At 45.1% G+C, this 131,998-nt stretch overlaps 5 protein-coding genes across 15 annotated transcripts; 4 read left to right on the forward strand and 1 right to left on the reverse strand.

The window, feature by feature from the left end:
- On the forward strand, positions 7,384–11,149 carry PIGE-108A11.3 (leukocyte immunoglobulin-like receptor-like). 8 transcript variants are annotated; one of them, XM_013988693.2, is made up of 8 exons: positions 7,389–7,546; positions 7,716–7,751; positions 7,926–8,210; positions 8,355–8,657; positions 8,873–9,169; positions 9,409–9,711; positions 10,226–10,276; positions 10,411–11,149. In XM_013988693.2, exons 1-8 carry the CDS (start codon positions 7,513–7,515, stop codon positions 10,545–10,547), a joined length of 1,446 nt encoding a protein of 481 aa, XP_013844147.2. In that variant the 5' UTR covers positions 7,389–7,512; the 3' UTR covers positions 10,548–11,149.
- Positions 21,000–32,728, forward strand: KIR2DL1 (killer cell immunoglobulin-like receptor, two domains, long cytoplasmic tail, 1). Of its 2 annotated transcripts, NM_001113218.1 has the most exons (8): positions 21,297–21,376; positions 21,616–21,651; positions 22,441–22,725; positions 26,253–26,552; positions 27,124–27,174; positions 30,866–30,970; positions 31,421–31,473; positions 31,569–32,076. In NM_001113218.1, exons 1-8 carry the CDS (start codon positions 21,343–21,345, stop codon positions 31,713–31,715), a joined length of 1,011 nt encoding a protein of 336 aa, NP_001106689.1. In that variant the 5' UTR covers positions 21,297–21,342; the 3' UTR covers positions 31,716–32,076. The 2 variants fall into 2 exon arrangements, with proteins under 2 accessions (XP_020948860.1, NP_001106689.1); XM_021093201.1 differs by having other exon boundaries at positions 21,000–21,651; positions 31,569–32,728.
- On the forward strand, positions 39,482–49,301 carry FCAR (Fc fragment of IgA receptor). 2 transcript variants are annotated; one of them, XM_003481905.3, is made up of 5 exons: positions 39,482–39,633; positions 40,059–40,094; positions 43,857–44,141; positions 45,995–46,282; positions 47,858–49,301. In XM_003481905.3, the coding sequence occupies exons 1-5, from the start codon at positions 39,552–39,554 to the stop codon at positions 47,944–47,946; spliced, it is 780 nt and encodes a 259-aa protein (XP_003481953.1). In that variant the 5' UTR covers positions 39,482–39,551; the 3' UTR covers positions 47,947–49,301. The 2 variants fall into 2 exon arrangements, with proteins under 2 accessions (XP_003481953.1, NP_001116584.1); NM_001123112.2 differs by having other exon boundaries at positions 39,499–39,633; positions 48,258–48,853.
- NCR1 (natural cytotoxicity triggering receptor 1) lies at positions 56,761–64,495 on the forward strand. Of its 2 annotated transcripts, none has more exons than XM_005664831.3 (7): positions 56,761–57,495; positions 57,575–57,610; positions 57,765–58,049; positions 60,547–60,825; positions 61,129–61,179; positions 63,395–63,442; positions 63,564–64,495. In XM_005664831.3, exons 1-7 carry the CDS (start codon positions 57,459–57,461, stop codon positions 63,752–63,754), a joined length of 927 nt encoding a protein of 308 aa, XP_005664888.1. In that variant the 5' UTR covers positions 56,761–57,458; the 3' UTR covers positions 63,755–64,495.
- On the reverse strand, positions 77,314–115,419 carry NLRP7 (NLR family pyrin domain containing 7). Its single transcript, XM_021094979.1, has 8 exons — positions 115,297–115,419; positions 96,421–98,034; positions 94,961–95,131; positions 86,927–87,097; positions 84,818–84,988; positions 84,342–84,512; positions 81,611–81,778; positions 77,314–77,842 (listed from the first exon to the last, which is right to left on the reverse strand). Exons 2-8 carry the CDS (start codon positions 97,995–97,997, stop codon positions 77,542–77,544), a joined length of 2,730 nt encoding a protein of 909 aa, XP_020950638.1. The 5' UTR covers positions 97,998–98,034; positions 115,297–115,419; the 3' UTR covers positions 77,314–77,541.

The following is a 131,998-nucleotide window of genomic DNA, read 5'->3' on the forward strand; positions in this document are numbered from 1 at the left end:
TAGAAATTATCATGCTAAGTGAAGTTAGTCAGACTGTGAGACACCAACATCATATGTTATCACTTAAACCTGAAGTCTAAAAAAAGGATAAATGAACTTCTCTGCAAAACAGAAACAGATGAACAGACTTTGAAAAACTTATGGTTACCAAAGGAAACAGGTTGGGAGGGGATGGACTGGGGGTTTGGGAGAGAAATGTTCTAAAAATAGGTTGTGATAATGGCTGTACAATCATAAATATAATAAAATTCTTCAAGTTAAAAAAATGACAGAAAAATTCTGATACCTTGATTACCCTGTTGAGCTGACCACCCACAAGACTCCTTAACAATAAATGTCTTTGAGGTTAAAAAAAAGAAAAATGGGAGAAGCTGCTTGTCATAAAGTACAGCAAAGCAGAGTCACTGGGCATCTGGGCTGAGAAGAGGGGAGCATTAGGTCCTTTCCTTGGATGAAGAGAAGTAAGGAAGGGCAGGCAGGAAGCCATAAAAATCAGTTTTCTGAGTCCAAGGACAGAAGACGTTTGGATGCTACAGAGGAACTACGAGCAAAATCTCTCATTTTGTCCTTGACCATAGTCATGTCCGATCCCAACCTGGGGTTGCTTTGATCGCCCCATGCATTTCCCTTGCTTCCCCTCTCGAAGTCTTCACCCAGAGAGTAGAGGTCACCTGTCTGAGGTTCCACAGCCAGCAAGTTGTGAAGCTGGGAGGGGTGACGGACGAAACGGAAGGGCTCCAGAGAGAGACGGGATCTGAAAAGAGAGATATATTTTTTCCCTTCTCCTTCCTTCTTTGAAGTGTCATGTCACCAAGCCTAATATGGTGATTCACTACTAGACTATCCTAGCTCTAAACGACTGGAAGCAAGTCCATGGTTATGCCCTGGGATCCCACACTGACTCCTTGTGATCCAAGGGGATCTGGAAAGGCAGAGTTCTCACAGTTGGCCCTATGGTGTTTCTATTAGAAAGAATTCGCTGTCTCTCTGTGTTCTGGCTTCTAGTACCACTCTCATGGAGTTCTCTTTTTCTTGAAGCTGTGAATTGTCTTGCTTAAGCCAAAATTATACCATGGCACTTTCTCTTATTTTTCCCTGCATGACATAAAATTAAAAGGACTATGATATAGTTCCTGATCACCACATTTTCCAGCTCTCCTCCTCTTTCTGACCACAGCCCCCAGGCACGGTCTACAGGTGGGCAAGGTTGGGTGGCTGTTCTGGTCAATGGGCTTCAACCAGAGGTGATGCGCATCACGGCCAGGTGACGTCTTAAAGAACTAGCGCATGCTTCTTCATGTCCTCTTCCATCTATGTAGACAGAAGATGATATGGTTCCAAGTGCAAAAACATGAGATTGTCATTTCCATCAGTTTGCATCTGTGCAGTAAGATAGTGACCCAACCACACATTATAGGCCATGACTATACACTTACAATAAAACAAAGCATTCAGTTCATCAGTCACACTCAGCACATTTTAAGTGCCAAATAGCATCATGTGGCCAGTGGCCGATGGTGCTGGACCAAATAGAGATAGAAAACGTCTTTCACCACAGAAAATTCTATTGGAAAGTGCCACTCTAGATCACCAAATGGATGTAGATAGGATCTGGAGCAGTCTTTGCATGTGTTATGCTAATCCACTGAGATGTGGAGGGAGAGCATGCCCACTGAAGCATAACCCAGCCTAAAGTGACCCACCAGACGTCTCACTTAAACAACGGATTTGAGAGTCTTGTGCCATTTATTTTATTATTTATTTATTTACTTTTACCTTTTATTTATTTATTTTTCTACTGTCCAGCATGGTGACCCAGTTACACATACATGTATACATTCTTTTTTCTCACATTATCATTTTCCATCATAAGTGACTAGACATAGTTCCCAGTGCTACACAGCAGGATCTCATTGCTTATGCATTCCAAAAGCAATAGCTTGCATCTATTAACCCCAAGCTCCCAGTCCATCCCACTCCCTCCCACTCCCCCTCAGCAACCACAAGTCTATTCTCCAAGTCCATGAGTTTCTTTTCCGTGAAAAGGTTCACTTGTGCCATACATTAGATTCCAGATATCAGTGATATCATATGGTATTTGTCTTTCTGACTTACTTCACTTAGGATGAGAGTCTCTAGTTCCATTCGTGTTGCTGCAAAAGGCATTATTTTGTTCTTTTTTGTGGCTGAGTAGTATTCCATTGTGTATATATACCACATCTTCCTAATCCAATCATCTGTCGATGGACACTTGTGCCATTTAAATTATCAACTGATGGTGCAATGTTGCTTGGCTAACCAAAATGGCAAGCTGAAGATGATGACACCACACAGACCTCAATATGCACTGAGCTGGCAAACGGGGTTAAGATCAACGCTCCATGGAGTCTTCACTGCTCACTGGCCTCTTTCTGTAATCTGTTTCCACCTACTGGCTTAGAACTTAACTCCAAAGAATTGTTTTACTAAGAGAAATGTCAGAATCATCAGAAATGAAGACATGCTGGGGCTTTGTTTCTTGCTGCTACTGTGAGTGAGCATTTCTATTTTAATGACAATATAGCCATGTGCATAAGGTCAGTAAGAATCTGATCTCTCTATAGAGGACACAGTTAGAAATACTGGTTATACTGCCATGGCTTTGAATGAAATGTCACATTTAGAAGATACATAAACTCAAATATGACCAGACAGCTTTAAGGACTTTTTTGAACCATAAAGTCTCTTGGAAAAACAACCTGTTACTTCACTTATAGGGGCCCCAGAAGATTTTTCTAGTGAATAAGGAAGGCCACTTCCCAGAAGTTGCATGAATCTCAAGCTATTTCGGGGAACTCAAAAAGAGGAATTCACCCAAATCTTTAGATATTACAGGAAAAATTGGATGGCAAGTCCTTGACATAGCTTTCCTGGCCTTGAGATGCCTTGAAAAATTACAATCTCAGATTCCTTATGAACATTCCAGCACAGCAAATTTAAAAGAACCTATGTGATCCCTTACACGTATGCAAATAATCAGGCCAAGTTTATTGAAACTTTTGACATTTTACAAATAAATTCACCTTAATTTGTCTAGATTTGGTAGAAAGGAAGATAATTTAGAGAGAATAATTGTGTTTCAATACAATATCTTTGTGTATATTGAGGTTTTTTTTGAATTGTCTACATCCAAGATGGGTCCTTGATGCTACGTCGCATTATTGTAAAGTTTAACTGAATGATTAAAAAGATATTCTAAGCTTGTTTCTGAAAATTATCACAGTAATCTATCTTTGAATGAAGATGAGATGCCGTATGACCTGCCACCACAGGATTACACACACTAAAGAATACATCATATAAAGGACTCCCTCCCTAACCTAGATGAAAGGACCCTTATTAGGTATTCTTAAGTAACTCATACACAGCAAAACTGAAGGTAACTAACTTTTGAATTCATCATTACCATTTGGGAAGAGCCTTTTCACTGGACTGACATATAGAAAGGACTGCTGACTTCAAAAGGCACCCACACAAAGATGAGAAGATGACAGCAACGGTAGAGAGCTGGCCCAAGAATCTGAACCAGGTCTATAAGACCCATACTACTAGTAAAATTAAACTGTACCAAATATTTGATTCCCTATAAATATAGAAAGTTATTGTTTCACTTCTAACCTATTTCTCCTGATGTTCAGCATAAGCAGGACATTCTCTATAAAGCTGTCACATGGTACAAATACTCATGAAATGTATCACTGTTTACTTTAAATCTAGTTCTAAATGCACATATACAAAGTTCATGTGACAAACGACTATAACTGACAAAAAGTATAGCCTATAAAATGTTTCCCCATTAGGATACCTTTGAGCTTGTTAACTATGATTAACAACGGATTAGTTGTTAACAACTGATTACCCTCCAACATGGGTAATTAGGCACAGGTGCGTGCATGCACACACACACATCCACCTCCACCCCAATACAGAAGGCCTAGCACAGAGGGATATGATGGACCAAGGGCAGGCAGCATCCACCCTGGCATCGAGGAACATGTATTTTTTGATCATCAATTCTTTCTATCAAAATATTTTAAAAGGGGGAAATGATAGGAGAAATTTTCATGTATTGAAATATGGGGAAGTCATTCTGGCTCTACAGAATTTAGCTTAAACTGTATGCTGACCAGAACAGCCTCTTTTATGGCCTATGAAACATGCTTGTACATCTGCTTTAGCCATTAAGAAAAAGAATGCATTTAATAATCAAAATAGAGTAACTATGTTTCAGGCATCCAAAACAGAGTTCAGTGGCCATTCAGATGTGTTCCTGTATTACTGAGGATTTGAATTTTGTGAATTATATTAAACTCAAGGGCACCAACAGCCAGTCTTAGAAGAGTATCTGCTAGCAGCTGCCAAATGCAACATTATAGCCTCTTGTAACTATTACATTTTTCTTAGTTTGGAAATAGAAACTCAAGCTGTAGCTTCCCAGAAAAAGGCACTAGATTCTTTACCCAGAATAGTAATAAACAACAAAATTTCTATAGATTATACTTTAGGAGAAAAAGGAGGCATATGTGTAGTGGCCAATAACTCCTGTTATGTAAGATTATTATCACATTGAAGTTAAAATCTACTTAGATAAAATGAGATAACTGACCACTTGGCTCCAATAAATATCATCACAAGAACATGGATTCAATCTCTTAAGAAATATCTTCTCATAGATCCCATTGGGAATAAGGTCTAGATTTGAGGGTTTAAACAGGGTACTGTTGTTTTATGCTTGCTAAGATTTATGTTCCTTCTTGTCATAATTATATACTTGCCATTTGTTTTTATCCTTAAGCCCAAAGTCCCAACCCATGTGATGATCATTTAACATAAGGCCTAGACCTAAAACCTTGGCCTCATCTTGGGATTCACGAATATTTGCAATCAAATGCAAAACAGTTTTATTGCTCAAAACTTATGATAGTGAGATTGATGCCAAGAGTGAGGACCATTGCTAAACTCCTATGCAAGCTGTTGACCCTAATTGTAATGATGGTTCTGGTTTCTCTTTACTGCTTCCTCTTACTGGTGTCTGGTATTTCCTGAAAGGCAAATACTCTAATCAGATCGACCAGGGGTAGAAATTTGAGCAAATGTTCACTATGTCACATGGACATTGTTGTGTGGTACATCTGAACATTTTTAAGAGAATAAATACTACAAGCTCTCATCACAGGGGAAAAAAAGTTTTTGTATCTACATGAGATGATGAATATTAACTAAATTTGGTGTGATCACTTCATAATATATGCATGTCAAGTCATTAACATATACACTTTGAACCATCAAGTATATCTCAATAAAACAGGATAGGTGTGTAAATGATTAGATAGATAGATAGATAGATAGATAGATAGATAGATAGATAGACAGACAGACAGACAGACAGATAGATTTAAATTGTGGCAATACCACTTCTGAAGGCAGTCTTTAGCTGGCTACTTCCTCTCTTGTTCTCACTTCACTATATGGAAGTGAAGGGACATAGGCATATGTCACCATTCTCAATTAGGAGCTCTGATGAGGACCATTCCTGTCTGAATCCTGAATAGTCTCCATCATTTGAATAGGAGAGCCACATGCAGCATCAGAGGATGCTCTGAAGAGGCAGAAATGACTCAAATGCTTCATGTTGAGGTGACAATCATATTTTGCTTCTTACAGATACTGGCATGTCACTGATAGATGTAAGACCTGCACTCCAGGACCAAAAGGAGCAGTTGCATTTTCCTACGAGAGCATAAGTGTACTGTACAAAATTCCACAAGCCCTCTCCATCCCCTACCCCTCGGTTCACGGTATCTCTGAGGGCACCACTGGTGTCTACACCCAACCAAGGCAGGAAGTGAAGGTCAAACTCAATTCCTCAACTCTTACATCTCTCAGCCAATCACCCAATAAAAGACATTTGGCCTCCAGAATCCCTCTGACCCCTGCTGTCTTCGGCATCAATAGAGTCCAGCTCAGGGCCTGCACATGGACAGGCTTGGCCTATGTGGTCACATCCACCATCCTCCTGGGCCTGAGTTCCAGGCCCACATTCCTGTCTCCAATTCATCCTCCACTTCTCAGTCTTTCTAACGTCCATTTCAGAATATTTCCTGCTCAACATCCTTCCATGGTGCTCACTGTCTTCAGGGTAAACTCCAAAGTCTTCTATCTGAACTCAAGGCTATTCATGATCATCCAGATGTGACCCTCCAACTTCATCTCTCACTTCTGCTTCCCTCAAAACCAGACTCCTACAGTTATACCACAAATACACATGGGGTGGGGGAGAGAGAGAAAGAAAGAAAAAGAAAGAGAGAGAGAAAGAGAGAGAGAAAGAGAGAAAGAAAGAGAGAAAGAAAGAAAGAAAGAAAGAAAGAGAGAGAGAGAGAAAGAAAGAAAATGGGCATTTAACACTTCTGTTCTTTCCTGTATCAGCTTCTCTGAAGACACCCGTACACAACAAATTCCTTCCCAACACCCAGTCAAAACTAGACATAAAGGGAAACTCTATCATTTACATCGCCTGTTAATGCATTTTTGTCTCATTAAGGAGTATGTGGGTATAATATGAGAAATCCACGTAAATGATTTAGAATACTGGCTGACACACCAGTTTTGGAGTAATTGGAGTTGAACTATTCTTTTTAAGTGAAAAAAACTTAAGTATAATCTCCTTTCCACTTGCTATATAGCAGCCAATATGAGCTCAATAAAATTTTCCTATCATACAGTCTTTTGCTTATCTATCCCATTTCTCTTAAATATAAAAGTCAAAGCCCTTGCATGGTGGACATTGCATGACAAGCACCTCCTCCTCGTCTCCTCTCCTTCAGACAGTCTCTGTGTCTCTAGGGTTCTATAGAATGTCCTTTCATCTCTAGAATGTTCTCACTCCCATCCTTCTCAAACAGCTACTCTCACAATCACAGGCTAGACATGAGCCCTAGTTATTCTCATATTTCTCCATATTTTTCCTTTAAAAAGATAACTGAATATTAGTGTTTGATACACATATTCTGCAAATCTGAATTCCCCAAATGTGGCAAATGAGCTTAGCTGTATCACGGATGTATTTCTGGTGTGTGGCACTAATGCCCTGTACATAATTGGTGCTCCGTAATGATTTCTTGATGAACTGACCAAAGACAAGAAGTACATTCCATTTGGGAGGCACTTGGAAAGTAAGTTCTGAGTTCTATTTAGAGACACCCATCAGGGGCTGACTCAGGATGGGAAGTTGAGTCCCTGCCCTTTCTGAACAGGAGTTCAGGCCAGGCAAAAACAGTCAGGAGTCAGATGAGACCTCAGATCTGGGCTGAGATGCCTCCAGAGGGCCTGCAGTCCCCTTGCTGTGGGTCCACAGCTGTGGGAACACAGGTGGGCAGCTGCAGCCCCTGACATACCACATCCTGTGCATCTGTCTGTCCTCCAGGGCCTGTGGTCTCCTTATCTGCATGGGAGGGAGTGCTCAGAGCTGGAGCTATGATTTCCACCCTCTCTGCTCTTCTCTGCCTTGGTCAGTTCTGCAGAGCAGGGAGGGGGAGAGCAGGAGGGGATGGGGATGCTTACCACCCCTGGTTCGTGGGGGACCTCAGCTCATGTGGTTCAGGAAGACTGGGGTCCTGATGGGAAGAATATGAGCCTACACATTTGGTGGCAAATCTCTCACAGGAACTCTCTTCCAGGGCTAAGTCTGGGCCAGAGGACCCGGAACCCTACAGGTGAGTCCTCCCTGGGCTGCCATGTCCCCACCTCTTACTTCAGCTCTGGGAACTTGGAGGGTGGTGGGCTCAGAGATTCTAGGATGATGGTGGTGCAACCCAGAGGAGCGCTGGGCTGAGCTGGGGAATGAGGGGTGGGGAGGTCCTTGGACTCAGCTTCTGACTTCCTCCCAGGAACCCTCCCCAAACCCACCCTCTGGGCTGAGCCAGGCCCTCTGGTCACCTGGGGGAACCCTGTGACCATATGGTGTCAGGGGAACCTGGAGGCCCAGGAGTGCCATCTGTATACAGAGGGACACATAGAGCCATTGGACACACAGAGCCTACAGGAGCCAAGGGACAACATCAAGTTCTCCATTGCACACATGACAAAGGACTATGCAGGGAGATACCACTGTTCCTGTCACAGTCCCATTGGCAGGTCAGAGCCCAGTGACGCCCTGGAGCTGGTGGTGACAGGTGAGAGGACACTCAGGGGGCCCAGCCTCAGGCTCTACCCTCAGGCAGGGGTCTGCTCTCAGGGTGGGTCCCTCTCACAGCCCAGCCCTGGGGGAGCTCAGGGGCTGTGAGCCCCATGTAACAAGCTGCCTCCCTCTCTCCTAGGAGCCCACAGAAAACCTACCCTCTCAGCCCTGCCCAGCCCTGTGGTGGCCTCAGGAGGGAACGTGACCCTCCAGTGTGGCTCACAGGACGGATATGACAGGTTCATTCTGACTAAGGAAGGAGAACACAAGTCCTCCTGGACCCTGGACACACAGCAACGTGCCAATGGGCAGACCCGGGCTCTGTTCCCTGTGGGCCCCATGACCCCCAGCCACAGGGGGACCTTCAGATGCTATGGCTGTTTCAGAGACAAACCCCAGGTGTGGTCACACCCCAGTGACCCCCTGGAGCTCCTGGTCTCAGGTGAGGGGGGCCCAGCCTGGTCCCAGAGGCTTTTGAGGCCTCAGGCAGGTCCCTGGGGGCCTGGCTCAGAGCAGAGCCCCATGTGAGGGGGAGGCTCAGGGGGTGGGGCTCCTGGACCAGAACCCAGAGTGTGAGAGACAGTGAGACCTGGGGGCCAGGAGGGACAAGGGGGTCATGGGGGAAGCAGCCCCTAACCCAGGGCTCTCTCTCCCCAGGGGGCTCTGGGAAGCCCTCCCTCCTGACCCCGCAGGGCCCTGTCGTGGCCTCTGGACAGAGCCTGACCCTCCAGTGTCGCTCTGCCATCAGCTACGACAGGTTCGCTCTGGCCAAGGAGGGGGCACGGGACCTCCCCCAGCGCCCTGCCTGGCAGCCCCAGGCTGGGCTCTCGCAGGCCCACTTCCCTCTGAGTGAGGTGAGCAGCCTCCATGGGGGCCGGTATAGATGCTACGGTGGACACAACCTCTCCTCCCTGTGGTCGGCCCCCAGTGACCCCCTGGACATCCTGGTGGCAGGTGAGGAGCCAGCGGGTCAGGCGGGGACCCACACTCTGCATAGGCCCTGCTGGGGGAGCCCCAGGGGGGATGCTGGGACCAGGGGGAGGGGTCCCCAGGGAGGGAGGGACAGACAGGGGGTTGGGGGGATGGAGAGGCTCAGAGAAACACAGACACAGATGAGCGTCTCAGAGAGGTCCTGCCGTGTCTCAGTTCAGAACCAGGCAGCCGGCAGCTCCTCATCCCCTCCCTCTCTCCAGGACAGCTCCCCGACACACCCTCCCTCTTGGTGCACCCGGGCCCCTCGGTGGCCACAGGAGATAACGTGACGCTGCTGTGTTGGTCATGGAGTCCGATAGACACCTTCCTTCTGTCCAAGGAGGGGGCAGCCAATGCTCCCCTGTGTCTTAGATCAAAATACTATGGTCAGCAGTTTCAGGCCCAATTCTCCATGACTCCTGTGACCTCGGCCCACAGGGGGACCTACAGGTGCTACGGCTCACTCAGCAGTGACCCCTACCTGCTGTCACACCCCAGTGACTCCCTGGAGCTCGTGGTCTCAGGTAAGGGGACCCTTGCCTGCCTTTTCTCAGTCAACCCAGGGTTCTGTCTTAAGAAATGTCTGACACAGTAATGAAGGAGGGGAAACGGGGTGCTCCACAAAGGAGGACATTCAGTTGCCCCTGACTACAGCATCACATCTCTGAGTCCTGGATCCTTGGCTAATGAATCAGTGGGAACTCTCAGATGTGGGAGAATAGATTCTAGGGTTTTGCATCTCAGACTGAACACAGAACACACCGCACTCAATTATTTCTGTACTGAGAGACCACTTTTCTCACTAATCCTGAGAGCCTGAGGCACCACCACCTCTGAACCAAAGTGATTCAAAAGCAGGTTCTGAATTTAAAGAACACAGGGAGGCTGAGGAATCCACTGGAGGAGATCAGAGGGAGCCTGGCAGAGTAGAGACAGGGTTCATTAAGGAACTGTGTAAAAGTTATAAGAACTGGGAGCATTGAGAACACAGAGCCTGGGAGAAACTCTGCACTCACACCCCCACTTCATGATTCTCAGGGGCAGCAGACACCATCCGCCCATCTCAAAACCAGCCAGATCCCACGAGCGGTGAGGAGGAGGAATCCTCAGTTATGGGGCTGGGTTCTGGGGTGCAGGTCCTATAAAGGGGAGGCTGTGCCCAGGATTCTGGGGGGACTGGGATCTGCCCTCACCTCTGTGACCTCTCTGTCCACAACCCCTAGCTTTTCCCCCACAAGACTACACAGTGGGGAACCTCGTCCGGATGGCCTTGGCTGCCCTGATCCTGCTGGGCCTCGGGATTCTGCTCTTCCAGGCTCAACACGGCCATGGAGGAACCCAAGACGCGGCCAGGAGCTGAGCACAGAGGCCACAGGGCACCGTTCAGAGTGGCAGAGCCTTGGCAATGACCCGATGGGCACAGGAGGTTCTGGAAGAGAATCTGCAGTGTTGTGAGAACTGCCTGCTGAGACCATGGAGGGAGAGACGGGGTGTGGGTACGGGCGGAGGACTGGGGAGTCCCCGTGCAGGGCTCTGCCTCTGTTACACCGAGGTGCTCTCCTCCTCCACGGACGCCTCTCCCTGATGGCCTGTCTTCTCTCACATGGCAGGTTTGGGTCCTCACTATATGCACTCATGTTGTTTCACTTACATATAATATATGTTCCTTTATTTTTAATTCCACATTCACTAATGTGTGTTATTGACCTTTATCCATCCATCCCAGAACACAGACTCTGTTTTAATAACTGAATAAATGGGTGAAAACAATCTCCAGTTTGGAAGATATAAATCTAAAATCACTCCCTAAAACTTTCCCAACAATCCATTCTCTCATCAGAGGACACCTGGTAGAGTTTCTCCAGAAAGAAGAGCGGTTTGGATGAGTACAGTGGCATGTGAAGTTGACAGTCAGTGGGTATGCTGGGAAAACAGCTCTAAAAATATATGATTTTTCAAAAGTCCTAAGTGTGGCAATTGTCTGTTTCTTTGGTGGAAATACTCTCTTTTTGGTCAACTTCAAGGTGCCAGTGTGGATGTGCTCTATGCACAGTTGGGAGGTGCAAATGAGAACAACCCAGCTGCAGCACACCTCACTGATGGCCCCAATGTGCACATATGTCTTCTGCAATTTAAAAATTCACAGTGGAGTTCCCGGTGTGGCTCAACGGAAATGACACTGACTAGCATCCATGAGGACGTGGGTTCAATCCCTGGCCTTAGTCAGTGGGTTAAGGATCTGGCATTGCCTTTAGCTGTGGTGTAGGTTGCAGATGTGGCTCAGATCCCACATTACTGTGGCTGGGGTGTAGGCCAGCAGCTAGAGCTCCGATTCGACTCCTAGCCTGGGAACCTCCATATGCCACAGGTGCAGCACTAAAAAGACAGAAAAAATAAATAAATTCACAGTAATGCCTACCTCAGTGTTACGCCACAGTGTCATGAAAATGGGATTCAAAAATTCTACTATATCCACATTAAAGGTAAACAGAGAATAAGGGCACTGTTAGTTGTGGGAGAAAATACTGAGTGCCTATAATCCCAACGTGTCCCTGGAAGGAGTATACATTGTTACAGCCAATGTGGAGAGTAAATAATAATAATTACCCATTAAAAGAAAGAGACACACTGGCCCATAACTATGTATCCTAGAGGATAAGGTGCATATGCATACGATATCTTTGTAACAGAGAAGAACAAACCTGACTCCAAATTGGATCTATTCTTTCAGCTCTGACCTTTATGCTCTGCTGCCTGGGCTTCGTCATGCTATAGGCAACATCCCTTGAAGAAGTTCAGAGCCAGCATGACACCAACATCATCTCCTCTGCCAACATTCTCGGGAATGTGTTATCAGGTCCAAGTGCATGCTGCTCACCACGCAACAGAGAGACGAGGTCTTAGAGCAAGGAATGGCAACTTCATTTGGAAAGTGAGAAACCACAAAGATGGTGGACTACTGTCCCAAAGAACCATCTTACCTGAGTTGGAACTCAGTCTTCTTTTATGCTAGAAGGGGAGCTGTGGCTGGTTGGTGCACAAACTTTTTAATGCCTGGATCCTTTGTTCTTACAGCTTTCCATATAGGTCTGGTCACAATGTTCCTATAAGCCTCCAACAGGACAAAGGTTCTTCTCTGTTATGAAACTTTTTATCCTTATACGAATGGAAAGGTCAGAGCCTTGAGAAACGGCTCTCTGTACCATTCTACCCATCTCTGGGTTGGTTTGTGTGCCAGTACACACCATCTTGATTCCTAGAGCTTTGCAGTAGAGTTTCAAGTCTGGAAACACGATACCTTTATTTTTCTTTCTCAAGAGCTTTGGCTATTCAGGATCTTCTGTGTTTTGATATAAATTTTAGAATTATTTGTTCCAGTTCTATGAAAGATGCTGTTGGTATTTTGATAAGGATTGCACTGAATCTGTACTTGCTTTGGGTAGAATGGACATTTTAATGACATTGATTCTTCCAATCCATGGGCATAAGATCTCTTTCCATTTGTGTCATCTTCAATTTATTTCTTCAATGTCTTATAGGTTTAAGAATACTTTTTTTTCTTAAATCTCCTTGGTTATATTTATTCCTAATTATTTAGTTGTTTTAGTTGCAATTGTGAGATTGTTTTCTTAATTTCTCTTTCTACTAGATTGTTTTTAGTGTATAAAAATGAGACAGATTTTTTTGTATGTTGATTTTATATCCTAAAACTCTACTGAATTCATCTATTAGTATTTATAGATTTTGGTGGAGTAATTTTGGTTTTCTGTGTATAGTATCATGCCATCTACCAACAGTAACAGTTTTACTTTTTCTTGCCTTTTTTTTTTTTTTTTGCTTTCTTTTTATAGCCACACTTGTAGCATACGAAAATTCCCAAGCTAGGGGTCCATTTGGAGCTGTAGCTGCCAGCCTACATCACAGCTCACCACAATGCCAGATCCTTAACCCACAGAGTGAGGCCAGGGACTGTGCCCACAACCCCACGGACACTAGTGGTGTTCTTAACCCACTGAGCCACGACAGAAACTCCTCTTCGTGTCCATTGTAGATGGATTTTATTTCTTTTCCTTGCCTAACTGCTGTGGTTAGGACTTCCATTACTAGGTTGAATAAAAGTGGGGAGAGGGAGCATTTTCTCTCGTTCCTTAATTTAGAGGAAAAGCTTTCAGCTCTTCACCTTTCAAAGTGATGAATGTAGATTTAAAAAACCCTCAACAAAATATTAGCAAACTGCATAAAATATATATTAAAGGGATCATACACCATAATCAAGTGGGATTTATCCCAGGTATGCAAGAATTCTTTAATATTTGCAAATCCATCAATGTAATACACCACATCAACAAACTGAAAAGTAAAAAGCATATGACCATCTCAATAGATGCAGAAAAACCTTTTGACAAAATTTAGCACCCATTTCTGATAAAAACTCTCCAGAGAGTGGGCACAGAGGGAAACTACCTCAACATAATAAAATCCATATATGAAAATCCCACAGCCACTATCATTCTCAATGGTGAAAAGCTGAAAACATTTCCACTAAGATTAGGAAGAAGACAAGGATGTACACTTTCACCACTATTATTTAACATAGTTTTGGAAGTCCTAGCCATGGCAATCAGAGAAGAAAAAGAAATAAAAGGAATCTAAATTGGGAAAGAAGAAGTGAAACTATCACTGTCTTCGGACATGATACTGTACCTAGAAAACCCTAAAGACGGGACCAGAGAACTGTTAGAGCTCATCAGTGAATTTGACAAAGCTGCAGAACACAAAATTAATACAAAGAAATCCACTGCATTTCTATATACTAACAATGAAAGACCAGAAAGAGAAACCATCCCATTTACCATCTTATCAAAAAGAATAAAATACCTAGGAATAAACCTACCTAAAGAGACAAAGGACCTACGCTCTGAAAACTATAAGACACTGATGAAAGAAATCAAAGATAACACAAACAGATGGAAAGATATGCAATGCTCTTGGGTTGGAAGAATCAGTATGTCAAATTGTCAAAATGACGATAATACCCAAGGCAATCTACTGATTCAATGCAATCCCTATCGAATTACCAAGGACATTCTTCACAGAACTAGAACAGAATATTTTAAAATTTGTATGGAAGCACAAGAGACCCCGAATAACCAAAGAAATATTGAAAAAGAAAAACAGAAATGGAGGAATCAGACTCCCTGACTTCAGAAAATACTACAAAGCTACAGTTATCTAGACAATACAGTACTGGCACAAAAACAGAAACATACATCAATGGAATAGGATAGATAGCCCAGAAATAAACCCAAGCACCTGCAGTCAACTAATCTATGACAAAGGAGGAAAGAACATACAGTGGAGGAAAGATAGTCTCTTCAATAAATGGTGCTGGGAAAACTAGAAATCTACATGGAAAATAATGAAATTAGAACACTCTCTAAAACCCTACACAAAAATGAACTCCAAATTGACTAAAGACCTAAATACAAGGTCAGATACTATAAAACTCCTAGAGGAAAACACAGGCAGAAGGCTCTTTGACATAAATCACAGCAACATCTTGTTTGATCTATCTCCTAGAAGAATGACAATAAAGAAAAAAATAAACCAGTGAGGCCTAATTAAACTCAAAAGCTTTTGCACACCAAAGGAAACCATTAAAAAAATGAAAAGACAACCCACAGAATGGGAGAAAATCTTTGCAAACGATGCAACAGATAAGGGCCTAATCTCCAAAATATACAAACAACTCATATAACTCAACAACAACAAAACCCCCAAAAAACCCTATTTTAAAAATGGGCAGACGACCTGAATAGACATTTCTCCAAAGAAAACATACAGATGGCCAACAGGCACATGGAAAAATGCTGAAAATCACTAATCATTAGAGAAGTGCAAATCCAAATACAGTCAGGTACCGCATCACACCTGTCAGAGTGGCCATCCTTCACAAGTCAATAAATAACAAAGGCTGCAGAGGGTGTGGAGAAAAGGGAACCCTCCTACACTCTTTGTGGGAATGTAAAGTGGTACAACCACTATGGAAAAAAAGGATGGAGGAATCTCAGAAAACTAAATTTAGAGCTATCATATGATGCAGCAATCCTACTCCTGGGTATATATACCTTGACAAAACATTCATTCAAAAAGCTACATGCACCCCTACTTCATGGCACCACTATTCACAATAGCCAAGACACGGAAACAAGCTAAATGACCATCAACAGATGAATGGATTAATATGTGGTACATATATGCAAGGAATACTGCTTAGCAGTTAAAAGACAAACTAATGCCATTTGCAGCAACATGGATGGAACTAGAGATTTGCATCCTAAGTGAAGTCAGCCAGAACGAAAAAGACAAATACCATACGACATCACTTACTTGCGGAATCTAAAATATGGCACAGATGATCCTACCCACAAAACAGAAACAGATCCCTCAGCCAAGGAGAGCAGACTTGCGGTTCCCAAGGGGGAAGGGGGAGGGAGTGGGATGGACGGGCAGTTTGGTGTTTTTGGATGCAAACTATTACCTTTGGAGTGGATGGCAATGGGGCCCGACTGCACATCACAGGGAACTGTGATTGGGTCACTTTGCTGTAAATCAAGGATACTTTAAAAATGAAAAAAAAGTTACAGTAAAAGGATTATACACCATAATCAGGTGGGATTCACTCCAAAGATGCAAGGATGGCTTAGCGTCCATAAACCAATCAGCGTGATACACCACATTAACAAAATGAAGGATAAAACCACAGATCCTCTACATAGATGTAGGAAAAAAAAAAACACCTGACAAGATTCAACACTCTTTTATGATAAAAACTCTCAATAAACTAGGTTTAGACAAAATGTACCTCAACACAATAGGCCATAATGACAAGCCCACAGCTAACAACATACTCTATAGTGAGTAACTGAAAGTTATCCCTATAAAATCAGGAAAAAGACAAGGATGCCCCCTCTCACCACTCTTATTCACCATAGTATTGGAAGTCCTATATAGAATAATTAGGAAAGGTAATGAAGTAAAAGGCATCCAAATTGGAAAGAAAGGAGTAAAACTGCCACTATTTGTGGGTGATACAATTTTATATACAGGAAGCCCTCAAGAGTCCAACAACAAAAAAAATACTGGAAATTATAAATAAATACATCATTTGAAACTATTTTCTGCCATTCTGTAGGTTGTCTTTTTTGTTTTTGTTTTTCATGGTTTCCTTTGCTGTGCAAAAGCTTGTCAGTTTGATTTATTTTTGCTTTTATTTCTGTTGTCTTGGGAGACTGACCTAAGAAAATACTTGAAGGTTAATATCAGAAAATGTTTTGCCTATGTTCTCTTCTAGAAGTTTGATGGTGTCTTGTCTTATGCTTAAGTCTTTAAGCCATTTTGAGTTTATTTTTGTGCATGGTGTGAGAGTGTGTTCCAGTGTCATTGATTTACATGTGGTTGTCCGGTATTCCCAGCACCACTTGTTGAGGAGACTGTCTTTTTCCCATTTTATATTCTTGCCTCCTTTGCTGAAGATTAATCGACTGCAGGTGTCTGGGTTTATTTCTGGGTTCTCTATTCTGTTCCATTGGTCTGTATGTCTGTTTTGGTACCAGGCTTAATCTCTAAAATATACAAAGAACTTATACAACTCAACAGCAAAAAATAAAAACAAGCAAACAAAAAAACAACCACCACCCAATTGAAAGATGGGCAAAAGACGTGAGTAGACATTTTTCCAAAGAAGATATACAGATGACCAATAAGCACACGAAAAAAGGCTCAACATCACTGATTATTAGGGAGATGCAAATCAAAACTTATATAAGGTACCACCTCACACCAGTCAGAATGGCCATCATTAACAAGTCAACAAATAACAAATGCTGGAGAGGGTGTGGAGAAAAGGGTACCCTCCTACACTGTTGCTGGGAATATAAACTGGTAAAACCACTATGGAGAATAGAATGGAGGTACCTCAGAAAACTAAATAGAGAACTGCCATATGACCCAGCTATCCCACTCTTGGGCATATATCCAGACAAAACTTTCACTGAAAAAGATACATGCACCTGTATGTTCACAGCAGCACTATTCACAATAGCCAAGACATGGAAACAACATTGAGAAGATGTGGTATATATACACAATGGAATACTATTCAGCCATGAAAAAGAACCAAATAATGCCATTTGCAGCAATATGGATGGAACTAGAGACTCTATATACTAAGATAAGTCAGAAAGAGAAAGACAAATACCATATGATATCACTTACATCTGGAAACAAATTTACAGCACAAATGAACCTTTCCACAGAAAAGAAACTGACAGACATGGGGAACAGACTTGTGGTTGCTGGGGGTGGGGGGAGGGAGTGGGATGGACTGGGAGGCTGGGGTTAATAGATGCAAACTATTGCATTTGGAGTGGATAAGCAATGAGATCCTGCTGTATAGCACAGGAAACTATATCCAGCCAGTTGTGATAAATATGATGGAGGATAATGTGAGAAAAAGAATATATACATGTCTTTTTAGGGCTGCACCTGCAGCACATGGAAGTTTCCAGGCTAGGGGTCAAATCAGAGCTGTAGCTCCTGGCCTACACCACAGACACAGCAACAGTAGATCCATGCCGTGTCTGTGACCTGCACAAGAGCTCACGGCAATGCCAAATCATTAACCCATTGAGTGAAGCCAGGGATCGAACCTGTGTCATCATGGGTGCTAGTCAGATTCATTTCTGCTGAGCCATGATGGGAACTCCAGAAAAAGAATATATAAATATGTGACACCCAGTCTCATATATATAACCTCATTTATATATCATATATATGATACATATATATATAAGATATATGGGAGATATATATATGATATATATATGAGATATATATGTATATATATGAGATATGTATATGATACTGGGTCACTGTGTTAGAAATTGACAGAACACTAAATTAACTATAATGGAAAAAATAAAAATCATAATATAAATAAACAAGTACAGTAAAATTGCAGGATACAAAATCAACATATGAAAATCTGTCCCATTTTTATACACTGAAAATGAGCTACCAGAAAGAGAAATTAAGAAAACGATCCCATTTCCAAATGCAACCAAAAGACTGAAATGCCTAGGAATAAATTTAACCAAAGAAGTGAAAGACCTGTACAATGAAAATTATAAGACATCGTTGGAAGAAATTGAAGAAGACACAAACAAATGGCAAGATATTCCATGTTCATGGATTGGAAACACTAAATTCTTTAAAAGATTAATTTAAAAATTATTAAAACGTCTATATTACCTAAAGCAATGTACCGATTCAATATTATGTTTATCAAATTCCCAAACACATTTTCCACAAAAGAGTACAAAAAAATTCTAAAGTGGAACCAGAGAAGACTGCAAATAGACAAAGCAATCTTAAGAAAAGAACAAAGCAGGAGGTATCACAGTCCCCGACTTCCAACCACACTACAAAGCCATAGAAATCTAAACGGAATCATACTGGCAGAAAAACAAATGCATAGATCAGAGAACAGAATTAAGTGCCTAGAAATAAGCCCACACATATATGAACAATTAATTTACAACAAAGAACATACAATAGGGAAGGAATAGTCTCTTCAGTAAATGGTGTTGGGAAAACTGGACGGCCACATCAAAAATAAAAACAGGAGTTCCCATCGTGGCTCAGCAGCAATGAAGCTGACTGGCATCCATGAGGACACAGGTTCAATCCCCCGCCTCACTCAGTGGGTTAAAGATCCAGCGTTGCCCTGAACTGAGGTGTAGATCACATACATGGCTTGGATTCTGCGTTGCTGTGACTGTGGCGCAGGCCAGCAGCTATACCTCTGACTGGACCCCTAGCCTGGGAACTTCCATAGGCCATGGGAGCGGCCCTGAAAAGACAAAGAGAAAAACAAAAACAAAAATAGACCACTATCTTAAAGCAGACACAAAAATCTACTCTAAATCCATTAAAAACTCGATTGAAAGACTACAAACCCTAAATTCCTAGAATAAAGATAAATGGTACGTTCTTTGACACGGATGTTAATCTTTCTAGATTTGTCTCTTTAGGCAAGGAAACAAAAGCACAAATAAACAAATGGGATTATATCGATTTAAAATGGAAAACAGTATGTAAATTCCTCCTAAAACTAGACATATAACTACACTATGGTTCAGCCATCCCACTCCTGGTTATACATCCAGACAAAACTTTCATTCAAAAAGATACATGCAGGTGTTCCCGTCGTGGGGCAGTGGTTAACGAATCCGACTAGGAACCATGAGGTTGTGGGTTTAGTCCCAGGCCTTCCTCAGTGGGTAAATGATCCGGCGTTGCTGTGAGCTGTGGTGTAGGTTGCAGACGCGGCTCGGATCCCGCGTTGCTGTTGCTCTGGCGTAGGCCAGTGGCTACAGCTCCGATTGGACCCCTAGCCTGGGAACCTCCATATGCCGCGGGAGCGGCCTTAGAAAAGGCAAAAAGACAAAAAGAAAAAAAAAGAAGAAGAAAAGATACATGCAGCAGCAGAAACTGACAGAACATTGTAAATCAACTATAATTTAAAACTTTTTAAAAAGATACATGCACTCCTATGTTCACTGCAGCACTATACACCATAGCCAAGACATGGAAACAACCTAATGTCCATCAACAGATGATTGGATTAGGAAGATGTGGTACATATACACAATGCAATACTACTCAGCCATAAAAAAGCACAAACTAATGCCATTTGCAGCAACACAGATGGAACTACAGACTCTCATACTGGGTGAAGTAAGTCAGAAAGAGAAAGACAAATACCATCTGATATCACATATATCTGGAATCTAATATACATGTATATACACATTCTTACATACATATATATATGAATGACTGGGTCACTTTGCTGTACAGAAGTAATTGGCAGAACATTTTAAGTCAATTATAATAAACAATTTTTTAAAAAGAAAAAAAGAAACAATGTCTTAAATAGAATGTGTTTTTCAATGGGCATCATTCCTACATGTAACTTTCTTTTTTTTAATATATTTTTTTATTACTCAAATGAATTTATCACATCTGCCTACATGTAACTTTCATCAGAAATAGTGATAAAATAGATGTCTTTCTTAACCTAGAGATAAAAATAAACAGAAGCTGACCTGACCCCCTTGCTGTACAGTGGGAAAATAATAAAAATAAATAAATAAATAAATAAATAAAAAATAAACAGAAGCTAAGTCCCCTTACAATAGATCCGTGTAATAGATATACCAGAGTAATAGAGATAGTTCCATGACATGACTAATCTTTTATTTATTTTTCTCAAAATAATTTTTTAAAGTAAAAGAATTTTCAAGTCTCAAAAAAATAAAAATAATGAAATTGGTATTTCAGTGAAGAAGTTTTTACGATGGCTATCATTAATATGATGGAGCATTAAAGATAAAACCAGGAGTTCCCATCGTGGCACAGCAGAAATGAATCTGATTAGGAACCATGAGGTTGTGGGTTCGATCCCTGGCCTTGCCCAGTGAGTTAAGGATCCAGGGTTGCCGTGAGCTGTGGTGAAGGTTGCAGATGTGGCTCAGATCCTGCTTTGCTGCGGCTGTGGTGTAGGCCGGCAGCTGTAGCTCCAACTGGACCCCTAGCCTGGGAACCTCCACATGCCCCAGGTGCAGCCCTAAAAAGACAAAAGACAAAAAAAAAAAAAAAAAAAAGAGAAAAGAAAAGATAAAACCATAGAAAATTTGGAAATTTTTAAATATAAGAAAGAATAGAAAATTCTATGAAAATCATATTAAGAATGAAAAAAGAAAATAATTCAGTGCATCACAGCAAATTAGATATTGCAGAATACATTTTCAGTAAACATGAAAATGCAGCTCTTGGGTTAGAGTTTGCATTTCAAGTATAGCCATTGTAAATGATTTGAACAGACAGCTCTAGTCTGAAAATTTTCCAGGAAGCCCAATTTCTCCCTCAGCTGGGCCCCCTCCACTCCCCTACTTAAGGTAAAATAGCCTGCATGCGTCACGCTTCCGTCTTGCGGTCAACTTGTAAACTGCATTAGTTGGGCCACTATAACAACCTGGGTACTTCTCAGTTTTGCTGGGTCACGGTCTCTGTTCAGCAGAAGCAGCACCATGACTCTCAGGATCATCAGCCTGGCCTGTCTTGGTGAGTCCTGGCATGGGAGGAAGGGGAGGAAGCGCTACGGTGCAAACACCGGCCTCAGAAGCCAAGTCCTCTCTAACTGAGAGCCCTGCATCCATGGGGTGAGGTGGCCTTGATGGCTGAGCTCATCTTCAGCCAAGCACGGCACTAGCTGATGAGGCTCACGGGGCCAGGCGGAACCAGGAGAGGGAGGCCAGGTCTTGCATGGACATGTGTTGCCCATCGTGAGTGTTTTTTTCCAGGGTTCTTCTTGATTCAGAGGATCTGGGCACAAGAAGGTAAGTCCTTGCTCCAAACCCTGGTTGCTAACCACTCAAGTAAGAGAATTTCTGTAGCAGGAGGGCAGGTGACACAGGAGGTTGAGTGCTGGGTTGACTACAGAAAGCCTTGGGGGGTGAAGCCCCTGTGAACTACAAAGTGCGGGCCCAGGGAACTCTCGCCCCCAATTCTGGCCCAGAGACCCTCCCCAGACACCGCCCCCTCGGCTGAGCCAGGCTCTGTGGGCCCCTATAGGGGATTTTGATGTTTGGATCTGGGGTGTCTGGGGAGGACCTTGTGTCATTTCTAGAGAGGGACGGATGCAGTGCCTGAACAAGATGATAACGCAGGTCCTCCAGCAGTTCCCCGAGGAGGGATTTCAGAGCATGACCGCTGCTGGTCTTTCAGAAGAGGGGAGAACCCTCTGCCGTGACCCCTGAGACTCTAGAATGTTCTGTCGGAGGCTCCACTGGGTCCTGTGTTTCCTGTAAGCTGACATCATTTCACTCACAGGTTATTCTTCTATTCAGTGTCTATTCTGTGTGGTTTTAGACAACAAATTTTACATGAGCAACTTCTAGTAAGTCTGTGATTTGGCACTTGCTCAAAATTCTCAGCAGACATTTCTCCTGTAGGAGATGCCACATCTATGTAGTGTGGGGGGGTCCCCATGTAGCATGGGTTCCTCTAGTTTGGAAGGGACCTTATAGATGTGAGAAGGAGGAGGAGCCACTGAGCATCGTGGGGCCGGAGGGGGGGGGCCACTCCACTTTCTTCTCTAAACTGTGCCTCCTTGTCCTGTCCCCCAGGTGGTCAGGACAAGTCCTACCTGTCTGCCTGGCCGAGCCCTGTGGTTTCTCAAGGACAGCATGTGACTCTTCAGTGTCACTCGCATCTCAGATTTGACAAGTTCAGGCTGTACAAGGATGACGGAGCCCATGTCCCTGAGCTCCAGAACGTCATATTTCGGAGCAGCTTCCTCATGGGTCCTGTGACCGCAGCACACGCGGGGACCTACAGGTGTCATGGTTATCACAGGGACTCCCCCTCTGCGTGGTCGACACCCAGCGACCCCCTGGAGATTGTGGTCACAGGTCAGGGAGCGCTTGTCCAGGGTGGCTGCCCATTGTCCCAATCTTCCCAATCCCAAAGTTCTCTGGAGGGAGTGTCAGTCAGGGTCCAGTCGGAACCTCAGGAAATACTCCAAGTATTTTAGATAAGAGGGGATTTAAGGCAAGAAGTTGGGTCCCGTAGTGGGCAGGATAAGGGCACCCCATTATGTCCACATCCTAATATTCCAAATCTATGAATATGTTATGTTACATTCCAAGGGAAAGGATGATCAAATATGGAATTAATCATGGTAAATAGGTAACCTTGAGATGGAGGGATTATCCTGGATTTTCCAGGTGGGCTCAGTGTCATCACTGAGACCACAGACGAGAAAGAGGGAAGGAGGATTTGAGCTTCAGAGGAAGGCAGCATGAGAAAGACTCCGCCAACCATCGCTGGCTTTGAGGCCAAAGGACAGGGTCATGAAAAAGGAATTGAAGCTGCCTCTCGAAGTCAGAAATGGCACAGGAACGGATGCTCCCCTAGAGTTCCAAGAGGGATACTGCCCTGCCAACGCCTTGATTTCAGCCTGTGAGACCCGTGCCAGACTTCTGACCCCAGAACGCCAAGATAATCAGTTTGTGTTCTTTTCAGCCACCGTGTTTGTGGCAAAGGATTACGGCAGCGCTAGGTAAGAAGAGAGGTACCCAGGTGAAGGACAAGTTAGGACTGCAAAGAGGGGACGTGAGACTACCCAGTAATAGGTAAGGGCAGGATGCTGGTGCCACGGCTAGGCTGGCGTGTAGAGAGGGGTCTGTGTTCGTGGTGCCAGTGTTAGGGTTTCCTATGGAAGCTGGGACCACGGAGAAGACATGGACATGGCAGGAGATGTCCCCCCACACACACCTACATCCACAGCCACAGGTCGGGTGGACACTGAGAGGTACTATAGTTCCCGCCTTACTCCTTCATTTTTACCTCCTATCAGGGATTCTAGTTTGTCAAAAAGAGCATGAACGTGGCGGATAATAAAACCTGGGAATGCATCCTGGAGGGGTCACCCTTCCCACCCCTGGCATAGAAATCAGGAAAGGGGTCTGTGGGGATCAGATACAACAGCACAAATGCCCAGGGTGAGCCCAGTGGGAATGGAGCCTGGTGCTGCTGGAGGCAGAGAAACAGAGAAGAGTGAGGGAGAAAGGTGGAGGAGGTGTAGGCAGAGGGGGACCTGGAGACGCAGAGAGGAAGGAGGAAGACAGACGTGGGGAATCCCACTCAGAACAGGAGCCGTGGAATGGGGTGGGGCGGGGGGACTCCTCCTAAACTCACCACATCTATGCTCTTAGGGGTCTACAGAAAGCACCCTTCTCTCTAGGCTCAGCCAGGACCCCTGGTGCAATCAGGAGGGAATACGTCTGACTTCACTGTGATTCCGCACAGAGAAGGGGTAACCACGTATCCCTGGCACCTCACTGGGCAGCCCCATGATGGGGGCTTCCAGGCCAACTTCTCCCCAAGGCCCTACAACTTCTGCCCAGGCAGGTGCCTACGAATGCTTCTGTTCTCTCAATCACCTCCACTGTCAGGGGGCAGCCCCCCGTGCCTCTCTGGACCTGGTGAGCACAGGTGACCATGTCCAGACTTGCCATCAGTCTTATCTGGAAGCCGCAGGTGGTGGTGAGGAGATGAGCATCGGCTCTCATGGAGAGAAACAGACCAGGGGGGAGCTGCATCAAGAGAGCCAATGAAAGAGGAGAAACAAGTGTAGACCAATTACATCATCAAAAAAACAAAAAACCAGGAGTTTCCACTGTGGCTTAGCGGTTAGCAAACCTGACTAGCACCCATGAGGATGCGGGTTTGATCCCTGGCCTCACTCAGTGGGTTAAGGATCTGGTGTTGCCGTGAGCTGTGGTGTAGGTCGCAGTCGAGGCTCGGATCCCACGTTGCTGTGGCTCTGGCGTAGGCCGGCGGCTACAGCTCCAATTGGACCCCTAGCCTGGGAACCTCCATAGGCCGTGGCTGTGGCCCTAGAAGACAAAAAGACCAAAAAACAAAACAAAACAAAAAAAGAGATACAGGGTAAAGACAGAGGAACTCAGAAATGGAGAGATTCAGGCAGGTATGCAGGTGTCAGAGAGAGGGCGCCCTTCCACCTGGACTTGGTGCAGAGACCAGGAACCCTTTAGAAGTTTGGTTTCCATCTTAACTCTATACTCTCTTCCCTACTAAAGGAACCAAAGACACACCATATATCTGACCCGAGAGTCATAACCACGCTGGCCTGCCCCAGGCTGATTCCCCACAGGCCCTGCGACTTCAGCCCACATGTCATCCATAGGGGCTGTTTTTATCCTAACCTGGCTGTATTCCACGTGGTTGAGCCACAACGTGCTCCAGGATACTGCGGTTCCTGGTGGAGGTGCCAGACATCAGCTCCCATATGTTGTGTTTTATGGGTCCTCCTCCTGCATGCATGGGCCCCGTTGCAAGTTCACCCCAAGTGTTATAGGATTATGGAGGCCAAAGCCCACAGAGAGATGAAATGAGAGAGAAAGCAAAGTCAATGAAAAGCAGAGACAAACACCTTTGTGCACATGCCTGCACACACACACACACACACAGACACACACACATACACACACACACAGAGAGAGAGAAAGACAGAGAGACAGAGAGACTAAGCCAGAAGAATTGGGGGTAGCAGGAGAGACACAGAAAGAAAAGTATAGAGGGAGGGAGTTCCCATTGTGGCGCAGTGGTTAACAAATCCGACTAGGAACCATGAGGTTGTGGGTTCGATCCCTGCCCTTGCTCAGTGGGTTAATGATCTAGCATTGCCATGAGCTGTGGTGTAGGTCGCAGACACGGCTCGGATCCTGCGTTGCTGTGGCTCTGACGTAGGCTGGTGGCTACAGCTCTGATTAGATCCCTAGCCTGGGAACCTCCCATATGCCACGGGAGTGGCCCAAGAAATGGCAAAAAGACAAAAAAAAAAAAGTATAGAGGGAAAAGGGATAGAGAATTAGAGAGAAAGACATGAGGGAGCAGAGAAAACTTAAAAATCAAAGACCTGAGTCAGGTGCATAAAGACAGTGACAGGAGTTCCCAAATCCAACTAGGAACCTTGAGGTTGTGGGTTCGATCCCTGGCCTTGCTCAGTGGGTTAACGATCTGGCGTAGCCACAAGCTGTGGTGTAGGTTGCAGATGTGGCTCAGACCCCGCGTTGCTGTGGTTGTGATGCAGGCCGGCGACAACAGCTCTCATTAGACCCCTAGCCTGGGAACCTGCATATGCTGCAGGTGCAGCCCTAAATAGACAAAAAAGAAAAGAACAAAAGACCTGGAATTGTCCCTGCTGTGGCTCGGGTCACTCCGTGGAGTGGGTTTAATCCCTGGCCCTGAAACTTGCACGTGCCATGGGCGTGGCCCAAAAGAAAGAAAGAAAAAGAGTGATAGCAAGAGAGAGAGTTCAAAAGAAGAGAGAGAGTAGACTCTCAGTTCAGGGGTGAAGGACGGTGCGAGTAAGGAGCAGCCCCTCTCACTAAACTACCACTCTTTCTGCCAGGTCTATACCAGAAACCTTCTCTCTCAGCCCAGGGGGGCCCCTGGGTGAGGTCAGGAGAGAACGTGACCTTGTCCTGCAGCTCCGAGAGTTCCTTCGACATGTACCATCTGCTCAGGGAAAGAAAGAACTATGGATGGTGGCTCACTGGAGCACAGAGCCACAGCGGTGTGGCCCAGGCAGACTTCTATCTGGGTCCTGGGACCCCAGCCCATAGCGGGATCTACAGGTGCTACGGCTCCTTCAATCACTCTCCCTACAGGTGGTCAGACGTGAGTGACCCACTGTCCCTTTCTGTCATAGGTGAGGACCTCATCCTGTCTCAGGTCTCATGATCCAAACTAAGCATTAAGAGCATATATGAGGGATGTCCTTCTGATAATGAGACAATGCTTAGGGATTCTGGAGGGAAAGAAGCCTGGATAAATAAAGAGAAAGCAAAAGAGAAATTGAGGTTGTACATTTAAGATACCTCTTATCCTGTATGGAGGCCACATGGCGGGGAGGGGCTCTATATATTGAGGTGCATGGAGAAAGAGGTCAGGGCAGACCCAGGAGGAGGAGATACTGGGCTCAGCCTCAGGGGATCACTTCCCGGAAGACCCTCCTCACCCCCAGCCCGATCCCCCAGGGGAACAGATGTTCTGAATGCCAAGGGGAGAGACCTCATCTTGGGTACAAGCATCTTTCATCATCCACCGCTCCTGTTCCCTCTCTGCATCTGGAAGTCTCGGGGAGGGAGTCAAGTCCGCAGGGGTTATGGGAAGGGGACCCTACGACGCCCAGGAACTCAGCACTGGATGACACAGGAGCTTCAGGGAAGTAGAAGACAGCCAGCCTCCTCTATTCACCTCGCGCCTGTTCTGCTTTCCAGGAAACTCTTCAAGCCATCAGCCTCTGCACCCAAGGCCAGGCTCCAGCACTGGTGAGTAGAGGGTTCCTCCAGGAAACCCGGGAAAGAGAAGCTTTGTGATGGAGTGTTGACTCAGCCGCCTTCTACTTCTGTGATTTTGGGCTTGTCAACATCCATCTCTGATCCCCAGACTCCACCACAGCAGATGGGGTTTGGACCCAGGGAGGATGCTTAAATCTCGGATTTTCTGCAGCTGAGATCTCCTCCCAGGATGAAAATAAACCTGACCCTTCTTTCCAGGAAGGATGCCATGTTTGTTCTGTGCCCAGTCCTAACTGGAGATGAGGCTTATAAAGACGTGAAGAAGGGAAAGAAGGCAGATGCCTTGCAGTGACAGAGAACTGAATTCATCCACAGATATGGCTCCTGAGTTAACCTGTGCATCAAGCATGGTACTACGTGCTGGATATGCACTGTGTATTCACTCTCTACTGCTGCTATTGCAAATTTCCACAAGCTTAGTGGATTAAAACACCATTGTGTTTTAAATTCGTTACAGTTCTAGAGTTGAGAAGGCTGAAATGGGTCACACTGGGCTAAAATCTGAAGGCTCTTTTGCCTATTCAGCTTTTTTTTTTTAATGATTTTTATTTTTTCCATTATAGCTGGTTTACAGTGTTCTGTCAATTTTCTATTGTACAGCAACGTGACCCAGTCACACCTACATTTATACATTCTTTCTCGCCTTATCCTCATCATGCTCCATCATAAGTGACTAGGTATAGTTCCCACCGGGATCTCATTGCTTATCCATTCCAAAGGCAAGAGTTTGCATCTATTAACCCCAGATTTCCAGTCCATCCCACTCCCTCCCACTCCCCCCCGGCAACCACAAGTCTGTTCTCCAAGTCCATGAGTTTCTTTTCTGTGGAAAGGTTCATTTGCGCCATATATTAGATTCCAGATATAAGTGATATCATATGGTATTTGTCTTTCTCTTTCTGACTTACTTCACTCAGTATGAGAGTCTCTAGTTCCATCCATGTTGCTGCAAATGGCATTGTTTTGTTCTTTTTCATGGCTCAGTAGTATTTCATTGTGTATATATATGTACCACATCCTCTTAATCCATTTGTCTGTTGATGGACATTTAGGTTGTTTCCATGTCTTGGTTATTGTGAATAGTGCTTCAATGAACATAGCAGTGCATGTCTCTTTTTCAATGAAAGTTTTGTCTGGATATGTGCCCAAGAGTGGGATTGCTGGGTCATATGATAGTTCTAGATTTAGTTTTCTGAAGTACCGCCATACTGTTTTCCATAGTGATTGTACCAATTTACATTCCCACTAACAGTGTAGGAGGGCTCCTTTTCTCCACACCCTCTCTAGCATGTGTTATTTGTGGACTTATCAATGATGGCCATTCTGACTGATGTGAGGAGGTTACCTCACTGTAGTTTTGATTTGCATTTCTCTAATCATCAGTGATGCTGAGCATTTTTTCATGTGTTTATTGGCCATCTGTATATCCTGGGAAAAAAACCAGACCAAGGAGGTGAAAAACCTATATGCTGAGAACTATAAAACATCAATCAAGGAAATTAAAAAAGATTCAAAGAAATGGAAAGACATACCACGCACCTGGGTTGGAAAAATTAATATCGTAAAAATGGCCATACTACCCAAAGCAATCTACAGCTTCAATGCAACCCCTATCAAACTACCCATGACATTCTTCACAGAACTAGAACAAACAATCCTTTTCAGCTTTTAGATGCTTCTTACATTCCTTGGCTCAAGTTATCCTTCTTCCATATTCAAAGCCAGCAGTGGTTGGTCATGTCTGTCTCACGTCAAATCACTCTGACCCTCTTTCCTTCAGCCCACCTCTTCATCTGATTTTCTTCTTCTCCCTTCCTTTTCCTTTTTAAAGGAAACCTGCGATTGCATTGGGATCATCCAACTAATGCGGGGAAATCTCCCTATTTTAAAGTCAGAAAATTAGCAAGCTTAATGCCAGCTGCAACATTACTGCCTCATAACATAGTAAAACATAATCACAGGTTATGAGGATGAGGACATGATATGTATGGGGGGAGGAATGCATTCTTCTGTCTACTACTAACAGCAAACAAGGCAAGTCTGACCTCTGCTCTTGGGAGCTGCTACTGCAGTATGGTTACGTGGGAGGGCAGAAAACAAATACACAAATGGAAGAATTGACAGAACACTGTAAACCAGCTACAACGGAAAAAAAATAATTGTGAAGCAACTATGCATGACATTTTAAATAAAGTGGTAGATGATGCAGAGCAGACAATTTAGCATGAGTGGTAGAGAACCGCTCACTCAGCAGGCAACGTTTCATTTGTGACATTACCGACAAGAAGTATTTAACTCTGAAGATGAGTGGACAAATAGTCCTTCACGGCTGTCGGCCATGAGGGTACCAACGTGAGAAGACTCTTACGTTCAAGGAGGAACTCACGCCTGAAATGCTGGGAGTGACGTGGAAAGAACTACACGATGAATGACAGGAGATAGAGAGGACCCAGGTTACATTAAAGAACTAAGAACAAGGGGTTTGTGTTGCAGGTTCACTGTCATTGGAAACCATGAGGGTTTCCTGGGACTCGCTATATGACTAACAGTAACTCCCAGGAAGAGAAGGGGTTGTAAAGCAGGTGTGTATCTGGGATCCAGGAGACCACTGAATAAGCAGTGTCTTCATTCCTGGTCAGATAGAGAGTGAATTAAGGAAGTCGATGGACAGAAGACGCGTTCCTGCAGTGGCATCGTTTGGCGAGAGGTTCTACTGAGTCTGATACCTCCTCGTTGCTTGATCCTGGGCTCACGACCTCCTGAGAGTTTATTACATCTAAATCCATACTTGGCAGGGGAGAGAAAATACATAGGGTGGTGCAATGAAGGCATATAGTATACCGTATGATACACCAGAATGCCAAAACCACTTGGGTGCAAATCATTATTCTACGTCTGTATGATGGTCTCTTTGAGCTCTATTTTATCCACACAGAATGAGGCTGAACCTCTGCCCTTTGAGGCTCACAGGGAGGACGAGGTCAGATCAAATCTGAGAAAGAATTACCATCCCTTTCCCTGCCCTGCATCACAGGTCCTCGATTAGGGAGGGGGCTGCATATGTGGTAAAAAAAAAAAAAATGGAACAAAATAAAAAATAAAACTACGTGCCCCCACCTGGTCCCTTCACCCCAAACCTCAGCTCATCCTCTATTTCAATTATACGTGTAGATGTAGATGAGACAGACAAACAGATGGATGGATGCAAATAGTGACCACCGCTATTTTTTTAGTGCGTTCAGATCTTGGACTCAGAGGTGGGAAATAGCACTACTTCTTGGTCAACTTTCCTCTTGATTTCCAAAAGGACCAGATTTGTTGGGGCAGGAAATAACAAAAAACATGTTCAGCAGTAGCTGAGAGAGGGGTTTGTCTTTTCCCTCTATCTCCTCAGAGCATCAACCTAATACATGCCTCATGACACCTGAAAAAAAGCAAATACATTTCATTCTGCAACCCTGGGCTCACACATCTTGTAATCACTACATGGCTGTATGACCTAACTCCACATCCTTTGATATTTCACTTTTTTCCCCCCTTTATTGGAAAATGTGATTGGATGCAAGGGTGTTGGGGAGGTAAAGATACTGTTTTTGTTTACTCAGAGATCAGTGGAGGAGAGCTGCTATGATCTGCTTATTGGTTTTACATCTTTTTCCAGATAACCCCAGCCACCTGCATGGTCTGGCTGGGTCTTCGGGGGCCATCATATGCTTTGTCATCCTTCTTTTCATCCTCATCCATTGCTGGCACCATGCCAAAAAGAGTAAGTCACAGAAAGAAGCAGCCAGGGCCATCTGGGCAAAGGAGGGAGGAGGGAGGAGAGTGGAGACAAATGGGGTTTATGTCTGCAGGCGGATACCTGGTTCAAGGCAGGGGCCACAGAGATAGAACATCACTGCCCTTGCTCCTTCTCTCAGCTCGCAGACTATTAATCAATTCTCCACTGGACCCTCTTGTCCAGGGCAGCCACTGATATCTAGGGAAGGGACCTACATCAGGGAGAGAGTAGGGGGAGCACTGATGGAGTAGAAATTAGGAGCCATCAATGGGATGGAAGTTTGAACTTCAAAGAGGTAACATTTCTGAGTCTACTCTTGGGCAGGTGAGTATCTCAGACGCCCAGTGCATCTCTCTGTGCAGTGGTATCTGTATCTATGAAATGAGAATCCAGAAGTGCCCACCCCAGTGTTTTGATGGCTTCTATCATCTACAGATGGTGCCAAAATGGACAGGGAGCCTGAGGTGGACAGAACGGTGAATACGGAGGTACGTCCGCTTCAGTACAAGCTCTTCATGGAGTCTCATTTCCTGAGTCCCCACAAATGTGGGCACAGCCTCACTCACAGTCTCCCTTTATGCAGGACCCTGAAGGGGAAGAGCCCAGGGAGGTGACATACACAGAGGTGGATCACTGGATTTTCACACAGAAAAAAATCACTCCCGCTTCCCAGAGCCCCAAGGAACCCTCGACTGATACCAGCGTGTACATGGATCTCGCAACCTGCTAAGACCAGATCAAGGCTTGAATTCTATCCCCCAACTCACAGAGGAAGACCCTGAGATCTTCCGTGGATGCCATAGGTCTTTCTCCAACCCAGCCTGACAGCTGCATTGTCACAACAGCTGGAATCTGAAGACACAAGTCTTCACCTCCAGAGTCCTCCACCTTCATCATAGGGCCATGTCTAAAGCCTCAGGAGCCCTCGGAAAGCCCCCGGCCATTCTCGAATGTTCTTATGATGATTCAGTTGTTTCCAGTATTATCAACAAAATCATCTAAGAGTTCTAGAAATTCAGCCTGTATCAGCCCCCTCCCTCTGACATTCTACTGGTAAGATTCTAGAAATTATGACATATTTAATCAAAGAATTAATGCCTCCAAAAGGTTTGTGTAGAGACACAGCACATTCTAAGTCTTCAAGCAAATATTCGTGGTGAAAAATCACATTCTCATGGATCTTGGTCTAGTGGGAGATGCTAATTGAATACTATCTGTGAGAGAAAAGGCAATGCAGAGACTCCCTCCTTGCATGATCTTTGGCCAATTTTGCTTATGCCAATTTGCTCCAGAAATTTCTATACAACATGAATCTGAGCATGGCTCTTTAGTGCTTATAACTTTCTATGGTCTTCCTTACCGACAGGAGAGAAATCAAATGCCCGTGCTTAGCCCACCATCCGCTATTTCACTTGACCCCTGCCCACCTTGACATCATAGCCACCTGTGCTTTCTCATTCCTAGTTTAAGCTGCACCCTGCTGGGTCACTCAAAATCCATAAATATAAGAAGCTCACTCTTTTAATCTCTCAAACCCAGCTTAAGGTCCTTGGTGTCGATAAATATCTTAAAGTCGGAGTTAATGTCCCAACTTGAACTCTAAAATTCATGTCCCAGCGTGAACTCTAGAGGCCCAGAAGTGAATTCATTTTCGATGTCTTTTTTTCTTTTTTTCTTTTCTAGGGCCACACCTGTGGCATATGGAGGTTCCCAGGCTAGGGGTCGAATCGGAGCTGTAGCCGCTGGCCTACGCCAGACCCACAGCAACGAGGGATCCAAGCCGTGTCTGCAACCTATACCACAGCTCACGGCAACGACGGATCTTTAACCCACTGAGCGAGGCCAGGGATCGAACCCACACCCTCACGGTTCCTCGTCGGATTTGTTAACCACTGCAGAACTCCATTTTTAATTTCTTGATGACCACATGTCCTTGGATGTCTGCAAGGTAGGATGATTTTAGTGGAGAAACCAACTGGTTCCTTCGTGACACAGCCCAACACTCCGACCTCAGTGAGTCACAGTGACTGGGTCACTTGTTCGTGAGACCTTTTGAAAGAACAGGGTTAGGCTTTACCAACAACCTTGTGAGGAAAGCACTGAGGTTTTCCTTCCGCCTCCCTTGCCACCACACAGGCATGGGCTCCGCTGCTATCAGCATCACCCACCAAAAGGTACACTTTTTAATCGAGGCTAAACCTACACTGACTCATCATAACCGCCTAAAACCCATAGCTCACCTCGAGGTTCACGCTTGGGTTTGAATATATAACGACATATAGTCATCATTTACGGCATCATAGAAAGTATTTCCTCTGCCCTAAAAGTCCTGTGTCTTCTGCCTATTCATCCGTCCCCGTGCATCTTTTCTGGCGAGCACGGATCTTTCTATTGTCTCCACAGTTTTTCCTTTCCCAGAATGTCAGAGTTGGTATCAGACAGTATGCAGCCTTTTCTGATTGACTGCTTTCACCCCGTAACATCCAGTTAAGTTTCCGCCATGGTTTTCACGGCCTGACCGCGCATTTCTTCTGGAACCGAGTATCAGTCCGTTGTCTGGATGGACGACGGTTTACATTCCTGTTCGCTCACTGAAGGATATCTCGGTTGCTTCCGAGGTGGGGCAATTATGAATCAGGCTGCTATGAACAGCCACATGCAGGGTTGTGTGTGCACCTGCTGGACTGTAGGCTGGACGCTTAGTCTGTAAGAATCCTCCAAACTCTCCTCCAAAGTGGTTTTGGATTTCTACCAGCAGGATTTGTGAGTTTCTGTGGCTCCACAGCCTTGTCAGCATTTAGCGTTGCCAGTATTTCAAATTTAGGGTATGCTAACAGGTGTGCAGTGGTATCTGGCTCCTGGTTTAGTTTGTCTTTCCCTGATGACACATGATATGGAGCATTTTTTCTTTTCTTTTTCATCTTTTTAGGGCCGCACGCACAGCATATGGAGGTTCACAGGTTAGGGGTCCAATTGGAGCAGTAGCCGCCAGCCTACGCCAGAGCCACAGCAACGCAGGATCGGAGCCTTATCTGCCACCTACACAACAGCTCACGGCAATGCCAGATCCTGAACACACTGAGAGAGTCCAGGGATCAAACCTGCATCCTCATGGATGCTAGTCAGGTTTGTTAACTGCTGAGCCATGACAGGAACTTCTGGAGCATTTTTTCATGTGTAGTTTTCATCTGCATATCTTTGGTGAGATATCTGTTAAGGTCTTTGATTCATTCTTAATCAGGTTTTTTTCTTATTGCTGAGTTTTAAGAGTTCTTTTCAATTTTTTTTTTTTTGACTAACAGTCCTTTACCAGATGTCTTTTGCAAATATTCTCTCCCAATCTGTGGCTTGTCTTATAATTATCTTGATTGTCTTTCACAGAGCAGAAGTTTCCAATTTTAATGGAGTCCAGCGTATCACTTCTTTTGTGGACTGTGTCTTTGGCACTGTCTAAAAAGGCATTACCATGGTCATCCAGGTCTTACCCTGTGTTGCTGTCTAGGAGTTTTATGGCTTTGTCTTTTACATTTAAGTCTATGATTCACTTTGAGTTAATTCTTTTGACAGGTCTAAGGCCTGTGCCTAGATTCATTTTTTGCCTGTAGATGTTTCACAATCTGTTGAGGAAACTATTTTTTGCTCCTTGGTCAAAGACTGTTGATAATACTTACGTGGGTGATTTCCAGGGTCTCTATTCAGTTGCATTGATCTCTTTGTCTGTTCTTTCGTCAATACTGCACTGTCTTGATTACTATAGCTTTGTAGTAATTTGTGAAGTCAGGAACCACTGGTTCTACAATTTTTGTCTTTCAATATTATGTTGGCGTTTCTGGGTCTTTTCTCTCTCCACATAAACTTTAGAATCAGCTTGTTGAAATCTATAAAATTACTTGCTATGATTTTGATTCAAATTGCATGAATCTATAAATTAAATTGGGAAGGACCGGCATCCTGACAGTATTGAGTCTTCCTGTCCATCAACATGGACCATCTTTCCTTCATTCAGTTTTTCTTTTATTTCATTCATTATAGTTTTGTAGTTTTCCTCATATGTATCTTAATGGATTTTGCTGGACTTTTGCCTAAATATTTCACTCGAGGGGGTGCTAATATAAACGGAAAAGTGATGGGTCTTAAGACATCCTGTTTCCTCTGTTCTGGATGTTGTTTTTTAAGGTCTTGTCACTGTTCCTTGAAACATTTTTGTATTCTTTTAAAGTTTCAATGTAGATATCTACTCCTCAAAAGAATCATTTTCTGACCTCATGGTTTAGGTCAGCTGCTTGTTTCCCCATGGTTTCATGTGTTCCCATTACTGTAGATATACATTATATATAAAATGTTACTCTATCTGTTCTCCATTGGTTTGTTACTCATCCCTGGACTGTGAGTTCCTTGAAGCAGAATAAAGTCTGATTTATCTTTAAGACCCAAGTTTATGTACAAAGATGCAGCACTTAGAGGCTTTAGGAAGTACACGTCAAGTGAATGAATCAGGATTCCTTCCTCTCTGAAGACAGATAAAAATCCTACGGGAATAATATGCTACCTACTTGCACTAGCAAGGTTCCTTTTATAAGGTGGATCAGTTCTGGGACCTAACATACAGCATGGTGACTATATTTTAGGTGTGTAGTTGGCATTTAAGTTAGCAATGCCAGTGAACAACAATGAAAAAGATTCATTGCAATGACCTTGGCAGACTCACTCTGCGATGTGTGTTTTATACACACTTCTTTGCTGAATCTTTGTATTTGTGTGGGGACCCAAATAGAAGATTCCTGATCCCATCTCCTGTCTGCTGGACCACCCCCTATAAACAAATATCACACAGTAGAGTTAGGGGTTTGGTCCAGACATGGGCTTGGAGAGACACTTGGGTCTGAGAACAAGGTGAGATCTTGGGTTTAGCTCAAACAATTTTCAGGAACATAGATATTTTTGTCCGTACATGTCATGGGAAAACCAAAGCCAAGCATGGGAAAGAAGGAAGCTGTTCAACCTCCTCTGTCGCCATCAGTTTGTGGAGGGAGCCCGGGGCCCAAGAGACCACAACCAATGCGTGAGTCAGTTCTATGGGGCCCCGGTTTCTGTTTCACAGAGGTGTGCAATGGCCAAGAAAATAAATGTATTAGGTCTTAGCGAGATCTGGAAGGAAAATGAAGGGAAGAGCAGGATGGAGCTACTTGGAATTGCTGCTCCGAATTCCCCCAGAGAAAAGGGCATGCTCTCAAGGTGGGGCATACTCTCAGAATACAACTAGCTTTAATATTCCTCTTCTACAGAAGGAAATAACAAAAGAAAAACTCACGCCAAAGTCTGTGGTGAACTAACACACTGTGCCCATGCTGACTGATAACTGTGGTTCAGGCCTAGAAAATCATTTAGTTTTGAATCAATGTTTATAGTTGTTTTTTGCTTTTTAGGGCCACACCCGCAGCACATGGAGGTTCCCAGGCTAGGGGGCCGAATCGGAGCTGTAGCTGCTGGCCTGCACCACAGTCACAGCAACGTGAAATCTGAGCCACATCTGCAACCTACACCACAGCTCACAGCAATGCCGGATCCATAACCCTCTGAGCAAGGCCAGGGATCAAACCTGTGTCCTCATGGATATTAGTCAGATTCATTTCCACTGTGCCACAATGGGAACTTCAATATTCATAGTATTTTTAATCAGGTCATTCTGTCTCTAGGAGCCCTGAATTTTTTCACTACTCCCTTAACTCATTTAAAATACCCAACTAAGGAGTTCCCGTCGTGGCGCAGTGGTTAACGAATCCGACTAGGAACCATGAGGTTGAGGGTTCGGTCCCTGCCCTTGCTCAGTGGGTTAACGATCCAGCGTTGCCGTGAGCTGTGGTGTAGGTTGCAGATAAGGCTCCGATCCTGCGTTGCTGTGGCTCTGGCGTAGGCCGGTGGCTACAGCTCCGATTCAACCCCTAGCCTGGGAACCTCCATATGCCGCGGGATCGGCCCAAGAAATAGCAACAACAACAACAAAAAAGACAAAAGACAAAAAATAAAATAAAATAAAATACCCAACTACGAGCACAGACACTATTTTCTCTCTACCCAAGCCACATTCGAATGAGAGTAAAGAAAGAAAGAATGCCTAAAGCAAAAGAAAGAAAACTGGAATGTGGGGCGATTTTCTGCAACCTACCTCACTAAATTTTCAGGTGACAGATATATATGGAGATGGATGAAATATGAGGAAAAAATCCACAATTTAAATTTGCACAAAATCGCTCAGACAATTCCAAAGGCAAAAGTCTGCATCTATTAACCCCAAACTCCCAGTCCATCCCACCCCCTCCCCACCCCCCTTGACAACCACAAGTCTGTTCTCCATGAGTTTCTTTTCTGCAGAAATGTTCATTTATGCTCTATATTAGATTCCAGACATAAGTGATATCATACGGTATTTGCCTTTCTCTTTCTTACTTCACTTAGCATGAGAGTCTCTAGTTCCATCCATGTTGCTGCAAATGGCATTATTTTGTTCTTTCTTATGGCTGAGTAGTTAGTGTTCTATTGTGTATGTATACCACAATAGAACACTAATCCATTCCTCTGTCAATGGACATTTGGGTTGTTTCCATGTCTTGGTTATTGTGAATAGCGCTGCACTGAGCATGCAGGTGCATGTGTCTTTTTTAAGGAAAGTTTTGTCTGGATATATGCCCAAGAGTGGGATTGCTGGGTCATATGGTAGTTCTATATTTAGTTTTCTGAGGTACCTCCATACTATTCTCCATAGTGGTTGTACCAATTTACATTCCCACCAACAGTGCAGGAAGTTTCCCTTTTCCCACACCCTCTCCAGCATTTGTTACTTGTGGACTTATTCATGATTGCCATTCTGACTGGAGTGAGGTGGTACCTCATGGTAGTTTTGATTTGCATTTCTCTAATATCTAGTCACGTATGATGGTGCATGATCATTTAAAAAAATGTATACATGTATGTGTGACTGGGTCACCTTGCTGTACAGTAGAAAACTGACAGAACACTGTAAACCAACCGTAATGGAAAAAATAAAAATCATTATTTAAAAAAATAGCTCAGACAAGAGCTGATTTGCCTTCTGAAAGATGAGAGAGGCTCAAGTCTTTACACTCGGTACACTGGAAAGCATTGGAAAGCAAAAATTACCAGGAGCTGGGCTGGGGAGATTGGGGTATGAAGGTCAAAGGGCACAACATTTCAATTAAAAGGCAAGTAATTTCTACGGACCCAATGTATGGCATGGTGAGTATAATTGCCCATACTGTAGTCTATATATATTTATTTATTTTTGTCTTTTTGCCATTTCTTGGGCCGCTCCCACGGCATATGGAGGTTCCCAGGCTAGGGGTCAAATTGGAGTTGTAGCTGCCAGCCTATGCCAAAGCCACAGCAACGTGGGATCCGAGCCACGTCTGCAACCTACACCACAGCTCATGGCAACACCGGATCGTTAAACCCACCGAGCAAGGGCAGGGATAGAACCGGCAACCTCATGGTTCCTAGTCAGATTCGTTAACCACTGCGACACGACAGGAACTCCTGTTTTCTATATTTAAAATGCGCTGACAGAGTAAATCTGAATGTTTTGACCGCCCACACACCCCCCAAAAAAGAAACAGCAATTATGTGAGGTGATGGAGCCCTCAGCTAACGCCACAGTGGACATTGCCTTGCAGGACAGAAGTGTATCAAGTCGTCATTTACTGTGCACCTTAAACTTACCCAATGTTACGTCCACTACATCTCCATAAAACTGGGAAAAAAGAGTGATGTACTGGAATGAAATGAGACAGCTAACAGAAAGACGGATGTGAAGTATTTGACTTCTAATATATGAAGAGCTAGTAACAGTCAGGTGTCTATAACTCACTCCATCTATCTATCTATTAATCTATCCATCCATCCAATCTATGCTCTCAATCCATCTATTGATGGATTATAGACATAAATACAGATGTAGATTCAGACCCGGATACAGATATAGCTAGAGGAGTTCTTTCTTCAGAGTTGATTAGTACCTCCTGTAAAAAGGATTCCTCTACATGCTAGCATTGAGATAATCCAGGCACAAGTATACCGCCTGCCGCACAGGAGAAATTGGCACAACAATGTAAATCAACTATACTTTAATTTTAAAAAGAGAAGCGTACACAGCCTGCCTGATTAAGCCCAAATGGGTATACTTGGTCCATGAATTCCTGGAAGGACATGTAGAACCGTAACAGGCAAGACCACATAGCTTCTGACTGATGGACCAATGGAGAAAAATCTGTGTGTCTACGGCACCCGTCTTATGTTCTTGGATGCGGGATCTGGTCCAAAGCAAGACTTGAGCCCCATGAGACACAGGTTGAGGAAGAGGTTCACTTCTCATCTGAAACACAAGCAGGAAGATCCGTCTCCTCTTAGACTCCACCCAAGAGCTCCCCAGAACTAAGTTCTTTGGGAAGGAACCATTCCTGTGGAGCAACAGATGTAGAAATTCTGACGAGGAACTCTGGTCTCATACTTCCTGTGGACCTGACGGTCTCATGAGACTCTGTCATCTGCTAACATGCACCAACAAGAGGCTAACTGGGCTGAGGCCGGCTGTGTCAGAATCATGGCCCCCAGAAACACCACCCTCTTCTGTCTTGGTGAGTCCTGAAATGCAAGTGGGATAGAGGGAAGGGGGGGGATTCCAACACAGTCACACTCTCTCTCGACACGCAAACTCACTGATTTTGTGGCTGCCAAGAAGACTTTGATCTCCTTAGTGGAGAGATGGTCTTTGCCCAGGTATCTCTAACTGTGTCCACCCGAGTTCGTGCTAACTTGTAAGGCTCAGTGGTCAAGTGGTCCAGGTGACCTTGTGGGGCTCGTTCAACCTATGGCTGTCTGGAGATTCATGACAGTTCCGGAGTTCCTACAGACAAAAGCCCCAGATTAGACTGAAAAATGAGCCTTAAAGCTATGCTTACTGTAGAAGAAAAAAAAAATGACACCTGTATGTCATGTTGGGTGATTTATGACAAAGACTGGAAACTGGAGGATTGTGTTTTCATGAATGTCTCTTTTCCAGTGTTCTGTCTTGGCCAGAAGATTGAGGCACAGGAAGGTAAGTATTCCCCTAGATCTCCCCCAATCTCCCTATTCCTTCACGGCCACTCTGGGATAGAAAAGCTGGAGAGTCTAAAACCCCAAAAAATTCCAATTTTATTCTCCAATCTAGTTGTCTCTGCTGGGTTGCTCTTGCATGACTTCTACCTGACTCACAACTGCAGGGATGAGGAAGTCAGGAGACACCTTCTACTGCCCCATATCCTTCCCATAAAGAGAATGCACTTGTTTCCACAACCTAACTCTCCCCAGTCTATCCACTTTGTTTCATTTAAAGGAACACTGCCTTAGCCCAACGCTCCTGTAGAATCTGTGTATTTACCGGTACTACTAGAGTACCAAGCACTAAGTAGTACTAAATGACTCCTGTATATTCTGTCATCCCAACTCCCCTGGCCTCCGGGTGGGTGTAATTCCACGTCCATTCGCGTCTTCTTTCTTCCAGTTCCTTCTAAAGATTATAGCTTGGATTATTTGTGTCTTTAAAATACAAATGTATTTACCTCCCTCTTAAACGCTTCAGTAGCCTATCTTCAAATAAACCCATGGACTTACCCCTGTCTCTCAAGCTCTATCCTTCTGGCTCGTGACTATCCATCTAGTCTATCTTCCACTCTCCACCTCAGTTTCTGCTCTTTACCCTTGCTGATCTCAATTTAGTTTCTCCTTCACTCACTGCACATTATTATTATCATTTTCTTTTTAGGGCTGCACCTGTAACATAGGGAGGTTCCCAGGCTAGGGGTTGAATCGGAGCTACAGCTGCCAGCCTACACCACAGCTCATAACCCATTGAGCGAGGCCAGGGATCCAACCTGCATCCTCATGAATCCTAGTCGAGTTCGTTAACCACTGAGCCACAGAGGGAACTCCTCACTGCACACTATTAACTCAGGGCTTTCTCCCACTGCTCCTTCTCTCCGAAATGCTCCAAATCTTCCTCTCCATGTCGCCCTGGCAGTTTGTACTCATCCTCACTCGTCAGCTAAATCCTTCAGGCCTGCCATCATATCTCCAAGCTCTATACCTTAATAACTGCAGATCATTATATCATGTCCTACAATTGCATACTAGTTTATTTTTTAAATTAATAGCTGGCATTTTCCTCATTATCCTTCCCTTAAAGGTTTGGTTCTGCTTTGGGCGGAGTTTCTCAATCTCAGTAGTGTGGACATTTGAGATTGGAGAATCCTTTGTTTTAGGGGCAGTCCTGTGAATTACACAATGTAGAGCAGCATCCTTGGCCTCCACGCACTAGATGACAATCGTACCTCCTACCACAACTGTAACAACCACAAATGCTTCCGGATATTAACAGATTGTCCCCTGGAGTGAAAACTGCCTGTCTCCTGTTGATAACCACTGGTTCTGGTCATGAGAGTAGATAAACCATGTGCCTGGGTTTAGGGAGGCATGCCTCTAAGTTTTTTTGTTTGTTTGTTTGTTTGTTTGTCTTTTTGTTGTTGTTGTTGTTGCTATTTCTTGGGCCGCTCCTGCGGCATATGGAGGTTCCCAGGCTAGGGGTCAAATCGGAGCTGTAGCCACCGGCCTACGCCAGAGTCACAGCAATGCGGGATCCGAGCCGCGTCTGCAACCTACACCACAGCTCACGGCAACGCCGGATCGTTAACCCACTGAGCAAGGGCAGGGACCGAACCCGCAACCTCATGGTTCCTAGTCGGATTCGTTAACCACTGCGCCACGATGGGAACTCCAGTATTTTTTTATATATAATGATTTTTACTTTTTCCACAGCTGGTTTACAGTGTTCTGTCAATTTTCTACTATACAGCAAGATGACCCAGTCACACATACATGTATACATTCCTTTTTCTCCCATTATCATGCTCCACCATAAGTGACCAGACATAGTTCCCAGTGCTACACAGCAGGATCTCATTGCTAATCTATTCCAAAGGCAAGAGTCCGCATCTACGTATTTGGAAAAATAAATACTGGATGTATTGGTGAGTGAACAACACTGAATATAAGGAAGTCCTGCAGGGTTCATCTTGCTTCACAATCCCTGTGGGGTGAGCAAGCTCCCTGCGTATCCCCTTTCGCAGAGCTGTGGTTGAGCACATTACCGTCAAGTCTAAAATAGATGATACGAAGGGAACCATCAGGTTTTGAGTGTTTCTCTATTTGATAGTTGCTGTATTGCCCAGAAGTCCTCAAAAGACAACATCACTCAGAGTCACTCAGTATGAATGGCTTGGTGCCAAGAAGCCAACCAGTACCTTCATGTGCCCCCCAAACCTTTCCAAATCCTGTTACACCCTAAACCCCACTCCCCGAGCTGTTTAGTTTCCAAGTCTCAGACTTCAGGCCCTCTCCCACAGAACTAATCATATGTATCCGACACTCGGGGGAGGTCCCTCACATCGTGCTAACTGTTTCCGGAGAGGGAGCTCTCCCCATCTGCAGAGGGGGGAGGGCACAGAAGCTGGAGTGAGATACCAGTTTCCAAACCAGATACGATCACTCTTCAGCTGTGGTCTTGAGCAATGCGTGTGGTTTCTCCAAGCTTCAGGACCCTCCCCTTCGAAGAGCAGAGGGCATGTTGATAAGGATTACCATGGCAACAAAACACCAAGCCCGCTTGTGGTTGCTAGGAGCTGCAGGGAGGGTGGGATGGGGAGCGCCTGATTCATACGTGTGGGGTCACCTTCTGCGGGCAATGAAAATGGAACTAGATAGAGGTAATGACTGCACAACATTGTGAATGTACTAAATGCAACTGAATTGTATACTTTAAAAATGGCGAATTTTATGTTATGTGAATTTCACCTCCATTTTTTTAAAAAACATAAAAGGAATTCAGTTCCTCAAAAAATCCTTCAGTTCCTCAAAAACAAAACACCCAATCCAGCAATTCACATATGTGTGTGTGTGTATATATACACCCATACAGATATATACACATATACAGATATATACACATATATAGATATACACCCAGATATATACACATATATGGATACATACACCCATACAGACATATACACATAGATATATACACCCATACAGATATATACACATACATAGATATATAGACATAGAGATATACACCTATACAGATATATACACATATACAGATATACACATATACACATACATACACACAAAAGGAATTGAAAGCAGGGACTCTAACAAAATATGTACACACCAACGTTCACAGCAGCATTTTTCGCAACAGCCAAAAGTGGAAATAATCCGAATATCCATGCACATGAATGGATAAACAAAACATGGTCTATACATACAGCGGAATATTAATCAGCCATGAAAAGGAGGGGTATTCTGACACATGCTACACGTGGATGAATCTTGACAACATTACACAAAGTGAAAAACACCAATACAGAAAGAAAAATACGGTGCTAATCCCGCTGACATGAGGTGCCTCGGCTAGGCACATTCGCAGAGACACACACAGATGAGCAAGGACCAGAGCCAGAGGAAAGGGACAGTGGGAGTTAGTGCTTAGCAGTTATAGGGCACTTGTTTGGAATCATCAAACAATCTTGAAAACAGACGGTGGTTGTTTCACAACACAGTGACTGTAATTAATGCACCAAGTTGGGTACTGTTTATATAACATGTTTTATTTTACCACAATTGGAAAATACCCCCCCCAAATGAAGGCAGGAATTATAAATCTGTCACACCTTACTTTATTTGTTCTCCCTGCAGCAAAACGAAGAAGTATGGTTTCTCCTTGGCAGACCACCTGACGCTGGGCTCTGTTTGCTTCTAGGGCATTTTCCCATTCCTACCATATCTGCCACACCCGGTTTTGTGATTCCCTGGAATGAGTCTGTGAAGATCTTGTGCTGGGGAACTCCCGAGTCTTACCTGTACCAACTGGAGATCATGAGGAACTCTACATACGAAGTGGTGGAGGAGAAACTGCGGTTTCAGAAGGCGGCTGAGTTCATCATCAACCACATGGACACAAATACCGCGGGGCGTTATCGGTGCCGATATAAGAAACAGTACAGCTGGTCAGAGTATAGTGAGGCCCTGGAGCTGGTGGTGACAGGTGAGGAGACATCCGGGGTCTCTGGCCTTTTCTTATTTTTTCATAGATGCTACTTTTAGAACAGTTTCAGATTCACAGAGAAGTTGAGAAGCTACACCAGAGAGTTCCCACATACCTGGTACCCAGTTTCCTCTTGGTGTTAATATCTTCCTTTCATATGATACACCCATAACCATTAAGAACAAATACTGATACATTATAATGAGCCAAAGTTCACAGGATTTTTTTTTATTTCCTTAGTGTTTACCTAACATCCTATTCTGTGATCCCATCCCTCATTGCATTTGGTCGTCCTATCGCTTTAGGCTCCTCTTTCCTAGGGAGGCTTCTCTGATTTTCCTGGTCTCTGACAACACTGAAAGTCTTGAGGAGTCCTACTCAGATATTTTGCAGGATGCCCCACTATTGGAAGTGGTCTGATGTTTACTCGTGATGCAACAGAGACAGTTATGAGGAAGACCACCCAGACCTGGTGCCTTTTTCACTCTATCATATCAAGATAGGTACGATGAAAATGAATGTGGCGGCTGGTGTGCGCTCAGGCACCTGGCTGAGATCATGTTCCTCAGACTTCTCCATGGTAACATTACGCGTCCCCGGACCTTCCTTTCCACATGGAAAGAAATCACTGTATGCAGCTCTTGCCTACAAAGTGGGGAATTACGCTCCCACTGCACGAGTCCAGTCCGCCAATGCAAGCTCTGTCTTCAGGGTGGCCTAACCCTGCTTTTCCAGAAAGATGCACTCCGAATTTCCAGATCTTTCTGTTCTTTTTACACAATATCGCCTCCTTCGGCCCCTGACATAACTTGTCAAATTATCTGGATACCATGCTCCCCCTTCCCCAGCATGTGGCTTGTGATGTTGTGCCTTATAATAGGAAATACATGTAGCTGGTTTTCATCCTGGTTCTGGGCACAAAGCTCCCCAAACCCTTGGAATTTTCCAAGTGATCAGAGTGATAAAGATGTCTTAATATTTATAAGAAATCCATTTTAACCACACCTGAGTTCGTGTTAGTAAGGTGACTTCTGGAAAGTACCTTAGGGGACTGGGTGCCAGGGGAAAAACCAACCAAGTAATTAATGGGAGGACTGACCTTTCAGCCCCACCACTCCCCACCCACACACAACGTGATCTTCATGGAGGGGAGAGAGGCTGGAGTTGAATCACTTGTCAACAGTCAATGATTTAATACTATGCCCAGGTAATGAAGCCCAATGCATCTCTTTTATCTAGCTGTTCCTGATTCACACTTTGATAGTAAACCAATAACCTAGTAAGTAAACTGGTTTCCTGAGATCTGTAAGCCACTCTAGCAAATTAACTGAATCCAAGAAGGGGGTCCTGGGAACTTCCAGCTTAGGGCCATTCAGTCAGATGCTCAGATCATGACATGGACGTTTGATTGGCATCTGAAGTGGGGGTGGTCTTATAGGACTAAGCCCTTAACCGGCTGGATCTGACATTCACTTCAGGCAGATAGTTTCAGAATTGAGTTAAATTATGGGATGCCCAGCTGGCGGTGTCTCAGACTTGCTCGGTGGTATGGGGAGAACTCCTCATGTCGTAACTGGTAACAGAGTGGCAAGGTGCTTCTGATTGGAGGGCGTTCTCTCTTGAAGACGGAACCTCATCTAAGTTCCGCAGGCTACTTGTTTGCTCAGTCCTATCCACCATAATTTGGAACAAATTATCAGTCCTGTGGCAGTGAGATGAGATGTTCCCTGCTCCCCTATCTTTGTGGCAGGAAAGACTAGCATCTTCCCTCACAGCATGGCTCCAACACGAGTGGCAGGGATAAACGGGAATGAAAAGAAATTCTTACTCATAACGTATCTCTTCTCTTTTAGGCTTGTATGACAAACCCTTCCTCTTCGCTGATGAGGGCCTCGTGGTGAGGCCAGGGGAGAATATTTCCCTCCAGTGCAGCTCGGCACACATGGCATTTGATAGATATTCACTGAGCAGTGAGGGAGGGGCCGCTCTGTCCCTGCACCAAAATGGGAGACGCCAGGGTGCTTTCATTCTGGGTCCTGTGAACCTCAGCTTCTCAGGGAACTACACATGCTATGGTTGGTACAGTGGCAGCCCTTATGTGTGGTCGGCCCCCAGTGATGCCCTGGAGCTTGTGGTCACAGGTAAGTGCACCCCAGCCCAGCCTACATCCCCCTCCTTGGAACTCTAGCTGGCTGTCCAGGGCCTTGGCTTCGGGCAGGACTATAAAGAGACACACTGAGAAAGAACGGAGTGCAATACAGAGTTTCTTCTCAGAGAAGTGTGGAGAGAGAGAAAGCACTTCTCACCTATGCCCATGTGGCATTCGCATCCTTTCCTAGAGTTCTCCAGTGTCTTTTGAAAACACGTGGCTTGTTAAGAAAGCAGAGGCCAACACTCAGCACCACGCTAAGTGGTCATGTGGAGGCAGTCGATACTAGATACAAGCTTACACTGTTCACACGCTCAGCTGCAGCGGGAAATCCTTATAGGAACCTACAGCATTAGAATCGACTCTTAAGTGGTTGACTGGTAACTTAGGGCTCATAGAAAAGATGCTAAAAAACTCTATCGAGACTCCCACTTTTATACTGTTTGCAGGCATCACTCTGCTCAGAGGGAGAAACGAGAGTTACAGCAGAGGAAAGCAAGTGCTGATGGATGAGCAGGGTCACCACAGGTGCCTCTCATGCTTGCCCTGTCCAGTCATTCTCAAGCTAAGCAAATATGATGGTCGTGGGCTGAGAGAGCATAGAGGCTAAATGGTCTTTTCAAGGAATGGTTCAGGGACAAATGGGCATCTGTGCAGGAGGGTGAACTGATGAGCCTTTTTCTTGAGAAGATTCATTGTATCTTATTTTGGATTCATTGTATCTCCTACCCCAATGTCAAGATGATCCTCTCCTGGATTATCTTCCCAAACCTGAAACAGTCTGCCTCTTGCAGTTAAGAATTCCCGTGGGGGAGTTCCCGTCGTGGCGCAGTGGTTAACAAATCCGACTAGGAACCATGAGGTTGCGGGTTGGGTCCCTGCCCTTGCTCAGTGGGTTAACGATCCGGCGTTGCCGTGAGCCGTGGTGTAGGTTGCAGACGCGGCTCGGATCCCGCGTTGCTGTGGCTCTGGCGTAGGCTGGTGGCTACAGCTCCGATTCAATCCCTAGCCTGGGAACCTCCATATGCCGCGGGAGCAGCCCAAGAAATAGCAACAACAACGACGACAAAAAGACAAAAGACCAAAAAAAAAAAAAAAAAAAAAAAAAAAAAGAATTCCTGTGGGACTGATACAGGTAATTGGGCAAGGCCCATGGGAGGAAACCACATCCTTCTGGCCCCCATCTTTAAGGGATTAAAAACCCCTATAGGGCAACAGAGAGGGGGGCTCTCCTCTCCCCTCCCAGCTGTCCAGGGAGCTGTTTGCTTTCCTGTAATAGACTTTGTTTGCTTGCAAAAAAAAAAAAAAAAATTCCCTTGGAATTCCAAATCCACTTGGAATTGATTTCTGTCCTTTAACAGGAGAGCATTACTAGGATTTCTGAGCATTATAATTTCACAGTGTTTTATTACATCCTTGAGAGGGATATAGGCCCCTGAAGTCCATAAAACGAAGGAAGAATTTTTTAAAGATTCAAAGAATACCAATATCTAGTGAAAGGTCATACAATAAGGGAGAGAAAGTTTACCTGAGTTTTCCTGAAAAGTTTCTCCTACCTGCTTTCCAGATGCCCCCCATCCTGTACCCTCTGTCACGCATGAGAAAGGAACACGAATCATTATGGGGGGTGAAGAAGGTGCAGAAGAGAAAAGTTAGGATTCTGGGTCTACGGAGATGTCACAAGGATAGGATGAGACATTCGGCGAATTCGCCACATGAGGAGGGACTGAAAAGCAAACACAACGCCCCACGACCACCTCCTTTCCTATCGACAAGTTTCCCCTGGACTGCAGTTCCTCACTCTCGGACCCAGGCTCAAGACGAAGCCGGGGGCTCGCGAACGCAGGCACTCCCTGAGGAGGGGGTCAGAGGGAAGCCACACACGGGGACAACGGCTCCCTTTTCGGGGCTCTTGGGACGGGGTGGAAGGAAACATGACCAGTGACCATTCCTCTCCTTCTAACTAGACACCACGAACCAGGGCTCCGCGATGGAGAATGCGATCCGAATGGGCGTGGCGGGGCTGGTCCTGGTGGTGCTCTTGGCCATCCTGGCTGAACACTGGCATGGCCATCAGACGCCACACACAGACCAGCCCGATGTGCCTGAACGGAGCTGAGTAACCCGAAAAGTCAGGCAGAACGGACTTGCAGACGGACTCCTAAGAGCCCCAGGTATACACCAGGCCCTGAGGCAGTGACGTGATGTCACAACGTGAAATGTCACATCCACGCTCCACACCTTAATAAAATGTGGTGAGATTCCACAGCACCCCCTGGCCCAACGTCTAGGCAATGCAACAGGGATGGAGCCACACGGAGGCGGGATAATTACCTAAAACCCTGAAGGAGAGGCAGCTTTCTCTCTCACTCGTGGATTCACGGAGGGCTACTGGGGTAACACAAGAGAGAAGGTGGTACTAACAAGCTTGGGCCCCGTTTCTAACCAATCGAATGGTATTTTCTTACGTGGATATGGGATATCTGCAGCCCACCTGTCTAGACGTTGGTGATAAAATCCTCAGGATAATCTCGGTTCCTATGATAAAAAATAATGCAAAGCATTCTCAGTTCTCCTTGCTGTTTTTCACACTTCCTCTACAGAAGTTCTGGCTCATAAATTCACTTTGTCTGGACTTAATCAGCAAATGCTGTTTTGTCCTCCTGTAGGACCTGAATACCTAGAATTCCAGTAATTATGACTATGAATAATTAGAATACTGTCCACTCAACATATCACATATTCCAAGATGTAAGTGCACGCACACTAACACTTGTGTGCTAACACTTGTGTGCTTTTCCCACGGTTACAAAGATTCTCCCGTTCTTATGAAATTCACGTACTTTAAAATGTCTCATGCCTCCGATGCAAGACAGCCAAAGAAGCTTCTCCTTTGGATTATCTCAGGACTTTAAGCTACTGATTCATCTTTTTGTGGCATTCATCATAAGAAAACATGAAACACTGGAAATGTTTATGGCAGTGATGAATAAATAAATTGAAAACGGAAATGGTTGTGATTGGACCAGACAAAAGAGGGAAGTGTCACAGTTTCAGAGGGGAGCTCATAAGAGACTTTATCTCAGATCCAAATCAACCAGAGATGCAATGGGGTTTGATTTGAGAGAGCAATAAGATTAGCCTCACCTGTGTAGTTGTGTCTGCTAGGGTGGTGGCTTGTTTGGAAAGGAGAGGCTGAGAAGAAAAGGGTCCTACACACCTAGGAAAACACTTTATTGTCTTGTGGCCATGACGACAGGGAGCCGCCAGAACAGGTTTTCAACCCACCATCAATGACCGCTCACCTTGGTGAAAATGCCTTGGTGATTCAACCAATCCACTCCTTGCTTCTAAATGTCAGCCAGCTAGAAACAGGTTCATGCCAATAAACACACCTGTGAGTGACAGTCAATCCAAGCAGAGTCCCTCAGAACCCTCCTACACCGTGGGTGGGAAGGTTTTGATGCAACCGCTATGGAAAACAGTACGGAGGTTCCTCAAAACACTAAAAACAGAACCACCACATGATCCAACAATTCCACTCCTCGGCATATACCCAGAGAAAACCATAATTTGAAAAGACACGTGCACCCCAATGTTCTTTGTAGCACTATTTACAATAGTCAAGACATGGAGGCCACCTAAATGTCCCTGGACAGAAAAATAAAGATGTGGTACATACATATCATGGAATATTACTCAGCCATAAACAAGAATAATGTCATTTGCAGCAACACGGATGGACCTAGAGATGATCGTACTAAGTGAAGTAAGTCAGAGAAAGACACATATCAAACGCTATCACTTACAGTGGAATCTGAAAAAGTGATACAAATGAACTAATTTACAAAACAGAAAAAGACTCAGAGACTTCGAAAACAAACTTCTGATTACCAAAGGGGAAAGTAAAGGGAGGGATAAATTAGGCATTTGGGAGTAACATATACACACTACTTATATACATATTTTACAATGATTTTAATTTTTTCCATTACAGTTGGTTTACAGTGTTCTATCAATTTTCTACCATACAGCAAAGTGACCCAGTCACACACACACACACACACATGCACACACACACATATATTCTTTTTCTCACATTATTCTCCATCAATGCTCCATCTCAAGTGACTAAATATAGTTCCCAGTGCTATACAGCAGCATCTCATTGCTTATCCATTCCAAATGCGAGAGTTTGCACCTATTAACCCCAGATTCCCAGTCCATCCCACGCCCTCCCCCTCCCCCTTGGCAACCACAAGTCTGTCCTCCAAGTCCATGAGTTTCTTTTCTGGACACACTACTATATATAAAATAGACAAACAACAAGGACCTACTGTATAGCACAGGGAACTACCCTCAATATTTTATAATAATCTATACGAGAAAAGAATGTGAAAAAAGAATATATGTATATATATAACTGAATCACTTTGCTATGTACCTGAAACTCACATAACATTGTAAATCAACTCTGCTTCAATAAATAAATAACTTTTTTAAAATAGGGTTCCTCAAATAAACATGCTTGTATGGTTAATGTCAAAACCACACGAGCCCCTGAAAATCTCCATTTCCCAAAAGCCCTGTAAAGGATCATCGGAAGGCCCTGCTAAGAGACCCTGTGTCTGGCCAGCATAACGCTCCCTTGCCACAGTACTAATAACTTCCGCTTTGCCTTTTTATTTCAGACGTTGAACAGGGAGGGTACTGGCCTCTGACAGTTTATGTACTGGCTTGACTCGGGTCAGGTTTAAGGTCCTTGCTTAAGGACAAGATGCTCAGGGATTTACACTCCATGACCTTCAGTTCTGTACAGGGCATCGCGCTGGTCGTGTCATCACAGGAGCACACTGCAGCCCCGTGAATTTCATTTTAATCAATCCACAAGTCACGGGAGCCAACAGAAGCTCAGAAATGATAGGCCTGGATAATGACCCAAACATACGGATGAAGAGTTTCATCTTGGGAGGATGAAACGTGCTAGAGATGGACAGTGCTGATGGGTGTCTGAGGATGTGAATGTCCTCAAAGCCGCTGAACTTTATACTTAAAATGGCTAAAATGAAACTATACTCGTTAAACAATTCCCCTTGCGGGGTGCAGAGTTTCAGTTTTGCAAGGCAAGAAAGTTCTAGAAATTTGCCTCACAACAATGTAAAGACACATCACACTAAGGAACGGGACGCTTAAGATGGTAAAGACGAGTGAGTCTTACACGTGGGGTTTTACCATTAAAAAAAAAAAACAACCTTTAAAACACTTAAATGGTAAGTGCTGTGTTATGTATGTTTTACCACAATTTTTAAAAGTTCTTTGTGGTCTCTAGAAACTGAAAGTAGATTAGGGCTGCTCAAGGCAGAGAAGTGACAAGGTAGTGGGAAGTGAGGGCAAGTGTGTATTGGGTTGTGTGTCGGCGGCGGGGGGGAAATGATTACAAGGTTTTGAGGGGAGTTCCCGTCATGGCGCAGCAGAAACAAATCTGACTAGGAACCATGAGGTTGTGGGTTCAATCCCTGGTCTTGCTCCGTGGGTGAAGGATCCGGTGTTGCCGTGAGCTGCGGTATAGGTCGCAGATGCGGCTCAGATCTGGTGTTGCTGTTGGCCATGGTGTAGGCCAGTAGCTACAGCTCAGATTCATCCCCTAGCCTGGGAACTTCCATATGCCACAGGTGCGGCCCTGAAAAGCAAAGAAATAACTAAATAAATGAAACAGTTTTGAACTTACAGCACAGGATACCGTACTCAATATTCTGTGATAACCCACATGGGAAAAGAATCCGAAGAACAACGGATGTGTGTTTAGGTATCACTGATTCACTCTGTTGTCCAGCGGAAGCGACCGCACTGTTGTTCATCAACTATACTTCACTCAAACCTCAGAAATGGGGGGAGTTCTGAAATGAGGCTGTGGTGATGGCTGAGCAACTCTGCCAATATAATAAAACCACTGAATGCTGTACTTTAAATGGGTACATTGTATAGCACGTAAATTGTATCTTAATAAAGTTGGTTTTTTTCCAAGTATCAAAAATGATTACATTATTAGCAACACCCTCAGGGCCACTTACCCTTTGAGTGGTTGAGTCATGACTTGAAATCCATCACCTTCAAATGGACTTAGAGTCTACACAGGGGAATAGTCCTAGGAGTACAGCCATGAGCTTAGGTGAAAACCGGGGCTAGACTAAACAGGTACAGAAGAGTCCATGAGAAACAAGAGACGGACTTAGTGAGAGCGGATGGTGTGGCTGACCTTAGCATGTGCTACCCAAGGAAGACACTCCAGGTTCAGAAATAGCTCCCCTGAGAGGATCAGCCGATACCTCTAATAAGCTGGATAACACACAGCATTTACTGAACTTACTTGTGCTTCGGTTCCTTATCTGAAAACAGTGGAGTAAATACTGCCGACTTCATCAGGTTATCATGATAAGTCCAAGAATTAATGATGCAAACCACTGAGAACAGTGCCTGACATATAGGAAATACTTTTCAAATCTGGTTACCACAAACCTTACCCCTAAAGGAAATTTTATCTTCAGATCTCTGCACACTATTGGAGTAATTTGTTCCTCCTTGGTGAGTTCTGCAGCAGAAAACAGAGGAGAGAATCATCATTATTTCCATGCCAGCCTCAAGAACGGCTGTAAGTAATTAAGAATGTGTTATCGGCAAAAAAACAAAACAAAACAAAACAAAAACAAACACCAGGCAAATGGATCAAAAGAACTGAATAGATAGCTCAGAAATAAACCCATATAAATATAGTCAACTGATTTTATTCACAAGGGAGCAAAGACAATACCTTGGAGCAAAAATAGCCTCGTCAACAAGCGGTGCTCCAACAACTGGACATGTACGTGACTGAAAAAAAGAGTTTAGATACAGACTTTATACCATTCACAAAAGTTAACTCAAAAACTCCAAACAGATCAGGGCCCTAAATGTAAAATGAAAACTATGAAACTCCTAGGTGATAACATGGAAGAAAACATAGATGGTCCTGGGTAAACCCAAACGGCTCATCCCAGGAGATGCGATCCATGAGAAAGGTAAGGGATGAAGGGGACTTCAATAAAATTTTAAAATCCGGCTGTGTGAAAGACGACGTCAGAAGAACAGAAAAACAAGCCATGGACTGGAAGAGAGTATCTGTGAAAGATGAAGTGGGACACCTTTTTACACCATACGTAAAAAATTACTGGAAATGGATTAAAGACTTAAACATAAGACCTGAAACACCAAAACTCAGCTAACAGAATATTCGATGGCAAAAAGCTGAAAGCATTCCATCTGAGATCAGGAACAAGGCAAGGATGATCACTCTCGCCATTTGTATTTAACATAGTCTTGGAAGTCCTAGTCTCAGCAATCAGACAAGAAAACTAAACAAAAAAAAACCAAATTGGGAAATAAAAGTAAAACTCAAATTGTTTGCAGATGACTTGATACTATACATAGAAAACCACTGGGGAGGAGTTCCCGTCGTGGCGCAGCAGAAACGAATCCAACTGGGAACCATGAGGTTGCAGGTTTGATCCCTGGCCTTGCTCAGTGGCTGAAGGATCCGGCGTTGCCATGAGCTGTGGTGTAGGTCGCAGACGCGGCTTGGATCTGGCATTGCTGTGGCTGTGGCATAGGCTGGAGGCCACAGCTCCAATTAGATCCCTAGCCTGGGAACCTCCATATGCCATGGGTGCGGCCCTAAAAGGACAAAACACAAAAAGAAAAAAGAAAAAACCATTGGTCATAATTTTTTACTTTTTTTTCCAATTTGGACTCCTTTTATTTAGTTTTCTTGGGTCACCATGCTGTGCAGTAGAAAAAAAAAACAAAATAAAAGGTAAAAAAAACCATAAAGAATCCACCACAAAACTATTAGAATAATAAATGAATGCTTTATTAATTTATTAGTTCTAATGGTTGTAGGACACAAAGTTAATATATGAAATCAGTTGCATTTCTATACACTAACAATAAGCTATCAGTGGGAGAAATTAAGAAAACGATCCCTTTTATAATTGCATCAGAAAGTGTAAAACGCCTATGAATAAATCTAACCAAGTAAGTAAAAAAACTTATACTCAGAAAATCATGAGACGCTGACAAAAGAAATTAAAGATAACACAATGAAATGGAAAGAGAACCCATGCTCTTGGATCAGAAGAATTTATATTCTTAAAATGACCATACTATCCAAAGCAACCTAGAGATTTAAAGCAATCCCTATTGCAATACTCATGGGATTTGTCACAGAACTAAAGCAAATAATCCTAAAACTCATATGGAGCCACAGGAGACCTGAATTGCCAGAGCAACCTTGAGGAAAAAGAGCAAAGCCAGAGCTGCTACACTTCCAGACTTCAAACTATACTACAAAGCTACTGGAATCAAAACTGCATGTTACTGGCACAAAAACAGACCTACAGCTCAACGGAACGGAATAGAGAGCCCATATATAAACCCACACACATTTAACTCACATCAAAGGAGGCAAGAGTATACAATGGAGGAAAGACCGTCTCTTCAACATGTGGTGCTGCAAAAACTGGACACCCACACATACAACAATGATTTAGAACATTCCCTCACCCCACAGAGAAAAATACACTCAAAGTGGTTTAAAGATTTAAATGTAAGACTGGAAACCATAAAAGTCCTGCAAGGGAACAAAGGCAGAACACTCTCTGACATAAATCATAGCAGTATTTTTGTGGCTGTCTCCTAAAGCAAAATAACTAAAAGCAAAAATAAACAAATGGCATCTAATTAAAACAAAAGTTTTTGTACAACTTAAAACTATGGACCAAACAAAATGGCAACTCCAGAATGGGAGAAAATATTTGCAAGTGATGTGACTGATGGGGTTAATATCCAAAACATATAAACAATTCATACAACTTACTACAAACAAGAAACGACCCCATTAAAAAATAGACAGAAGACCTGTATAGACATTTTTCCAAAGAAGACAAATGGATGACTAACAGGCATCCTAGAAAATGCTCCACATCTCTAATTTTAGATAAATGCAAATCAAAACAACACTGAGATGTCCCCTCACACCTGTCGGAATGACTATCATTGCAAAGTCTGCAAATTACAAGTGCTGGAGAGTTTATGGAGAAAGGGGAACCCTCATACACTGTTAGTGGGAATGCAAATTGGCACAGCCACTATGGAAAATGGCATGGAGGTTCCTCAAAAAATTAAAAATAGGAGTTCCCATCATGGCACAATGGAAATGAATCCGACTAGGAAACCATGAGGTTGCGGGTTTGATCCCTGGCTTCGCTCAGTGGGTTAAGGACTCAGCGTTGCCGTGAGCTGTGGTGTAGGTCACAGCGGCGGCTCAGATCTGGCATTGCTGTGGCTGTGGTGTAGGCCAGTGGCTACAGCTCCGATTAGACTCCTAGCCTGGGAACCTCTATATGCCTCAGGTACAGCCCTAAAAAGACAAAAGAAAAAAAATTAAAAATAAAACTACTCTATGATGCAGCAGTTCCACACCTGAGTGTGTATCTGGAACAAATGAAAGCACTAATTCAAAAAGATAGATGCATCCTCATGTTCAGAGCAGCACTATTCACGATACCCAGGACTCAGAAGCAACCCAAGTGTCTGTCAACAGATGACTGGAGTGAGATGTCATATACATACATATATATATATATACACACACACGGGAATATTACTTAACCATAAAAATTATGAAATTCTTCCATTTGTAGCAACATAGATAAACCTAGAGAATATTATACTTTGTGAAATGCAGCAGAAAAAGACACAGAGCGTATGATATCCCTTATACACACACTCTCAAAAAGAACACAAGTGAATGCGTATGTAAAACAGACTCAGAGATGCAGAAAGTGAACGTGTAGTCACCACAGGGGAGAGGGGAGGGAGGAGGAACCAATTAGGGGGATGGGATTAAGAGAGACAAACTCATGTGTATAAAATAGATGAGCAACCAACATTCGAGACGGCACAGGGAAAGACAGCCATTAGCTCGTAATAGCATATAATGAAGGATAATCTGCAAAAACACCAAATCACTACGCTGTACACCCCATACTGCAAATCAACTCTACTTCAATTAGGTAATTAATTGATTTAAAAATTTAGACCATTTTTCAGTTCCTATTGTGGTTCAGCAGAAATGCGTCTGACTAGGCTCCATGAGGACGCAGGTTCGATCCCTGGCCTCGCTCAGTGGGTTAACGATCTGGCATGGCCCTGAGCTGTGGTGTGGTGCAGTACTGTGGTACTATGTAGGCTGGCAGCTGTAGCTGCGATTCAACCCCTAGCCTGGGAACCTCCATACACCGTGGACGCAGCCATAAAAGACCAAAAAAAAATTAGATGGTTTTAAAAAAGAATAATGGACATATAGAACTTAATATTTAATTTCTGCTTTATAACCCACTAAAGGAATGTCATTATGTAAGAAATAAAATACATTTTTCTTAAAAACAATAGCACTTTATTAAAACATTGTAACAAATATTTGAAGACGACAGTGGTATCATTACATTCTGACAAGATCAGCAAACATCCAAACATGTGAATGCTGTACACAAAGGAGTCAAAGTTAAATACATATTTTTTTTAATGATTCCAAGGTTTTTGCTCTGTACCCTGCCCCCCGCCATCCCTGGGCATAATCCCCGTATTTCACAATTTAGAAGTTGACGCACTGTGTCATGTGGATTAATGATCCAGTTTCTCTCTTTGGAGGCACGGGTCTGACTCCAGCCCATTGTGGTGGGTTAAGGATCCAGCGCTGCTACAGCTATGATGTAGGTCACAGCTCCAGGATGGATTCCATCTCCGGCCCAGGAACTTCCGTATGCCCTGGGCACGGGCCAAAAAGAAAAAAAAAAAATTGACCCAGAAGTGAGTTTCAGTTGGGGCAGACAATCATGAGAGGTTCGGGTCAGAAACCACAGACACCATCTGATGTGTCAGGGGGACTGGGTCCTTCCCTTACACCCAATGGTCAGAGGTGGAGGGAGACGCTGAACCCTCTCGTAAGAAAGTCAGTGAGGAAGGCCCATGGTGATTGGTGCCCGCTCTCACTCACCACATCCTCTGCATCTCCCCAGCCTGCGGGCCTCAGTCTTCGCCCAGCTGCTCCACACCAGCCCGGCAGACTCTGAGCTATGCCATTGGCACCTGCAGCCCTTCTCTTCCTCGGTGGTGAGTTTCTGCGCGGCAGAGGTGGAGTTTGGGGGTCTGGTGCGGGAGGGGCAACGCACACATCATTCCTGTTTTCCAGGGCTGTGTCTGAGCCAGAGCACCCGCACCCAGCAGCGTGAGTCTCTCCTTCAAAGCCCCAGAGGCTGGGTTCCGGCTAAGTATCCACCTGAGAGCCGCTGGCGGCGAGGGCAGCCTGAGGCCAGCAGCTGGGGGGAAAGCGGGGTGGGTGGGGGCTTTATGTGGAACTGCAGCCTGTGATTGCTTTCCAGAGACCCTCTCCAAACCTGTCATCTGGGCCAAACCCAGTTTCATGATTCCCAAGGGACACCCAGCGGTCATCTGGTGTCAGGGACCCCACCAGGCTGTTGAGTACCAGCTGCTCTTCGAGGGGGGCCTTTCTGCCTTAGGCAGACCGAAGTCACCTGGAAGCGTGAACCGGGCCAAGTTCTCCGTCCAGGCCATGAACTCCAACACTGCAGGGCAGTACCAGTGCCTCTACCGAAGCGGGGAGCGCTGGTCCCAGCCCAGCGACCCTCTGGATCTGGTGGTCACAGGTGACAGCCCCACTCTACAGCTGCAGAGTCACGCTCTCGGCCTGAATCCTGGGGAGGGTTATCCGTTGCTCTTCCTCTCCTGTGTCTCCCAAGCCTCCATCGGGTACTGGTCCCTGTCTTGGAGGTAACAGAGGGAGCAGACTGCTGCTTACGGGGATTCTCTTTAGAGAAGTTGTCTCTATGTCCTAGAGGCAGATTTGTCTTAGGTTCTTCAGAAAAGAGACTCTGAGATGGGTGTTTGGCACAGAGGGGATGACAGTGGAGTAGCCTCAAAAACACGTGGGAAGAGTGAGGGACCCAGGCTGGGCAGAAGGTGGGGTTGGACTGGGAGGCAGTTTCCCCAGGGGCCTCATCCGAGCAACCACGGAACTCCAGACCTGGGAGGGCCCTTCCGAGTGGTCTTTAAATGCAGTTGGGGGTGCTGGACCCCTCGGCATCAGCCAGTGACCGGACAAGAACCACTCCTGGGGACAAACGTCTTTGCTTGTGTGGTACTTGCTTGTATTGTCGCAGAAAACAGACCGTGAGTCCAAGTCAGGAAACTCAGATCCGTGAGAGGACGTGAGGTACAGAAAAAGACAACGTAAGTGGGGTTAAGGTGAGCGGGAGGCCAGGTGACCTTGAGTCAGATGACTGCCTTCAGTGAGGTATGTGCTTCTCAAAGTAAGCAAATACCAGAATCGCCTGGAGGACTTAGACGACGCACAGATAACTTAAGTTAACCCATGTTCATGGAAGCACTATTCATAACGGCCGAAAAAATAGAAACAGCTGTCCATCCATGAGTGAATGGAAGCAGAAAATGGGGTCTATTCATACAACTGAATTTTATTCAGCCTTAAAAAGGAAGAAAATTCTCACGTGCTATTAAAAAAAAGGGTGAGCCCTGAGCACATTGTACGAGTGAAATAAGCCTGTCCCCAAAGGAGCGGTAAGCGCCAGGGCGCACCCACCTCAACCCACCCATCTAAACAGTCGAGTGCAGAGGCAGAAAAGAGGACAGTGGTCGTCAGAGGCTGGGGGAGGGGGACGAAAAGCTCGTGTTTAAGGAGGAGTTTCAGTTGTGCAAGACGGAAGAAAGTCCTGGAGATGAATGGGGATAATTGTACAATGACGTGGATGCACTTACTGCGAGGGAACTACGCAATTAAAACAGTCAGAGGGGAGTTCCCGTCGTGGCACAGTGGTTAACAAACCCGACTGGCATCCGTGAGGACGGGGGTCTGATCCCTGGCCTCGCGCTCAGTGGGTTAAGGTCTGGCATTGCCGTGAGCTGTGGTGTCGGTCACAGACGGGGTTCAGATCATGCACGGCTGTGGTTGTGGTGCAGGCCGGTGGGAGGTTATGTGCCCTGGCCTGGGAGTCTCCATGTGCCATGGATATAGCCCTAAAAAGCCAAAAAAAAAAAAGCAAAAAAAGTCAGGATGGACATATGTATATATATAACAGAGCCACGATGCTACACAGCTGAAACTAATACAACACTGTAACTCAACAATAACCCAAAAGTTTTTTCTTCATTTTTGATATGCCACTTTTATTTTTTAAGTTTAATTTTATTATAGTTGACTTACAATGTGGTTTTTGTGTCAGGTGTACCAGCAAAGTGAGGCAGTCATACATACAAATATACCCATTCTTTTTTCCCGTCTAAGTTACTACAAACCAACGAGTAGATTTTCCTCTGCATTACAGGAGGCTCTCACTAATCATCTACTTTATAGAGTAGTACGAAGAATGGGGAGGGTCAGAGAAACATATAACACATAAAATTTAATTTTAAAAATAAAAAGTCGGAGTTCCCATCATGGCACAGTGGTTAACAAATCCGACTAGGAACCATGAGGTTGCAGGTTCGATCTCTGGCCTTGCTCAGTGGGTTAACGATCCAGCGTTGCCATGAGCTGTGGTGTAGGTCGCAGACGCGGCTCGGATCCCGCGTTGCTGTGGCTCTGGTGTAGGCTGGTGGCTACAGCTCCGACTGGACCCCTAGCCTGGGAACCTCCATATGCCGTGAGAGCGGCCCAATAAATGGCAAAAAAGACAAAAAAAAAAAAAAAAAAAAGCTAAAGAAAAAAAAAGTCAAGATGGCAAATTTATATACATTTTACCAAAGCTAAAACTAAGACTGTTTTCAAACGCAGATAGCTGGCCCTCTCCTAAGTTCCTGATGCAATAGGTCTGGGGTAGAGCCTGGAAATTTGCATTCCTAACAAGCCTCTAGATGATACTGGTCCCAAGGATCAAACTGGGAGGACCACAGATGCGGGGCAATTCCCAGAGAAAGATTCATATTAACGCCCCTGGAAGCTAGGAGAGCAGCCCCAAAGGGAGAGATCAGAGAGGATGTTTCAAAGACCGACCGAGACAAATTCAGGAACTAGAGGAAGAGGCTGAGGTTCTGGGGAGCAAGAGCCCGGTCCTAAGGAGCAGCGGGGTGGGAGCGAGGAAAGCAGGATCGAGAGGCTCCTTACTCACCAGCCGCCTCCTCTCGCAGGGCTGTACGACACACCCGCCCTCTCTGTTCAACCCAGACCCGAGGTGACCTCAGGAGAGAACGTGACCTTCTCCTGTCGTCTAGAGACAGCAACGAGCATGTTCTTCCTGCTCAAGGAGGGGAGGTCCAGCCGCCCGCAGCACGGATACGGGACGATGCAGGCGGAGTTCCCCATGGGCCCGGTGACCAGGGCTCATGGAGGGACATACAGATGTTTTGGCTCCTACAACAAGCACGCATGGTCTTTCCCCAGTGAGCCTGTGAAGCTCCTGGTCAAAGGTGAGGACACCCCCCCTCCCCCCGACACCTTCCGCTCTTTCTCCTGTCTGGATCCTGCGGTGAATCCCGGACAGGAAGGAGGGAGGCAGCGAAGGGGAGGGTGGGAAGAGGAAGGAGGGAGGCAGCGAAGGGGAGGGTGGGAAGAGGCACCACACCCTCTTCCACAGCCACTTTCTAGAGGCGCAGCTGATAGTTCATGAGGAAGGTCGCCAGAGGGATGGGGGGCAGAGGGAACCGGTGGGAAGATCAGCGGAAACCCAGAGCCCTCGATTTTTTTTTTTTTTTGCTTGTCTCCACTGCCAGGAGATGGTGGGGACACCACCTTTGCACCCACAGAGCACACCTCTTCTCCTGGTGAGTAACAGGTACTTCTAAACTTGGGCAAGGAGTCAGTGCCTCCCACAGCAGGCAAAAGCGGGTGTCCATTCAAAACATCCCCTGAATGCACAGCACCTGCCATGAACTACAGGTCCATCCACCAACCAGACAGCCAGCCCTGTTTGGGTGGCACTTGCATTCTCGCAAGAGAAGGCAGACTGCGAGTCAGAGTCAGGATCCATAAACCCATGACGGGGCACGTGGGGAGGAGATGACGGTGCGGAAGAAGAGAAAAGTAGGACAAATGGTGTGAGGGGACTGGGAGGAGGGCAGGGAGCACCACTCAGGAGAGCTGGCTGAATCGGTCTCACGGAGACAGAGGCACCAAGCCAAGCCCTGAAAGAGCTGCGGTGTTAGTCCTGCGGCTGTCAGTTAGAAAGAACTTTCCAGAGAGAGAGAGAGAGAGAGAGAGAGAGAGCAGCCATAAGGATGGCATAAAGATGGGCAGGGAGACAAAAGAAGAAAGGAGGCCAGTGGGGCTGGAAATGGTGTCAGGGGGGATGAAGGGGATGGGGGGCTGGGCCAGCTCATTTGGGGCCTTGGGAAAGGTTGGTGACACTCGGAATTCTCTGTGAGGAATAAGAAAGGAGAGCGACGGAGGGACCAAGGAAGCAGGCAGAGACACGCCGGACATCACCGGCATGTGGAGGCTACAACACGACACAAATGAACCCATCTACCAAACAGAAACAGACTCAGGCACAGAGAACAGACGTGTGGCTGCCAAGGGGGAGGGGGGGGGATGGACGGGGAGTTTGGGGTTGGCAGATGCAAACGATTCCATGTAGGACAGATAAGCAGTGAGGTCCTGCTGTACAGCACAGAGAACTCTACCCAATCACCTGTGATAGAATTTGATGGAAAATCATATGAGAAAAAGAATATACATATATATATGACTGGGTCGCTACGCTCTACAGTGTAAACGGCCACAACACGGTACATCAGCCATACTTTAAAAATTAAACTTAGGGAGTTCCCGTCGTGGCACAGTGGTTAACGAATCCGACTAGGAACCATGAGGTTGCGGGTTCGGTCCCTGCCCTTGCACAGTGGGTTAACGATCCGGCGTTGCCGTGAGCTGTGGTGTAGGTTGCAGACGCGGCTCGGATCCCACGTTGCTGTGGCTCTGGTGTAGGCCGGTGGCTACAGCTCCGATTCAACCCCTAGACTGGGAACCTCCATATGCCGTGGGAGCGGCCCAAGAAATAGCAACAACAACAACAAAAGACAAAAAGACAAAAAAAAAAATTAAACTTAGGAAGAGACTATCTCTGCTCCCTATGTGTTGTCTCCTTTGTCATAGATTAGTCGACCATAGGCACTTAAGCTAAAACAGGACACAAAGGGACCTACCTGTGAAACAGAAACAGACTTGCCGACACAGAAAATAGATCTGCGGTTGCCAAGGGAGATGAGGTGGGGAGATTGGGGGTTTGGGGGAGCAGATCCGAACTCTTACACACAGGATGGACAAAGGACAAGGTCCTACTGTGTAGCACAGGGAACGCGACCCGATGGCCTGTGATGAGGCGGAAGAGAAAAGAATACGAAAAAGAATATATATATATATATACACACACACATATAACTGAATCGCTCTGCTGCACAGCAGAAATTCGCACAACATTGCAAATCAACTGTACCTCAATTTAAAAAAAAAAAAGGAATACCTTAAAAAAAGAAGATACGCCTGGAGACACACACTTATTAGTCCTAGAGCTGAATCCTTCCCCTGGTTTGTCTTTTGTTTTTTTGTTTTGTTTTGTCTTTCCTAGGGCTGCTCCTGTGGCGTACGGATGTTCCCAGGCTAGGGGTCTAATTGGAGCTGTAGCCACTGACCTACACCACAGCCACAGCAATGGGGGATCCGAGCCATGTCTGCAACCTACACCATAGCTCACAGCAACGCCAGATCCTTAACCCACTGAGCAAGGCCAGGAATCAAACCCGCAACCTTATGGTTCCTAGTCGGATTCGTTAACCACTGAGCCATGACGGGAACTCCCCTTGGTATGTCTTTGAACTCTCATTCTACCTGCCAGATGAAGTCACTGAGACCTGGAATGTGGGGTGGGGGCCCCCCAAAAAGCTACAGCACAGCATGGAGTGTGTCCAAGGGTGGGAGAGACTGGGATAGAAGGGGCCGACACTGTCTTTCTCTCTTCCTCACTTTCCTTATCACCTGCAGACGGCTGGGACCCCTACGTGTTAACCGTAGACACCCCGATCCAGAAAGGTAAGCGAGCCACTGGCGGTGGGCACTCAGGGAAGGGGTGTCTGGGACAGAAAGAGGAAGAGAGGCCGGGAGTGGTCTTGGGAGGTTCCTGCCAGTGACCACTCTGCTCTTCTGACCCCAGAGCCTGACCTCTGGGATCACACTGGCCAGAATCTCCTTCGCATGGGCATCGCTTTCCTGGTCCTGGTGGCCCTCGTGGGGCTCCTGATTGAAGACTGCCTCCACAGGAAGAGACGGCAAGACAGAACCCACGGGGCTTCAAGTAGGGGATGCAGGAGAAGGCCCAGAGCACAGAGCCCCCTGGAGAAATGACCAAGATATGCGGGGGGGCCACAGGGAGTGCGGATGCTGGTCCCCACCTTGGGCTGTGGGGAGCTCTGGGTTGTACCCATGGAGGACGGGGTCACGGCAGCAAAGCGAAAGGGAACTGTGTGGACTCTGGCAGGATGGGGGATGATGACGCTAGACTTTTTTCTGCAGACAAATCCCACTGTCCCTTCCCAGCTCTAAGTATGGTTAGGACTGCTTCCTGCCCACCGCAATCTCCACTGCGCCCATCGTTCCGAGAACGTCTTCTTGAACAGCATGGCCGTGGGATGTCTGCCTTCCTGGATCTGTCTTTATCCCTCTCTCTGCCTCTGCCATTCCACATACGTAATAACCAGTCCAGAAACTGGCATTTATCAAAAGGCACAGGAGGCAGAGAGGCAAAAACCAGCCAATGGAAATGCAGACTATAAATGAACAGCATGGCGACGGAAACGTGTCCGGCTGGATGGCAACCGTGCCCCGATTCCCTCTGTCCTTGGCCTTTGTAGGATTCCATCTTCTTCACCTCTTTATCCACACTTTGCCTTATTCTTTGGGTCTCTCAGAAGAAACATCCTCCAAGAAAACTTCCCACATCCTCCCGCCTGACTTAAGATACCACATCTATACTCCATGAGCACCTGCAGTTTCTCCACAGCAGCACCTGAACCCCAATACTGCCCCCCGGCCCACTGTCCTGTATCTAATGTGACCTCATGTGAATTAAATGTATGTCAGATTTAACAGCTGTGTTCGTTGTTCCCACGACTAAGAGTCCTCAGCTCGTGATGTTGGGTAAGTGGCGATGCAAACGTGACTCCGAGCTCAACCCCTGAAAGGTTGTGCGGGCCCCAGAAATCCTCTCCTTTCGGAGAGTTTCTCCCTGATCAACCCAGGAATACATCCATTGTGTGGGCCTCCGCCTCCTCTCAACATCGGGACACCTCACCCCCATCAAATTCGTTCTACAAATCTGAGTTTTCTGTTTAGTATCAGAAAATAGGAATTCCAACCTCGAAAGGATACCTTGAAGATTTAATGAGATCGAGGATATCCAAACACTGGAAATCAACTAGACTTTAATTTTTAAAATTGTGTGAGTAACAATAACACATACCCACAAAGAATTATCAGGAAACCAGCACGAGCTCTGACATAGAACAGTGGCTCAATGTGTGGCGACCATTCCTGGTCCCAACACAACAGGCAATTTGAGATCGTGCCAATTACTGCCTCATGACCAGGGGCCCCAGTACCCAATCTCTTCCTTTCCAGTCTTCATCTGCCAGTGTTCTCATGCACGAGAACTTCGTAGTTTATATTGATTTATAGTCGTCTCATCTCAAGATGAGACGGACTTGTCTGGAGTGAATCTATGCCATTCCGCATTTTGCAGCTTCCAGTTCACGGCAAGAAACCAAGAGTCTCAAGGGGAAAAAAGCCGATCGGGTAGAAATATTTTAGGGGTTGGAGTTCACATTCAGGCTCAGCAGTAACAAACCCCACTAGCATCCATGAGGATGTGGGTCCGATCCCTGGCCCCGTTCAGTGGCTGAAAGAGCTGGCACTACTGTGAGCTGCGGTGTAGTCACAGACGTGGTTCAGATCCTGCGTGGCGGTGGCTGTGGTGTAGGTTGGCAGCTGCAGCTCCAATTCGATGCCTAGTCTGGGAATGTCCATATGCCATGGGTGCAGCCCTAAAAAGACAAAAAAAAAAAAAAACTTTAGAACTCAAGATAAAGATGTAGGGGCTTGAGCCGGGCAAAGGAGTGTCCTCCAGGGAATGGAGGGGTCTTTCCCGCCCTGGCCCTACTGTTGTAGGGTCTCAGAAGTCCAAGTGAAATGATGAAGGGTTGCATTCCTCTTTTCGTGAGCTTATCTGGAGGTTCCATCCAGGGAGCACCACTACTTGTACACCCCTGACCGAACAACGGCCCTCCTCTATTGGGCACGGTGGTCCTGCTCTACCGAGCACAGCTTCAGGAGGGATGCACATGGAGCGGGGAGGGAGGAAGGGGACACCCGCCCAGCCAGCCAGATCAGCCGAGTCCACGCTGACCATCAATGGGGTGACAGACGTCATAGCCAGCTCGCCCTCACACCCGCATCACTCTTTTTGAAATATTGAACATGGCTGATAGTTCAGACAGAAAAGTGAAGCATGGGGAGAAAGAAGAGAGGGAGGAAGGAGGTGGGGGGGGAGAGAAGGAGGGGGGATAGAACATGGGTCAATTGTTAGGATGCTTTCTTGGAAACACTCAAAACCACTTCCATCTCTTCCCAATGGTCAGAACTGAAGAGCCTGCCCCACCCAGAGGCAAGGGAGAACGAAAAACGTGGCCTTTACCCCAGGGCTCTGTGGCAAGCTAAACATGGGTACTTCCATTCCCAGTGACGTGAGAAGTGATGTGATGGGGTGGGAATAAGCGGTTCCGATCTCTGGTACGAGAGCCTACCACGTGCCAGGCACTGACCAAAGCTTAACACACCAAGGGGAACCTCATCTCCAGCATAACAGGGTTTACTGTCCAGGAGCAGCGACCCTAAAGAAGGGAGAAAATAAAAGAGGATACATCCTGTGAGGAGGAAAATACAGGATGACTTTACAGCCTCTTCCTGTGAAAGATTTCATTAAACAGACATGGGGTGGGGGCTGCAGAGGTCAGGAAAGGGGACAATGTGGGGGTGCTCATTTGTGCAAAGGCTCAGATGCACAACAGAGGCTGAAAACATTCCATACGACCAGAGCTTTGAGTGTGAGAGAAAAGGTGGCGCTGGAAGATGCTGGGCACATGCAGGGGGTGATCACGCACAGCCACGGATGCCGCATGAATAAATACCTGCCTGTTTCACCCTCAAGACAAAGGGAGCTCGTGAGGCATTTTGGTCGCAGTTGTGTTATGATGAACTGTGTCCTGGATAAAGATCCTTCTGGTTGCAGTGAGAGGTAGGAAATACGCAAGAGAGAAGCAAAAGCCTGGGGAGAGGGGAGACAGAAGGGTTGAGAATGGCTCACCTATTTTGGGGACTGACAGCCAGGAGGATGTGGGTCCCATAACAAATCCTGTAACGCAGAAGGACAGCCAGCTACTGGGGGACAGGTACATGGTCTTGAGGCTTGGTAACTTACTCTCTAGCTCTGTTCTTAGTTATCGAGATTGCCTTGATTATTCTGCATGCTTTGGATTTCAATATTCACCTTAGGGGGTCTGTTTTCACAAAATAGCTGCCTGGTAATTTGCATTAAATCCTGGGATCCATTCCACAGTTCATTATTTTCAACCACCACTATGTATTTGAATAGTAGAAAAAAGGGATTCTTTTTATGCAGTGCATATATATATTTTGTTTGTTTTGGTTTGGGTTTTGTGTTTGATTTTTTTTTTTTTTTTTTTTTTTTTGCTTTTTAGGGCCGCACCCATGGCATACGGAGGTTCCCAGGTTAGGGGTTGAATGAGAGCTACAGCTGCCAGTCTACACCACAGCTACAGCAATATGGGGTCCGAGCTGCATCTGTGACCTACACCACAGCTCATGGCAACACCAGATCCTTAACCCACTGAGCGAGGCCAGCGATGGAACCCACATCCTCATGGATCCTAGTCGGGCTCATTAACCACTGAGCCACAAAGGGAACTCCCACAGTGCATATATTTTTCTTTGATTAATTTAATGTCATATAAATGAGTTCATCTCATAACACAGTTTCTTTCATTAAAAAGTGTTCTGAGATATATTTGCAACCTATTTAATATAAATAGTAATTGCACTTTGTTTATTGTAATATCTGCTAAATTAATGCAGAACTGTATGGAAAATTCCACTCAGATCCACCCCTAAATTTTCTTTTTGTATCCTATTTCCTCTATGCAATATTACAATTATTTTATTAGCTCATATAATATTTTATTCGCTTAATGAGGGGAGTGCTATTTTCCCGTAAGATTGTGTTGAAGCTGCAGATCAGTTTAGGGAGAACCATCTCTTCAAGCTATCAATGGAAGTTTCAAACCACAAATGTGGTGTATTTCACCATTTAACTTCACGTTCAAAAATTTATATAAGTGACGCCTCCTAGTCTTCTGTGGAGAAAATATGCGTCTTTTGTTAGATACCCACCACCTATACCCACTAGGTGCAATCACCTGCAGAGTGATGCCGACTTATATGACTTTCATTTTGTAAGTGCTTTCATTCTTCAAATAATTGTACTGCTTTTGTTGGTTGCTAGTATTACAAGAATAAAATTGAGTTTGTGTATTGAACGCATCTTGCAAAATTCACTTAATTTTTAGATTATTTCACATTATTTTTATGTTGTTGTTTTGTTGTCTTTTTAGGGCTGCACTTGAGAGATATGGAGGTTCCCAGGCTAGGGGTAGAATCGGAGCCGTAGCTGCTGGCCTACACCACAGCCACAGCAACGCCAGATCCGAGCCATGTCTGCAACCTACACCACAGCTCACGGCAACACCAGATCCTTAACCCTGTGAGGGAGGCCAGGGATCAAACCTACATCCTCTACATATACACAATGGAATATTATTCAGCCATTAAAAGGAACGAAATACTAGCAGTTTTAGCAACATGAGTGGATCTAGAAATTATCATGCTAAGTGAAATCATTCAGACAATGAGATACCAACATCAAATGCTTTCACTGACACGTGGAATCTGAAAAAAGGACACAATGAACTTCGTTGCAGACCAGATACTGACTCACAGACTTTGAGAAACTCATGGTTTCTGAAGGAGACAGGTTGGGGGGTGGGGGGAATGTGCCAGGGTTGCAGGATGGAAATCCTATAAAATTGGATTGTGATGATCACTGTACAACCATAAATGTAACAAATTCATTGCATAATTAAAAATACGGATTTCCAGCCATTTAAAAATCAAAATAATATATCAGGAAATAGATATATTATTGCAAATGAGCTTATTTTGCCACTTGGTTTATGGTTCCTATTTCTAATCTAAAAGTTCGAAGCAATATTCTTTACTTGAAACAATTTCATAACGCTGTCAAGGGTTTTATGTTTTTTTTTTACATTCAACCTCTCTGTACTAGTACCTACATGACATTGTAATTTAGCATTATTAGTGGTTAAATCGCAGGCCAAAGCACCCAATTAGAATGAGACCTCTGACTCCTGAATCGAGGTTTTACACGTGCCATTTCTAGAACATACACGTCCTGCAGTCTGTGCTGTGTCCCACAGGGTGAACGTGATGAAATGCATAAAACCTTACAAGGAAGAATGAGGCCCATTAGTCAAACTGGACCTCTAATCTGCATTACATCCTGAGTCATTCAGAGGAACGGGCAGGGTGTCCTCTTGAATTCACTACAGCATGAAAGTAACATTTAGAAGGTAGGGTGTCCAACATGAAACCGTACCTCTCAGGTAAAGCAGTTTTCCCATGAGAAAGTCCACCTTCTATTTTAAGAGAGACCAACAGTATTCCTTCTCCAGTTCATCATGTATAAATGACTGGAACCTTATGAGCTCATCAACAAAATCCCTAGGACGCCTGATGCAAGAAAGAGGCAGTGCACATCAAGGCCACATAAAAATACAGCCAAGAGAAGTTATTTCATTTAAGGAAATGGTCCGTGGAGATTTCGTTGAGTCTAGAAATTTCTCTAGCAATACAAACATGCAATCAAAACATTCTTCTCGAAGAGCACTGGGTAAATAAAATGAATGGCTTCTCCCACATTTTTATCTTAGGATTTACCAAATTCATATCTAGGAACTTCCAACATTCAAATATTTGATTAAACATTAAGAACCTGAAAATCAAAATGTAATGTAACTCTGTGACCTCGAGTTATGTCTAAAATAAAACTCTTTCTTTCTTGCAAAAAAAAAAAAAAAAAAAACCAAACAACAAGCCTACGTCCTCATGGATGCTGGTCAGATTCATTACCACTGAGCCACGACAAACTCCGTATTTCACGTCTTTTTTAGATTCAAAGATTTTTAGATTTCTTTTCCAAAAAAAAAATTTTTTTTTTTTTTTACCTGTTTAATGACCTGGCTAGAACCTCCAGTAGAGTCATGAATAGGAGTGACGATGGAGGAATCCTTTTCCTAGAAGCGATATTATGGGGAATTTTTTTCTTTTTCTGTTTTTTTTTTTAGGGCCTCACCTGCGGCATCTGGGAAGTCCCCAGGCTAGGGGTCGAATAGGTGCTGCAGTCGCCAGCCTATGCCACATCTGTGACCTCCACTGCAGCTTGTGGCAACACCCAATCTTTAACCCACCGAATGAGGCCAGGGATCAAACCCACCTTCTCATGGAGACTGTGTCAGGTTCTTAACCTCCTGAGCCACAATGGGAACTCCAGGGGAATTTTTAATATCTGACTCTTGAGGGAGCTAACTGTTATGATTTTTTTATAGCTACTCATTGTCCCAGTTAGAAAATTCTTTTGTATTCCTCTTCCGCTAAGTTTGTTTCCAGCAGAAATGGACACAACACTGTCCATCAGCTATACGCGAATACAAAAAATATACTTAAAAAACGAGAAAGAGTGTATCAAGCGAGGCTCCAACATCATTCCAGATGAAAGCCGACAACCACTCAGATGATGGACACCTCTGTCACACGTCAGGCGCAGCAGCCATACTTCATCTTACTGTTTAGAAATGTTGAGTGAGCAGGTGACAGAGTCAACAAGAACTCCTTTTTCTGGAAACTAGGCAACTGGATAGGCTCATTTTTTCCCCCTCACTCCTATTACAGATGAGCCATGATAGATATGATAAGAACAAGATACGGCTGGGGCAGCCACAGAGACACCAGAGCGTCTTTTGTCCCAAACTGAAAAGTGGGTTTTTTTGGTTTTGGTTTTTGTCTTTTCTAGGGCTGCACCCACAGCATATGGAGGTTCCCAGGCTAGGAGTCTAATCAGAGCTGTTGCTGCCGGCCTACACCACAGCCACAGCCACGCCGGATCCTTAACCCACTGAGCAAGGCCAGGGATGGAACCCACAACCTTGTGGTTCCTAGTCAGGTTCGTTAACCACTGCGCCACGACGGGAACTCCAAAAGTGGTTTTTTTAACTGAAATACAATGGACAGCTCACATTGTGTAGATGCACACGGCACTGATGTGAGGTATTTCTCTACTATAAAGCGACTGCCACTGCAGGGTAAGCTAATCCTGCTATCCCATCACCGAGTTACCATTTCTTTTTGTGTGTGGTTGGAATAATGAAGATCTGGTCCCTGAGCAAGTTGGATGGTTTTCACACGATACTGTTTATCTATAACCGCACACTGTGCCTCAGATCTCCGGGACGTGTCTACTCGTTCCAAGTTTGTACCCTTAAAATCATCTTCCCAGGTCCCCCGCCCCAGGCTTTGGGAACCACCATTCTACTCTGTTTCTATGAGTTTCACTTTTTTAGATTTGACTTCTAAGTGGTGTCATCTAGCATTTATCTTTCTCTGACTCATCTCGGCCTAACGCCCACGAGGTCCCTCTTAGTTGTTACAAATGCCAACACTTCCTTCCTTCTCATGGCTGAAATACATATATGCATGCATGTATTATTTTATGTTATGTTGTATGTATATAGACACATATCTTTTGTCTTTTCTAGGGCCGCACCAGAGGCATATGGAGGTTCCCAGGCTAGGAACTACCACTGCCGGCCTACACCACAGCCACACCAACGCCAGATCCTTAATCCACTGAACGAGGCCAGGGATCGAACCCGCAACCTCATGGTTCCTAGTTGGATTCATTAACCACTGAGCCACGATGGGAACTCCCACTTATGTATTATATAACTATCTTACACACACACACACACACACCTCCCTATTTTCTAAGCAGGCTTGCATCATCCTATACCATAGCACAGGTTTGGCCCACCTCCCTTTCTCAAAGAGCTCATGTGCTTGGGGATGTTCTGCAGGTGGACGCTACAGCATCCGGACCTCGGGGCTGTCGGGGGAGGGGAGGCTTGAGGGCTGAGAGGGCATCTCCTCCCTCCGCCTCGGCCCAGCCTCTCCTGCTGCCGTCTGCCCCCACGGTCTCCCACGTCCCCAGGGAACGACTCTGAGGCGGGCCCTCCCGTCGACCTCCCTGCCTGTTGCCCTCATCCCATCTCACGCAACGGATGCCCTGAGAAGTCAGGAGGGCGGGGGAAGGACCAAATCCCAGCTCCCCTAAAACCTCTGTTCCCGACACAAGCTGTGGCCCTTCTGTTTTGCCTTCCACTTGCCGAAAGAAGGGAACAGGAGCGTCCTCTTGGGAATGGAGGCGTTCGTGATGAATGCCAAGGATTTGTCTGGGCTCCCAGTTACAACATCACCACCACCCATACCTGGAGTTTTTCTAACTCTGGGTTAGCAACAGGAGCTAAAGCTTCAGAACACAGATGCGATCAGGCAGAAGTCGGCCCATGTCCTTCCACTCGTAGTGGTCCCTGGATGCGGCCATCAATGGCCCGGAGATACCACCCACCCTGGCAGAGTCTGCTCTGGAACCTGGTTTCTCACCTCCTACTTCCTCTGAAGCTGAAGCTGTTTTTATAACAAACACTGATGGGCTTCCTGGAACTCTCAGTGGACACGTCTCAGCCCTTATCTCATCTGGGTTCCTCTGTCAGTGGTCTGTGACCACGTCCTCTCTCAAGCAGGACACCGAGCCAGGCCCTGGGGCTCTCGAGTGCCAGAGCTGGGAGGGTCTACGGCCGACCAGCACGTCTCTGGACACAAGTCTGGGCTGACCTCATTTAATGCCATGGCTTCCATTTCTCCCGGGGGGTCCAGACCTCAACGTGTACCTTTGAAGGAGCCAAAATCAGCCCATGGCAAGGACCCTGAGCATTGCAGGGAGTCGAGCAGCATCCTTGGCCTCGACACATTTGAGGCCGGGAGCACCCACCCAGCAGGTGACAACCAAAAAGCTCTCCGGACATTGCCAAACAGCCCCTTGGGGACAAAATTAAGAACCCCTGTTTTTGTTTGTTTTGTTTTTTGTCTTTTTGCCATTTCTTGAGCCGCTCTCACGGCATATGGAATTTCCCAGGCTAAGGGTCGAATCGGAGCTGTAGCCACCCGCCTACACCAGAGTCACAGCAACACGGGATCCGAGCCGCGTCTGCGACCCACACCACAGCTCACAACAACGCCAGATCTTTAACCCACTGAGCAAGGCCAGGGACTAAACCTGCAACCCCATGGTTCCTAGTCGGATTGGTTAACCACTGAGCCACGACGGGAACTCCAAGAACCCCGGTATTAAGAACCCCTAGCTTGGAAGGATATAAATGGGATGCTGGATGAGGTGAGCGTGATGGGGGAGGGACCTCACTGAGAGCCATCCGGTGGGTAGCTCGGCGAGGGCCTGTTGATGGTACTGAGAATGGGCAGCCACGTGAGATGCTGCAACGCTCCAAAAACACTCGCCCACAAGGCGGAAAAGAACAGTGAGTCCCAGGCCCAAGGCGGGGAAGTAGCAAAATGCCCAGCACAAGTGGAAGAGAGCGATCAAGAGGAAACAGAGCTGGAAAGAGCGTAGAGAGATCAGCAGGGCAAAGGGAAAACCTGAGTAAGGTTTCTCTTTGCAAAGCATCTCCGTCTATCCATGTTCTCCAGCGGTGCTTCATCTCTTCTCACTGACATGGAACCTATGGCCAGTCCCCTAAAACACAGCAGTGTTTGACCCAGAGTTTGGCCAAGTGCCCCGGACCTGTGACCAGGCCTTTCCCCCCAAATTGGGTGTTTTCAAAGGTGATTGTTATTTTCAGGCTGATAACCATCTAGGTCGGGGTTTCTCACCCCTGGTGTTGTTGACATTTGGGGCCAGAGAATTTGTGGTTGCGTGGGGGTGGGGCGCTGTACTGCGCATGGCACAACGTTTAGCAGCAGCTCGCAACTCTGCCTGCCAGACACCAGTGACACTCCATCTCCTAGCTGTGACAACCCAAAATGCCTCCTGACGTGGGGAGGGAGGAGAGGGAAGGTCAGCGCCCTCGAGAGCCACCAGGCTAGAGAGAGAGCTGGGAGTTTAGCCTGCCTCCCAGAACAGGAACCAGACACGGTCTGTGTGAGTGTCTGTGTGAGCCCCGGACGGACTGGGACGTGGGATGGGAAGTTGGGGGTGGATCTTCTGGGACACCAGACCCCAGCCTCGCCCTGACCAAAGCGGCCTGGAGGGTCTTACTCACTGGTCACCGACGGCTCCCCTGGATCCCTAAGCTCTGCCCAGGGTCCTCTCTCTCTGTAGAAAGAATGGTATCTCCCTGCTCTCTCTGCATCCATCTCTGAGACGTGCATGGACCCGGGCTCTGGACACAGGTCCCCCCCCCCTTGTTCCATGATGGAATGTTCTGCTCCTGACACCCTCTCGGTCTAGAGAGCACGTTCCACTTCCAGAGGACAGAGCCAGGGGCGACCACAGACTCCTGCTTTGGAATCATGAATCGGAGTTGCTGAAAGAGAAAGTCGGGCAACTAGCACGAAAGACCAAGTCCTGACTCCCTCTGAAATCAGCTCTCCATGCCGTCCTTCCTACTGAGACTTTGGCAGAAGCGACCTCATCACCCCGAATCTGCCTTCCGCAGCTCCCTTGCACAAAACGAGAAGAGGGATGAACAACCGTGAGCTTGTGGGAAGGACGCACCCGCCCGTGCCTGGCTCTTCTGTATCACACAGCCCTGGAAGGCAGCCCTGATCAGAACAGCCCAAAAGTCAAGAGTTGGCCTCCACTTCGAGGCGTTGGTGCCCCCCTCCCCAAAATCTTCTCTGAGGGACTCACTAAGGCTCAGCAGGACGGCGAGCATAGGAAACCAGATTCTGCAAGCACTCAGGGCCTCTGGCCCCACAGAGCTGAGCTGTGAAGGGATGGAGCTATGATGGGAACTATGATCAGAGGTCATCACACGATGAAGAGCTATGACGGGAGGTCAGGGAGAGGAACAAGATGCGGAAAGGGAAGCTCGCCTGATGCCACGAGGCTGAGGCTCTTACACCTGCTCTCCCAAAGAATAGGACAAGAACAAATAAGCTCCCCCTCCTGGATCTTTCACTCTGCGGAGCAGGAGGGCCTACGGGAGGGGGCAAGATCCTGAAGACATCACACCATCTCTGTCTGCTGTGGGGCTATCAACCTCAGGACGATGAGAGGATTCTGGGTTGTGGGGGCTGTTGTGGGCATTGTAGGATGTCTCTGCCCCCAGAAGCTGGTAGCACAACCAACTGGGACCGGGAAAATCCAAAGTCATCAAATCCATGGAAACAAAGTCAACTGATGGGTGATGAAAGAGTTCTGGGGAGCTCCCGTCATGGCCCAGTGGTTAGCGAATCCGACTAGGAACCATATGAGGTTGAGGGTTCAATCCCTGGCCTTGCTCCGTGGGTTAAGGATCCGGCGTTGCCGTGAGCTGCGGTATGGGTCACAGACGCGGCTCAGAGCCCACGTTGCTGTGGCTCTGGCGCAGGCTGGTGGCTGCAGCTCCGATTCAACCCCTAGCCTGGGAACCTCCATATGCTGCGGGAGCAGCCCAAGAAATGGCAAAAACACAGAAAACAAAAAACAAAAAAAAGAGTTCCCAAACTAGACAGAAGGGATGGTTTCGCAGCGTGGTGAATGTATCAACTCCCACTGAATTGTATACTTTAAAACGATTTAAATTGTTTGCATTGATAGGTGTCTTATGCCATGATTTCCTAAAAGTCTCCAGAGTTAGTAGACTGGGGGCAAAAGCGTGCTCAGGTAAGGACCGCGCTTATTCTACAGAAATGAAGAGCTAGGCTGTCAAGTTTCCTCATTTCAGCCCCACTGAACTTTTGAGTAGAATCATTTTTTTGTCTATCAAAGGCCGTCCTGGGCATTACAGGGTGTTTAGCCGCACTGCTGGTCTCTACCCATGAGATACCAAGCGCGCCCCCTAGCGGTGACAATAAAAATACCTGCAAGCACCACCCAATGTCTCTTGGGTGGTAAAAATCATCCCTGCTGAGAACCACGGATCTAAACTGTAGGTGGTTTTGCCCCCAGTCGCCTAGGACTTTTTAAGAACTTCTGCACAATGTGAGCTGTGAGACCAGCCACAGGCTTTACAATCTGAAGATGTGTGTTTCCAGTTTCAGTCTTTGAGGTTCCGTCACGGAGGGCACTCAGTCCCCTCACTATGTCTCCTGACTGATAAACAGAGAACCATGACGAGGTATTCGAGTGGGGACTGATATTCCCCAACCTATCAATCAAAACATAGTTAACTGCCCGGGGGGAGAGGGGGGAAGTGGGAGGGATGGGGAGCTTGGGGTTGATGGATGCAAACGATTGCTCTTGGAATGGATTTACAGTGAGATCCTGCTGGGTAGCACTGAGAACTATGTCTAGATACTTACATCGCAACACAGCAATAGGAGGAAAAAGAATGTATACATGTATGTGTAATTTGGTCCCCATGCTGTAGAGCAGAAAAAAATAAATTAAAAAAAAAAGAACCTATTTAAGACACCCAGCAGAGAGTCTGACCCAGACACTGACAATCACAACCTCCCCCCACTCTATTTATTTATGTTTTAGGGACACATGTGTAGCCTATGACGCTCCCAGGCTAAGGACCACTTAAAATCTCATCTATTTCTGAAGTTTGGGTGGGAAGAAACAAGTAAGGGTAAGGAGATCACTCACTTTTGTCAGCGCCTAGAAATTAGCACAAAGCGGTGATTTTTTTGTTTTTGTTTTTAAAGCAAGTTCTGAAGGGGCTTTTCTGCCTTTTCTATGCATGACCAGCAATCGGTTGTAGGTAACAGAAAAGCCCTCTTCCCCAATGCTGTGGATCACACACACACACACCCCATCACTCCAAGTTTAAAGCCAAGAGGGATGTGGTCAGGTTTGTGCTTCATCAGTAACAGGTTAGGATTTTTTCCTTGTTTTGTCTTTTGAGGGCGGCACCCATGCCATATGGAGGTTCCCAGGCTAGGGGTCGAATTGGAGCGCCCAAAGCACCATGAGATCTGAGCTTCGTCTGCGACCTACACCACCACAGCAATACCCGATCCTTAACCCATTGAGCGAGGCCAGGGATCGAACCTATGTCCTCATGGATGCTAGTTGGATTCTTTTCCACTGGAACTCCAACAGGATGGTTTGGAGCAGGAAGTGGCAAACCAGGACCATGGGCCCCATCTGGCCTGTTGCCCGCTTTCCTAACCGTTTGCTGGAACGCAGCCCTGCCCACTCACGCATGTGCTGTTTGCGGCTGTCTCACACGCTCTTGGCAGAGCTGAGCAGTTGTGACAGAGACCACGTAGCTGGTAACACCTCAAATATTCATTAGCTGGCCTTTTACAGAAAAAGCGTGCCCACGCTTGGGGTTACACTGTCACACGACGCATGAAGAAAACCAAAACCCACACTGATCACAGACATGCACTGGGCAACTATTACCATCGGACACGACGTATCTGCACTAGAACAGAAGGACTAGAGAGACCCATCATCTACTGACTTTGTAGCATCTTTTCGCAGATTCATGGACTCGAAGTTAGTTCTTGGGCATATTCATAAGGACGCCATCAAACCAAGTGCTCTGCCTTTTATTATCTTTGCATGCGTGTGAGAGAGAACTCTGCCACACCTAGTGGGACTTGTGCGGAATTTACCAGAAACCCAGACAGTGAAAACCAGTGCTCGGTTCCACACTTTGATCAGTGTTTGCTGCCTGACGCCCTGGTCTTCGTTGATGCAACGTCCTAGTGCTCTCCCATCACCCCCCTTGGGACGTGCAGGAACATGATCTCGGGGCGTTTCAGGAGAGGAAGTCACAGCACAAGGACCTCCGGGTGCCGGTGTGGTTCCACTCAACAGTCAGCTGCGGATTGCCTTCCCGCACAGCCTCCGCCATCCTCTGGATCTTGGTGGACTCATCCGCCTTCAACCTGAGGGTCTTTAAGGGGCCGTGCTTTTGTTTTAACGCCTCCAAGAGCGCCGTGACGCCGCTCTGCCCCAGGATGTTCTGGCCCAGGTCCAAAGTCTCCAGGCTCTGGTTGCTGAGCAGAGCAGACGCAAGGTCCTGACAACTAAAAGGGGTGATGGAACAGCCCCAGAGCCTGGGAGAAAGAACAGAAACCCACCTGTTTGGGAAGCGAGTTCTGACGGAGACCCGGTGTTGCCAGGCATCCTCTTACTTACTGGTGACTGAGTGGTCAAGGACTGAAAGTGATTTTCTGCCCAGAGCTTGTTCTAGCACCATCAGCACATGCTAAACTGAAGACAGGGGCACGTGGTATTAGGAGGCAGCCAAGAGGAGTCAGATGAAGAGGACAGAAGAATTAGGTAGATTTGTGCTGGCCATGAATTCCCCACTGGAAAGACGACAGGAGAAAAAAAAAAGAAGTCCAGAGTGAACCGTTATGACGACGGGGGGAGGACATCAGTGAAGCTGCAGTGCCAGGCTAGAGGGAACATACAAAGACTGGCTCGTCATTATAGGATCCCAGAGCGTCTTGCAGGCTATTACAAAAACCTTGCTAGTTTAGCCACAGTGATACGAGGAGCTTTTTTGAGTCTTTTTGAAAGACAAGTGCCGAGGCTTCCAAGTGCAAGGACCCCTCGGGGCGATGTGCTGAGAACCAACGTCCGGACACCAAGAGCCCAAACCCGCAGACGAGTTCAGAGCCGACACCATCATCCCTGTGACAGGCGCTAACTCCATGGAGAGCCCTGGCAGCAAGGCTGGTCAGGCAGGAATCGGCCCAGAGGTGCCTCAAAGCTGCTCTCGCGTGAGGTGTGGAACGATGGAAGGAACAAGGGTCAGAAGCCCAAGAGCCAGCGAAAAGGACGCCAGGAAGGTTTTCTTTTAGACCTTCCAGCGCGTGGAGTTAAACTCAGTCACAGATTCCACTGCCACTGCCTCCACGCTTCCTTTTCCCGCATCTCCTGCTGGACTAACAGATGTTCTTACTCATTAAGGACGGAGCGAGGCGCTATCCAGGGCAGATACAGTTCATGCCCAGCTTATACACAGCCTCGTGCGCCAACTCAAGCCAGACTGACACTCGAGCCACGTGGCCTTGACCACTGCACCATCTGCCCATCTAACTCTACGTGGCGTCTCCAACCATCCCTGGGCTGCCCTCGCACTCAGGTAGGCACTAGAGATGCGCAAAGCTGATCTGATGCTTCTCTGCAGGATGCTTAACTGGTAAATGGATGGACAAGCCTGTGTATCCACCCAACGGGGCACTGCTTAGCCATATAAGGAATGAAGCACGTACACACGCAACCTCGTAGATAAACCTTGGAAACAGTGTTAAGCCCAACACCCAAGGCCACACGTAAATATACCCAATAGTAAGTCTTTAGAATAGAAACAAAGGGGTTGGCCAGCAGCGGAGGGGAAGGAAACTGACGGCTACGTGGGTAGAGCGTTTACCTTGAGATGAAGAAGTTCTAGAACTAGAGAGTGGCCATGGTGACTCGACATGGTGCGAATACTCAGTGCCACCGGGTAGTACCATTTAATACACAATGGTTCATTTTAGGTGGCGCCGAGGGAAATTCACGTCCATCAGTGTCATTAGGATCGTTATTTCTGCCCTATTTCAGATTCCACATGTGAGTGTTATCCTACGGTATCTGTCTCTTTCTGATTTATTTCGCTTATTTCTACAAAAAAGGAACAGAGCAGAGACACGGAGAACAGACGTGCAGTGGCTGGGGCTGGGGTCAGGGAGAGAGTGGGATGGACTGGGGTTTGGGGTGAGGAGATGCCAAGTATTACACTTGGAGTGGACAAGCAATGAGGTCCTCCCGTGCGGCACAGGGAACTATATCCGGTATCTTGGGACAGGACAGGATGGAAGACAGCACGAGAAAAAGAAGGTGTGTGCATTTATATGCATGATGGGGTCACTCAGCTCTAGAGCTGAAACCGACAACATTGTGCACCTGCTTTCATAAAACTAAAAAATTTCCAGTAAGTGTCTATAAATTGTCTATTTCCAGTGACTGGGCAGGACAGTACCATACTCAAGTGGTTATTTGTTACAGAGACGAGATCCTACTGCAACAGGATCATCAGAAGGTCTCGCAACCGTCAAAGCTCGTTTGTCCTCCCTGCAAACAACCCAACCAACATGAACACCGGCAGAGAGCCCTACAAATTTCAGGGTCTGTATGCTCTCGTCAAAACATTTTAAAAATCGCAAATGAGACCAAAGACCTTGCTATGGGGGGAAAGGGTGGGTTCTGGGAACTGAAAAGCTAGCTGAGCGAGCAGAGATGCATCAGACAAAGTGACACAGGAAGGAAACTCCAGCACAGATAGCGGTCTGGGATGTGGTAGCCCACACGATTCACAAGCTTGTTACATAAAAATGTGTCCAATGCGGCCGTGCAGTTGACAAAGTAACTCATCACACGCATTAATTGTGCTATGAACAGGAGGGTCATGCAAAAGAACTGTCCATTCTGTAAGGAGAAAGTTAGGAGTCAGAAGTCACAGCTAATTAGTATTCAATGGAATCTGAAACACACCCCAATGTCCAAAGCCAGTACTCGATGCCTCTGCTATGGTGTTGGGCCCTTGTTCAGTGCGAGAAAGATGAATTTCCATCTGTGGAGACCATGGATTTTCCTCTCCAACCTCTATGTCAAAGGAGCTCTGATGTGACTGAATGTTAGAATCAACTGGAATATCCTTAAAAATTCTGATGTCTGCCTCCACCACCACCGAGAATCAGTTTCTCCAAGGGAAGCTCCATCATCAAAAACGTAAGCTCCCAGATTCAGCCAGGATGCCCAGATATAAAACAAAACCACCACATAGCCTAGCGTTCATTTTGCTCAAGGCTGACAACTATTTACACTTGTATAACCCAGATTCGCTTTCCATTAGGGTTCTGGTTGCAAAGGAGGTTGCATCAATGAGATGCATTTGACAGACTTGGGAGAGAGAAGTGATACACGGCTCTCCCTCCTGTTGGGGCCACTGCATGTCCTGGGGGGGTGGTACCCCGCTGCATTTCCTGGGTGGGGCAGGGAAACGAAATGGGGCAGGCCCACCGCATCCTGATCACTGGATCCCAGCAGAAGTGGTGTGCCTCTGACGTCTCCTTCACTGGAGGCCATCCCCACCTGTACCTACACCCCCAGCCCTCTGACCACCTTTATAAGGACCCAGTTACCTGTATTCGATTCCTGCAGGGGGTTGCTCCTGAAATTGGACCACAGCATCACCAAGAGTGGTGCTATTGCAGCTAATATTCCCAAGTCTCAGGAAGTGATAAGCACTTTCGAAACATTCTTAAACTGAAGAAAATGCTCTTTATAACAGGATGAAGGCTGCTCGGTATTCCAGACAAATGGAAGCTGTCTGGAATGACTTGAGATTCTATTTTAAATACTGTGATGAACTGTAGTTTTTACATAAACTCCTGGTTTTCTTAATGTTTGTTGCTTTCTATTCTCTATCTCAGTATCAACTCTCATCTCCACATATAGACTGTAACCCCCCAAAAAGTCAGATGTATACCTCCTTTGTCCACCACATAGTCAAGACTTCATCATTTACTTAATTTTCAAGTGAAAAGATAAAAAATATCAACCTCTAAAAAAAGAAAAATGAGGAGTTCCCGCCGTGGCTCAGTGGTTAACGAATCCGACTAGGAACCATGAGGTTGCAGGTTAAATCCCTGGCCTCACTCAGTGGGTTAAGGATCCGGCGTTGCTGTGGCTGTGGTGTAGGCTGGTGGCTACAGCTCTGATTCGACCCCTAGTCTGGGAACCTCCATATGCTGCAGGAGTGGCCCTAGAAATGGCAAAAAGACCAAAAAAAATTAATTAAAAAAAAAAGAAACATGAGGAAAACGACTTACCCTAGACATTTCAGCTTACAGTTCGGTTTCTTCAACGCTTCACAGAGAAAGTACAATCCAGTGGTGATGGGGTTGAAACCCACATCTAAGCTTGTGAGGCTGCAGTCTCCTTGGAGAAGCTTTGAGATGTATTTGCAGCCATGTCTGTTGATGCTGCAATGACGCAACCTACAGGGACAGTCACATGAAGCCTGTTATCCCTCCAACATTCATCCTGGTGCAGCGGTCATTACTCTGACCATGAGTTTTCCACCTCGAGCCACAGCTCCTCAGTAGACTTATACGTAAAGACACAAGCAGAAGATTAGTTCTACCCTGCCTCAGTGGTAGAGAGTCTACCTGGCCTTTGTCTGCCACCTTTTATGATGGATAAAAAGACTAACATCTTGCAAGATGCAGGTATCCCACAGGTCAAGGGCTCTGGGTCCAGACGGACTCAACCTGATGCCTCACTGACTTCCTGCACGGTTAGGTCATTGGAACTCTCCTCTGTCTCATGTTTTATTTCAAGTCCCGTATTTAACCGTCCCAGCACAACTGGGGTACACCAAGAGCTCGATATTCCTGCTCTCTTGCTGGCTGTGTTTCTAATTTAAATACCGTAGAGTCTCCAACAAGCTTAGACTCCTACACATGCTCCCCAGACAGCAAATGACGGGCCTCTGCTATGATTAAGCTGGCAGGTCTGCAGTCGACCCGAAGAGCTTGGTATCCCAAGTGTGGTGAAATAGCCGTCAAGGCTGTAGAGCCTGAAGTGACTGGACCAAGAGCAGACGCATAATGACTGGGCCACAACGTGCCAAGCTTTGTACTGTTCAAGACCCTAAGATCAAACTCTCGCACACTATGGGTAGGAATGTACACTGGTACAACCACTATGGGGAACAGTCTGGAAACTCAATATGAAAACTCAATACGATTTACCATGTGAGCCAGAAATCCCACCTCCTGGCTGTCTACCTGGATAAAACTGATGCAAACAGATGCACTCGCACGTTCACTGCAGCAGTCCTCACATGAGCCAAGACACGGCAATGACCAAAACGTCCAACCACAGACGAACGGACGAAGATGTGGTACGTACCCACAACGGAATACTACTCGGCCATAAAAAAACAAAATAATGCCATCTGCAGCCACATGGATGCAACTAGTGATTCTCTTATTCAGTGAAGGAAGCCAGAGACAGAAAGACAAATACTATATGATATCACTTATATGTGGACCCCAAAACGTGGCACAGAGGAACCTCTTTATACAACAGAGACACACTCACAGAGAGCCAGACCTGCGGTTGCCGAGAGGGAGAGAGTGGGATGGACGGGGTGGTCGGGGTTGGTGACGCCAATTACTACATCTAGACTGGATGGGCCTAAGTCCTACTGTACAGCACGGACTCTCGCTCCTCTCTTGGGGTAGATGCTCATGGAACATAGAATGAGGAGTATATATATATATGACGAGGCCACTTTGCTATACAGAGGAAATGGACACTCTACTAGAAATCAACGCTAACAAAAAAAAAAAATTTTATAGACTACAGCAAAACTAAAAAAAAGAAAATTCCTAAAATCATACCTGACCCTAGGCAGCTTTGGGAGAGGGGCTACCACATCCTCTAAAATTAAGTTTTGACAGACAGCCTACACAACAGAGGTTGGCCTAGGCACTGCCTCTATGTATTTAAGGTCATGACAGTCGACACCTCAGTTTCTAGAAGGAACTTCATCCCAACTGCCCAGAGGTGATCATGGGCAAATGAAGTGGCCAGGCTTCAGTTTTCTAACTAGCTTATTGGAAAAATTCAAATAATGGCAACTATTGCCTGTGGTGGCAAGGATTTAAAATATTCTAAAATTTAGTGACGTCCCTGAAACACAGTAAGTGCTTAAGAAGCATCAGACGTGTTGTTGTTGAGATGCCTGAATCAGCTCTAACTTTACAACAGGGTGGCTCACATAGTGCTGTCATACAGAACTTTTTTTCATTTTTTAACATTCTACTGCAGTAGAGTTGATCAATAGAGGAAACTGTATTCTTCTCATTCTCTTGAGGCAGAAACATGACCTTTTTCTCTCTCTGCCACCATCACTGGGTACTTGGTTTTCCTTTCCAGTTTTGAACCCTGCTATGTAACTCCATCTGTTCCCAGTTGCTGGAAGACAGCATGGGAACTTTCAGAATACATGGCAGAACAGCAGAGCAAATGCTTATCTCAAATTCTCAGATTAGGAAGAAGCTGGCAGGTCAACCCTCCTCTTTAAGACATGCGAATAGGGGACTTCCCTTTGTGGCTCTGCAGGTTTTAAGAACCTGAGTAGTATCCACGAGAATGTGGGTTCAAAACCTGGTCCCACTCAGTGGGTTAAATGATCCGGTGTTGCTGTGAGCTGCAGTGCAGGTCACAGACGCAGCTCCCATCGGGCGTTGCTGTGGCTGTGGTGTAGGACAGCAGCTGCAGCTCCGACGGGACCCCTAGCCTGGGAACCTCCATGTGCCACAGATGCAGCCCTTAAGAAAAGACAAAAGAAAAGGGCATGAAAATATCAACATCTGTTTCCACCTCACCTTTCTCTAATTTCCACCAGGATCTTGCTGGTTTCTTTCAAGGAGAATCATTAAGTGCTCTTCTTTCTGCCCTACTTGAACCCAAGTGTGTGTATGTATATACAACACACACACACACACACACACACACACACACACACACACACAGTCAGCATAGACTTACACCAGGGTCTGTAGTTGACATTCGGGGTAACTCAGACCCTCACACAGAAGTTTCACCCCATGATCCCCAAGGTTGTTCTTGGCCAAGCACAGGTGGGTCAGCCGCTGGTTGACAATCAGAGCAGAAGACAGCTCCTTGCAACAGGCTTCTGTCAGTTGACAGTCTTCCAACCTGCAAAGGCACCATATTAAGTGCTAAGGTGTTTCCAAAGCCCAAACTGCTTGGCTGATGGCCCCCGTTAGTTTCCCGCCCTCTCTATCCCACGCTAGTGATCCAAACGTCCAAGACCAGGAATGAGAGAAGGGCAAGCGAAACTCACGAGTTATCCACCCGGAACCAAGAATGGGAGGCAGCTGTCTCTATCAGTAAGAGGTCCCATTGGGGTCGCCCCGAAAGTCTGGTCTCAGCATTGCTCTTCTCTATGGGGCCCCTGAGACCTGAAATGAAGATGCTCCATGGAGAGAGGAGAGACTTACGATAACTTCTGCAGGGAGCACTTTGGGTGTCTCAGAGTTGCACACAGCAACTTGACGCCCTCATCCAGGAACTCGCTGGCCGTGAGATCCAGACATTTCAGAGACTGGTTGATTTTGAGAGCCGAGGAGAAGTCAGCCCACCGCTGTGTGGTGTCGGAACACGACCCCAACCTGTGGGCGAACAGGGGCAAGTCATTCTTCTGGGAGAACCAAGAGACCCTATCAGCTGTGTTTCCCTGAAGGTTGTACCCCTGCCTCTCATCTCATTCTGCTCCAATTTGCATCAGACACTGGCCTGCATTTCCACGGAGAGTGGATCGCCTTCGCTTTTTCAAGGATCTCCATGGCCATCGGACCAAGATCCAGCCTCCTATCTAGGAGGACAAGCTCCAGGACACAATTATGTGTCAAGTTTCACCAACATGGCTTGTTATTTCTCACACCCCACTTTTTATAGGATCACAGTCGCCAACCTGAGTCTGCCCTAATCCGGCCGAAATGCAAATGTGATGCTACTGAAAGAAAAAAAAAAAAAAAAAAGATGCCGGATACTCAAAAAAGTTCACCTTTCTAAGTTACTAGGAAATGAACTCATTAACATAAGGAGATAGGCGTTCCCGTCGTGGCGCAGCAGAAACGAATCCGACTAGGAACCGTGAGGTTGCGGGTTCCATCCCTGGCCTCGCTCCGTGGGTTAAGCATCCGGTATTGCTGTGAGCTGTGGTGTAGGCCGGCAGTTGTAGATCCGATCAGACCCCCAGCCTGCGAACCTCCATACGCTGTGGGTGCGGCCCTAAAAACACACATGCACACACATCAAAAAAAAGAAGAAGAAGATACAATTTGGCACTTAGGCAGCCAGGTCCAAAACTTGCTTGAGTTTGTGTTGCAAGAATAAGAGTTGGAAACTCCTTCTGTTGGTGGAAATATGCGTGTGATACATTTAATTTAGAGAACACTGAGGTGACCCATTAATCCTGTATTATATTGGGTTCTTAAACTCAGCTGCTCTTGTAGACACAGGTCAGAGTACAGGCCTCTAGGACAAGCTTGTTTGAATCATGGCTCTGACCCTTAATATGTTCAAAATAGTCTATTCGACTTTTTCTTTCATCTTTATTTGGGGACAGATGACAGCTTTATGTCAAACAAAAGATGTAACCAGCCCATACGTTGTGCATATTACAATGTATGTCATTGGAAAACTGGATTTCCAAAAAATCAGTACTTCCCCAACTTCGCCTAGAACAAGGACAGCTAAGTTCTCTTAAGCAGTTGAAATGCCAAGTAGAACATAAAAGTGTCTCGAGTCAAGTGAGCGGATGTACATTTTTGCCCCAAACACTGGTCCTTCTGGAACCTCTGTCTATCCACTTCGAAGGATCATTTATCAAACCTTTCGAGAAGGGATGCTTTCTCCCCAATTAATGAAGAACAGCACCGTCAGACCTCACTCATAAGGCTAAGAGCTACCGTCTGTGCCTGGCCCCTATGCAAGGGCATTCCCATCTTCTGTTTCCTTCAGTTCTCCATAGCCCACCTTACAGATGGGGAAGCAGCACAAGATCATACAGGTTCCTGAGTGTCACAGCCAAGACTGGAGCTCATTTCCAAACCCACAATCCTGTGTCCCTAGCCAGGACTTCAAAGTCACTCAACTAAGCAGAGGAGGCAAAGGTACCCTACAGTACGCTGTGATTCTGAGAGCACTCATAAGGCACACGCACTGAAGATAAAGGACCTCGAACCTGTGAGATACCAGGAACCCGGAACCTGATGCTTCTACAGCATCACTGAGTGACCAGTTAAGGTTGATGACTGCTCTAACAGCTAGGCCACATGCAGCCTGAAATGCCACGTCTATGAACTAGAAGATGATACGGACTTCTGAGTGTTTCCCCTCTCTTTATTTTTCATTCAGGTCTCAGTCAATGCAGAAGACAAGCTGGCTGGGCAAAGACTATAGGCTGACACGTCATCCACATTCTATTTGCGATTATATTCCCCTGTTGAGCAGGGTACCCGATCAGGGTGGCCACCTGCTTCTTGGTTTTCATGCATCTCATAGCATCCTTTCGATGCTGAGAACAGCAGCGACATGAGACCTACCTCAGATACTGAAGATTGCATCTTGCATGTTTCAGGATCTCACACAGCAGCAGCAGCAGCATCTTATCACTGTGGACATTGCCTTCCAGAACCAAGTGTGTCAGAGTTTTCTTACCAATGAAAGCCAGACAGAAGTCTCGATAAGCATCGGCAGGAGAGATGTTTTTAATCCTAAGAAAAATAAAAAGAAGGGATTCCATCTCCAGCGCTGTAGGTGGCTAGTACTATCAACACTTAGTGGGATGAGGCGTTACAAGTCAAAACGGGGAGGGGAGACGGTCTGGTGGGCTGCCCCGAGGGATGAGCCTACACGTGATAGCTGCCAAGAGGGAAAGGACAGTCCACTGCCCGGAGGAGGAGATGGTGACGCTCGGAAGATGGAACTGGATGGCAAAGGGCTTGCCACACCCTTGTCTTTGCTCATCCTCATCTTCAGCCAAAACACTCCCATCTTATTTTTCGAATTGTAGGAGAACGAACACGAGTATCTTTTTGGCAGGAAGATCATTTCAAGCTCAAAACAATCAAGGCTGAAAATCCTCAGCAGAGACTGACTTTTGCCCTAACTTCCTGCAGAATTTAGATAGAGGGACAGTTCCAAAGTAAGAGCTATCACCAGGGATCTCTGCAGAGAAGACTGGCGAGGTGTGGGGGAAACTCCTCGAGATGGAAGTCCGAGCTGTGCCCCACTGTCTCCACTGGCCCCGTCACCATGTGTAAACAGATGGTGAGCACACATTCGGTTTTCTGTGTCCCTGTCCATCGTCTTCCTCTCCTATGAGGTCCCAAACCACTATCCCCAACACTGTTGCATCTTTAGTTGAGGACATGGGAGGACTTCAGCCATTGAGGGAGTTACCCAGTTTTCCTGGGTCCCCCCCCCATGATATGTGTTATTAAAACTGTGTTTGATTTTGTCCTGTTAATCTGTCTCATACCAATTTAGTTTGTAGAGCAGCCAGAAGAACCTCCAAGTATACAGACAATTCTTCCTCTTCTCAGACAGTTTATCATATCCTTTATTTCTCTCAACATTCAATTCACATATAACTTTTCCTCCTCCTCAAAGCCTGACTTTTTCTTGTAAGAATGTAAGGCACCTCCTACTTCCCCATGCAGACATGTCTCTTTCCACAAAGCCGTTTTCATTTAGGCTACAGTAAGTTATGCTTTCTAGGTCAGTAAACAAATCACTGACTCTTTGGAGGTATGGACTCTTCAGAGTTTTTTGGTGTTTGCTTCCACGGCACAAGCACAGAAATAGGGATTGATACACAGAACCATTAGCATGGCCCCGTCACCAAGATAACATGCCAACTCTTGAAGCATTCCACATTTTTCACAAAAACCAAGAAGAAGATATGAGCACAAAAATCAAACCGTAAAAGAAGAAACAAAAAGGGGCAGAGAAGAAATATAAAAAAAAAAAAAATCAATGGGGAAACAAGGTTTAAATCAGCAATACATACATCTCAGTAATTACCTGAAATGTCACTGACTAAATGCTCCAATCACAAGACAGGGGCAGACAGGATTAAAAAAACAAATAAGAGCCTACAATACGCTGCCTACAAGAGACCAGCTTTAGGGCAAGGACACACACAGATTGACAGTGAGGGGGTGGAAAAAGCTACCTCATGACAATGGAAGTGACAGGAGAGCAGGCGTCACAATACTCTTATCAAATCAAATAGATGTTAAAACGAAGGCTATAAAGATCAAAGAGGACACTATATAATCATAAAAGGATCAGTGCAAGAAGAGAATACTCTACCAACATCCAAGAAAGAACTTGCACTGAGCCTTCCCAAATTCCTAAGACCATAGACTACAACCAAGCTGGACACACCGTGGGGTCACAAGGCTGGTTCATTACATGCAAATCAAGGTGAGAGACCACATCCACAAAGCAAACACTACATGATCATCTCAAGAGATGCAGAAGCAGCACTTGATGAAATTCAACACCCATTCATGAGCAAAACTTTTATGAAAGAGAAGGTAAAGGGAACATCTCAACATAATAAAAAGCCGTTTGTGACAAACCCAGAGCCAATTTAATACTCAGTGAAAGTTGAAAGACTTCCTGCTAAAATCTGGATTAAGACAAGGATTCCCACTCTCGCCACTTCTACTCAACATAGTATTGGAAGTTCTAGACACCACAATCGGACAAGAAAAAGAAATAAAAGGTATTCAAATAGATAAGGAAGAGATAAAATTCTATCACATGATACTAGATATAGAAAACTCTGAAGACTCCACACACAAACTATTAGAAGTTATCAACTAACTCAGCAAAAGGTAGCAGAATATGAGATTATCACAGAGAAATCAGTCGCTTTTCTTTACACTAACAATGAAGTATCAGAAAAAGAATGAGATTATTTTACTTTTTATTTTTTAATCTTATTGGAAGATAGTGTTGACTTACGAAGTTGTGTTCATTTCAGGTATGCAAAATAAATCATTTATACATATATACACATGTATGTATATATGTGTATATAAATATATATATATATATATATCTCCATTCCTTTTCAGATTCTTTTCCCATACAGGTTATTACATGGTATTAAGTAAATTTCTAGGCATAAACCTCATCAAGGAAGTGAAAGGCTTATATGCTAAGAACTACAGAACATTAATAAAGGAAGTTGAAGATAATACAAAGAAATGGAAAGATACCTCATGCTCTTGGACTGGAGGAACTGATCCTGTTAAAATGGCTCAACTACCCAAAACAATCTACAGATGTGTGTGATCCTTATCAAAGTACCCATGACATTTTACACACAACCATAACAAATCATCTGAAAATTGACATGGAACCATCAAAGACCCAAAATTGCCAATGCAATCCTAAGCCAAAAAAAAAAAAAAAATCAAAAGCAGGAGTCATAACTCTCCAGACTTCAGATTTTATTACAAAGCTACAGTAATCAATACAGTGTGGCACTGTATAAAAACAGACATACAGATCAATGCAACATAACTGAGAGGCCAGAAATAAACCCAGACACCTATGGTCAATTAATCGTCAACAAAGGAGGCAAGAATATAAAATGGGGAAAAGACAGTCTCTTCAGCAAGTGATGCTGGGAAAACTGGACAGCTGCATGTAAATCAGTGAAACTAGAACATGCCTTCACATCATGCACAAAAATAAACTCAAAATGGCTTCAAAATTTAAATGTTAGACAAGACACCATCAAACTCCTAGAAAAGATCATGGGGGAATAAACTCTAGTATAAATCATACCAGTAATTTCCAGGTCAATCTCCCAAGGCAACAGGAATAAAAGCAAAAATAAAGAAATGGGACCTAACCAAACTTACAAGCTTTGGAGTTCCCATCGTGGCTCAGCAGTAACAAACCCAACTAGTATCCATGAGAACGCAGGTTCGATCCCTGGCCTCACTCAGTGGGTTAAGGATCTGGTGTTCCTGTGAGCTGTGGTGTAGGTCACAGACATGGCTCAGATCCCGCATGGCTGTGGCTGTGGTGTAGGGCAGCAGCTGGAGCTCTGATTCGACCCCTAGCCTGGGAACTTGCATATGTTGCAGGTGCAGCCCTAAAAAGCAGAAAAAAAAACAAAAAACACAAGCTTTTGCACAGTAAGGAAATCAAAAAAAGACTAATCTACAGAAATGCAAGAAAATATCTGCCAGTGATATGCAGTTAAGGGCTTCAATTCCAAAATATAGTGACAGCTTATACAAAAACAAACACAAAAAACAATCCAATCAAAAAAAAAAAAAAAGGCAGATGACCTAAATAGAAATTTCTCCAAAGAGGGCATACAGATGGCCAATAAGCCCATGAAAAGATGCTCAGCATTAATTATTAGAAACATGCAAATGAAAACTACACTGAGGTATCACCACACACCAGTCAGAATGGTCACCATTAAAAAGTCTATGAATAGGAAGTGATGGAGAAGGGTTAGAGAGAAAAAAGGAACCCTCGTACACTGTGGGTGGGAGTGTAAACTTGTGCAGCCAGGACAGGGAACAGTATGGAGCTTCCTCAGAAAACTACATACGGAACTACCATACGATCCAGCAATCCCACTCCTAGGCAAACATCTCAACAAAACTGTAACTCAAAACGGTGATGGTTACCCCAGGGGAAACGTCGCGGGCAGGGATGGATGGGGAGGCTGGGATCGATGGAGACACACGACTGTACACAAAATTCATCGGTAACAAGGACCTACTACAGCCAGGGACCATCTATTGGCTCTGTGGTGGCCTACACGGGAAAGAGACTGAGAAGCATGGGTATGTAGGTATGTTATGATTTATTCCCTTGACTGCACACCTGAGACACATGCAACATTGTAAGTCAACTATACGCCAATAAAAATTTGTAAAATATCCATGCGTATCTATGTTCACAGCAATGCTATTTACAAAAGCCAGGACATGGAAACCACCTAACTGTCCATCTACAGAGGAATGCATAAAAAAACATGCTATTTTATATATTTAACACACACACACCCCCTAAGATACAATGGAATACCACTCAACCATCATAAAGAATGAAATAACGCCATTTGTGGCAACATGGATGGACCTGGGGACTATCTTACTAAGAATAACTTCAGAAACAAAGATACCATGTGCTGGCACTTCTGAGGGGAAGCTATGTAAGCGACATCTATATAAATATGACACGAGTATCTACACAACGAACAGACTCAGACACGGAAACAGACCTGTAGTTGCCAAGCGGGAAGCAAGAGGGAAGGATGGAGAGTTTGGGATTCTATGACATAAACAAGGCCCTGCTGCAGAGCAGGAAGAACTGCACAACTCTGTTCAATATCCCAGGAGAAACCGTAATGGAAAAGCGTATGAAAAAAGTCCATGTACCTATGACGAATTTGCTTCACGCACACCAGAAATTAAGTGTCCATCAAGTACAACTCAAGTGAAAAAACTTTAGAGAATTTTTATTTTCCTGTCATCTTGCATGATTGTGGAATTTTCAATGGGATTTAAATATATCTTAAGTGGAATATAACATGGATTTTCTTTAATCAAACTCTGGGCTTTAAGTAACAATTCAGCATTATATATATACATATTTTTCCCCCCAGCATTTAACTGTGCCACCTTCTTCAAAATAAGACTCAGTCAACCTACTGCTATACAATAATGAAACTGGCTCCTAAGTTTTCCTGTGTATATAGTAGGAGATAAATGGGCAAAGGACTTTTATCAGGACCTCTTTTTAAAACAGGCTTCATTCACCCTAGTTTGAGATTAAAAAAGCAACAAAAACCCGCGCCCATGTTATTGCCTCTACCACCACACTCTTTCAGATCCTCATTTTCACTTGTAATTTTAGAACTTTTTTTTTTTTTTTTAGGGCCACACCCACAGCATATGGAGGTTCCCAGGCTAGAGGTGGAACAGAAGCTGTAGCTGCCGGCCTACATCACGGCCACAGCTATGCTGGATCCGAGCTGCATCTGCAACCTGCACCACAGCTCAAGGCAACGCCGGATCCTTAACCCACTGAGCGAGAGCAAGGATCGAACCCGCATCCTCATGGATGCTAGGTGGGTTCGTTAACCACTGAGCCACGAAAGGAATTCTCAGAATATACTTTTTATAGACAAAAGGCAGATCAGTAGCTATGTAGGGCTAGAGGGAGTGGAGAAGGATAGATAAAAGATAAAAAAATAAAAATAAATCCCATTAATTAAAGTACAGTTGATTTACAGTGTTGTGTCAATTTCCACTGCACAGCATAGTGACCCAGTCATATATATATACACCTGTGTGATATATATACACATACAGAGATGCCCATTCTTTTCCTCATACTCTCTTCAAAACTGACCGTTCATTTTTTAGGTAATGAGCATTTCCTGTGGCTCATTCAGAAGAAGCCTCAGAATTTCAGCACAGAGCAAGCCAGAATAGGGAGGATGAGACTGTTCAGAGCTCCTGCCTCAATGGTCCTTAACTCTTAGTGGAGTGAGTCACAAGTGCCTCCTAGTTCCTGTTACTCCGAATAAAACCCCAACAACTCAAGCCTTTCAAAATCGTATGGAAGAAACTGCCACCTTTGCTGGCACCAGCCTATGTTAGATTTTTGCTGCCTTGTACACACAAGAGCATGGCTTTCTGAGATGGCCAAGCTGTGGGCCACCTAAAACCAAATAGCTGTGGGCTATTTGTTCAAGTCCGCATCACCACATTCTCCTTTCAAACCAAACGCTATTTGTTTATGTTATGGGAACGTGGTTGCTTTAAAATGCTGTGTTAATTTCAGGGGTAGAGCAAAGTGATTCCGTGACACATACACATCTATTCATTTTTGTTCAGATTCTTTTCCCATACAGTTTATTACAAAATATTGAGTAGAATTCTGAACAGCACAACATTTTAATTAAACCTTCCAAGCTATGTTGGTTTGGGGGAATTGTCACCCATGTATCGGTGTGGGACTTTAAACCTAACTTAAAAAGTTAATGCCCTACACATGTGTTTTCCTTTTGTCTTTAGGGGTTTTTTTCCCCAAAATGTGGGGGAGAGTGGGCAGCGATATGTAAAAAAAAAAGGAAACATTTCCTTACACCATATATAAAAATAATCTCAAAATGGATTAAAGTCTTAAATGTAAGACCTGAAACCATACATCTCCAAGAAGAACATGCTGTATACACTGACACAGCTCTTGGCAGTATTTACATGTACATCCTCGGAGAAGGGAAACAAAGAACAAATAGGACTCCATGCAACAGAAAAGACCTGCACAGGGAGGAAACCAACACAAGGCCGCTTGCCGAATAGTACACGTTTGCAAACATGGTCTAGCAAGGTTAATACCTCACTCGTGAGCTCACATCATTAGCAAAGAAAAATCCCATTAAAAATGGGTAGAGGATCTCAACAGGCCTGTCTCCCAAGAACACACACCAACAGCCAACAGATCATCACATGAAAAGCTGCTCAACATCACTCATCAGGGAGACATCAGTCAAAAGCACAATGCGGCATCACCTCACACCTATCAGAATGGCCACTGTCCAAACAAACACGTGTCGGCTGAAAAGGATGGACAACTCGTGTGCATTATCCTGTATATAGAACAGAAACCAACTCACAGACAGAACAGACTTGGGGTTGCCGAGGGGGAGGGGAACAAGGATGGATGGGGAGATTGGGGTTAGTAGCTGCAAACTGTTATGCTTAGAATGGATAAGCGATGAGCCCCTACTGTCTCTTGGGGTAAAACACAATGGAAGATAATGAGAGCAAGAACCTATGTATTTCTATATATATAAAACAAACATATATACAGGGGTCAACTCTGCTGCAGAGCAGAGATGGGCACAACATTGTAAATCACCCCTACTTACACACATACTACATGTGCCAAGTGCCACCTGCCCGGGTGACCTACATCTGGATTTGCTTCCACCACAACCTACCTTAACTCTGACCAATTTCTCAACCCCATTCTACACACTAGTCATAGATGCATCACTGCCTCATCAACATTCTTCACATCTGACACTTTCATAGCCCTGGGAACTGTATCTAGCCACTTCTGATGCAGCACGAGAGAGGATACCGTGAGAAAAAGAATGTCACCCCGTATGTGTGACTGGGTCACTTTGCTGGAGGGCAGAAAAGTGACACAACACTGGAAACCAGCTGTAATGGAAAAAATAAAAATCATTAAACATAATAATAAAAATTTTTGCTCCCTGGAATATTTCCCCTTCTGCCCAGGTCTCCTCCAAACACACACGTGCCTTTTCTCTAGAGGCTGAGTTTTTGATATGCCCTGTAGCAAATGGACGGGAACATCCAACCTCCTGGCCAAGTTTCATAAAAATGACTCAACCTAGTAAGATTCTCCTACTAGACACACTTACAGAAAGCAACCATTTCGTTTCTTTGTATTCTGAGCCCCCAACTGGTCTGAGCCTCGCTGAGCGTTCCAACACTGCTCCCCCGTTTAGAACACCTGGAGGTCACGTCACAGGACCGGCTCCCACTTACACGACTTTCTGCAGGTGACAGGTGGCGTGGGTGACCTGCTCACAGAGGATCCTCACTGAGGAGCGACTCAGGACGCTGTCCCTCACGTCCAGGAAGAGCAGGTTTTCGTTTGAACTGAACACAGAGCAAAGATCCGCCCAGACTTGCAGGGAGTGCTGGTCGTGCTGGGACCTGGGAGGAGGGCAGAGGCGAGCACCACTCAAGCACATGCGGAAAAGTAACAAGGATTGTTACTAAGCTGCACTGCAGAAGGCATCAACAAAATGAGAAGGCAATGCATGGGCTGGGGAAAAAACGTTTTTATCACATGTTTGACAGGGGGTTAATATCTAAAAATATTAAGAAACAGCTTAAGTATCCATTGATGCATGAAGAGTTACAGAAAGCAAGATGGGAGGAAAAAAATGTATGTATGTATGTGTTACTCGGTCTCTTGTTCAGTAGAAAACTGACAAAACACTGTAAACCAGCTATAATGGAAAAAATAAAAGTCAAAATAATACAAATAATACAAACAAGTAAATTAAATCATAAATTAAATCATATAGATAATCAAATCATATAATCAAATCATAAATCAAATCATAAATCAAATCATAAATCAAATCATATGAATTAAATTACATAAAATTATGTAAATTATGTAAATAAATGTAAATACAGAACTACCCCCATGATCCAGGTATCCCACTTCTGGGTCTTTATCTGAAGAAAACAAAATCATTATCTTGAAGAGGTATATGAACCACGTTCACGGCAGCACCACCTACAATAACCCAGACTGGTTGTTTCCCTAAGTGTCCACTGAGGGAGGAATGACAGAAACTATGGTGTGTATATATACACTCAATGGCATATTATTTAGCCATAAAAGAGGAAATGCCGCCATCTGCAACAGCATGGATGGATCTTGAGGGTACCACGCTACCTTAAACAAGTCCAACACAGAAGACCAATGTTACATAATCTCATTAATTATATGTTGTATAGGATCTCATGGATACAGAAAACAGACTGAAGCAGGCTGGTGTCTGTCAGAGGCTGGGGTGGCCTGGGGGTGGCGCTGAAATGAGGGAGCTGATCAAAGGTAAAAACATCCGGTTGTAAGACCATCAAGTCCTGGGGTCTGATGTGTAGCATGGTGACTACAGTTTAAAGCACAGTTTTTCAAGAATAGGCAGGAGGAAAACTCCGGGTCATCTCTCACGTGCCCTGGGCCCAGTATGCACGTGTAAACGCTAACATTAAAACAAAACAAGGTTCCAATCCACAGGCCCCATTCCTGTCTCAACACCATTTTTCCCACCTTTAACAGTGAGTTGGCAGGAAAAAATTTCAGCAAGAAGAGAATTCTGACCCTAAGCCACAGGGACAAGGAGGAAATTCTGCCCTCTTCCCAACACAGCACGAGATGAGGCTAGAAATGGGCCAACTAGTAAAGCGAAAATGACATGCCTTACCTGTCAACCTCAGCGTCAGCATCATTCTCCAGGAATATCCTCTTGCCGACCTGCAGGGAAATCTTCCGCAGGTCCTGACAGTGCTTGAGGCAGAACGAAGCCTCCACCATTTCAAACGCACTGGTCAGGTGAACAGCAATCTCCGGGACGTGGGCCATGGCGTCCTTCACCAGCTGCTCCTCCTGCGATTCGTGAAGACAGTGCAGCATCTCCTTTGTGTCCATCATCGAGGAGAAAGGTCCGTTCCCATCGGACTCGGACCTGCACTTGAGTAATTCCCGCCTGACCGCCCCGGACACTCGGCAGCCGAAAGTGGTCTCCAGCTCCCGGGCTCTCTCTTCGTTCAGGAGGCCGAACAAGAAGGACCCCACGCGGGTCAGGTCGGGGTTCTTTCGTCTCTCCTCCTTGGACAGCAGCTTCTGCACATCCCCAATGTCCCATGTGCAGCCCCCTGCCTCGCCTCCTGCCGCCGCCTCCTCCTCCTCCGTCTCCAGGACGTAGACCATGGCCGCGAGCAACTGCTGGACGCTGAGGTGGACGAAAGAGTAGCAGCCCCCACAGTCGCCGTTCTTCTGGAGAATCTGCTTGTCCAGGAAAGGACAGAGGGCTGACGGCGTGAGCCCGAGCCTCCCGAGGTCGTCCCCGTCGAACACAGACGTCTGTGTCCACGCGCCCTCGGCGGCCAGGAGACACGCGGCCCTCAGCGCAGCCTGGAGGCGCGGATGGGGGCAGGCGCCGGGAGCCGGGGCGAACTGGCTGCAGAGGAAGCGCAGGAACAGCGACGTGGTGGTCTGGCAGGTCGAGGCGGGGTCCTCGCCGCCCTCCATCTGCGCCTTCAGACAGGTGCAGACAATCCGGCACACGGCGGGGGCAGAGCCCAGCCGGAACAGCGCCGCGTTGCCCTTCATCAGGGCGAAAGCTCGCAGGGCCTGCCTCTCCTCCCCGAAGTGCTCCAGGAAGTAGGCCTTCTTGTCCGGCTCCAGGAAGCCCTCGATCTCCACGAAGAGCGGCTGTTCCGCCAGGAGCCGCAGCTCTCGCAGGGCCCCCGGGCGCGTGGTGATCACCAGCGTGGCCCTGGGCAGCATCTTCCTCCTCAGCAGACTCCCCAGGAGGACGGCCACCGGCTTCGGCTGCTTCCAGTCGCCACACAGGTCACGGACGAGGGCCCCCGAGGGCACCCGCAGCTCCTCGAAGCCGTCGACGACGAGCAGGATCTCCTGGGCTCGGGCCGGGAGCTGCGGAACGGCCTCCCGCGCACCCGGCTGGGCCGCGGCGATCAGCTCTGCAAACGTGCACGTCCCCCTGTGGCTGAGGTCCTTGCAGCTGAGATAGAAGGCGGAGTGGACGGCCTGGGCCAGGCCGTCCTGGGTCCAGTCCAGCATCAGCTTCTTTGCCACTGTGGTTTTCCCGACGCCAGCAGGACCGTGCAGGACCACGGTCAGTGGCATTGGCTGTGTGGGTATTGTGGGGTTCAAGTACGTTATCAACTTCTGGCTTCTATGGGCGATGTTGTTGTAGTGGAAACCACCATCGCTTGGCCAAAACGTATGGTTGCAAAGAGAAGACGTTTCCTCCATTGTGTTTCTCCGTCTCTCTCTCTCCTCTTCACCTACACTGATAAGCAATGGGAGAGAGTCGGGGCATCAGGGACTATGCTCAGCTAGAGAAATATATATTATAAAGGACCAAGGTCAGAAAAGAAGAAAAGTCCTTCTACCCCTCTGGGTCCTTCTGACTGTGCTAAGAATTAAAATTGACAGGGTACGAACAAGAGAAATCCAACAGAAGTTTAACAACATGGACACGCGGGGGACCCAGGACAACTAACCCCTCGCCTTCAATACCATCTCCAGCTAGAGAAGAAGGGGGCTCTGAGTGGTGGTGACGTGGGACTTCATAAGGGGAGGAAGTAAATATACACAGAGATGGGGAATAAAGGGTTTGGTCAACACCTGCTTCCTGGACCCTGCAGAGACACTGGGCGGGAGCAGACGCTGGCGTCTGGGCTCTGCCGAGGTTCTCCCGCCACACCCAGCCCCCTGCTCTTTGCCTCTGCGGATGTCTCTACCCCATGATCTAACTTATTTACAAAGCCAAGAGGGAGTCACGGCTGCTTCCTGATTCCTTCGGGCCTTGATTCTTTTCAGCTTTCCATCATCTGCATGCCAACGAGACATCTTGGGGGTGGCACTCTTGCTCCCCTTCACCAGAAATGAGGAGAATCGGGAAAAGGAGGATTCTCATACACACTACCAAACCCCCAGCCTCTCATCCAGCAGTTCTCCACCCGGGTTTTCCACCCTCCAGGTCTCCCCTGGCCTCCCCCAGCTGCGGGTTCTCTCTCCTTCACAATGTGTGTATTTCATTATTTTTTCCCTTCTTTTTTGGCCGCTCTGAAGCATATGGAGTACCTGACCCATGCCACAGCTGCAGTAGCGCTGGATCCCTAACCCACGGTGCCAGGCCAGGAATCAAACTTGCACCCCAGCACTCCAGAGATACCGCAGATCCCCCTGTGCCACACTGGGAACTCCTCTCCACATTTCATTCAAGTCACATGGGTGAAAGCGCACCCACAGGGTTATCTGCGCTTCCTTGATTAGACCTTATTGCAGATAAAGACACCTGAAAATAGTCTTGATTCTTAAATATGCTTGTTTTTATATGGTTAAGAATATTACGTGTATTTTACCATCTTAGCATGTACGACTCGATGGTGCTGAAAACACGCACAACGTGGCACAACCAACCACCACAATTTAGTGCCAAGACTCATCACCCCACACAGATACCTCACACACGTTAAGCAGTCATTCCCCATATGCGACTGCTTAATGTGTACTCCTGTTGGACAAAACAGACTTTAAAACAAAGGCCATAAAGATAAAGACTAATTCATGATAAAAGGGTCAATTCAAGAAGAGGATGTGACCCTCATCAATGTATATGGCCCCAGTATAGGAGCACGAAAATACATTCAACAAATACCAACAGACGCGAAGATGAGAAATTGATGGGAACAGAGGAGATTTTAACACCCCTCTCACATCAATGCACGGATCCTCTCGACTGAAAGTGACTAAGGCAACAGAGATCGTGAGAGACACAACAGTTAGATTTAATTGATATTTTCGGGGCATGACATCAAAAATCAGAATATACTTTATTTTTCAAGTGCACATGGAACATTCTCTAAAACTGAACTAATACTGAGGCAAAAAACTAACCTCAACCCATTTAAGAGTATAGCATTTATTTCAAGCATCTTCTGACCACCATGGCATGAAACTAGAAGCCAACCACAAGAAAATAAATGAGAAAAAAGCTGACTGCAAGGAAACTAAACAACATACTACTACAAAGCCAGTGGGTCAACAAGGCAATCAAAAAGTATATTAAAAAGTACCTTGAGACAAATGACAAATAACAACCATACAAAATACTTGGGACACCCCAAAAGCAGTTCTTAGAGGGAAGTTTATAGCAATACAAGCCTTCCTCAAAGAAGAAACATTTGAGGAGTTCCCATCGTGGCTCAGCAGTTGACAAATCCGACTAGGAACCATGAGGTTGTGGGTTCGATCCCTGGCCTTGCTCAGTGGGTTAAGGATCTGGCGTTGCTGTGAGGTGTGGTGTAGGTCGCAGACACAGCTCGGATCCTGCGTTGCTGTGGCCCTGGCGTAGGCCAGCAGCTACAGCTCCGATTCGCTCCCTACCCTGGGAACCTCCATATGCCGCAGGAGTGGCCCTAGAAACGGCCAAAAAAAAAAAAAATATATATATATATATATATATATATATATATATATATATATATATATATATATATTTGAAATCAACAATCTCATCTACCACCCAAAATAATTAGAAAAAGAATAAACAAAACCTAAAGTAGCAGAAGGAAGGCAATCATAAAGAGCAGAGGCAACCAGTAAAATAGAAACTTCAAAAATAATGAAAAAAATAGCAATAAAACCAAGAGCTGGTTCTTTGCAAGGGTAATAAACAAAATTGAAAAACCTCTGGCCAGACTCAACAAGAAGAGAGGAAAAAACCAAACAAAACAGGAAATGACAAAGGAGAAATCTCAATCAATACTGCAGAAATACGAAAAAAAACAAAAAACAAAAAAACACCAGAACATTATCAACAATTGCATGCCAACAAATTTGACAACCTAGGAGAAATGGACAACTTTTGTAGAAACATAGAGCCTGCCCAAACTGAATCAAGAAGAAACAGGTCACATAAAACAGACTGATCACTGTACGAATGAATATGTATGTGATAATAAAAAATTAAAAAAACCTCTCTACGAATCCAAGTCCAGGACCAGATAGCTTCACAGACAAATTCTTCCAAATCAAGAACAACTTATGGAATTCTGTTCCTGGCTCAGGCATTAACAAGAACCAGGAGGATGCGGTTCGGTCCTGGCCTCACTCAGTTAAGGATCTGACGCTGCGTGAGCTGTGGTGTAGGTTGCATATATGGCTCTGATCCCATGTTGCTGTGGCTTAGGCTGGTAGCTACAGCTCCGACCTGACCCCTAGCCTGGGAACCTCCATATGCTGTGGGTGCAGCCCTAAAATAGCAAAAACAAACAAACAAAAAACCCTTATACCCATTCTTCTTAAATTCTTTCTAAAGACTGAAGAAGGAACACTCCCCAAAACATTCTTGGAAGCCACCATCACCCTAATACCAAAACCAGGAAAAGGTACTACCAAAAAAACAAAATTACAGGTCAGTATCTTTGATGATTATAGTTGCAGAAATTTACCAATCTTCAGCAAACTGAATCTAACAACACATTCTAAGGATCCTAACACCTCGACCAAGTAAGATTCACCCCAAGTTCACAAGGGTGGTTCAACATATGCAAGTCAAAGTCATACACCATATTAATAAAAGCAAAGGCAAAAATCACATGATCTCAACAGATGTGGAAAAGCTATTTTGACAAAATTCAACATCTATTCCTGATACAACTCTTACCAAAGTGGGTACAGAGGAAACCTATCTCAAATAAAAGCCATTTATGACAAACCCACAGCCAATATAATACTCAATGGAGAAAAGCTGAAAGCCTTTCCACTCAAGTCTGGAACACAACAAGGATGCCCACCCTCACCACTGTTATTCAACTTAGTACTTGAAGTCCTAGCCACAGCAGTCAGACAAAGAAAGAAAAAATACCCAAATTGGAAGAGAAGAGGTAAAACTGGCACTCTATGCAGATGACATACTATATATAGAAAACCCTAAGGACACCACACAAAAACTGCATGAACTGATCAACCAATTCAGCAAAGTAGCAGGATACAAGATTAACATTCAGACATCAGCTGCATTTCTGTATACTAACAATAATATTATAGAAGATGAGTATTAAAAAAAAAAAAACAGTATCTCTTAAAACTGTACCAAAAAAAATCTAGGAAAACACCTGACCAAGGGGGTAAACGACTTACACACTGAAAACTGTAAGATATTAATGAAGGAAATTAAAGAAGATTCAAAGAAACAGAAAGATACCCCATGCACCTGGACTGGAAGAGTACTGTAAAAATGGCCATGCTACACAAAGCCATCTACAAAATTAATGCTATCCCCATCACATTACCCCTGACACTTTTCACAGAACTAGATAACCCCAACATTTATACAGAACCATCAAGAATTGCCAAAGCAATTCTGAGAAAAAAGAAAACAAACACCAAAGCAGGAGGCATAATTCTCCCCAACTGCAGACAATACTACAAAGCTACAGTAATCGAGACAGTGTGGTACTGGTACCAAGACATACAGACCAAGGGAACAGAATAGAGAACCCAGAAATAAACCCAGACACCTACCGTCAATTCACCTTTGACAAAGGAGGCAAGAATATAAAATGGGAAAAAGACAGTCTCTTCAGCAAGTGGTGCTGGGAAAACCAGACAGCCGCATGTAAATCAATGAAACTAGAACACACCCTCACACCATGCACAAAAATAAAACTCAAAATGGCTGAAAGACTTAAATGTAAGACAAGACACCATCAAACTCCTAGAAGAGAACATAGGAAAAACATTCTGACGTCAACTGTACACATGTTTGCTTAGGTCAGTCTCCAAAGCAATAGAAAGAAAAACTAAAATAAATAAATGAGACCTAATCAAATGTACAAGCTTTTATCACAGCAAAGCAAACGATTAAAAAAAAAAATACAGAATGGGAGAAAAAATAGTTGCAAATGGTGTGCCTACAAAGGCCTAATATCCTAAATGTACCCAAAACTCATACAATTCAACAACGACACAAAAATAAACTCCAAACGGCTGAAAGACTTAAATATACGACAGGACACCATCAAACTCCTAGAAGAAAACATAGGCAAAACACTCTCTGACATCAACATCATGAATATTTTCTCAGGTCAGTCTCCCAAAGCAATAGAAATTAGAGCAAAAATAAACCCATGGGACCTCATCAAACTGAAAAGCTTTTGCACAGCAAAGGAAACCAAAAAGAAAACAAAAAGACAACTTACAGAATGGGAGAAAATAGTTTCAAATGATGCAACTGACAAGGGCTTAATCTCTAGAATATATAAGCAATTCATACAACTCAACAGCAAAAAAACCAATCAATCAATGGAAAAATGGGCAAAAGACCTGAATAGACATTTCTCCAAAGAAGATACACAGATGGCCAACAAACACATGAAAAAATGCTCAACATCGCTGATTATAAGAGAAATGCAAATCAAAACTACCATGAGATACCCCTCACACCAGTCAGAATGGCCATCATTAATAAATCCACAAAAAACAAGTGCTGGAGGGGGTGTGGAGAAAAGGGAACCCTCCTGCACTGCTGGTGGGAATGTAAACTGGTACAGCCACTATGGAGAACAGTTTGGAGATACGTTAGAAATCTATACATAGAACTTCCATATGACCCTGCAATCCCACTCTTGGGCATCTATCCGGACAAAGCTCTACTTAAAAGAGACACATGCACCTGCATGTTCATTGCAGCACTATTCACAATAGCCAGGACATGGAAACAGTCCAAATGTCCATCAACAGATGATTGGATTCGGAAGATGTGGTATATATACACAATGGAATACTACTCAGCCATAAAAAAGGATGACATCATGCCATTTGCAGCAACATGGATGGAACTAGAGAATCTCATACTGAGTGAAATGAGCCAGAAAGACAAAGACAAATACCATATGATATCACTTATAACTGGAATCTAATATCCAGCACAAATGAACATCTCCTCAGAAGAGAAAATCATGGACTTGGAGAAGAGACTTGTGGTTGCCTGATGGGAGGGGGAGGGAGTGGGAGGGATCGGGAGCTTGGGCTTATCAGACACAACCTAGAATAGATTTACAAGGAGATCCCGCTGAATAGCATTGAGAACTATGTCTAGATACTCATGTTGCAACAGAAGAAATGGTGGGGGAAAAACTGTAATTGTAATGTATACATGTAAGGATAACTTGATCCCCTTGCTGTACAGTGGGAAAATAAAATAAAAAAAAAAACAATTCAACAACGACCCAATCAAAAATGGGTACAATACAAAAATAGACTTTTCTCCAAAGACATATGGATGGCCAGCAGGCACATGAAAAAATGCTTAACATCACTAATTAGAGAAAGCAGATCAGAACTAGAATGAGGTACCACCTCAAACCAGCCAGAATGTCCATCATTAGTTAAGTCTACAAACAACAAGTGCTCAGGAGGGTGTGGAGAAAGGGGACCATCTCACACTGTTGGTGGGACTGGAAACTGGTTCAACCACCATGGAAGACAGTATGGAGCTTCCTCAGAAAACTGAATAATGAATTACCGTATGATCCCGCAATCCCATTCCTGGGCATGTATCTGGACAAAACTGTACTTCAGAAAGATACACGCACCCCTATATTCACAGCAGCTCTATTCACAATAGTCAAGACATGTAAACAACCTAAATGTCCATCCACAGAGGAATGGATTAAGAAGCTGTGATACAGATACACGATGGAATAGTGCTCAATCCTAAAAAGGAGGAAAATGCTATCTGCAGCAACATGGATGGAACTAGAGATTCTCGTAGTAAGTGAAGTTAAGTCAGAAATAGAAAGACCAATACCTATGCGATCACTTATACCTGAAATCTAGAACATCGAACAGATGAACCTACCTACAGACCAGAAACAACAGACCCACAGACGTGGACAACAGACTTGTGGTTGCCAAGCGCAAGGCGGAGGGAGTGGGAGGGACTGAGAGTTTGGGGTTGGTGGATGCAAACTATGACATTTAGAATAGATAAGCAGAGTTCCTGCTGTGGCTTAACAGGTTACGAACCCAACTAGTATCCATGAGGAGGCAGGTTCGATCCCTGGCCTCACTCAGTGGGTCAAGAATCTGGCATTATAGCAAGCTGCTGTGCAGGTCATGGATGCAGCTCAGATCTGGTGTTGCTGTGGCTGTGGTGTAGGCCAGCAACTGGCTACAGCTCCGATATGAGGTTGGGAACCTCCATATGCTGCAGGTGCAGCCCTAAAAAAAATAAAATAAAAATATATGGATAAGCAATGAGGTCCTGCTGTACAGCACAGGGAACTATATCCAATCACTCGGACAGAACACAATAGAAGATAATATGAGAAAAAATGTGTGTGTGTGTGTGAAAGAGGGAGGGAGGGAGACCTGGTCACTTTGCCATACAGCAGAAATTGACACAACATTATCAATCAACTATACTTTAAAAAAATGAAAAAATAAATAAAATCAGATCAAATGGGATAAAATTAAGAAAACAGAATGGATAAACAAGGCAGTCCTCCTGTAGAGCACGGACAACGATACCCAATCACTTCTGACAGAATATCATAGAAGATAATGAGAAATCGAATGCATATATAAAAAAAGGAATGGAGAAGCAATGAGGTCCTACTGTATAGCACAGGGAACTATACCCCGTCTCTTTGGATAGAACATGACAGAAGATACATACATACTTTTTCTCATATATGTGTAACTGAGTCACTTTGCTATGCAGCAGAAATTGGCACAACATTGTAAAGCAACTGTAACAAATTGTACACAATTTTGTATAAATCAATAAATGGAGGGAGATTATACATACATATAATGGAAGTTACTGAGCCATAAAAAGGATATAAAGCCATTTGCAGCAACATGGATGGTCCCAGAGACGAGCATACGAATTCAGTCAGAAAGACAAAGCCCAATACCTTCTGACATCACTTACATGGGGAATCTAAAATATGGCACGAATGTACGATCTACAGAACAGAAACAGTTTGACTCACGAACATGGAGAGCAGCCCTGTGGTTGCCAAGGATGAGAAAACGATGGAGTGAGAGTTGAGGGATTAGCAGATGCAAACTATTCTACACAGAATGATATTAACAAGGTCCTACTCTACCGCACATGCAACTATATTCTATATTCTGTGACACACTTTTTTACATTGTTATATTATGATGTGTGTATCTATCTGCATCACTTTGCTCTACAGAAGTTAACACTGTAAACCAGGAGTTCCTGTCCTGGCTCATTGGTTAAGGAATCTGACTAGGAACCATGAGGTTGTGGGTTAGTTAACCCATTGAGCGAGGCCAGAGATCGATCTGCCATTGCCGTGAGCTGCGGTGTAGGGCACAGACACAGCTCAGATCCCAAGTTGCTGTGGCTCTGGCGTAGGCCGGTGGCTATAGCTCTGATTGGACCCCTAGCCTCGGAACCTCCATATACCATGGAAGCGGCCCTAGAAAAAAAGCCAAAAAAGCATTGTAAACCAACTATACTTCCACAAAAAAATTTTAAGAAAAAAACAGCCCACAGCAAATACTCAAGGGAGAAAAGCTGAAAGCCTTCCCACTAAAATCTGGAACAAGACAAGGATGCCCATTCTAACCACTGTTACGCAACACAGTATTGGAAGTCCTAGCCGTGGCAATCAGACAAACAAAAGAAATAAAAGGCATCCAAACTGGAAGAGAAGAGGTAAAACTGTGACTGTATGCAGATGACATGATACTATATGTAGAAAACCCTAAGGACTCAACCCAAAAACTACCTGAACTGATCAACAAATTCAGCAAAGTAGCAGGATATAAGATTAACATTCAGAATTCCATCACATTTCTGTACACTAACAATGAAATATTAGAAAAAGGGACACAAAAATACAATACCTTTTAAAATTGCACCCAAAAAAAAAAAATACCTGGGAATAAACCTCATCAAGGAGGTGAAAGACTTATATGCTGAGAACTGGAAAACATTCATCAAGGAAATCAAAGAAGATACAAAGAAATGGAAAGATATTCCATGCTCCTGGGTTGGAAAAATTAATACTGCAAAAATGGCCATACTACCCAAAGCAGTCTACAGACTCAATGCAATCCCCATCAAACGACCCATGACGTTTTTCACCAAACTGGAACAAACAATCCAAAATTTTATATGGAACCATAAAAGACCCAGAATTGCCAAAGCAATTCTGAAGAACAAAAACCAAGCAGGAGGCATAACTCTCCCAGACTTCAGGCAATATTACAAAGCCACAGTCATCAAGACAGTGTGGTACTGGTACCAAAACAGACAAACCAATGGAACAGAATAGAGAACCCAGAAATAAACCCTGACACCTATGGTCAATTCATCTTTGACAAGGGAGGCAAAAATACAGTATGAAAAAAGACAATCTTTTCAGCAAGTGTTGCTGGGAAAACTGGACAGCTGCATGTAAATCAGTGAAACTGAACACACACTCACACCATGCACAAAAATAAACTCAAAATGGCTTAAAGACTTAAATTTAAGCCAAGACATCATTAAACCCCTAGAAGGGAACATCGGCAAAACCTTCTCTGCTATCAACCTTACAAATGTTTTCTCAGGTCAGTCTCCCAAAGCAACAGAAGTAAAAGCAAAAATAAACCAATGCGACCTAATCAAACTGACAAGCTTTTGCACAGCAAAGGAAACCATAAAGAAAACAAAAAGACAACTTACAGAATGGGAGAAAATGGTTTCAAATGACGCAACTGACAAGGGCTTAATCTCTAAAATATACAAACAATTAATACAACTCAACAGCAAAAAAAGCCAACAACCTAATTTAAAAATGGGCAAAAGACCTGAATAGACATTTCTCCAAGGAAAAGATACAAATGGCCGGCAAGCACATGAAAAAAATGCTCAACATCATGATTATTAGAGAAATGCAAATCAAAACTACCATGAGGTACCACCTCACTCCAGTCAGAATGGTCATCATGAATAAGTCCACAAATAACAAGTGCTGGAGGGGGTGTGGAGAAAAGAGAACCCTCCTGCACTGTTGGTGGGAATGTAAGCTGGTACAATCACTATGGAGAACAGTATGGAGGTACCTTAGAAATCTATACATAGAACTACCATATGACCCAGCAATCCCACTCTTAGGCATTTATCCAGACAAAACTTTCCTTAAAAAAGACACATGCACCCACATGTTCATTGCAGCACTAATCACGATAGCCAAGACATGGACACAACCCAAATGTCCATCAACAGATGATTGGATTAGGAAGATGTGGTGTATGTGTATATATATACACGTGTATATGTATATATATATATATATATATATAATGGAATACTACTATAAAAAAGAACAAAATAATGCCATTTGCGGCAACATGGATGAACTGGAGCCTCTCATACTGAGTGAAGTCAGAAAGAAACACCATACGGTATCACTTACATCTGGAATCTAATATACGGCTCAAATGAACCTTTCCACAGAAAAGAAAATCATGGACATGGAGAAAAGACTTGTGGTTGCCAAGGGAGAAGGGAGGGAATGGGATGGATTGGGAATTTGGGGTTAACAGATACAAACTCTTGCCTTTGGAATGGATGAGCAATGAGAGCCTGCTGTGTAGCACTGGGAACTATGTCTGGTCACTTATGGTGGAGCATGATAATGGGAGAAAAAAGAATATATACATGTATGTGTAACTGGGTCACCTTGCTGTACAGCAGAAAATTGAACACTATAAACCAGCTATAATGGCAAAAATAAAAATCATAAATGAAAAAAACAGGTTAAAGCTGAAAAAACACCCCCAAATTTTTTTTAAATGGAGAGGTAGCATTCATGGGTTGGAAGGCTCTGTATCACAGTATCAGCTCTTTCCAAACTGTTCAACAGTTTCCATTACAGGGAAGCAAAACTTGCCACCTCCTAGATGTCTCTTTGTCATGTGCATTATTTTGAGGCTGAAAACAACTGAGACCCAAAAGACTTGGGAAAAAACTTTTGCCTTTCTCCTTAACTGCCTAAAAATCCTCACAAAAAGAGTCTATTCTGGGAACAGAGCCATCACCAGAAATGTCGAGATGTGGCCATTTGGGCAAGTTACTTAGTCTTGCTGCATCTTTCCCACGAATACCTTTGAGAACAGTTGTTTGACTTCCTCTTGTTAATCTCTCTCATGTTACCTCAATTCCTAGACTAGTCAGAAGAACCTAGAAGGGCAAAGGAGTATTTCTCCCTCCTGGGCCTATGAAAATAAGATAAAACTCAAGGAAAAGGAATTGAAACAACAAGGTCCTTGTTGTGTAGCACAGAGAAAAATAGTCAGCATCCTCTGATGAATCCTAACAGAAAAGAATATTAAAGACAAGTGCATAAAAATAGAAGAATAAAACAATTCAACTGTTTTTAAAAATGAACAAAAAGACAAAAAGCAATCAAAAGACTTGGAAAAGGCATTTCAAAAAAAAAAAAAGAAATGCCCAAATAGCCAAAAAGCATACTGAAAGATTCCACCTCAGAGAAATGCGAATTTAGAAGACCATTAACAGAAAATGACGCTCCTACCAGAATGGTTAAAACTGAAGACAGGCATGAGCCCTGCTGCACCCAATGAAGCAGCAGTTTCAACATTCCCATTGCTGACAAGAGCTAAGTTGAGCAAACACTCCACTGCCCACCGTGACGGTGCTTTTCCCTGCAGCTGGCCAGGTGCACACGCTATGACACAGCAATCTCACCTCCGGTCAGAAACCCCACAGGCATCAGGGCTGAAGTTTACAGAAGATGCATGCTCACCTGCTCACAGAACCTTTATTCTTCATGCTCCCCAACTATCGCTGTCAAACTATACAGTAAGAGCCCTGAAATAGAATGGATTCCATTTATACAAAGTTCCTAACAAGCACAACTCACCTATGGTGGCAATTGTCACAAGAGTGGCTGTCTTTCCCCGACACCTCAAGGATGACAGTCAACACCTGTGGTGCTGGGAAAGTCGTCTGCTGGCCTGGTTAGTGATTACGTGTTGGTGTGACTGTATGCAGAAATGTACGTGGGTAATCACCAGAGTATGATTAATTACGACTGTCAGTGTTATCATGTCTAACCTCCCAGAGAGTTATTTATACACAAACAAATGCACAATCTTTTTTTTTTTTTTTTTTGTCTTTTTGCCTTTTCTAGGGCCGCTCCCACAGCATATGGAGGTTCCCAGGCTAGGGGTCCAATCGGAGCTGTAGCTGCCGGCCTGCGCCACAGTCACAGCAACTCGGGACCTGAGGCGAGTCTGCGACCTACACCACAGCTCACGGGAACGCCAGATCCTTAACCCACTGAGCAAGGCCAGGGATCGAACACACAACCTCATGGTTCCTAGTCGGATTCGTTAACCACTGTGCCACGACAGGAACTCCTATTTTTAAAAATTAAGTAGCATTGGGAGTTCTCGTTGTGGCTCAGCAGGTGAAGAACCCAACTAGTATCCATCAGGATGTGGGTTCAATCCCTGGCCTGGCTCTGGGGGTTAAGTATCTGGTGTTGCCGAAAGCTGCAACAGAAGGCTGGCAGCTGCAGCTCTGATTTGGTCCCTAGCCTGGGGACTTTCAAATGCCACAGTGCAGCCCTAAAAAAGCAAAAAAAAAAAAAAGAAAAAAAGAAAAAAAAAAGAATTTACACAGAGGATAAAATATGACTGTGTGAAACATTCACTTTATAAACATAACCCCCTGGAATTTCCATCGCGGCTCAGTGGTTAACAAATCCAACTAGGAACCATGAGGTTGCGGGTTTGATCCCTGGCCTTGCTCAGTGAGTCAGGGATCCAGCATTGCCATGAGCTGTGGTGCAGGTCGCAGAAGCAGCTCGGATCCTGAGTTGCTGTGGCTCTGGCGTAGGCTGGTGGCTACGCCTCCAATTAGCCCCCTGGCCTGGGAATCTCCATATGCCTCGAGTACAGCCCTAACAAAGACAAAAAGACAAAAAAAATAAGTAAGTGTAACCCCTTTGACCCGGATAATCTCCTTTACGTTTTTTGTAATCCCTGGTTTGGGTTTTTTGTGGGGGTTTTTTCGTTTGTCTTTTTAGGGTCGCACCCACAGCATATGGAGGCTCCCAGGCTAGGGGCTGAATCAGAGCTATAGCTACTGGTCTACACCACAGCCACAGCAACTCAGGATCTGAGCCGCGTCTGCAACCTACACCACCATTCATGGCAATGCCGGATCCTTAACCCACTGCGCAAGGCCACAGTTCAAACCCACATCCTCATGGATACGAGTCAGGTTCCTTAGCCACCGAGCCACCATGGGAACTCCCTGTAGTCCCCGTCTGTTCTGACGGTATTATGACCGTCAACATCCGAGCATCTACCCGGTGCAGCCACTATTACACGCTCTCCCACAGGCCACCTCCATTTCCTGCAACCATCTTACTGGTAAATCCTATTATCTACGCTTTGTATGATGAATCTGAGGCTTAGAGCAGTCGGTCTCCACGTGTGGCTCCCGGACCAGCAGCCTGATCAGGGGACTTGTGCAAATGCAGATTCTTTTTTTTAACCTTTTTTCAATGATTTTGTATTGTTTCTATTATAGCTGGTTTACAGTGTTCTGTCCATTTTCTGCAGTTCAGCACAAGTGACCCAGTCACACACACACACACACACATATATACATACATTCTTTTTTCTCACATTATCATGCTCCATCCTAAGTGACTAGATCTAGTTCCCAGGGCCACACAGCAGGATCTACTGCTTGCCCATTCCTAAGGCAACAGTTTGCCTCTATTAACCCCAGATTCCCAGTCCACTCCCTCCCCCTTGGCAACCCCAAGCCTGTTCTCCAAGTCTATGCATTTCTTTTCTGTGGAAAGGTTCCTTTGTGCCACGTATTAGATTCCAGACATAAGTGCTACCATATGGTATTTGTCTTTCTCTTTCTGACTCACTTCACTTAGTTTGAGAGGCTCCAGCTCCACCCAGGTGGCTGCCACCCAGTGGCATTAGGAAACACCGGTTCTCAAGCCCTACCCCAGACCTTCAGAATCAGCAACTCCGGCAATGGGCCCAGAACACCACGGTGTAACCAACATTCCAGGTGACTGTGGTTAAGGCTCATTTAAGGGCCGTGGCCCTGGGGAAACCAAGGCCCAAGTCCGCACATTCTCACACATCGCGGAGTTGAACTCACGCACCTGTGTTCTCCATCGCCGGCACATGTCAATCAAACAAGTAAAAACAAAAAGCTTCCCTCTTCGTGCATTCAAGGGGCCACACTGGGGATGAGCCGCAAGATGAAAAATCAACCGTTTACAAAGCACCCGGGCAACACTGCATCCCGGCAGCTTTATGATGCAAGACGTTACCATGTACGGAAACGGCTCATGATCATCACATGACACCTAAGACTCAGTGTTTACGCTACAATGCCAAGTCCCAAGAGCACAGTAACCAAAAATGAGAACAAGCAAATGATGTGCCCACTGCAGCAAGACCTACCATCACCTCCCATAACCTCCTCCAACGGCCAAGTTCCAGAAGCACGTACACCCTCAAAACCCAAGGGTTGTGTTCGAGTTTCCCTGCCATGGATGATTTTACCCTGTTATTGTCCTGTTTGCAATGCTGTCTCATCAATACGCACTTGGTTTTGTAAAGAAAAAAGAACAACAGGGATGAAGTTCCTGTTATGACTCAGCAGAAACGAATCCGACTAGGATCCTTGAGGATTGATCCCTGGCCTTGCTGAGGGGTTAAGGATCCAGCGTTGCCATGAGCTGTGGTGTAGGTCACAGACTCAGCTCAGATCTGCTGTTGCTGTGGCTGTGGTGTAGGCTGGCGGCTACAGCTCCGATTGGACCCCTTGCCTGGGAACCTCCTTATGCTACCAGTGCAGCCCTAAAAATTAAAAAAACAAGTTAAAAAAAAGGGGGGGGGGGAATTGAGTCGCCCAGGCATAGCAAGTCGTCAAAAGGGACCACACGACGTCTGTAGGATAGGATACAGTTTCAGTTTCAGGAAGGTGGTCGGTGATGAGGTGAGAAGCCAGACTGAGTGAACCAGTTACACAGGAGTGAAGAGGACCTGGAGGCATATACAGCTCTTCCTAGAAACCTCCTGGGGAAAGTGAGAACCCAGGTTGCAGGTTTAAGAGCACCCAGGTGAAGCTCCTCGGCAAGTCCACAGAAGCTAGGAAGAATTACGTCTGACAGAATTCTAGATACAGAGAGTGAGCAGGGAAAAAGGTTTGCACCTTAAGACAGAGCAAACAGAAAACCAATGTGAAGCAGGCCGTTAAGGTAGGCAGGGAGTTCCCACCATGGCACTGTGGATTAAGAACCTGAGGGCAGCAGCTCAGGTCTCTGCAGGGGTGCAGGTCCAATCCCTGGCCCCGTGTAGTGAGTTAAAGGATTCGGCATTGCAACAGCTGCGGCTCGAACTCAATCTCTGGGCCCACAAACTTCCACATGCCGGGGGTGTGACTGTAAAAAACAAAAAAACAAAGGCAGGAGGTGGCCCTCTCTTTCTACCCAGAGCGCTGCTTAGGCACTGATCATTTCTTTCTAACCACAAGATGACCAGCTAGGATGGCACTAAGAACGGCTCACTTCCTGAACAAGGTAGGTCAGTACAAAACGCCCTCAGAGCCACGCGGGAAGACGAGCAGGGGAAACCTCAGGATCAGATGGTTCTCGGAGGGAGCTCTCCGGACCATCCACGAGATGGAGCTTAATTCCTTGAAAGAGATGTTAAATGCAAAAACCCAAACAAAGTCAGAAGCAAACAAAAGAGGAACTTGTGGTTTTGGACGAAGGGCTAAGAACGAACAGAGACGTTTCAGAAATTTCCCAGAGGGGAGCGTGTCGTCAACCCTCAGGTTTCTACGCTGACCCGGCTCAAGGAACAGGCTAAGTCGCTTCATTTCTGGTTTCTATTCCTGTTCAGCCAAGTGCCACACCTGAGCCCTGGGATGCCAGGAACACAGAGGCTCCTTGCCTGAGTGAGCGTGGCTTGTGGCCACAGCTGCAGAAGCACTCGCGCTTAGGCAATTCCCTCCAGTACCACCATCAAAGCGTTGCTCTCGCCCAGGATGAATGAGTACCAGGAAAAAGCGGGAGGCAGCAGCTCAAAGAGGGACTGGAGAGGGAGTTCCCACTGGGGCTCAATGAGCTAAGAACACAACCCAGTATCCCTGAGGATGGAGAGGTTTAGGCCCTGGCCACGTTCCGTGGGTTCAGGATCCAGAATTGCCACAAGCTGCAGTGTAGGTCACAGATGCAGCTCGGATCTGATGTGCCTGTGGTGTGGGCCTGCACCTGCAGCTGGGATTTATCCCCCTGCCTGGAACCTGCCCTATCATATGCCACAGGGGCAGCTCTAAAGAGAAAAACAGCAAGAGAGACTAGAGAGGTAGCCTTGTTAGATGAGTTAATAAAATGAGGAGTTCCCATCGTGGTGCATTGGAAACGAATCTGACGAGGAACCATGAAGTTGCGGGGTACATCCCTGGCCTTGCTCAGTGGGTTAAAGATCCAGCGTTCCCGTGAGCTGTGGTGTAGGTTGCAGACAAGGCTCAGATCCCACATTGCTGTGGCTGTGGTGTAGGCCGGGGGCAACAGCTCTGGTTAGACCCCTAGGCTGGGAACCTCTGTATGCTATGGATGCGGCCCTAGAAAGACTGAAAAAAAAAAAATGTTGATGATGTAGCCCACCCAAAGGAACTCTAGGTGAAAGGATTTTCCCTGAAAAGAGAGCAATTCTCTATTTCACACAGGTGTGGGTCATGTGAGGTTGAAGACCTAGGCTAGTAAACTTAAAAGCTGAGCCGACACAAGCCTGGGAGGCTCTGCTGCGAAAAGCAAAAGAAAAGTGAAGGCACCGGCTAAGAAGAAGCCATAGGAGGCAGCCTCGAACTATAGCATCGCTCAAGTCTCCCTTCCTCACTAGCAGCAGTAGTGTCCTCCAGTGCTCCGTCACCACAGGCATCCTGGGGGAAATACCAATAGGTAAAGCCACGACCACGTCACTGTCGCTCCCCCTTCATGACGGTGACACGTGCATCCACCTTTGAGCTCAGGGGCGGATGCCATCCCAAATTATAGATGAAAGACTGAGTAAGCCCTGCTCAGAACCACAGCAGAGGGCAAACACAGGGCAGGGGGGCCTGAGGGGTCTCTTTGGGGGCATGCAAACGTTCTGAAATTGGGTTATTATGACAGTTGCACAACCTTGAGTCAGCTAGGGCTCACTGTACACTTACAACGGGGGGATTTTGCAAGAGAGAAAGCCAACCCGCATGCAACACTTAAAAATAACACCAGGAAAAAATTACAGACAAAAACCACTGGCAGCTGCCCCCTCCAAATCGCTTTTTCTCGTCCTTATAAAGAGGGGGGGGGCTCAGCGTTAGGACCTCAAAACACCTTCCAGAAGTCTCCCGCCAGCCACTAAAATGAGCAACGTTCCGTGGTAGAAACTCAACCAGTAATTGCGACGGACGCCAGAGGCGGGACAGAGAAGCAGACAGGAGAGCTGTACTCACCCCCCCGGAGACTGGGATGGCGTGCGCTTGTGAGGCCCGCGTGCGCACGAACCCTCCAATAAGACGACGTCTTCTGCCAGCCCGGGCTCTGTGATTGGTCTTTGGCGTGGACCTTGGTGGGGGCAGGACTTCCGGCCCAGGAGGAAATGGGCGGGCCTCAATCTTCAAAACGAGGCTCACATGGAACCGGCCCGGGCCCCATCCCTGAGGATCCCAATTGAACTGGTCTGGGGAGTGCTGGAGGGAGCCAGGAACCTGCCAGCGCTCCCCAGGTGATTCAGATATGCAGCCTCGCAGCCACACCGGCCAGGTCAGGTTCTTCAGCCTAGGAACCACCAGCATGTTGAGATGGACGGTGCTTTGTTGGGAGGGTGGGGCTAGGGGTGGGGCTTTCCTGTGCCTCCTAGGTTGTTCAGCAACACGCCTGGTCTCTATCCACTAGAGGCCAGTTGTACCATCCTGTTCTGACCACCAAACACGTCTCCAAACGTCGTCAAAGGTCCCCCAGGGGACAAAAAACCATCCGACCTTGAGAACCACCGACATAGTTGCAATTAGCTGCCTCCCTAATCATCCCAGTTATATTCAGCATCCATAGGCTATCTTAAATGAAACGTGTATATCACAACAGTTAAGCTCATTTGTTCCAGAGGTGATGGTATTCATTTACAGCGACATTTAAATGTGTATTTTTTCACTGATTTTTTTTTTTTTGTCTTTTTGTCTTTGTTGTTGTTGTTGTTGTTGTTATTGTTGCTATTTCTTGGGCCGCTCCCGCGGCATATGGAGGTTCCCAGGCTAGGGGTTGAATCGGAGCTGTAGCCATCGGCCTACGCCAGAGCCACAGCAACGCGGGATCCGAGCCGCGTCTGCAACCTACACCACAGCTCACGGCAACGCCGGATCGCTAACCCACTGAGCAAGGGCAGGGATCGAACCTGCAACCTCATGGTTCCTAGTCGGATCCGTTAACCACTGTGCCACGACGGGAACTCCTGATTTTTTTTTGTTGTTGTTAATTTGCACATATATTCATTTTAACACATTTTTGCCTATTGGAGAGCCAATGTTTTTTGAGGTAAAATAATTGAAAACTTGAAGACACTCTGGACTAGGAAATAGCCTATGGTTAGATAAGAGGGATGAAAGAATTCAGCAAATTGTTTGTGGTTTCTCTGGGTGGTTATGTTATCTTACAGGGCAAGAGGGATTTTGCAGAAGTAATTAAGTTTACTGATGAGTTGATGTCAAGATAGGGAGAGTGTCCTGGCTTATCTGGAGGGTCCAGCATAATTATATGACTGCTTCAAAGAGAAAGAAGCCAGAGGGATGGGTTAGCAGAGGAAATGAGGGATATGAACCCTCAGAGGGATTTAATGCATCGCCCCTGGTGATGAGGGTAGAGAGTAGGTGGGCACACATGCCAATTCTAAGAAGGAAGAGAATTCTGCAAACAACCTAGAGGATCCTGGAAGTGGATGCTTCGCGAGTCTTAAGAAGAGAGTCCAAACTGGATGACACCACAGTCAGAGTACTTAGCCAGCCCCTCAGGCTTCTGACCCAAAATCTGCACAAAATCTTTAAATTATTTGTGGGTTTTTTCCCAGGTAAGTCTTTTGTTTGGTTTGATTTTTTTCTTTTGGCTTGGAATTATCTCCCTGAGACATTTGCTGATTTCCCCAATTATGGGTCTCAGGTAAGAGAGAGAGAGAGAGATAATTGCAGGCTTACCTAATTTTGACTCTTAGGAGAAGTATGGAGAAGGGATAGAGACATAAAACACTGAGGTAAAAATGATGATGTCAACAACAATAATTGTGCTAATAATTGTTATAAAAATACATAAAATAAGTGAGACACAAGATGGAATATTACTCAGCCATAAAAATGAAACAGTGCCATTTGCAGCAACATGGATGGCTCTAGAGAGTATTATACTTAGTAAGTCAGACATTGAAAGACAAAAATGATACGGTATCTCTTATATCTGGAATCTAAAAAAGAATACAAATAAATCTATTTACAAAAACAGAAACTGATTAGAAACTGACAGAGAAAACAAACTTACAGCTACCAAAAGGGAGAAGAAAGGAAGAAGAGACAAATTAGGAGTATGGGATTAACAAGTACAAACTACTATACATAGCACAGCACTGTAAGCGATACTTTGATTAAAAAAAATTAGGGAGAGAGGACAAGATGGCGGAGGAGTAGGGGGACACGCTCGCCCTCTCCCACAAACACAACAAAAAAAGCACATCTACAGAATAAATGACTCGCACAGAACAGCAACCAATCGCTAGCAGAGGAACCTAAACTCCAGTAACGGCTAGAAGTTCGTGACATTACTGGGCAGAACGGGAGAAAAGAGGAGAGTGAGAGAAGGTGAATCCGAGTGGGACAGGCGCTCCTGAAAGGGAACTGCGGAGGAGAAAGGGATCCCACACCCTGGAAAGTCACCTACCGGGGGAAAGATCAAACGAACCGGAGGAATCTCCAGATGCAGAGAAGAGTGTAGCAGTAAGTGGGAGTACAGAAAAGCCGATCAAGAACCCAACGGACCATCTGAACTACGGGCACAGTCACCAAAAATTGAGACACCTGGGTGGGGGCTGGGCACCGAATCCTCGGCTCCAGAGGTTAGTCCCCGAGAAAGGGCCAGGGGACGCCTGGGTGGGGCTGGGCACCGAGACCTCGCCTCTGAAGGTTAGTCCCCGAGAAGGGGCCGGGGGAACGCCTGGGTGGGGGCTGGGCACCGAATCCTCGGCTCCAGAGGTTAGTCCTCGAGAAAGGGCCAGGGGACGCCTGGGGGGAGGCTGGGCACCGAGACCTCGCCTCCGAAGGTTAATCCCTGAGAAAGGGCCGGGGGACGCCTGGGGGGGTGGTGGGCACCGAGACCTCCACTCCAGAGATTAGTCCCCAGGCTAGGGGGGTGGGGCAGAGCGGAAACTGCTTGGGAGGTCTAGAAACCATTTGACAGGGCAGAGACTGCCTGGGAGACTAGAAAACAAAGCTGTCGCAGAGGAAGGGAGCAATACTCTAGGAGCAGGGAAGTGGAACGCCGCATAAGAGGGAACCTGGGAGAAGAGCCTGGTCTGCGCCCGTGCTGGGGAGGGGAGAGAAGAAGGGGTGGGTCCCCATAGAATACCCCCCACGCCACAGCAAGCTTACAGGCGCGCTAGCTAGCTGAAAGCTGTGCTTCCCAGTGCATCCCCTCCCCCCACCCCCGCCACACCCTACGCTCTCACGGACCTGGGGCTGCCTGCCATCCAGGAGGGCTGGCCTCAACAATTGCCTGAAGCCTACCACTGCAGGGGCTGTCCCTGCACAGGCCTGCTTGCCTTTTGGAGGGGCTGCACTTCCGCAGAGCAGCACCAAACACCACCAGCCCCCGAGAAAAGGCCTGCAAGCCCAGAAAAGCTAGAACAAGCTTAGCCAGGCTGTGAATAGATCGGCCTAATTCTCAGACGGTTTTTCTGAGTCGGGTTGCCCCGGGGAGGAGTCCCTTGGGTTTCCAACGGCCCTGCTACCTGCCCAAGCCCCCAGGGGATGCTCTAGTGGACCAGCTGCATAGGACTGCCAGCTCCAGGCAGGACCCCCTGCAGCCCAGAAAAGCTGCAACAAGGCTGGCCAAGTCGGGAAAAGATCTCAGACGGTTTTTCTGAGTTGGGCTGCCCTGGGGAGGAGCCTCTTGGGTCTCCAACGGCCCTGCTACCCGCCCAAGCCCCCAGGGGGTGCCCCACTCCCGTGAAATAACTGCTCAGCACCACCAGCCCCCTGGAAGAGCCCCTGCAGCCCAGAAAACCTGCAACAAGCTCGGCCAGACTGTGAAAAGATCCGCCTACATTCTCAGGCTGTCCTTCTGAGTTGGGCTGCCCTAGGGAAGAGCCTCTTACGTTCTCAGTGACCCAGATAGCTGCTCCAGCCCCCAGGGGGTGATGCACCCCTGAAGAGCAGCTGCCCAACACCGCCAACCCCCTGCAAGAACCCACAGCCTAAAAACACCAGAGCAAGCTCTGCATGACCAAGTGAAATCTGCTACCATCGTGGTGTGGACCTCCCAGTCCTGTCTGCCCTCAGGAAGCCCTCCTTTGCTTCACAGAAACACTGTTAGCCCCATCAACACTCCAGAAAAGCCACACGGCCTCAAAAAAGATTGACCAACAACACCAGCCCTCAGGAAATATTCCACGGCAGTGACAAGGCAAACACTGCCCGATCACGGAGAGTACAACTCCCTCAGGAGAAAGAAAACAACAAGCAAGATGAAGAAGCTGAGAAACCACCCCCAGTCAAACCAACAGGAGAACTCACCTAAAACAGTCAACAATGAAACAGATCTCTGCAGTCTGACAGACCTGGAGTTCAAAAGAGAAATAGTGAAAATACTGAAGGAATTAAGAGAAGATATGAACAGTAATGCAGATACCCTCAGAAAGGAGCTAGAAAATATAAGGAGGAGCCAAGAAAAACTAGAACATTCATTTGCAGAGATGCAAACTGAACTAGGGGCAGTAAAAACCAGAATGAATAATGCAGAAGAACGAATCCGTGATATGGAAGATAGAATAATGGAAATCACTCAATCCGGTCAACAGACAGAAAACTGAATCAAAAAACTGGAAAGCAATATAAGAGACCTATGGGATAATGTAAAGCGGGCCAATCTACCCATAATAGGAATTCCAGAAGGAGTAGAAAAAGATAAGGGAATGGAAAATAAATTTGAAGAAATTATCGCTGGAAACTTCCCAAATCTAAAGGATACTGGATTCAAGATACAAGAAGCACAGAGGGCCCCAAGCAAACTGAACCCTAATAGACCCACACCAAGACACATCATAATAAAAATGGCAAAAGTTAGTGATAAAGAGAGGATCCTAAAGGCAGCAAGAGAAAAGCAGAATGTTACCTACAAGGGAACCCCCATAAGAATATCAGCTGATTTCTCTACAGAAACACTACAGGCCAGGAGGGAATGGCAAGAGATATTTAAAGTGCTCAAAGGAAAAAATATGCAACCTAGAATACTCTATCCAGCAAGAATATCATTTAAAATAGAAGGGGAAATAAAAATTTTTCCCAACAAGCAAAAACTTAAAGAATACAGCAACACAAAACCCAGGTTAAAGGAAATATTGAAAGGGCTTCTCTAAACCAAAAAGAAAGGAAGGAAAGGGAAGAAAAAAGAGAAGAAAAAAAAAAGAAGAAGAAGAGGAAGAACTAGGACTGAGGAAACCGCAATCAGAGAGCAGTCACTCAAATAAGCCAGCATACAGATTTAATCATGAACATGCTTCAAACAAAATAAAATTAAAAAGAAAAAAATAAAAAAGAGTCATCAAAACCATAAAATGTGGGCAAGGGATGTAAGGAGGTAAATAACCCTTTTTGTTTGTTTGTTTGTATGTTTCTCTTCTTAATTTTAATATAGTAATGAAGTGTTTGAACTTACAGGATCATCAGGCTAAAACACACAATTATGGAAAGGGGTTAGCATACTTAAAAAACAGGGCAACCACAAGCCAAAACCAAATATTGCATTTGCAAAAAATGAAAAAAAAAATACACTCAAGCAGATAACAACAGGAGACCATCCAACCAAAAAAAAAAAAAGAAAGGAAGAATGGAGAACCATAGAATCAAGTGGAACACGAGGTTCAAATGGCAATAAATAATCATCTATCAATTATCACCTTAAATGTCAATGGACTGAATGCCCCAATCAAAAGACACAGAGTGGCTGAGTGGATAAAAAGGCAAAAACCTTCAATATGCTGCCTACAAGAAACTCACCTTAGGACAAAAGATACATATAGATTGAAAGTGAAAGGGTGGGGGAAATTATTTCACGCCAATAGACATGACAGAAAAGCAGGAGTCGCAACGCTCATATCAGACAAAATAGACTTGAAAACAAAAGACATAAAGAAAGACAAAGAAGGACACTATTTAATGATTAAGGGATCCATCCAAGGAGAGGATGTTACTATCATCAACATATATGCCCCAAATATAGGAGCACCCAGATACATACAACAAATATTAACAGACATAAAGGGGGATATTGATGAGAATACAATCATAGTAGGAGACCTAAATACCCCCCTCACATCAATGGACAGATCCTCTAGACAGAAAACCAATAAAGCAACAGAGATCCTAAAGGAAACAATAGAAAAGTTAGACTTAATTGATATCTTCAGGACACTACATCCAAAAAAATCAGAATACACATTCTTCTCAAATGCTCATGGAACATTCTCAAGAATCGACCACATATTGGGACACAAAGCGAATCTCAATAAATTTAGGAGCGTAGAAATTATCTCAAGTATCTTCTCTGACCACAATGCCATGAAATTAGAAATCAACCATGGGAAAAGCAAAGAGAAAAAACCTACTCCATGGAGACTAAACAACATGCTACTAAAAAATCAATGGGTCAATGAGGAAATCAAGAAGGAAATTAAAAACTACCTCGAAACAAATGATAATGAAGACACAACCTCTCAAAACCTATGGGATGCTGCGAAAGCAGTGCTCAGAGGGAAATTTATAGCAATACAGGCCTTTCTCAAAAAAGAAGAAAGATCCCAAATTGACAACTTAACCCTCCACCTTAACGAATTAGAAAAAGAAGAACAAAAAAGTCCTAAAGTCAGCAGAAGGAAGGAAATTATAAAGATCAAAGAAGAAATCAATAAAATAGAGACTCAAAAAACAATAGAGAAAATTAATAAAACCAAGAGCTGGTTCTTTGAAAAGGTGAACAAAATTGACAAACCCCTGGCCAGACTCACTAAAAAGAGGAGATAAAGAACCCAAATAACCAAAATTATAAATGAAAAAGGAGAAATCACAACAGATACAGCAGAAATGCAAAAAACCATAAGAGAATACTATGAACAACTGTATGGCAACAAGTTTGACAATCTGGAAGAAATGGACAATTTTCTAGAATCTTACAGCCTGCCAAAACTGAATCAAGCAGAAACAGACCAACTGAACAGACCGATCACTAGAAATGAAATTGAAGAGGTCATAAAATCACTCCCTACAAATAAAAGTCCAGGACCACATGGCTTCACAGGTGAATTTTATCAAACATATAAAGAGGAATTGGTGCCCATCCTCCTTAAACTCTTTCAAAAGGTTGAAGAAGAAGGAATACTCCCAAAGACATTCTATGAGGCCACCATCACCCTCATTCCAAAACCAGACAGAGATACCACCAAAAAAGAAAACTATCAGCCAATATCATTGATGAATATAGATGCAAAAATTCTCAACAAGATCTTAGCTAACCGAATCCAACAACATACCAAAAAAATTATACACCATGACCAGGTTGGGTTCATCCCAGGTTCACAAGGATGGTTCAACATACGCAAATCAATCAGCATCATACACCACATTAACAAAAAAAAAAGTCAAAAATCATATGATCATCTCAATAGATGCAGAAAAAGCATTTGACAAAGTTCAACATCCATTCATGATCAAGACCCTCGCCAAAGTGGGTATAGAGGGAACATTCCTGAATATAATCAAAGCCATTTATGATAAACCCACAGCAAATATAATACTCAATGGGGAAAAACTGAAAGCCTTCTCACTCAAATCTGGAACAAGACAGGGATGCCCACTCTCACCACTGCTCTTCAACATTGTTTTGGAAGTCTTAGCCACAGCAATTAGACAAACAAAAGAAATCAAAGGCATCCATATAGGAAGAGAAGAGATCAAACTGTCACTGTATGCAGATGACATGATACTATACATAGAAAACCCTAAGGACTCAACCCAAAAACTCCTTGAACTGATTAATAAATTCAGCAAAGTGGCAGGATATAAGATTAACATTCAGAAGTCAGTTGCATTTCTGTATACCAGCAATGAAACCTTAGAAAAGGAATACAAAAATACGATACCTTTTAAAATTGTACCTCACAAAATCAAATACCTCGGAATACACCTGACCAAAGAGGTAAAGGACCTATATGCCGAGAACTATAAAACTTTAATCAAAGAAATCAAAGAAGATGTAAAGAAATGGAAAGATATTCCATGTTCCTGGATTGGAAAAATCAATATTGTGAAAATGGCCATACTACCCAAAGCAATCTACAGATTCAATGCAATCCCTATCAAATTACCCATGACATTTTTCACAGAACTAGAACAAACAATCCAAACATTTATATGGAACCACAAAAGACCCAGAATCGCCAAAGCAATCCTGAGAAACAAAAACCAAGCAGGAGGCATAACTCTCCCAGACTTCAAGAAATACTACAAAGCCACAGTCATCAAAACAGTGTGGTACTGGTATCAAAACAGACAGACAGACCAATGGAACAGAATAGAGAATCCGGAAATAAACCCTGACACCTATGGTCAATTAATCTTTGACAAGGGAGGCAAGAACATAAAATGGGAAAAGGAACGTCTATTCAGCAAGCATTGCTGGGAAACCTGGACAGCTGCATGCAAAGCAGTGAAACTAGAACACACCCTCACACCATGCACAAAAATAAACTCCAAATGGCTGAAAGACTTAAATATACGACAGGACACCATCAAACTCCTAGAAGAAAACATAGGCAAAACACTCTCTGACATCAACATCATGAATATTTTCTCAGGTCAGTCTCCCAAAGCAATAGAAATTAGAGCAAAAATAAACCCATGGGACCTCATCAAACTGAAAAGCTTTTGCACAGCAAAGGAAACCAAAAAGAAAACAAAAAGACAACTTACAGAATGGGAGAAAATAGTTTCAAATGATGCAACTGACAAGGGCTTAATCTCTAGAATATATAAGCAATTCATACAACTCAACAGCAAAAAAACCAATCAATCAATGGAAAAATGGGCAAAAGACCTGAATAGACATTTCTCCAAAGAAGATATACAGATGGCCAACAAACACATGAAAAAATGCTCAACATCGCTGATTATAAGAGAAATGCAAATCAAAACTACCATGAGATACCACCTCACACCAGTCAGAATGGCCATCATTAATAAATCCACAAAAAACAAGTGCTGGAGGGGGTGTGGAGAAAAGGGAACCCTCCTGCACTGCTGGTGGGAATGTAAACTGGTACAGCCACTATGGAGAACAGTTTGGAGATACGTTAGAAATCTATACATAGAACTTCCATATGACCCTGCAATCCCACTCTTGGGCATCTATCCGGACAAAGCTCTACTTAAAAGAGACACATGCACCTGCATGTTCATTGCAGCCCAATTCACAATAGCCAGGACATGGAAACAGTCCAAATGTCCATCAACAGATGATTGGATTCGGAAGATGTGGTATATATACACAATGGAATACTACTCAGCCATAAAAAAGGATGACATCATGCCATTTGCAGCAACATGGATGGAACTAGAGAATCTCATACTGAGTGAAATGAGCCAGAAAGACAAAGACAAATACCATATGATATCACTTATAACTGGAATCTAATATCCAGCACAAATGAACATCTCCTCAGAAAAGAAAATTATGGACTTGGAGAAGAGACTTGTGGTTGCCTGATGGGAGGGGGAGGGAGTGGGAGGGATCGGGAGCTTGGGCTTATCAGACACAACCTAGAATAGATTTACAAGGAGATCCTGCTGAATAGCATTGAGAACTATGTCTAGATACTTCATGTTGCAACAGAAGAAAGGGTGGGGGGAAAAGCTGTAATTGCAATGTATACATGTAAGGATAACTTGATCCCCTTGCTGTACAGTGGGAAAAAAAAATTAAAAAGAATATCATAGTCCAAATATGGAGGAAACCAAACATGCTTTTTAAACATAAAAACCAAACTACCACACCTAAGATAGATAAGCAAGAAGGATTTACTGTATAACACAGGGAGTTCTATTCAATATCTTATAATAATCTATAATGGAATATAATCAGAAAAAAACTGAATCACTATGCAGTACACCTGAAATGAACCCAATATCGTAAATCAACTGTGACTTCAACTTTTAGAAACGTAAAATTTAGTGATGATTTCATGTGCTTTCTAAGCCCACTGCATATATTAACTCATTCGATATTCAACCAAGAGTGTGAGACATAGCATCACCATACTAATTTGCACACAATAAACCTGAGGCAAGACAATTTACAGAATGGGAGAAAATAGTTTCAAATGATGCAACTGATAAGGGCTTAATATCTAAAATATACAAGCAACTTATACAACTCAATAGCAAAAAAAGCCAACATCCCAATGGAAAAATGGGCAAAAGACCTGAAAAGACATTTTTCCAAGGAAGATATACAGATGGCAAATAAGCACATGAAAAAATGCTCAACGTCACTGATTATTAGAGAAATGCAAATCAAAACTACCATGAGATACCACCTCACACCAGTCAGAATGGCTGTCATTAAAAAGTCCACAACTAACAAATGCTGGAGAGGGTGTGGAGAAAAGGGATCCCTCCTACACTGTTGGTGGGAATATAAGCTGGTACAACCACTATGGAGAACAGTGTGGAGGTACCTTAGAAAACTATCCATGGAACTACCATATGACACAGCAATCCCACTCTTGGGCATATATCTGGACAAAACTTTCCTTAAAAAAGACACATGCACCCGCATGTTCATTGCAGCTCTATTCACAATAGTCAAGACATGGAAACAACCTACATGTCCATCGAGAGATGACTGGATTAGGAAGATGTGGTATATACACACAATGGACTACTACTCAGCCATAAAAAAGAATTAAATAATGCCACTAGCAGCAACATGGATGGAACTAGAGACTCTCATACTGAATGAAGTAAGTCAGAAAAAGAAAGACAGGAGTTCCCGTCGTGGCGCAGTGGTTAACGAATCCGACTAGGAACCATGAGGTTGCAGGTTCGGTCCCTGCCCTTGCTCAGTGGGTTAACGATCCGGCGTTGCTGTGAGCTGTGGTGTAGGTTGCAGATGCGGCTCGTATCCCGCGTTGCTGTGGCTCTGGCGTAGGCGGGCGGCTGCAGCTCCGATTCAACCCCTAGCCTGGGAACCTCCATATGCCGCAGAAGCGGCCCAAGAAATAGCAAAAAAGACAGAAAAAAAAAAAAAAGAAAAGAAAAAGAAAAAGAAAGACAAATACCATATGATATCACCTATATCTGGAATCTAATATATGGCACAAATGAACCTTTTCACAGAAAAGAAAATCATGGACTTGGAGAGTAGACTTGTGGTTGCCAAGGGGGAGGGGAGCTTGGGATTCACAGATGCAAACTCTTGCCTTTGGAATGGATTAGCAATGAGATCCTGCTGTGTAGCTCTAGGAACTATGTCTAGTCACTTATGATGGAGCATGATCATGTGAGAAAATAGGTGTACATGTATGTGTAACTGGGTCACCATATGCTGTACAGTAGGAAAAAAAACTGTATTGGGGAAATAACAACTAACTAAATAAATAAATAAATAAATTCATACCCAAAAAAAAAAAAACAAAACCCCCGAGGCAGAGTGTGGGGAAGGCAGTCAAAATTGAGAGGACATACTCTTAACCAGGAGCCAGGATGACTTTTCTTTAAAGAGCCAGATAGTAAATATTTTGAATTTTACAGGAAATACAGTCTCTGTTGCATCTACTCAATTCTGCCACAGACAACCCATAGTGAACGGGCTGACTGCGTTCCAATAAAACTTTATTAACAACAACAAGTAAGGGGCTGGGTTCAGCCACTGGTCATAGGTTGCCAGCCCTTGCTCTTCCCTATTATTCTCAACTTTCCACTTTAAACTGGAGAAATAGAAAGGGTGAGGGGGACAGAAAGGGAGAGGAAAGGAGGAAAGAGAAGAAAGAAGAAAGAAATTCAGAGTTCCCATTGTGGTGCAGTGGAAACGAATCTAACTAGAAACCATGAGGTTTCGGGTTCCATCCCTGGCTTCGCTCAGTGGGTTAAGGATCCAGCACTGCCATGTGCTGTGGTGTAGGTCGCAGGTGTGGCTTGGATCCTGGGTTGCTGTGGCTGTGGCATAGACCAGCAGCTGTAACTCCGATTAGACCCTTAGCCTGGGAACCTCCATATGCCCCAGATTACAGCCCTAAAAAAAAAAAGACAAAAAAAAAAAAAAGAAGAAGAAGAAAGAAATGCGAGTTAAATCAAGTCAAGGGTAGTACTCCATTATTACATTTAGAGTGGATGAGCAATGAGGTCCTACTGTACAGGGCAAGGATGGGAGAGAGCATGAGAAAAAAAATGTGTGTATGTGTATGACTGGAGCACTCTGCTGTACCCAGAAAGTGGCACAACACAGTCAACCAACTGTACATTAATACAAATAATTTTTTTAATTTAAAAATTTTTAAATGTCAGGGGTATTCACCAGGTCTCTACATAATCAAATATGTGGAATCGCCACCACATATCTGTGAAAAGGACAATATTTCAAATATACGATTGAGAACTAGAACCCTACTAGTATCCATGGGGATGTGGTTCAATCCTGGCCTTGCTCAGTGGGTTAAGGATCCAGCATTGCCGCAAGTTGCAGCATAGGTCACCGATGCGGCTCAGACCCGGCGTGGCTGTGGCTGTGGTGCAGGCCGGCAGCTGCAGCTCCAATTGGACCCCTGGCCTGGGAACCTCCATATGCCACAGGTGCAGCCCTAAAAATAATCACAAAATGTTTAAAAGTAATGTTCAATTAGCTCTAGGATTATAATTGGCTAATGATACAGGATTCAAATCAAGACAATGAGGCATGACAGTCAGGGCCTTGAGCTGTTAAGCACAATAGCTCGCGAGATGGTTAATTCATCGTCTAAATAACCACATGCATATATTTGTCACATCACACACATTTTCAGAGTTCAGAAAACCAACTGGAAAGACACATAATCATGTATTTATCCTCAGAGTCGTATGTGTTATGAGCCAGTCTTTATATCATTTAATAATCCCACCATCCTGGGATGTACGTGTGCTCTTGCCTTTTTTTTTTTTTTTTTTTTTTCGGTCTTTTTGTCTTTTAAGGCTGCATCTGCGGCATATGAAGGTTCCCAGGCTAGGGGTCAAATCAGAGCTGTAGCCACCAGCCTACACCAGAGCCACAGCAACGCCGGATCCTTAACCCGCTGAGCAAGGCCAGGGATCGAACCCTCAATCTCATGGTTCCTGGTCGGGTTCGTTAACCACTGAGCCACAATGGGAACTCCCAAAATTCCCTGTTTCTAGTTAGGGTCTTCAAATGCTGCCCCCTTGGGACAGATGAAGCTGGAGGACATGGTGCTGAGTGAAATAAACCAGACGGAGACAGAGAATGGATGGTGCCGCTTCTATGTGGCATCTATAAAAGCTGAACCCATAGAAACAGAGGGGAATGGCAGGTACCAGGGGGCGGGAGCTGGAGGAACTGGGGAGGTGTAGGTCAAAGGGCGGAAACTTCCAGTTACGAGGTGACTAAGTCCTAGGAAACTAAGGTGCAGTGGTGACTACAGCTCTCCATCTGGCATCGTGTGCTTGCAAGGTGCTGAGAGAGTCCATCTCAGTTATTCCCACCACAAAAAAAGAAATGATGTAACGTGATAGGAACGTTAGCTAAGGCTCTGGAGGAATGCTACTGCCTTACATAAATGTATCAAATCAACACTGGATTTTCACTTATGGTGTAAGTGTAATGTATCAAACTTACCCAGCATCAGAGGTCAGCGACATCCCATCAATCAATCAATCAAAATCAAAGGAATGAGGTCCTGATACATGTTACCACAGGGAAGAACTCTGAAAACATGCCAAGTGAAAGATGCCTGATGCAAAAGCCCACCTATTGTACAATGGAATACGACTCAGCCATAAAAAAGAACCAAATAAGGCCATTTGCAGCAACATGGATGCAACTAGAGACTCTCATACCGAGTGAAGTCAGAAAAAGGACAAATACCATATGATATCACTGATATCTGGAATGTAATATACAGCACAAATGAACCTTTCCACAGAAAAGAAAATGATGGATTTGATGAACAGACTTGTGGTTGCCTAGGGGGAAGAGGAGGGAGTGGGATGGACTGGGAGCTTGGGGTTAACGGATGCAAACTATTGCTTTTGGAATGGATTAGCAGTGAGATCCTGCTGTTAAGCCTTGAGAACTACGGCTAGTCACTTATGATGGAGCATGATAATGAGAGAAAAAAGAATGTAAGCATGTATGTGTAACTGGGTCGCCATGCTGCACAGTAGGAAAAAAACTGAATTGTGAAATAACAATAATAAAAAAATGTGATAAAGAAAATTCCAAGAAAGTCAAACTTAGATATAATTTCCAAGAACGTTTCCAAGAAAAAAAAGTTTCCCAGGAAAAAAATTTCCAAGAAGGTTAAACCTATAGAGTACATTGCCTGGAGCCAGAGGTGTAAGAAGCACAAACCGCAAAGGGGAATTTGCGATCTTATCGGGACCATAAAATGTTCTAAAACTGGCTCGTGGTGATGGTCACATAAACTGGTAAACTTATTAAAAATCATTCCATTATGCATATGCATGACTTTTTCTAGGAATTTTTCTCTGAAAACCATCTAGCAGAGTGACAGGTGTCTGCTGGCTCTCACGGCCATTCTAAATCAGGAGTCAGCAAACTTTTTTGGTCCAGGCCAAATACCAAATTGCAACACATTTGGTCTCCATTGCAACTGCTCAGTTCTGCTGTTACAGCCTAAAGCAACTGTGTGCCCATAAAAACTCTGCATATGAACACTAAATTTTTTTTCTTTTTTTTTTTTTTTGTCTTTTCTAGGGCCGTACCCGCAGCATATGGAGGTTCCCAGGCTAGGGGTCAAATCAGAGCCATAGCCACCGGCCTACACCACAGCCACAGCAACACGGATCCAAGCCACATCTTCGATCTACACCACAGCTCACGGCAATGCCGGACCCTTAACCCACTGAGCGAGGCCAGGGATCAAACCCGCAACCTCATGGTTCCTAGTCAGGTTCGTTAACCACTACGCCACGACAGGAACTCTGAACGCTAAATTTTGAATTGTGAATCATTTTCATGGGTCACAAAATATTGATTTTTACTTTTTTGTCATTATTTTTCTTAATTTAATTTGAGTGGAGTATAGTTGACTTACAATATCGTAATCATTTCAGGTGTATGGCCAAGTGAATCAGTCATACATACAAACAGATCTGTTCTTTTTCCCCATGTGAGTTATTACAGACTGTTGAGTGATTTTCCTGTGCTATGCAGTAGGTTCTCATGAATTATCTATTTTACACAGGAGGGCATGTGCGTGTGTGTGATTCCCACCTTCCCAAGTCTTTCTCCCCCAAGTGGTTTCACCTGTGATAACCGTAGGATTGGTTTTGAAATATGTGAGTTTGTTCCTGTCTTTTAAATAAGTCCTTCTGTATCACTTTTTATTAGATTCCACATATACGGGATATCATGGGATATTTGTCTCTCTCTGTGACCTCCTTCACTTAGTAAGATAATCTCTATGGTTTTTTTCTTATTAAGGCCACACCCGAGGCCTACGGAAGTTCCCGGGGGAGGGGTCGAATCGGAGCTGCAGGTGCCCGCCTGCACCACAGCCACAGCAACATGCGATCCGAGCTGCATCTGCAACCTACACCACAGCTCAAGGCAGCACCAGATCCCTGATCCGAGATCAAAACCACATCCTTATGGATACTAGTCTGATTTGTTTCTGCTGCACCACAACAGGAAGTCCGATTTTTTAACCATTTAAAGTGTATAAAAATAAGCTCATGGAACATTCAGGGTTTGTGCTGACTCATAAATAAATAAATTAATTTAATTAAATAGGAGTTTCCATTGTGGCTCAGCAGTAATAAACCTGACGTGTATCCATGAGGATGCAGGTTCGATCCCTGGCCACGCTCAGTGGGTTAAGGATCTGGCATTGCCATGAGCTGACACAGCTCAGATATTGCTGTGGCTGTGGTACTGGCCGGCGGCTATAGCTCCAATTCAAACCCTAGGTACCTCCATATGCTGTGGAATGTGACCCTAAAAAGACCAATAAATAAGTAAATAAATAAATAAAATGTATAAATCATTCTAGTCTTTGGGCATACAAAAACAGACAGTGGATTTAAGAACTCATAACCCAGTCTTGCAGGCTGTGCTCCAAAAAACTGAAACCAAAACAGCTTGAGAATAAGGAAATGCTTAGGATTATGCCTGGAAAGCCAGGAGTTCCCTGGTAGCCTAGTGGTTAAGGATCTGGCCTTGTCACTGCTGTGACACAGGTTCCACCCCTGGCTCAGACACAGCCAAAAAAAAAAAAAAATGGAATGCAGCATTACGTAGCCAGGGCCAGGGTTTCCGCTACAGCATGAGGAGGTCTGCGGTGTCTCTGCAGTGCCAGGATGCAAGTTCGATCCCGGGCTGGGCAGAGTGGCTTAGAGATCCCTACGTTGCCACCAGGGCGGCATAGGTCGAAACCGCAGGCCAGCCCCAGAACTCCATGTGCCGTGGGGCCGCCAAAAACGGAAAGAAAAAAAGAAAGGGACAGGCGTGAATTCACTCGAGGGTTCAGAGCCGAACTCCAAGTGGAAATGACAGCCTGTTTTGCTCCTGAGGCTCTTGTACCCCTTGTTTTTTGCAGAAAGATTTAAATGTTGATGTGGGAGTGCAGACGAGAAATAGGCATCAGGGACTTCCCGTTGTGGCTCAGTGGTTAACGAATCCGAC

Source organism: Sus scrofa, chromosome 6, assembly GCF_000003025.6.
Source record: "Sus scrofa isolate TJ Tabasco breed Duroc chromosome 6, Sscrofa11.1, whole genome shotgun sequence".
Taxonomy (NCBI): Eukaryota; Metazoa; Chordata; class Mammalia; order Artiodactyla; family Suidae; genus Sus; species Sus scrofa.

Bases quoted from the DNA above. Each gene is read 5' to 3' on its own strand.
- PIGE-108A11.3 (XM_013988690.2), top strand. From the start codon at position 7,586: ATGGGGATGCTTACCACCCCTGGTTCGTGGGGGACCTCAGCTCATGTG. The intron at 8,658-8,872 runs GTGAGGGGGGCC...CTCTCTCCCCAG, and splicing joins CCTGGAGCTCCTGGTCTCAG to GGGGCTCTGGGAAGCCCTCC. The intron at 9,170-9,625 runs GTGAGGAGCCAG...CTCGGCCCACAG, and splicing joins CCTGGACATCCTGGTGGCAG to GGGGACCTACAGGTGCTACG.
- KIR2DL1 (XM_021093201.1), top strand. From the start codon at position 21,528: ATGAGGCTCACGGGGCCAGGCGGAACCAGGAGAGGGAGGCCAGGTCTT. The intron at 26,553-27,123 runs GTGAGGACCTCA...TCTGCTTTCCAG, and splicing joins ACTGTCCCTTTCTGTCATAG to GAAACTCTTCAAGCCATCAG. The intron at 27,175-30,865 runs GTGAGTAGAGGG...ATCTTTTTCCAG, and splicing joins AAGGCCAGGCTCCAGCACTG to ATAACCCCAGCCACCTGCAT.
- FCAR (NM_001123112.2), top strand. From the start codon at position 39,600: ATGGCCCCCAGAAACACCACCCTCTTCTGTCTTG. The intron at 39,634-40,058 runs GTGAGTCCTGAA...TCTCTTTTCCAG, and splicing joins CACCACCCTCTTCTGTCTTG to TGTTCTGTCTTGGCCAGAAG. The intron at 46,283-48,257 runs GTAAGTGCACCC...CCTTCTAACTAG, and splicing joins CCTGGAGCTTGTGGTCACAG to ACACCACGAACCAGGGCTCC.
- NCR1 (XM_005664831.3), top strand. From the start codon at position 57,459: ATGCCATTGGCACCTGCAGCCCTTCTCTTCCTCGGTG. The intron at 57,496-57,574 runs GTGAGTTTCTGC...CCTGTTTTCCAG, and splicing joins AGCCCTTCTCTTCCTCGGTG to GGCTGTGTCTGAGCCAGAGC. The intron at 63,443-63,563 runs GTAAGCGAGCCA...TTCTGACCCCAG, and splicing joins AGACACCCCGATCCAGAAAG to AGCCTGACCTCTGGGATCAC.
- NLRP7 (XM_021094979.1), bottom strand. From the start codon at position 97,997: ATGGAGGAAACGTCTTCTCTTTGCAACCATACGTTTTGGCCAAGCGAT. The intron at 81,779-84,341 runs GTAAGTCTATGC...CTGTCCCTGTAG, and splicing joins TGTCAACTACAGACCCTGGT to GTTGCGTCATTGCAGCATCA. The intron at 77,843-81,610 runs GTAAGTCGTTTT...TCTTTCTCCCAG, and splicing joins TGTAAGCTGAAATGTCTAGG to GCTCTGGGGCTGTTCCATCA.